The sequence below is a fragment of the Phyllobates terribilis genome, unplaced genomic scaffold, assembly GCF_046119375.1.
Source record: "Phyllobates terribilis strain yellow unplaced genomic scaffold, ASM4611937v1 Scaffold_1__5_contigs__length_1240528914, whole genome shotgun sequence".
Lineage (NCBI taxonomy): Eukaryota > Metazoa > Chordata > Amphibia > Anura > Dendrobatidae > Phyllobates > Phyllobates terribilis.
The window spans coordinates 333,666,079-333,810,257 of record NW_027362761.1 but is presented as its reverse complement, the minus strand read 5'-3'; the positions used below and the strand labels follow the sequence as shown (position 1 = coordinate 333,810,257).

Sequence of the window (144,179 nt, the reverse complement as noted above, 5' to 3'; positions counted from 1 at the left end):
AGAACAAAAATTATTATTAATTTGAAAGCTGGTGGAGCTTAGTATAGATGGCCTAATAGAATGAGTACCACACACTGCTACTATGCCCAAAATTATTTTACAGGCAAGATGCAGCTAAAAATTATTAGTAATTTGAAAGCTGATTGAGCTTAGTATAGATGGCCTAATAGAATGAGTACCACACACTGCTAATATGCCCAAAAGGTTTTACTTGGCTAGGTGCAGTAAAAAATGTGTATTACATACACAGGTGGTGTAGCTTGTCACACAGATAGGCTACTCCACTGACTAACACACACTGCGAGAGGCCCAAAAGGATTTGCTTAGCTAGATTTAGCCAAATGCTGTGAAAAACACTTGCACAGCGCTAAAACAGACCTGCCTGGCAAAAAGTGATAGGAACTGATGTAACCTAGCCCTCAAAAGGGCTGGAATTACAACTAGTCACTACTCTCAACCTATCTGTCTATTTAAGAGCACAGACCTGCCTGATAAAAAGTGCTAGGAACTGCTGTAACCTAGCCCTCAAAAGGGCTGCAATTACAAACTAGTCCCTACTCCCTAAACCTTTCTGTCTATTTAAGAGAAAATTCGCTTGCAATTCACAGTTACACAATATAGCGCTAACAGCAGCAGCAGTGCCGTCTAACACTCAGCTGCAGCAGTGAGAAAATGGTGGCGACGGGGAAAATGGCTGGGTCTTATAGGGCAAGGACATGTGACATACACTGCCAATGACACATGCCCTTGCTTGTGTGAAAAAAAGCACTTCGCTCCGTGTGTGCACTGTTGATAGGCTGACAGACCGCACCTCCCCACTGTAAATGCGGGAAAGAGAAAAAAAATGGAGATCTTCATTATTTATGCAGAGATCCATCCCCTGCCCCTCCCCCTGCCCACTCTACACTGAAACTATCTATTAACATTGATTATCAGCATTACTGTGAAAAAATCCAGTTACGATTTGGGTGCACGAACAGTAATCGAACATAACCTCGAACAGCCGGATTTTTTTCAAATCGTTCGGGTTCGTCGAACGGCTCGAACACCGCCCAAAACAGCTCGAATTTGAAATTGGCGAACAGTTCGATTCGAACACCGCTCATCTCTATTTCAGAATACCTCCTTCAGCAAAACAGAACAATGAAAAATTAATGTAGCAAGAAGGAATTACATTTTAAAATTGGCAGATGCAATTTAGAAATCATTTTAGCTTAATATTTAAGTAGGTTGTCCATTACCCTAGCTCAGTAATTGTTTTTGCCATCAGTGGTTACGGATAATACTCTAAAGATCCCCATATACCCTTTCTGCTAATTTAATTATGTTTTATCCCTTTCTGCTCTGCTTCCAATGCCCTGGCATCAGTTATGCTATCACATTTATCAATTCCTCTTCAGAATCCACTGCTCTGACTACATTTCCCATCATTCCTTTTGCTGTGCTACAGCCCAATGGTGAACACACCCCACTGTAACTTAACTTAAGCCCAACTCACTCCTCCTCCAATATCACATACATTCTCAGCATGATATCCTGTATGGGAAGTTGTTACAGTGAATATAAGTAATGCTGACTGACTAATGGATGCATGGGTGGATGGGGAGGGAGATATAAATGTACACAAAATATAAAGTGAATACAGCATGGTGTTTAGGTTTATTGTAGACAGGATAGAAAGCAGGGTGTGAACATATATATGCACACTGCTGTATACATGTAGATACAAACAAATTAGAGCTGTGTTTGCAGGGAGAGCTGTGTGTGCAATGGCATGCACAGGAGCCGTTTGCAAATGGAGCCTCACCCACCTACATAGTAAGCCATGCCGACCTGTCAGTTTCTATAGTCCTGATCTAAGGGAGGCTATAAGGTGACATTACAGAATGTCAGGGGATTCTCAACCAGGTATCATGTGACCAGGAGAGCAACTCAGGTTATAGAAGGATTTGAGTAATCAAGATATTTGATAGAGTTTATGGTATTTAGTTCCCGTGAAAGGGACTTGTAAAGTAGTGACCAACTCCTTTAAGTTAAATTTCCATTTGAATAGCCTATTTCTTATAAATATTCAATATCACAAATACTACTAGATGTGATAATAATGCTCATTTATTTTACAAAGCTTAGCTTTGTAGATGAGCAAATCAGTCTGTGATTAAGCAGATTTGTTCCAAAAATCAACCAGCTGCCATTCTTTTTTTGAAGGCCTGGAAAGGATTAATATACCCAAATATCCCTTATCGCCATGACTCCCTATTTATCCTCATTGGTCTTTGTTTTTTTGTGCACTCATTTCTAGTGCTGAGGCAAATTATTGGCCTCAAGCTGTGACATGGGGGCAATGCATGTCATTGACGTCAGTGATGCGTCTACCCCCACGTGACCATATGAAGCCAATCAATGGCCTCAGTACCAAAAAGGAGTACCAGAAGAACCAAAGACATGTGAGAAGGACCAGGTAACTGTAGCAGATGGTGTAAGAACAAGTGAAAACCTAGGACAGGTGGGAGTAATGTATTTTAGCATTTTTTAACTTCCCTTTTATGTAATCATACTCTGGGCTCTGGAGAGACATCAATGCATAAAATACGTATTTTCACAGCAACCAGGGCACTTTAATTCTGGGTCAATTTTATTGAGACCAGATCTAATCTGCAAACTGAGCATATCTGGCTGAAGTGAATTTTGGGAGATTTGCTCATTTCTACATTGGTATATCAAGTTAGGTATAAAGCTTTGAAATCTGAGTTTATTTTTTTAGTTAATGCCGTTAAGGTTCAATAATTCCATAATGCAGAGCCGAACAAATACCCAATTCAAGTAAATATTCCAATTTATAGCACATTGGGATTCAATGATGCATACTTGAAGAATATGCTCTGACACAAGCCAAACTTATTTTATTATTTTTGGCTACTTAGCCTTGATGCTAATTCAGCTAAATAAAAATTAACTGCAATTTTTTTTATCTACAAAACAAAAAGAGACAACTAAAACAATGGTTGATGTGATCTTTACTAAACCCTTAAGATCAGTATAACCATTATGACAACAGCACATTTATGTCATACCAGGCTATAACTCATACCAGGCTATAAGTTCTTAATCAAAGGAATACGAATAGTAAATGGGAAACCTTCAAAAGAATTCTGAATACTCAGTGCGAGAGGTATATACCGTATGGGAATAAAAGGGCCAGAAATAAGAGGAAACCAATATGGTTGAACAAGAACGTAAAAGGGGCGTTAAATAGCAAAAAAGAGGCATTCAAGAGATTAAAACAGGAAAACAGTAAGGAGGCACTAATGTGTTACAAGGAAAAAATGAGAACCTGCAAAAAACAAATAAAAATAGCGAAGGAGGAAACAGAGAGACGTATTGCTAGGGAAAGTAGATCAAATCCCAAACTGTTCTTTACGTATATAAATAGTAAAAGGATTAAATCGGATAATATTGGACCGATAAAAAGTGAGGAAGGCAAAATCATAGAGAAAGATGAGGATAAAGCTAATCTATTAAATAATTTTTTTTCGACAACTTTCACAAAGGAAATCGAACTAACAGGAGAAATGAGAAGTGACAAGCTTAATCCTCCACTAAGTATGACTAATCTAACCCAAGCTGGGGTACAGAAACGCCTCAGTAACTTTAAAATAAACAAATCACCAGGACCTGATGGCATACACCCACGGGTACTAAGGGAACTAAGTAATGTGATAGACAGACCGTTATATCTTATATTTAAGGACTCTGTTGAGACTGGGTCTTATTATCTTAAGAAACAAGAATCTGTCAATCAGTGTATGGGAAAAAAACAATCAAGTAAAGGACAGTGGAAGAGATGTATGTCATAGGAATAAACAATTATTTCCAGCAGATGATACCTAGCACCTTTTCCTATACTAAACACAGCTAACAGCGGGATTAATAGGGAATAGAATAGACATTACCTTGATATTTTTTTTTACATTGCAGCAGCAAGGACTATGAGGCAATAATCCCTGACCCTGATGCCTGTAATACGCTATCCCTTCTTGCCGCAGCTCACCGCACACGAATTGCAGATAAGAGTGGTAATATTGTAGAATATAGAATGGATTTGAATCGGTCCAGAAAAGAGTTTTTTGGTATGTGGCAGCACCAAACTGTAGAAAGAACACAAGCAACCCTGCCTGCTTTGATGAATTTGAGTACCTATCATTGTAGAAAACAAGAATCTGTCAATGAATGTATGGAAAAATACAATCAAGTAAAGGACAGTGGAAGAAATGTATGTCACTATAATGAACACTCATTTCCAGCAGATGATCCCTATAGTAAATGCAGCTAACAGCGGTAGCAAGGACTATAAGGTAGTAATCCCTAACCAGATGCCTGTACTACGCAATTCCTGGTGCGAAAACTTGCGGTACACAAATTGCAGATGCGAGCGGTAATATTGTAGAATATAGAATGGATTAGAATTGACCCTGAAAAGATTTTTTTTTTGTATGTGGCAGCACCGAACTGTAGAAAGAAAGCAAGCAACCCTGCCTGCTTTGATGAATTTCTGAGTGCAGATCCCCGAAAAAATCACGAATCTGTCAATGAGTGTATGGAAAAATGTAATCAACTTATGAACAGTGGAAGAGATGTATGTCACCAGAATGAACACTCATTTCCAGCAGATGATACCTAGCACCTATCCCTATACTAGACGCATCTAACAGCGGTATTAATAGGAAATAGAATAGATGTTACGTTGCAAACAACTTTATTAAATAATGGAAAGCAACCGAACCCGGGGTCCGCGATGCAGCCTGGTGGACTGCGGCCGAACACCTTCCGGGTGAGAAGGTAAAACAACCAACTTAAATAACAATCCCCTCCGTGTAACAGCACACCGGAGCGGGAATAGGGATTCTCACTATCTCCGTTAACTGCACGAGAGATGTGCGATAAATAATGTATCTGTAGTCCTGTTGCAGCACAGGGACTACACAGTGGGCGCTAGAATGCGTGTGTGACTCACGCCGACGAATACGTGGTCCCAGCCGGCATGCTACCGGACTGAGGAGAATCTCTCCACGTGGCTTACAGGTGGTACCAGGAATAGGGTGTCTGCAGACTGCTCGGAGTGTAAGGCGACCCCTTTGTCGGAGCCAGACTGTCAGATGAAGCTACCTGCCTATTTCATCTGAGCCTGCCTATTTCCACTAAACCTGCCTGCCAGAAACTAAAGCACACGTGGAGCCCAAGAGACCAAGCGTCCACACAACACCATCACAGCTCAATGATCAGAGCGCGCCGCCATGTTTGTGGGCGACCAATCAGGCGGTGCCAGGTCACCGGATCAGCTGACTCCCAAACCACCAATCATGGTCCGCCATGTCACGGGCATGCTCAATACAGAGTATCCTGGACTTAGGCTTTAACAGCCCTGTCTCCCTCCGCAACCTATCCTTCATGTTGCTAGGAACAAAGACCCGAGAGACAACCTGTACGTCCCATGGACCAGCTAGGCGTTGGGACTAATTACGTTTCTGAGCAGCATCAGCCCCAGCTGGACCGGAATGGGAGACCACAGAAGGTTCTGGACCCATTTCGAATTTAGCAAACGCCCGACGCCTAACACATACAGTGCTGAAAAGACATGGGAATAGCATGGGGAAGACCCCTGGAAGTATCTCTGACACCCAGGTCACTGCCTAAAAGTGTGCCCATCAGAAGTGATCCTTGCCGCACCAGAAGATGCAGACTTGCAACTATCCCCGTGCAAGTCCTTGTCCCAGGGCAGTGTTCAATTGTACCTCCCCCATTCCTTGCAATGCAAGCGCAAGTATGCAGCCTGCCACCCACCCACCCACAGGCTGCAATACCATACTGCTAGCTTGCTTGCACTTGAAATGGGGCCATTTAGTTTGGAGGAGCCGAAGCTGGACACTACCTCATGGCTGCTTCGGCAGCGAGGTATCCAAACTCAGTCCCCAGACGCCCGGCGGCCGGGTGTCCACGCTCGGTCCCCAGCCGCCAGGGGCAGCCGGTTATCCACACACGGTCCCCAGCCGCCAGGGGGCAGCCGGGTGTCCACGATCGGTTCCCAGCCGCCAGGGGGCAGCCGGGTGTCCATAAACGGTCCCCAGCCGCCCCTATTTCTCCTTCAAACTTCCCCCACACTTTTCTTAGCCTGGCCTGCTTTAGGGCAGCATTGGACAAGCCCACCAGAGAACCAGACTCCTCCGGTGGGCCCTGGATTCTCCATCAGGGGAGTTGAGAGTGCCAAGATGAGGAGCAAGATGATGATGATAGAAGTTAGCATCTGCTTTGTTTTCTTGGAATGCAAATGTAAGTGTGCAACCTGCCACCCACCCCCAGGCTGCAATACCATACTGCTAGCTTGCACTTGAAATGGGGCCTTTTAGTTTGGAGGAGGCTGAAGCTGGCCACTACCTCATGGCTGCTTCGGCAGCGAGGTATCCACACTCAGTCCCCAGACACCCGGCGGCCGGGTGTCCACGCTCGGTCCCCACCCGCCAGGGGGCAGCCAGTTGTCCACACACGGTCCCCAGCCGCCTGGAGACGGCCGGGTGTCCACGATCGGTCCCCAGCCGCCAGGGGGCGGCCGGGTGTCCATACTCGGTCCCCAGTCTCCCTGCGGCCGGGTGTCCACACACGGTCCCCAGCCGCCTGGGGACGGCCGGGTGTCCACGATCGGTCCCCAGCCGCCAGGGGGCGGCCGGGTGTCCATACTCGGTCCCCAGTCTCCCTGCGGCCGGGTGTCCACACCCGGTCCCCAGCCGCCTGGAGGCGGCTGGGTGTCCTTAAACGATCCCCAGCCGCCCCTATTTCTCCTTGGAAGTTCCCCCACACTTTTCTTAGCCTGGCCTGCTTTAGGGCAGCATTGGACGAGCCCACCAGAGAACCAGACTCCTCCGGTGGGCCCTGGCTTCTCCATCAGGGGAGTTGAGAGGGTCAAGGTGAGGAGCATGATGATGATGATAGAAGTTAGCGTCTGCTTTGTTTTCTTGGAATGCAAGTGCATGTATGTAGTAGCGGCTAGGCCTGAGGTGGTCAGCATTTTGGCGCATATCCTACCTCCTCCGAGGATTGCTGGATGTTTTCCTGCTACTATCCCAGTTCTATGATTCCCGTTAAAACAAAGCTTCAGGTGATGAATGATGGATGAGGTGGTGGCAAAGGAGAAAGAGCAGGAGGAACAGGGACCATTCATATCAATATCAGGCAAGTCAACCACACATGTCTTGTAGGATATGTTTCTGTACCAAAAGGAGCCATTCGGCTACACAGTTATAGGGCATGCAGTGAGTGCAATGCCTAACTAAAATTTCAAGGCACTCCAATGCCCCTTGGAAGTGACATGGAGGTCAGAGGGCCTTAACTGAACCGTTTTTTCCATTTATAGCAACTGGGTCTCCTCTGCACTGTTGACCTAAGCAGTAAATGGAAGGCTTTCCAAAAATTATGAGGAACTGCAGTGCCCCTTGAAACAGACGTGGATTACAGCATACTTAAAACCTTCTACCCATTATTGGGGAGTGGGTCTCCCTTAGTGTTCGCCTATGCATTGAAAAGCAAAAGCTGACTAAAATTAGAAGGAAATGCAATGCCCGTTGGAAGAATGGTGGAGGTCACAGTGGAATAAAAAGACAATATCAAAGCCCCTTGGAAAAGTCGTGGAGGTCGCAGTAGCTTAACAAGACAGTTTTAATGCCCCTTGGAAGAATGGTGGAGGTCGCAGTAGCTTAACAAGACGGTTTTAATGCACCTGGGGAAAGTGGCGGAGGTCGCAGTAGCTTAACAAGACGGTTATAATGCCCCTTGGAAGAGACGTGGAGGTTGCATTAGCTTAACAAGATGGTTTTAATGCCCCTTGGAAGAGACGTGGAGGTTGCAGTAGCTTAACAAGACGGTTTTAATGCCCCTTGGAAAAGTGGTGGAGGTCGCAGTAGCTTAACAATACGGTTTTAATGCCCCTTGGAAGAGACGTAGAGGTTGCAGTAGCTTAACAAGACAGTTTTAATGCCCCTTGGAAGAGATGTGGAGGTCGCAGTGGAATAAAAAGACAATATCAATGCTCCTTGGAAAAGTGGTGGAGATCGCAGTAGCTTAACAAGATGGTTTTAATGCCCCTTGGAAGAATGGTGGAGGTCGCAGTAGCTTAACAAGATGGTTTTAATGCCCCTTGGTAGAGACGTGGAGGTTGCAGTAGCTTAACAAGACAGTTTTAATGCCCCTTGGAAGAGACGTGGAGGTCGCAGTAGCTTAACAAGACGGTTTTAATGTCCCATGGAAAAGACGTGGAGGTTGCAGTAGCTTAACAAGATGGTTTTAATGCCCATTGGAAAAGTGGTGGAGATCGCAGTAGCATAACAAGACAGTTTTAATGCCCCTTGGAAGAGCCATGCAGTACAGCATCTTAAAAACATTATTCCCATTATTAGGGAGTCAGTCTCCCATAGTCTTTGCCTATGCCTTCCAAGCAAAAGCTGCCAAAAATTAGGACGGAGCAGCTTGCAATGCTGGCAACACGGACCAAGGTCACCCTGGTGGTATAGTGGTGGTGGAGGCTGTGGATAAGGAGAAGAGCAAAATACAGCCGAAATGAGGAAGCGTATACCCATGTGTGGGTGTGAAGCGGTGCATGGGAATACACCTCCCGAAATAAAACAGTGGATTTGACTTTATGTTACTCTGCTGTCATTTGGTGGTGATGAGAAGTCTGGCCCAATCCAGCCCTTGTTCGTTTGATAAGGGTCAGCTTGTCAGCATTGTCAGTTGGCAGGCGAGTGCGCTTATCTGTTATAATTCCCCCAGTGGCACTAAAAACACGCTCCGATAACACGCTAGCGGCAGGGCAGACGAGGACCTCCAAGGCGTACAGAGCGAGTTCATTCCAAGTGTCCAGCTTGGATACCCAAAAATTAAAAGGCACAGAGGAATCACGGAAGAGACTGGTACGGTCGGCAAGGTACTCCCTCACCATCTTTTGAAAGTTTCCACTCCTTGTGAGAGTACCCCGCGCCTCAGGGCCTGTAAGCTGGACGGATCTCAGAAAACTGTCCCAGAACATTGACAGTGTTCCCCTGCCTCTGCTGGATTGCAGTTCCGTCTCTCTCGACTGTACGCCTTGGTTGGGCAATGAACTGTGACCTCTGCCGCTAGCGTGTTCAGATGGAAATTTTTTTAACAGTTCTGGAGCAAGGGCCTTCTGGTACTGCCCCATTTTTGTAGACCTCTCAACTTCAGGAATAAGAGAGTGAAAGTTCTCCTTGTAGCTGGGGTCTAAGAGTGTCACCAACCAGTAATGACTGTCACCCAACATTTTGACATCGCGAGGGTCACGGTTAAGGCAGCATAACATAAAGTCAGCCATGCGTGCAAGACTGGTAATGGGCAAGACTTCCGTGTCCTCACGAAGATGATGACTGACCATGCTCTCCTCCTCCTCCTCCTCCTCCCCCCTGTCCTCAGGCCACCCACGGTGAACCGACAGTATGACAGTTGTACAAGTACTACCGTCTACAGCGCATGATACCTGCTCCTGTTCTTCCTCCTCCTCCTCCTCCTCTCCCTCATTGTCCCCCAATGCATGTTGGGATGAGATGAGGCTGGGCTGTGTGTAATCGCCCGCTACGGCTTCTTGATCCATCTCATCATACTCTGGCTGCAATGCCTCCTCTTTAATTCTCTGCAGAGCGCATTGCAAAAGACAGACAAGTGGGATCTTGGTGGACTCCTCAAAGTTTGTCAGGATGGTACATATGTCAGACATCCAGGTCCACTCCTGAGGCCTTATGTGTGGAGTCTGACCTGAATATCGACGGCCTTGTTGCAGCTGGTACTCCACAACTGCTCTCTTCTGCTCACAAATCCTTTGCAACATGTGGAGGGTAGAGTTCCAACGTGTGGGGACATCACACACCAGTCGGTGTGCCGGAAGCTGCAAACGCTGCTGCAAACGCTGCTGCAACACAGCAAGGGCGGTGGAAGCTGTAGCCGACTTGCAAAAATGAGCTGACAGGCGGCGTACTTTCACGAGCAGATCTGGCAACTCTGGGTACGATTTAAGAAACCGCTGAACCACAAGGTTAAGCACATGAGCCAGGCATGGTACGTGTGTGATCTCGCCTCGCCTCAGAGCCGCCACCAGGTAACGGCCATTGTCACACACGACCATGCCTGGATGTAGGTTCAGCGGTCTCAGCCACAGATCTGCCTGCTCTTTCACAGCTGTCCACAACTCACAAGCAGTGTGAGGTTTATCACCTAAGCTAATGAGTTACAGCTTCTTGTCTCTTGGCTGAGGCAGTACTGCAGTGCTTCCAGCTTGTAACTGATGTGGTGATATCTGAAATGGAGGCTGAACATGAGGAGGAGGAGGATGATGCGTAGGAGCTGTACACTGTGGGGGCAACTCTGACTGACATAGGGCCCGCAATCTTCAGTGTGGGGAGCATGTTCCGTCCCAAGGTCCGACTGGGTCCCGGCTTTCACTATGTTTACCTAGTGTGCCTTCAGGGAGATGTACCATCCCTGGCCACAAGCACTTGTCCACGTGTCCATTGTCAGTTGGACTCTCCCAGTAACTGCATTGTTGAGGGCACGGCAGATGTTTTGGGACACGTGCTTGTGTAGTGCGGGGATGGCACACCGGGCAAAATAGTGTCAGCTGGGGACCAAGTACCGAGTGATGGCCACCGCCATAAGATTGCGGAAGGATTCCGTCTCCACCAGCCTAAAAGGCAGCATTTCCAACGAAAGCAATCATGAAATGTGTGAATTTAGGACTGTGGTGCGTTGGCTGCGAATTTGCGCTTTGGTTCAAAGGTCTGGGATATGGACAATTGAATGCTGCGGTGGGACGTGGATGTGGAAGTTGATGCTGTTTCTTGAGAAACTGCCATAACAAGTGAAGACTGAGAGGAGGGGGCATCTTTGCATGCAGTATGGACAGGGGATTGCCTCGCACGCACAACAGGGGGTTCTATCACATGCACAACAGCGGAAGAAGCAGTGGTGACACCCACTGACACTGATCGTGAACCCTGGGGTTCGCCCCACAAAGTCGGGTGTTTTGCTGCCATGTGCCTGATCATGCTGGTGGTGGTCAGGCTGGTAGTTTTGTCACCCCTGCTGATGCTGGCATGGCAGGTGGTACAAATGGCCTTTAAAAAAATCCAGACTCTCGAAGACCTACCGGTTGTACTGGCAACGTTTCTCATGTTGGTGTTACGGGGAACGGTTGCCCACCTTCTGTGTGCGGCCACCACACTGCTTCTTCCTGCCTGTTGGGGTACTATGCCTCCCTCCCTGTGTGCTGCTGGCCTCGCTCTGCGTGTCCTCCTGCCACGTTGGGTGAGTTAGTAGATCATCCACCACCTCCTCCTCTTCCACTTGCGCACCACGATCCTCCTCCTCACTTCGTGGCAATTGTGTCTCGTCATCGTCCACCTCTTGTGACAAATTGCCAGCGTCAACTTCCTCTGGCCGTGGCTGTTCAAATATTTGGCAACGCTACATGGGATCTCCTCTTCCACCACTTTAAGCGGAGCAGGCGAGGGGCTCAAATATGGAAAGGGACCAGTGAACAGCTCTTCAGAGTGTCCAAGTGTGGGATCAGTTGCTGTCTGACGACACTCGGCATGGTGGGAGGAAGGAGCATCAGGGTGAGGAGGAGTATGCGGTCAAAACTCACGGCTACAAAGAGTTGACCGTGTGGAAGACAGACCGGAGGTGGTGGTACCCAGGTAACTGGAAGTATTATCTGGTATCCAATTAATAACCTGTTCACACTGATCAATTTGCAATACTGGTGTTGTAGTGTGCTTCCCTAGTAATTCGGTCAAGAAGTGGGAGCGAGAAGATGTGGCTGTTGGTTGTGGCACATTTTCACCTTGGCCACGGCCCCGTCCTCTACACGCACCATCACCAGAACGTCCAGTTCCACGTCCCTTGCCACGCGCCTTGCCCATTGTAAATGAAGTAAAATAGCTTACACTCGCACTATCAATGGAAAAAGGGTAATAAAAAGGAGATTAGAACCGTGGAAGAGGAAAACCACAGTTCTATTTGTCTGGCCTACACCAGAATCTTTTAAACAGATATATTTGTGACTGAATAGACAGGGAGACACTATTACTGTTTTTTTTTACGTAAAACAGGCCAAAAGCTGGATAATACAGAGATTTTAACCGTAGAACTGCAAAACCACAGTTCTAATTTACTGGCTTATACCAGACTTTTTAAAATAGATATATTTGGGGCTGAACAGTCAGCGACACACTCAAACTGTTTTTTTTATGTAAAAAAGACCCAAAAGTGGATAATACAGGGATTTGACCCGTGGAACTGCAAAACCACAGTTATAGTTATGTGGCGTACACCAGACTCTTTTAAACAGATATATTTGTGTCTGAACAGTCAGGGAGACACTATTACAGTTTTTTTTATGGCAAAAAATGCCAAAAGCAGGATAATACAGAGATTTGACCCGTGGAACTGCCAAACCACAGTTATAGTTATGAGGCGTACACCAGACTCTTTTAAATAGATATATTGGTGTCTGAACTGTCAGGGAGACACTATTACAGTTTTTTTTTACGGCAAAAAATGCCAAAAACAGGATAATACAGAGATTTGACCCGTGGAACTGCAAAACCACAGTTATAGTTGTGTGGCGTACACCAGAATCTTTTAAACAGATATATTGGTGCCTGACCAGTCAGGGAGACACTATTACAGTTTTTTTTTACTGCAAAAAATGCCAAAAACAGGATAATACAGAGATTTGACACATGGAACTGCAAAACCACAGTTATAGTTATGTGGCATACACCAGACTCTTTAAACAGATATATGGGTGTCTGACCAGTCAGGCAGAGACTATTACAGTTTTTTTTACGGCAAAAAATGCCAAAAGCAGGATAATGCAGAGATTTGACCCGTGGAACTGCAAAACCACAGTTCTATTTTTCTGGCCTACACCAGACTCTTTTCAACAGATATATTGGTGTCTGAACAGTCACAGACACATTCAATTTTTTTTTGTGGGTGGGGGGAAATACCAAAAGGTTAATAAGACGCGTATTTGGACAGTCTGACTGAGGAAAAAAAAAAAATTTTTCCTTGCCCCTGAGACCGGGGTGATAAGTCTAGCAATTTGACCAACAGGAGCATACAGGACTGTAATGAAGCGTTTGTTTGAAGGACTGTTTGTTTGATTTGGCAGCCTTTAGAGACCCTACACTACCTATTTCGCACTATATATCTCTCCCTAACTCAGCAGCACTGACCCTACACTGGCTGATCCGGAGCGACTGTGTCCAAGATGGCGGCGCCCGGTTTTAAATATTCGAGGTGACTCTGTGCGGCTAGCCAATCACTGTAATGCCCACAAATAACATAGCTGCGGCATTACAGTGACTGGCTGGCAATCCCTGCATGTTCATTGGCTCTGTAAAGAGCGCCAAACGTGCAGGGCGGAGACCCGAGCTCCTGCCCGAGTAACCCAGAAATGATCGGTGCTCGCCGAACATCCCGAGTTGCTTGATGCTCGGGCAAGTAACGAGCAGTGTCGAGCATGCTCGTTCAACGCTAATCGCAGCCAATGAGTGCTACCACGCGGGATTCAAATCTCCCTCCAAGGCGCACGGCACCGCTCATTGGCTGAGTGGTGGCGCTCGACTTTGGCGGGGGATTTGAATCCCGCACCGCTCATTGGCTCAGCCGCCGGCCGCACAGCCAATGAGCGGTGCCGCGCGGCTTTGGCGGGAAATTTCAATTCTGCGCGGCACCACTGATTGGCTGAGCAAACTGACTGGAAGCATTATCTGCTATCCAACCAACAAACTTTTCACACTGGTCTGGCTTCAAGAGCGGTGTTCCGCACCCCGCTTAAAAATTGGAACAGGAAGCTAGGTCGACATGATATATGTGTTTTGTGCTCTTGCAGCAGGCAGTTTTACCTTGCGCACGGCCTCGGCCTCTGCGCTTACCATCAGTATCACTTCCACTTCCCCATTCCTTACCATGCACCCATCTTAATTACATATGATTAGTGTTGAGCCACCCCCGTAGTGTTCGAGTTCGGTTCGGTTCGTCGAACACCCGTGTGTTCGCCGAACTGTTCGTCGAACTGTTCGTCGAACACCTTCGAACACCGTTAAAACCAATGGCAGGCAAAAAAAAACACATAGAAACACATAGAAAACACCTTCAAAGGTGTCCAAAAGCTGACAAACTGCTCAGAAGACATAACTAACACATGGAAAAGTGACAAGTACATATAGTCATGCGAAAATAAAAGAGGTGGAGGAGTAAAAGGAGGGGGAGACACAGATATAGGCATGTCATGCCCTTCTAAAATCCAAAAAGTGAGAAGCCGACACGGCCAGTCCGCTCCTGCCCGTGCCACCTCCGTGTCGCCGGGTTTGTGCCAGAGCCGCGGTGAACCCTGATGGCCAGCCCCCCTCTCCCAATACTGGTGCCTGTCCGCTGGTGGGTCGAGCAAGCCCCCCTGTGGTGGAGGCAGCTCTAAGCTTTTTAATTTAAATTGTCTCTCTAATTTGAATGAATACACTTTAAATCCATTTACAAGGATCTATTGGAGGGCAAGTCTCATGCCAGCAGCCGCGGTAATTCCAGCTCCAGTAGCGTCCACTAAAGCTGCTGCAGTTAAAAAGCTTTTATAAGGATCGAGCTCGGCTGTCCACCGCAAGGCATCCTACTGCCAGTCCCAGCCCCTATGCCTTGGGGTGCCTCCTGATGCTCTTCACTAAGTATCCCATGGTCCCGAAGCATTTCCTTTGAAAAAATTAAGTGTCCAAACTACAGGTGGTGCAGCTTGCTTAACAGCCGGGATAATCCGCTCACTAGCAGACACTGCTACTAGGCACAAAGTATTTCCTGGGCTAGATGCAGTTAAAAATTTGTAATTAGATACTCTCGTTGGATGCTGAGAAAGCATTCCATAGAGTCTCCTGGCACGCCATATATGATTCTCTTAAAAAGCTTGGGGTAGGGGTCTAGGGGACCCTTTTATAGCCAAAATCACGGCCCTGTATCGCAATACGTCACCTAGGCTGAAGATAAATGGAACTGTAGCACCCTGAGGGCTCGGTTGCTACAGACGCATTGCACCTCACCCAGAGGTGTGATATCTCACTCTCAGGTAAGGATGGAGTGTGGATCAGGACCCGACACCTGCATGCATTACACCACATTGCCGTGGGGCAGGGCGACCAATATGCCCCTGAGATGGGCACGACAGTCCCTGTCCCTGGCTGGAGTGGGGGGAGGGAACACTGAGGAAGGGGAACCCTGTAGTGCAGGAGCAGGGAGGAAGCAGTTCCTGGGTGCATTGAGAAGGGAGTATAAAAGGTGGGCACCATCTTAGTTCAGTGCAGAGAAGTCTGAGCAGAAGTGGCAGGGAGCAGGGGCTCTGCATGAGCTCTGCTCCGGAGGCGGGCCTAGTAACAGAGGCCCAGGCCTGGAAGAGGGAGAAGGAAGGAAGAGGAGCGGAGAAGGCTCCAGGAACGAGGAATGAAGGGATCCCAGGGGTGCGGATGGGCGAGTCGCCACCGCACGCCCGAATCCACCTGCGTGGAGGGGTCAGGCCAAAGGGGGAGACCGGTCCCCGAACTAGTGGAGGCAGGAAACGACCCTCAGCTAGAAACCGGAGGCTCTGACATTTTATGTGGCGCAGCCCCTCGCTACACCCGCTAGGAAGGCACCACATAGGGTCAGGGAAACTGGCGCCAAGTTTACCAAGAGGAGGCCCGAGGCAGCCGGACAGAAGTGTTGGTAAGAAAGGCCAGACAAAGGACACACAAAGGGGGTCCTGTGAAGTGCTCCAAAGTTATCTGGGAGTTGTCTGAGCCCCTCACCTGGTGAGCACAGTACGACGTGGGCAGCCGTTACCTGCAGACGTGGTCTGGATAATAAGAACTGTGAGTAAAGGCCCTGAACTGCATCACTGACTCCGTGTCGTTACTGCTGCTGCCCTGCACCATCACCCCCATCCTCCGCATACACTGCCCTAAGGCTATACTCCTCCTGCACCCACAACACCAGCCTCAGTGGTCTGCCCTGTAGCGGCGGTTCACTCTGACCGCAATCCACGGGTGGCGTAGTCGGACATTTAAACATGAAAACCACATAAATAGTTCCGCCACTGGTTTGACCGCCCTGAGCCACGGAACTGGGTCGCCCCCACGAAGACTACAACCACCAGCATCCACCAAAAAGGGTCCGGCTCCGGGTGTCCCAAGGCCCAGGGGGTGCGTCAGAACATTTTCATCACCTTTCACAATCACCAATGGGACAAGGCAGTGATGTCCTCTGTCCCCTCTCTTATACATCCTAGTGACGGAGCACCTGCTCTCATCAATTCGCCATAACCCCAATATTAGGTGGATTGAGGTGGGAGGCACCGAGTACAAGTGCTCTCTATTTGCTGATGATGTCCTAGTATATATCACTCAATCACATATATCCATCCATGCTGTTATGGCTGAAATAGATCACTTTTGTTACATGGTAAAATTTTAAAATCAATGCAGCGAAGTCTGAGGCCCTCGATGTCTCCCTCCCCAAATCCATATAGAATTCCATCCAGTCCAACTTTCCCTTTGCCTGGCCCTCACAGGGTATCAAATACTTAGGAATTCCTATTCATAGAGACGTCTCCCATCTATGTTATCTTAATTTTGGGCCCTTTATTGAACAACTCCATACAGACCACGGTTGGCAAGTTAGAACTGTAAGATTCACTACGTGAACCACTGGTGTTTTGTGGAAAAGCACATGTACACTGCGTTCCAAATTATTATACAAAAAGTGTTTAGGAGTGATAAGGGAAGAATTTGTTTGTTTGTCAGTTAAACTCATTGATGGTGATGTGTGTCAGGGCTCTTTATATCACTGTAAGCAATTGCAGACACCTGTGTTAATTAGTTTGGCAGTTGTGTCCAATGAAAGGCAAGACTACTTAAGAAGGCTCTCTCACATTATTAAGCAGCCTACATTTTCTGCCAAAATGGGAAAGAAAAAGGATGTGTCGGCTGCTGAGAAGCAACAAATTGTGGAGTGTTTAGGTCAAGGCATGACTACAATCAACATTGTGCGATGATCAGAATGAAGTGTCTTGGCAATCAAGAAGTATGTAGCTGATTCACAGTACACACGTGTGCGTGCTGATAAGGGCAAATTGAGGACTCTTTCCTACAGGCAATTACGTCAGGTTGAAAGAGCAGCGGCAAAAAAGCCTTGTCATAGCAGCAGACAAGTTTTTGAAGCTGCTTGTGCCTCCAACGTCCCCCGAACAACAAGATGCAGGGTCCTTCAGAGGTTTGCAGCTGTGCATGCGCCATCCTGTCGACCTCCTCTATCCACTTCACACAAGCAGAAACGGCTCCAGTGGGCCAAACATTACATGAAGACTGATTTCAAAACTGTTTTGTTCACGGATGTTTGCCGTGCAGCGCTCGATGGTCCAGATGGATGGAGTGGAGGATGGCTGGTTGATGGACACCCCACGCAAACACGGCTACAGCGCCAACAAGGAGGAGGTGGAGTAATGTTTTGGGCTGGAATCATGGGGAGAGAGATTGTCGGCCCCTTTAGGATCCCTGAAGGCGCTAAAGATGAACTCCATAATGTATGTGGATTTTCTCAAACAGCACTTCCTGCCATGGTTCAAGAAGAAGAACCGTGTATTTCACAGCAAGATCATTTTTCTGCATGATAATGCACCATCTCATGCTGCACATAAAACATCTGCATCTCTGGCTGATATGGGCATAAAAGGGGACAAACTTATGGTGTGACCCCCATGCTCCCCTGACCTCTACCCCATTCAGAACCTTTGGAGCATCATTAAAAGGAGTGTCTATGATGGCGGGAGGCAGTTCACATCTAAGCAACAGCTCTGGGAGGGTATTCTGTCCTCATGCAAAACAATTGAAGCAGAAACCATCCAAAACATGACAAATTCAATGGACGAGAGAGTTCAGAAGCTCCTTTCGAACAAGGGGTCCTATGTGAAAATGTAACATCACCTAGAATAAAGTTTTGAGTTGAAAACTGTTTGATTTCAGTTTCTAACAACCTGCTAATGCTTATAATTTCAAAAATGACCATTTTTTTGGTCTTTATTAAAATGAAAAGGTTGATCGAAAAGTTTGGGGGATCTAAGAGTGTGGCAACCCAGTAGTCATGATTACTTCGAATTCTGACAATATGAGGGTCATGCTGCAGGTAGTGCAGCAAGAAGGCACTTATGTGCCTTGCGCATCTCGGAGCCCCAAAATTATTTTCCGGGCTAGATGCAGCTAAAAATTATTTTTAATTTAAAATCTGGTGAAGCTTTAGTATAGATGGCCTAATAGGATCAGTGCTGCACACTGCTACAAAGCCCAAATTATTTTCCAGTCAAGATACAGATAAACATGATTAGTAATTTGAAAGCTTAAAACGGTTGGTAGGGTGATTTTAACCAATCATCAAGCTTTTACTCTCCCCAGGATGACACAGGGGTAGAAAAGTCGTTTCGGATCCATGATTTGTTCATCTTTATGAACGTGAGTCTGTCTACATTATCAGTGGAGAGCCGCGTGCGCTTATCTGTCAGCACACCACCAGCAGCGCTGAACACACGTTCAGACAGAACGCTGGCTGCGGGGCATGACAAGATCTCCAAGGCGTAAGTGGCTAGCTCCGGCCATTTATCCAGATTGGAAGCCCAAAAAGAGCAAGGGTCCAGTGACACAGTCGTGGCTTCAATGTTTACTTGGAGATACTCCTGTACCATCGTCTCTAGGCGTTGACTATGTGTCAGACTTCTTGTCTCCTGTGGCCTTGCAAAGGATGGGCTAAAAAAGTGGTGAAATGATTCCGCAAAATTGATGTTACCAGCAGATACTGTGGTTCTGTTACGGTTTGAGTGCTGAACACTTGACGGTCCCACGGTTGGCAAGTTGGAACTGTGAGATTCACTACGTGCACCACTGGTATTTTGTGGAAAAGCACATGTAAGATTCTGCAACAGTCTCTGCTGATACTCCTGCATGCGTGCATCCCTTTCTATGGCAGGAATAATTTCTGCAAATTTACTTTTGTACCGGGGATCTAACAGTGTGGCAACCCAGTAGTCAGGATTATTTCTAATTCTCACAATTCGAGGGTCATGTTGCAGGTAGTGCAGCAAGAAGGCACTCATGTGTGTTGCGCATCCAGGAGCACCAAGTCCCTGTTGTGTTGGTGGCGAGGTAACAATCATGCTTCCTTCCTCTGTCCTCTCCCCCCAACCTCGCACAACAGAAATGTGATCAAGGTCTCCCTCATCTGATGAGTCTTCCATCAGTTCGTCCTCCACTTCTTCCTGGGCTCCTGCACCTTCCTCACTAGTTTGGCTGCTACCATGCGCCCTGGTAAAACCATCTCCCTCACCCTCACATGCCTGCCGCCTTGGTGCTGCCGACCGTCTGGACCTTGCAGATGTTAGCCCTTCCGCATACAACTCCTCCTCCTCTACTTCCTCCACCTCCTCTTGTGCCACCACCTGACTCCGAATTCTGTTTAACATGTGCTCCAGCATGTAAATCACCGGAATAGTCATGCTGATAATGGCATCGTCAGCACTAAACATCTTCGTCGCCATTTCAAAACTGTGCAGAAGGGTGCATAGGTCCCTGATCTGAGACCACTCCTCCAGCGTGATTTGCCCCACCTCTGAATCTCGTTGGCCCAGGCTATACGTCAGAACGTATTGCACCAGGGCTTGTCGGTGCTGCCACAGTCGCTGCAACATGTGCAGAGTTGAATTCCACCGGGTAGGCACATCGCATTTTAGCCGGTGAAGTGGCAGGCCCAACGACTTCTGTAGAGATGTAAGTCGCTGAGCTGCGGGATGCGAACGGCGGAAGTGAGCACACAGCGACCGTGCCCTCTGCAGAAGGCCATCTAGTCTGGGATAGTGGGCTAAAAATTGCTGGACAACCAGGTTCAACACGTGAGCCATACAAGGCACGTGTGTGACATTGCCCCGGTGAAGGGCCGCACCCAGGTTTGCAGCATTGTCGCACACGGCCTTCCCTGGTTTCAGGTCCAGTGGAGACAACCATTCATGAAATTGGTTCTCCAGAGCTGACCACAACTCCTCAGCTGTGTGACTCACATTTCCCAGACATTTCAATGTAAAAACCGCCTGATGACGTTGAGCCCTACTGCCAGCATAGTAAGGAGGTGTGCAGGATCCCTTCTGCGCAGTTAGAAAGCTTGTGGCATGACCAGACAGGCTTTGGGTGCAGGTGGAAGACCGAGAGGAGGTTGAGGAGGCAGAAGCAGTGGAGGAACTTTGACATAAAGAGGATTGACGCACAACTCGTGGGGACGGCAAGACTTGGACAGCAGCCCCTTGTTCTGCTGTCACCATAGTTACCCAGTGCCCAGTCAGCGACATGTAACGCCCCTGTCCATGCCTACTCGTCCAAGTGTCTGTGGTGAAATGCACCCTGTCACACACAGAGTTTCTCAAAGAAGCGGTGATGTTGTGTGCGACATGCTGGTGGAGCGCAGGCACACCTTTCTTTGAGAAGTAGTGCCGACTGGGCATCTGGTACTGGGGCACTGCGACGGACATAAGGTCTCGAAAATCCTCTGTGTCCACCAGGCGGAAAGGCAGCATTTCTGTAGCCAAGAGCTTGCAGATGGTGAAATTCAACCTCTTAGCTTTCTCATGGCTAGGAGGAAATGGTCTTTTACTTGTCCACATCTGAGGGACCGAGGGCTGGCTATTGTGCTTAGACGGGGTTGATAAGGGTGTCCCCGGCAAACTGCCGGTCTGTGAGGAAGATGCAGGTGGACATGTTAGGTTGCCTTGATCCAAAGGTGGTGCTATCGATGTCGGACAGCGCTCAACACGAGCTGGTGTTACCACCTCCAAAGAAAATGATGACCTGCCAATCACGCTGGCTGTTGCGGGTAAAGAGGTGGCAGGTCTGCGCCCCAAAACAGGTGTGACTGCTGTCCCCCCAGTCACAGAGGATGAAGAGGCCGCGTATGCACAAGATATGGCAGACGGTGATTGGCCCGGCCGGCTAGGCCGCATTGTAGCACACTGAGCTTCCCACTGCAACTTATGCTTCATGTCCATGTGCCGGTTCATGCATGAAGTACTCAAACTATGTATTTTTTGGCCTCTACTTAGCTTTTGCTGACAAATGTTACAGATAACACGAGTTGGGTCATCTTTATCGATCTGAAAAAATGCCCAGGCTATGCAAGGCTTAGCACCCATGCGACCTGAAGAGCCACCACGACTTGTGGTGAGAGGCAGAGTTGTGTTTGAGGATGCAGTTGTTGACGTGCTTCCAGTACTACGTCTCTGTCCAGGAAGGCGCAACCTGACCTCGTCGTCACTAGCATCTTCCTCCACCTCCTCTGCTGACCTCATCTCTTGGCTGACTGTGGGTTGACAGTAAGTGGGATCTCCGACCTCATCATCATCACCCTGTGCGTTATCACACCCGTCGTCCTCAGAGCCAACCTGTTCCTGCCCTGACAAAAAACTAAAGTTGTCGCTCCAATCAGGTATTTGAGTCTTATCATCGTCTTCCTCATTGTCTCCACCAACAGGAGTTACAGTTTGGGAATGAGGGTCTACATTATGGTCAGAACCTTCTGCGTCTGGTCCTGGATCCGACTCATAAAGATTCTGGGCATCAGTGCAGATCATTTCCTCGTCTGGATTCACAGAAGCGCTTGAGTCGACCTCTGATTCCCAGGCTATAGTATGAGTAAACAGCTCTGCAGACTCAACCATCTGTTCTACCTCATACTCAGACGGGCAGCTGGAGATTTGGGAGCTGTGAGGAAGCAAGTGCGATTTGGGTGACACCTTTGAGGACTGGAGTATTTGTGATGTTGAAGTTGATGTGGAGGAGAGCCCACTTAAAGGAGCACTTGATATCCGTTGAAGCACCTGCTGTTTTTGTGCCTCATCTGGAATTTGTAGCGATTGGCGTGGCCGTAAGAAAGGGATCTTATCACATTGTCCGCTAAAAGAAGTAGACATTTTAGTTTGGCTGTAAGATGGTCTTTCTTCTGCAGATTTTACTGTTGCTTTAACACCTACCCCACGGACACAACCTTTTTTCCCCTTCCCAACACGCCTATTCCCCTTTCCACCAGCAGCAGGCCTTTTTCCACTCATTTTGGTGGTTAACTAATTCACAACTCTGGAGTTGTTTGCACAAAAAAACAATGGATGGTAACCGAGCAGAGCTGAGTGGCCAAACTGTGGTATTAGGCCAAAACTATTGGCTGGGTTAGATGCAGAAAAAAATTATTTTGAATTTGCAACCTGATGGAGGTCAGTATAGATGGACTAATACAAATAGTCCCACACACTGCTAGAAGCCCAAATATTTTTTCAGAGGTACTGTAGATGCAGATAAAAATTATTTTTAATTTGCAACCTGATGGAGGTCAGTATAGATGGACTAATAGACCAAGTCCCACACACTGCTAGAAGCCCAAATATTTTTTCAGAGCTAGATGCAGAAAAAAATTATTTTTAATTTGCAACCTGATGGAGGTCAGTATAGATGGACTAATAGACCAAGTCCCACACACCGCTAGAAGCCCAAATATTTTTTCAGAGCTAGATGCAGAAAAAAATTATTTTTAATTTGCAACCTGATGGAGGTCAGTATAGATGGACTAATAGACCAAGTCCCACACACTGCTAGAAGCCCAAATATTTTTTCAGAGCTAGATGCAGAAAAAAATTATTTTTAATTTGCAACCTGATGGAGGTCAGTATAGATGGACTAATAGACCAAGTCCCACACACCGCTAGAAGCCCAACTATTTTTTCAGAGCTAGATGCAGAAAAAAATTATATTCAATTTGCAACCTGCTGGAGGTCAGTATAGAAGGACTAATAGAACAAGTCCCACACACTGCTAGAAGCCCAAATATTTTTTCAGAGCTAAATGAAGAAAAAAATTATTTTTAATTTGCAACCTGATGGAGGTCAGTATAGATGGACTAATAGACCAAGTCCCACACACTGCTAGAAGCCCAAATATTTTTTCAGAGCTAGATGCAGAAAAAAATTATTTTTAATTTGCAACCTGATGGAGGTCAGTATAGATGGACTAATAGACCAAGTCCCACACACTGCTAGAAGCCCAAATATTTTTTCAGAGCTAGATGCAGAAAAAAATTATTTTTAATTTGCAACCTGATGGAGGTCAGTATAGATGGACTAATAGACCAAGTCCCACACACCGCTAGAAGCCCAACTATTTTTTCAGAGCTAGATGCAGAAAAAAATTATATTCAATTTGCAACCTGCTGGAGGTCAGTATAGAAGGACTAATAGAACAAGTCCCACACACTGCTAGAAGCCCAAATATTTTTTCAGAGCTAAATGAAGAAAAAAATTATTTTTAATTTGCAACCTGATGGAGGTCAGTATAGATGGACTAATAGACCAAGTCCCACACACTGCTAGAAGCCCAAATATTTTTTCAGAGCTAGATGCAGAAAAAAATTATATTCAGTTTGCAACCTGATGGAGGTCAGTATAGATGGACTAATAGAATGATGCTATGCCCAAAAGATTTTACTTCACTAGGTGCAGTAAAAAAATTGGTATTCTATACACAGGTGTTGTATCTTGCAACACAGATAGGCTACTCCACTGACTAACACACTCTGCAATAGGCCAAAAAGGATTAGCTTTGCTAGATTCAGCCAAATGCTGTGAAAAAAACTTGCACAGCACTGGCACAGACCTGCCTGGCAAAAACTGATAGGAACTCATGTAACCTAGTCCTGAAAAGGACTCCAATTACAATTAGTCTTTACTCCCACAACCTATCTATTTAAGAGCACAGACCTCCCTGATAAAAGTCGTAGGAAATGCTGTAACCTAGTCCTTAAAAGGAATGCAATCACAACTATTCCCTACTCCCAAGCTATCTGTATATTTGTGCGAAAATTGGCTTGAAATTAACAAGGTATAGCGCACACAGCAACAGCGGTGCCGTCTAACACGCAGCTGCAGCAGTGAGAAAATGGTGGCGACGGGGAAAATGGCTTGGTCTTATAGGGCAAGGACATGTGACATACACTGCCAATGACACATGCCCTTGCTTGTGTGAAAAAAAGCACTTCGCTCCGTGTGTGCGCTGCTGATAGGCTGACAGATTGCACCTCCCCACTGCAAATGCGGGAAAGAGAAAAAAAAATGGAGATCTTCATTGTTCCTGCAGAGATCCATCCCCTGCCCCTCCCCCCACCCCGCTGTACACTCAAACTGCGTATTAACATTAATTTTCATCATTACTGAGAAAAAATCCAGTTATGATTTTGGTGCACGAACAGTTATCGAACATAACCTCGAACAGCCGAATTTTTCTCAAATTGTTCGTGTTCGCCGAACGGCTCGAACACCGCCCAAAACAGCTCGAATTTGAGATTGGCGAACAGTTCGAGTAGAACAACGCTCATCTCTACATATGATATTTCCCTGGTGAAAAAACTTTGAAAGACTATTTTCTCAGGAAAATTTGCCCACCTCAGAACTTGTTACATAGCGATATTATTGCTAACCAACTTTGTCTGGCTGTATGTTTTTAACACACAACTGGTGCAGTTTAAAAAGTTTATAACATTTTGATGCTTCAAACACTTTGCAAGACTATTATCACAGGAAAATGTCCTCACCTCAGATGGACTTGTTACACTGCAGTAGCAATATAGCAATGCTATTGCTAACGAACTTTGTCTGTCTGTATGTTTTTATCACAAAACTAGCGCAGTTTAAATGGCGTATAATATTTTGATGCTTCAAAAACTTTGCAGGAATATTATCGCTACACTGCAGTAGCAATATAGCGATGCCATTGCGAACCAACCAATTCTGGCTGTATGTTTTTAACACACAACTGGTGCAGTTGAAATGGCGTATAATCTTTCGATGCTTAAAAAACTTTGCAGGATTAGTATCGCTGAAAAATTTCCCCACCTCAGCTGGACTTGTTACACTGCAGTAGCAATATAGCGATGCTATTACTAACCAACCAAGTCTGGCTGTATGGTTTTAACGCACAATTGGAGCTGTATAAATGGCGTATAGTATTTTGATGCTGAGAAAACTCTGCAATATTTATATCGCAGCCAATGAGCGGTGCCGCGTGGGATTCAAATCCCCCACCAATGCGCGCGGCTCCACTCATTGTCTGAGCGGTGCCGCGCTCCTTTGGCGGGGGATTTGAATCCCGCGACCCTCATTGGCTCAGCCGCTGGCAGCTCAACCAATGAGCGGTGCCGCGGGGCTTTGGCGGAGGATTTCTATCCCGCGCGGTACCGCTCATTGGCTGCGATATAAATATGGCAGAGTTTTCTCAGCATCAAAATATTATACGCCATTTATACAGCTCCAGTTGTGCGTTAAAACCATACAGCCAGACTTGGTTGGTTAGCAATAGCATCGCTAATGAGCCAATGAGCTTGCCGTGCGGGATTTGAATCTCCCGCCAAGGCTGGTGACCAATCAGCTGCTAGCGGTATTCAAATCTGGCGCCAATACCGCTAGCAGCTGTATACTCTCTGCATATCAGTGCTCCTGGACTTCCGCACCACTGCCAACATGGCTGCTCCAAAATATACAAAAATGAACTTGAAAAAAAATAAGGCTCGGATTCTACGTCAACAACAATGCCGTGCTAATAAGACTCCTGAACAAAAACGCCATCGTCTGAACAAAAACAATGCATGTAAACGTAGACGTCTGGCTCAGGAGTCACCTCGCTCTAAAGCTATCAGATTGGCAATTTCCAAACAAAAACTCTGCCACAATACACATTCTGTCCCAACATTTCTACCACAATCACAAGGTGACGCATCACAATCTGAACACCACACCACAGATTGTACTACTTCAAAGTGTATGACCTCTCAGCAACTATCTCCACTAGCCACATCAATGCCAGTGTTACACAATCCTGAACCATACTCTGTGCAGCTAGAAGATGAAACACAAACCCTCACACTACTCCAACTACCAAACATGGCTTCTCTTAAAAAATACAAAAATCAAGATGAAATAAAAAAGGCCCAGGCACTACGTCAACAACAACACCGTGCTAATGAGAGTCCTGAACAAAAACGTCATTGTATGGACAGAGACAATGCATATCAACGTAGACGTCTCGCTCAGGAGTCGCCTCACTCTAAAGCTAATTGATTGGCTATTTGCCAAAAAAAATGCTGTAAAAATACACATTTTGTCTCTACATTTCTACCACTATCACAAGATGATGCATCACAATCTGAACACCACACCACAGATTCTACCACTGTAAGGTCTATGACCTCTCGGCAACTATCTCCACTAGACATATCAATGTCAGTGTTACACAATACAGCACCATACTCTGTGCAGCCACAAGCTGAAACACAAACGCTTACAGTACTGCAACTACAAAACAAACGGCTAATCAACATTTGGCAACAAACAAAATTCATTCAATCTTTAAGTACTCCACTACTACTACAACAACGTTTTACTCAGGATGAAAATAGTATTAAAGAACACAGCTGCAGTGACATGACCCATGTATGTGAAAATTGCCAAGCTTTGCATTTTGCAAATGAGATGCCTCTGGATAAAAAGTTTACCCAGTGCTGTCAGAAAGGTAAAGTACATTTACCCGTAATACAGTATCCCCATGTGTTGACAATGTTGATGACAGGAGAACATGAATACAGCAAAAATTTTATGGACTATATTCGCTCTATCAACAGTTCTTTTGCTTTTGTGTCCATGGGAGCAAGTGTTTCACCACCTCCTGGATATGGCCCATACTGTTTTCAAATTCATGGACAGATCTATCATCGAACAGGCACACTGCATCCACATGACGAAAAACCACCTAAATTTCCACAAATTTACATACTAGATACCACCCACGCTAATGAACAACGACTGCAATGTAAAGAAAATGAAAAATGTCATCTTACTTTAATGACTATTATTGCTGAGCTAATGCAAACACAAAATCCTTTCACTGCTGCCTATAGAATGCTACATGATGTGGAAGAACAAGAGACGACCAAAGCTCTACAAAAGGGAACTGTTATGCCAAACATCACAATGGCTATTAAACAAGATCGGACTCAAGATCCCAGACGATACAATAAACCAACTGTGAGTGAAGTGGCACTCATCTTTCAGAATGATGATGGTGAGCCTCCCATCCATAGAGACATCTTAATTCATCTTTTTCTCTTATAGAGAACAAGGCTGGCATGACGCTCTAAAACACCAAGGAGATAGTAAACGAAGGATTACCCAACTACAGTTTTACAGCTATGTTTTATCAGTAAGAAAGGATTTTAATCCACTACTAAATAGAGGTAAACTAACACAACAAAATTTGGTTGATGCATATGTCAAAATCGAAGCTAATAGACTACATTACATTCAAATGCATCAAAAAGATCTAAAAGTAGAAGATTATTGCTTGCTACAAGAACAAATCTATTGAAAAGGGCATCCCCATTGGAAAAACTGTCATTTTACCATCATCCTTCGAAGGCAGTGCACGAAATATGCAGCAGTGGTATCAGGATTAGTGTTGAGCCACCCCCGTAGTGTTCGAGTTCGGTTCAGTTCGTCGAACACCCGTGTGTTCGCCGAACTGTTCGTCGAACTGTTCGTCGAACACCTTCGAACACCGTTAAAATCAATGGCAGACAAACAAAAACACATAGAAACACATAGAAAACACCTTCAAAGGTGTCCAAAAGCTGACAAACTGCTCAGAAGACATAACTAACACATGGAAAAGTGACAAGTATATATAGTCATGCGAAAAGAAAAGAGGTGGAGGAGTAAAAGGAGGGGGAGACACAGATATAGGCATGTCATGCCCTTCTAAAAACCAAAAACTGAGAAGCCGACAGGGCCAGTCCGTTCCTGCCCCTGCCAACTCCGTGACGCCGGGTTTGTGCCAGAGCCGCGGTGGACCCTGACGGCCAGCCCCCCTCTCCCAATACTGGTGCCTGTCCGCTGGTGGGTCCAGCGAGCCCCTCTGTGGTGGAGGCAGCTCTAAGCTTTTTCATTTAAATTGTCTCTCTAATTTGAATGAATACACTTTAAATCCTTTTACAAGAATCTATTGGAGGGCAAGTCTCATGCCAGCAGCCGCGTAATTCCAGCTTCAGTAGCGTCCACTAAAGCTGCTGCAGTTAAAAAGCTTTTATAAGGATCGAGCTCGGCTGTCCACTGCAAGGCATCCTACCGCCAGTCCCAGCCCCTATGCCTTGGGGTGCCTCCTGATGCTCTTCACTGAGTATCCCATGGTCCCAAAGCATTTCCTTTGAAAAAATTAAGTGTCCAAACTACAGGTGGTGTAGCTTGCTTAACAGCCGGGATAATCCGCTGACTAGCAGACACTGCTGCTAGGCACAAAGTATTTCCTGGGCTAGATGCAGTTAAAAATTTGTAATTAGATACTCTCGTTGGATGCTGAGAAAGCATTCCATAGAGTCTCCTAGCACGCCATATATTATTCTCTTAAAAAGCTTGGGGTAGGGGTCTAGGTGACCCTTGTATAGCCAAAATCACGGCCCTGTATTGCAATACGTCACCTAGGCTGAAGATAAATGGAACTGAAGCACCCTGAGGGCTCGGTTGCTACAGAGGTACTGCACCTCACCCAGAGGTGTGATATCTCACTCTCAGGTAAGGATGGAGTGTGGATCAGGACCCGACACCTGCATGCATTACACCACATTGCCGTGGGGCAGGGCGACCAATATGCCCCTGAGATGGGCACAACAGTCCCTGTCCCTTGCTGGAATGGGGGGAGGGAACACTGAGGAAGGGGAACCCTGTAGTGCAGGAGCAGGGAAGAAGCAGTTCCTGGGTGCATTGAGAAGGGAGTATAAAAGGTGGGCACCATCTTAGTTCAGTGCAGAGAAGTCTGAGCAGAAGTGACAGGGAGCAGGGGCTCTGCATGAGCTCTGCTCCGGAGGCGGGCCTAGTAACAGAGGCCCAGGCCTAGAAGAGGGAGAAGGAAGGAAGAGGACCGGAGAAGGCTCCAGGAACGAGGAACGAAGGGATCCCAGGGGTGCGGATGGGCGAGTCGCCACCGCATGCCCGAATCCACCTGCGTGGAGGGGTCAGGCCAAAGGAGGAGACCGGTCCCCGAAACTAGTGGAGGCGGGAAAAGACCCTCAGCTAGAAACCGGAGCCTGTGACATTTTATGTGGTGCAGCCCCTCGCTACACCCGCTAGGAAGGCACCACATAGGGTCAGGGAAACTGGCGCCAAGTTTACCAAGAGGAGGCCCGAGGCAGCCGGACAGAAGGGTTGGTAAGAAAGGCCAGACAAAGGACACACAAAGGGGGTCCTGTGAAGCGCTCGAAAGTTAACTGGGAGTTTTCTGAGCCCCTCACCTGGTGAGCACAGTACGACGTGGGCAGCCGTTACCTGCAGAAGTGGTCTGGATAATAAGAACTGTGAGTAAAGGCCCTGGACTGCATCACTGACTCCGTGTCGTTACTGCTGCTGCCCTGCACCATCACCCCCATCCTCCGCATACACTACCCTGAGGCTATACTCCTCCCGTGGGGAGTTATGCTACGCTCTGCTGCACCCACAACACCAGCCTCAGCGGTCTGGCCTGCAGCGGCGGTTCACTGTGACCGCAATCCACTGGTGGCGTAGTCGGACGTTTAAACATCAATACCACATAAATAGTTCCGCCACTGGTTTGACCGCCCTGAGCCACGGAACCGGGTCGCCGCCACGGAGATTACAACCACCAGCATCCACCAAAAAGGGTCCGGCTCCGGGTGTCCCAAGGCCCAGGGGGCACGTCAGAACATTTTCATCACCTTTCATAATCACCATTGGGACAAGGCAGGGATGTCCTCTGTCCCCTCTCTTATACATCCTAGTGACGGAGCACCTGCTCTCATCAATTCGCCATAACCCCAATATTAGGTGGATTGAGGTGGGAGGCACCGAGTACAAGTGCTCTCTATTTGCTGATGATGTCCTAGTATATATCACTCAATCACATATATCCATACCTGCTGTTATGGCTGAAATAGATCACTTTGTTACATGGTCAAATTTTAAAATCAATGCAGCGAAGTCTGAGGCCCTCGATGTCTCCCTCCCCAAATCCATATAGGATTCCATCCAGTCGAACTTTCCCTTTGCCTGGCCCTCACAGGGTATCAAATAATTAGGAATTCCTATTCATAGAGACCTCTCCCGTCTTTGTTATCTTAATTTTGGGCCCTTTATTGAACAACTCCATACAGACCACGGTTGGCAAGTTAGAACTGTAAGATTCACTACGTGAACCACTGGTGTTTTGTGGAAAAGCACATGTGCACTGTGTTCCAAATTATTATGCAAAAAGTGTTTAAGAGTGATAAGGGAAGAATTTGTTTGTTTGTCAGTTAAACTCTTTGATGGTGATGTGTGTCAGGGCTCTTTATATCACTGTAAGCAATTGCAGACACCTGTGCTAATTAGTTTGGGAGGTGTGTCCAATGAAAGGCAAGACTACTTAAGAAGGCTGTCCCACATTATTAAGCAGCCTACATTTTCTGCCAAAATGGGAAAGAAAAAGGATGTGTCGGCTGCTGAGAAGCAACAAATTGTGGAGTGTTTAGGTCAAGGCATGACTACAATCAACATTGTGCGATGATCAGGATGAAGTGTCTTGGCAATCAAGAAGTATGTAGCTGATTCACAGTACACACGTGTGCGTGCTGATAAGGGCAAATTGAGGACTCTTTCCTATACTCAATTACGTCAGGTTAAAAGAGCAGCGGAGAAAAAGCCTTGTCCTAGCAGCAGACAAGTTTTTGAAGCTGCTGGTGCCTCCAACGTCCCTCGAACAACAAGATGCAGGGTCCTTCAGAGGTTTGCAGCTGTGCGTACGCCATCCTGTCGACCTCCTCTATCCACTGCACACAAGCAGAAACGGCTCCAGTGGGCCAAACAATACATGAAGACTGATTTCAAAACTGTTTTGTTCACGGATAAGTGCCGTGCAACGCTCAATGGTCTAGATGGATGGAGTGGAGGATGGCTGGTTGATGGACACCCCACGCAAACACGGCTACAGCGCCAACAAGGAGGAGGTGGAGTAATGTTTTGGGATGGAATCATGGGGAAAGAGATTGTTGGCCCCTTTAGGATCCCTGAAAGGGTAAAGATGAACTCCATAATGTATGTGGAGTTTCTCAAACAGCACTTCCTGCCATGGTTCAAGAAGAAAAACCGTGTATTCCACAGCAAGATCATTTTCATGCATGAAAATGCACCGTCTCATGCTGCACATAACACATCTGCATCTCTGGCTGATATGGGCATAAAAGGGGACAAACTTATGGTGTGACCCCCATGGTCCCCTGACCTCTACCCCATTCAGAACCTCTGGAGCATCATCAAAAGGAGTGTCTATGATGGCTGGAGGCAGTTCACATCTAAGAACAGCTCTGGGAGGGTATTCTGTCCTCATGCAAAACAATTGAAGCAGAAACCATCCAAAACCTGACAAATTCAATGGACGAGAGAGTTCAGAAGCTCCTTTTGAACAAGGGGTCCTATGTGCAAATGTAACATCACCTAGAATAAAGTTTTGAGCTGAAAACTGTTTGATTTCAGTTTCTAATAACCTGCTAATGCTTATATTTTCAAAAATTACCATTTTTTTTGGTCTTTATTAAAATGAAAAGGTTGATTGAAGAGTGTGGGGGATCTAAGAGTGTGGCAACCCAGTAGTCAGGATTACTTCGAATTCTGACAATCTGAGGGTCATGTTGCAGGTAGTGCAGCAAGAAGGCACTAATGTGTCTTGCGCATCTCGGAGCCCCAAAATTATTTTCCGGGCTAGATGCAGCTAAAAATTATTATTAATTTTAAATGTGGTGGAGCTTAGTATAGATGGCCTAATAGAATCAGTACTGCACACGGCTACAAAGCCCAAATTATTTTCCAGCCAAGATACAGATAAACATGATTAGTAATTTAAAATCTGGTGGAGCTTAGTATAGATGGTCTAATAGAATCAGTGCTGCACACTGCTACAAAGCCCAAATTATTTTCCAGCCAAGATACATATAAACGTGATTAGTAATTTTAAATCTGGTGGAGCTTAGTATAGATGGCCTAATAGAATCAGTACTGCACACTGCTACAAAGCCCAAATTATTTTCCAGCCAAGATACAGATAAACATGATTAGTAATTTTAAATCTGGTGGAGCTTAGTATAGATGGCCTAATAGAATCAGTACTGCACACTGCTACAAAGCCCAAATTATTTTCCAGCCAAGATACAGATAAACATGATTAGTAATTTGAAAGCTTAAAACGGTTGGTGAGGTGATTGTAACCAATCATCAAGCTTTTACTCTCCCCAGGATGACACAGGGGTAGAAAAGTTGGTTCGGATCCATGATTTGTTCATCTTTATGAACGTGAGTCTGTCTACATTATCAGTGGAGAGCCGCGTGCGCTTATCTGTCAGCACACCACCAGCAGCGCTGAACACACGTTCAGACAGAACGCTGGCTGCGGGCATTACTAGATCTCCAAGGCGTAAGTGGCTAGCTCCGGCCATTTATCCAGATTGGAAGCCCAAAAATAGCAAGGGTCCAGTGACACAGTCATGGCTTCAATGTTTACTTGGAGATACTCCTGTACCATCGTCTCTAGGCGTTGACTATGTGTCAGACTTCTTGTCTCCTGTGGCCTTGCAAAGGATGGGCTAAAAAAGTGGTGAAATGATTCCACAAAATTGATGTTACCAGCAGATACTGTGTTTCTGTTACGGTTTGAGTGCTGAACACTCGACGGTCCCACTGTTGGCAAGTTGGAACTGTGAGATTCACTACGTGCACCACTGGTGTTTTGTGGAAAAGCACATGTAAGATTCTGCAACAGTCTCTGCTGATACTCCTGCATGCGTGCATCCCTTTCTATGGCAGGAATAATTTCTGCAAATTTACTTTTGTACCGGGGATCTAACAGTGTGGCAACCCAGTAGTCAGGATTATTTCTAATTCTCCCAATTCGAGGGTCATGTTGCAGGTAGTGCAGCAAGAAGGCACTCATGTGTCTTGCACATCCAGGAGCACCAAGTCCCTGTTGTGTTGGTGGCGAGGTAACAATCATGCTTCCTTCCTCTGTACTCTCCCCCCAACCTTGCACAACAGAAATGTGATCAATGTCTCCCTCATCTGATGAGTCTTCCATCAGTTCGTCCTCCACTTCTTCCTGGGCTCCTGCACCTTCCTCACTAGTTTTGCTGCTACCATGCACCCTGGCAAAACCATCTCCCCCACCCTCACATGCCTGCTGCCTTGGTGCTGCTGACCGTCTGGACCTAGCAGATGTTAGCCCTTCCGCATACAACTCCTCCTCCTCTACTTCCTCCACCTCTTCTTGTGCCACCACCTGACTCCGAATTCTGTTTAACATGTGCTCCAGCATGTAGATCACCGGAATAGTCATGCTGATAATGGCATCGTCAGCACTAAACATCTTCGTCGCCATTTCAAAACTGTGCAGAAGGGTGCATAGGTCCCTGATCTGAAACCACTCCTCCAGCGTGATTTGCCCCACCTCTGGATCTCGTTGGCCCAGGCTATACGTCAGAACGTATTGCACCAGGGCTTGTCGGTGCTGCCACAGTCGCTGCAACATGTTCAGAGTTGAATTCCACCGGGTAGGCATATCGCATTTTAGCCGGTGAAGTGGCAGGCCCAACAACTTCTGTAGAGATGTAAATCGCTGAGCTGCGGGATGCGAATGGCGGAAGTGAGCACACAGCGACCGTGCCGTCTGCAGAAGGCCATCTAGTCCGGGATAGTGGGCTAAAAATTGCTGGACAACCAGGTTCAAACCGTGAGCCATACAAGGCACGTGTGTGACATTGCCCCGGCGAAGGGCCGCACCCAGGTTTGCAGCATTGTCGCACACAGCCTTCCCTGGTTTCAGGTCCAGTGGAGACAACCATTCATGAAATGGGTTCTCCAGAGCTGACCACAACTCCTCAGCTGTGTGACTCACATTTCCAAGACATTTCAAAGTAAAAACCGCCTGATGACGTTGAGCCCTACTGCCAGCATAGTAAGGAGGTGTGCAGGATCCCTTCTGCGCAGTTAGAAAGCTTGTGGCATGACTAGACAGGCTTTGGGTGCAGGTGGAGGACCGAGAGGAGGTTGAGGAGGCAGAAGCAGTGGAGGAACTTTGAGATAAAGAGGATTGACGCACAACTCGTGGGGACGGCAAGACTTGGACAGCAGCCCCTTGTCCTGCTGTCACCATATTTACCCAGTGCCCAGTCAGCGACATGTAACGCCCCTGTCCATGCCTACTCGTCCAAGTGTCTGTGGTGAAATGCAACCTGTCACACACAGAGTTTCTCAAAGAAGCGGTGATGTTGTGTGTGACATGCTGGTGGAGCGCAGGCACACCTTTCTTTGAGAAGTAGTGCCGACTGGGCATCTGGTACTGGGGCACTGCGACGGACATAAGGTCTCGAAAATCCTCTGTGTCCACCAGGCGGAAAGGCAGCATTTCTGTAGCCAAGAGCTTGCAGATGGTGAAATTCAACCTCTTAGCTTTCTCATGGCTAAGAGGAAATCGTCTTTTACTTGTCCACATCTGAGGGACCGAGGGCTGGCTGTTGTGCTTAGACGGGGTTGATAAGGGTGTCCCCGACAAACTGCCGGTCTGTGAGGAAGATGCAGGCGGACATGTTAGGTTGCCTTCATCCAAAGGTGGTGCTATCGATGTCGGACAGCGCTCAACACCAGCTGGTGTTACCACCTCCAAAGAAAATGATGACCTGCCAATCACGCTGGCTGTTGCGGGTAAAGAGGTGGCAGGTCTGCATCCCAAAACAGGTGTGACTGCTGTCCCCCCAGTCACAGAGGATGAAGAGGCCGCGGATGCACAAGATGTGGCAAACGGTGGTTGACCCGGCCGGCTAGGCCGCATTGTAGCACAGTGATCTTCCCACTGCAATTTATGCTTCATGTCCATGTGCCAGTTCATGCATGAAGTACTCAAACTATGAATTTTTGGCCTCTACTTAGCTTTTGCTGACAAATGTTACAGATAACACAAGTTGGGTCATCTTTATCGCTCTGAAAAAATGCCCAGGCTATGCAAGGCTTAGCACCCATGCGACCTGAAGAGCCACCACGACTTCTGGTCAGAGGCAGAGTTGTGTTTGAGGATGCAGTTGTTGAAGTGCTTCCAGTACTTCGTCTCTGTACAGGAAGGCACAACCTGACCTCGTCATCACTAACATCCTCCTCCACCTCCTCTGCTGACCTCATCTCTTGGCTGACTGTGGGTTGACAATAAGTGGGATCTCCAACCTCATCATCATCACCCTGTGTGTTATCACACCCGTCGTCCTCAGAGCCAACCTGTTCCTGCCCTGACAAAAAACTAAAGTTGTCGCTCCAATCAGGTATTTGAGTCTCATCATCGTCTTCCTCATTGTCTCCACCAACAGGAGTTACAGTTTGGGAATGAGGGTCTACATTATGGTCAGAACCTTCTGCGTCTGGTCCTAGATCCGACTCATAAAGATTCTGGGCATCAGTGCAGATCATTTCCTCGTCTGGATTCACAGAAGCGCTGGAGCCGACCTCTGATTCCCAGGCTATAGTATGAGTAAACAGCTATGCAGACTCAACCATCTGTTCTACCTCATACTCAGACGGGCAGCTGGAGATTAGGGAGCTGTGAGGAAGCAAATGCGATTGGGGTGACACCTCTGAGGACTGGAGTATTTGTGATGTTGAAGTTGATGTGGAGGAGAGCCCACTTAAAGGAGCACTTGATATCCGTTGAAGCACCTGCTGTTTTTGTGCCTCATCTGGAATTTGTAGTGATTGGCGTGGACGTAAGAAAGGGATCTTATCACATTGTCCGCTAAAAGAAGTAGACATTTTAGTTTGGCTCTAAGATGGTCTTTCTTCTGCAGATGTTACTGTTGCTTTAACACCTACCCCACGGACACAACCTTTTTTCCCCTTCCCAACACGCCTATTCCCCTTTCCACCAGCAGCAGGCCTTTTTCCACTCATTTTGGTGGTTAACTAATTCACAACTCTGGAGTTGTTTGCACAAAAAAACAATGGATGGGAACCGAGCAGAGCTGAGTGGCCAAACTGTGGTATTAGGCCAAAACTATTGGCTGGGTTAGATGCAGAAAAAAATTATATTGAATTTGCAACCTGATGGAGGTCAGTATAGATGGATTAATAGACCAAGTCCCACACACTGCTAGAAGCCCAAATATTTTTTCAGAGCTAGATGCAGATAAAAATTATTTTTAATTTGCAACCTGATGCAGGTCAGTATAGATGGACTAATAGACCAAGTCCCACACACTGCTAGAAGCCCAAATATTTTTTCAGAGCTAGATGCAGATAAAGATTATATTCAATTTGCAACCTGGTGGAGGTCAGTATAGATGGACTAATAGAATGATGCTATGCCCAAAAGGTTTTACTTCTCTAGGTGCAGTAAAAAAATTGGTATTCTATACACAGGTGGTGTAGCTTGCAACACAGATAGGCTGCTCCACTGACTAACACACTATGCAATAGGCCAAAAAGGATTAGCTTTGCTTGATTTAGCCAAATGCTGTGAAAAAAACTTGCACAGCACTGGCACAGACCTGCCTGGCAAAAACTGATAGGAACTGATGTAACTTAGTCCTGAAAGGGACTGCAATTACAATAAGTCTTTACTCCCAACCTATCTATTTAAGAGCACAGACATGCCTGATAAAAGTCGTAGGAAATGCTGTAACCTAGTCCTTAAAAGGACTGCAATCACAACTATTTCCTACTCCCAAGCTATCTGTAGATTTGTGCGAAAATTGGCTTGAAATGAACAAGGTATAGCGCACACAGCAACAGCGGTGCCGTCTAACACGCAGCTGCAGCAGTGAGAAAATGGTGGCGACAGGGAAAATGGCTGGGTCTTATAGGGCAAGGACATGTGACATACACTGCCAATGACACATGCCCTTGCTTGTGTGAAAAAAAGCACTTCGCTCCGTGTGTGCGAAGTGCACATTATCATTATTCCTTCAGAGATCCATCCCCTGACCCTCCCCCCGCCCCGCTGTGCACTCAAACTGCTTATTAATATTAATTTTCATCATTACTGAGAAAAAATCAAGTTATGATTTTGGTGCACGAACAGTTATCGAACATAACCTCGAACAGCCGAATTTTTTTTTTAAATCGTTCGTGTTCGCCGAACGGCTCGAACACCGCCCAAAACAGCTCGAATTTGTGATTGGCAAACAGTTCGAGTCGAGCAACGCTCATCTCTAATCAGGATGCCATGGCTATCGTACCAAATATGGTTGCTCTGATCTCTTTGTCACCATGACGTGTAATCCAAAGTAGAGGGAAATTACTGAAAATTTACAACAGTGGCAACGTGCTGAACATCGCCCAGACTTAGTTACACGGCTCTTTAAAATTAAACTTGAATCCCTTTTATCTGACATCAACAATGGATTATTTGGACACGTCTGTGCTATTGTGCATGTTATTGAGTTTCAAAAGCGTGGCCTGCCACATAAACATATTTTAATCATCCTTGACAAAAATTTGAAAATCAGAACTGAAGAAACTGAAGAAGACATAGACAATATTGTGTGGGCTGAAATTCCTGACAAGACAACATACCCTCAGCTCCACAACATTGTTCTGACAAACATGATTCTCGGTCCCTGTGGTGAAGCTAATCCTAACTGTCCATGTATGGATCATGGACACTGCACCAAAGGATTTCCAAAAAAATTTCAACAAAATACCTCTAAAGAAATGGATGGCTATCCAATTTACTGCAGAAACATTGGCACTATGTTACGAGTCCAGATGGTGGATCCTCTGTGCTTCAGTGCAAGGATGGACCAGAGGGGCATGACTACGTGCCTACAAGGCCCGACCAAGGTCACACGGCGGCTTAGTCGACTCCGTGAACTAGGGAGGAACCGGGCAGGTGGACCAGGTGCCACTCTGGGACCGACCTTGCGTGAGAGCAGGTGACTCCCACGGGTCAGATGGCAGGAACTGACTGGTACAGCGGGTGAGCATGGCACGAAGGCTGATGGGTGGACCGGGTAGATAAGCAGGCTGATTCGGCAGATAGCCAGACAGGTGCTCGGGTAGGCGAGCAGGCGGGCACAGCAGGTAACAGGCAGGTGCTCCAGGTAGGCAGACTGGCAGGCACGGCAGGTTACAGACAGGTGCTCCAGGTAAGCAGGCTGGCGGGCACAGCAGGTTACAGACAGGTGCTTCAGGTAAGTAGGCAGGCGGGCACAACTGTAGACAGACTGGAGAACAGAACTGTTAGACAGGCTGGCGGGCTGGACTGACAGAAGACTGGCAGGCAGGACTGACAGGCAGTGGGACCTGAGGGCTGTAGCAAGTGTTTAGCAACAACCTTGCACAGGCACCTCCATATTGGAGGAGGTGCCTAATACAGGGGAAGTCCTCCAGCCATTGGCCAGGGACTCTATAGGACTGCGCGTGCGGCCCCTTTAAGAGGGAGGGAGCATGCACGCCCTAAGCACAGAGCCCAGGAAGCTGCGCGCAGAGCACGCCACAGCAGCAGGGGAGCGGGAGGATGCCGGACCTGGACCGAGGCGGTAAGGGGAACGGCGTCTCTGCCCGGCTGGAGGCAGAGACGCCAATGCTACACACTACATATCAACATAATTCTAAAACAATTGACAATTCGTGGGTTGTCCCATATAACTCATATTTGCTAAAATAATACAACTGCCATTTTAATGTGGAAATTTGTGCTAGCATCCAAAGTGTCAAGTATTTGTTTAAATATGTATATAAAGGACATGACAAGGCTAATATTGAAATAGCTCAAACAAAACTCCAACATGATGAAACAAATCAATTTGTTGATTCATGATACGTCAGTGCACCCGAAGCTGCATGGAGAATCTTTGCTTTTCTTATGCATAGACAATCTCATCCAATTATGCACCTTGCAGTACATCTACCTAACTCTCAGGCACTATATTTTCATCAAGATGAGCCCATTGACAACATACAACAAAAACTACTTCAAAATTCAACACTCATGGCGTACTTTAACCTTAATAAGATCTACCCTAATGCACATCAATATTATTACAGAGACATTCCAGAACACTACATTTGGAAACATGGCATATGGGAGCACAGAAAGAACAGAGGCCACACTGTAATAGGAAGAATGTATATAGTTAGTGTGAAAGACCAAGAACGCTATTATTTACGTTTGTTGTTATTACATGTAAAAGGAGCAACAAGTTTTCAGGACCTTAAATCTGTCAATGGTATTAAACATGAAACCTTTCGAAATGCTGCCTTAGCACTTGGATTATTAATACAGTGGTGGCCAAAAGTATTGGCACCCCTGCAATTCTGTCAGATAATACTCAGTTTCTTCCTGAAAATGATTGCAATCACAAATTCTTTGGTATTATTATCATCATTTAATTTGTCTTCAATGAAAAAACACAAAAATAATTTTCCTAAAGCCAAATTGGATATAATTCCACACCAAACCTAAAAAAGGGGATGGACAAAAGTATTGGCACTGTTTGAAAAATCATGTGATGCTTCTCTAATTCGTGTAATTAACAGCACCTGTAACTTACCAGTGGCACCTAAGAGGTGTTGGCAATAACTAAATCACACTTGCAGCCAGTTAACATGGATTTAAGTTGACTCAACCTCTGTCCTGTGTCCTTGTGTGTACCACATTGAGCATGGAGAAAAGAAAGAAGACCAAAGAACTGTCTGAGGACTTGAGAAACCAAATTGTTAGGAAGCATGAGCAATCTCAAGGCTACATGTCCATCTCCAAAGACCTGAATGTTCCTGTGTCTTCCGTGCGCAGTGTCATCAAGAAGTTTAAAGCCCATGGCACTGTGGCTAACCTCCCTAGATGTGGACGGAAAAGAAAAATTGACGAGAAATTTCAACGCAAGATTGTGCAGATGGTGGATAAAGAACCTCGACTAACTATCCATCGGCGTCTGAATGAAAAGGGACTGTATGGTAGGATACCCAGGAAGACCCCATTTCTTACCCCGAAATATAAAAAAGCCAGGCTGGAGTTTGCCAAAACTTACCTGAGAAAGCCTAAAACGTTTTGGAAGAATGTTGTCTGGTCAGATGAGACAAAAGTAGAGCTTTTTGGGAAAAAGCATCAACATAGAGTGTACAGGAAAAAAAAGAGGCATTCAAAGAAAAGAACACGGTCCCTACAGTCAAACATGGCGGAGGTTCCCTGATGTTTTGGGGTTGCTTTGCTGCCTCTGGCACTGGACTGCTTGACCGTGTGCATGGCATTATGAAGTCTGAAGACTACCAGCAAATTTTGCAGCATAATGTAGGGCCCAGTGTGAGAAAGCTGGGTCTCCTCTGAGGTCATGGGTCTTCCAGCAGGACAATGACCCAAAACACACTTCCAAAAGCAATATAAAATGGTTTGAGAGAAAGCACTGGAGACTTCTAAGGTGGCCAGCAATGAGTCCAGACCTGAATCCCATAGAACACCTGTGGAGAGATCTCAAAATGGCAGTATGGAGAAGGCACCCTTCAAATATCAGGGACCTGGAGCAGTTTGCCAAAGAAGAATGGTCTACAATTCCAGCAGAGCATTGTAAGAAACTCATTGATGGTTACCGGAAGTGGTTGTTCGCAGTTATTTTGGCTAAAGGTTGTGCAACCAAGTATTAGGCTGAGGGTGCCAATACTTTTGTCTGGCCCATTTTTGGAGTTTTGTGTGAAATGATCAATGATTTGATTTTTGCTTCATTCTCTTTCGTGTTTTTTCCTTGCAAGCAAATTAAATGAAGATAATAAGACCAAAGAATTTGTGATTGCAATCATTTTCAGGAAGAAACTGAGTATTATCTGACAGAATTGCAGGGGTGCCAATACTTTTGGCCACCACTGTAGATGATAGTGTCTGGAGAAATACTATACTTGATGCACCTGTTCTGAACATGCCTGCACAACTTTGGGAGATGTTCGCTTACATCTGTATTTTTGGAACACCTACAAATCCAATAGAATTGTGGAAGGAATTTAAGCAACATTTCATACAAGACTACTGTTACCGATACCACAAGAACAGTGAACTGTGTATCAATTGTGAAAGCTATGCTATGAAAGATGTTCAAGATGTGCTAATAATACATGTCAAGTCTTATTTGGATTTTAATTTACCACGCCATGCAACAAACATAGGCCAGCCTCAAGAAGACTATGATAAAGACTATGAATTAGCTACAGCTACTGAGATGAAAAAAACTCTTAATCCTGAGCAACTGTTGGCTTTCAATGACATTGTGGATGCTCTACAAGACAACACGTTGACACCTAAGTGTTTCTTTATTGATGGTCCAGGTGGCAATGGAAAAACCTACTTATACCATCTACTTATACATTATGTCAGAGGACAAGGACATGTGGTCTCACCTGCAGCCACTACAGGAATAGCTGCAAACTTGCTACCTGGAGGACGAACTATGCACTCACTCTCTGTATGGCATTCCGATTCCAATTAATGAAACATCAGTTTCCAGGATTAAAACTGACACTAACGCTGCCAACAAGTTAAAAAATACTACACTTTTTGTACTTGATGAGTGTACAATGGCACAAAACCATTCTTTGAATGTCATTGATAGACTTCTACGTGATGTCATGACAATACATGTTGATGACAAAAATTATGTTCCCTTTGGTGGTTAAGTTTTCATACTTGGAGGAGATTTCCGCCAATGCCTTCCTGTACTTACACATGCCACCAGAACTGAAATTGTGGATTGTTGTCTTAAATATTGTTAACTCTGGAAACACTTCACAAGACTCCCACTATTCAACAACATGAGATCCAGGGATCCAGAATACAGCACTTGGTTAGTTAAAATAGGCAATGGTCAGCTCTCAAACGAATACAATCTTGGAGAGGACGTTATTGAAATTCCTCCAGACATGTTGTCCTCTGCCTGTTGATTCACAGACATATTTGGCACAAATATTCATATTAATGTTAATGACACTGAAAGTGTTTTGTATGCTGCATCACATGCAATATTGTGTCCAAAAAATGAAGATGTTGAATTTCTCAATTCTCAAATTATGGACCGATTAAATGGCCAATATGTCTTATATACAAGTGATGATTCTGTGGATGTGGATGATGCTTATGAAACTGAACACTACCCAGTCGAATTTTTACATTCTCTGACACCATCTAGAATGCCACCACATCACCTACAACTAAAAATAGGAACAATTGTCATGCTACTGCGAAACCTGAATACAAAAATAGGATTATGTAACGGAACTCGACTCCTTGTAACATCCTCAAATCCTCATATCATACAGGCAAAAGTCATCACAGGGTCAGCTAAAGGAGACTTTGTTTTTATTCCACGCATTGATTTGTGTCCATCTGAAACTGGGTTACCATTCAAACTACGAAGATGACAGTTTCCTGTTAAGCCAGCTTTCGCAATGACAATTAACAAGGCACAAGGACAGACCCTAAATTGAGTGGGTATTTATCTACCTCAACCAACCTTTAGCCATGGGCAGCTATATGTTGCTTTCTCCAGAGTCAAGCAACGCTCCCATGTCAAGGTTTTAGATACACCACTACAAGGACAGTTGTTACATGGTAGTGATAAAGTGTTCACTAAAAATGTAGTTTATAAAAATGTTTTAAATTAATTTAGGTCTTTAGCAATCTCAATAACATGTACATAGTATTATATCACATCAATAGTGATTTACTTTTTGAACACATATTAATATGCCTTAGATACATACATATCTATAGATACATATTAGATACATTTCTATGTATGTACAGTACAGACCAAAAGTTTGGACACACCTTCTCATTTAAAGGTTTTTCTGTATTTTCATGACTTTGAAAATTGTACATTCACACTGAAGGCATCAAAACTATGAATTAACACATGTGGAATTATATATTTAACAATAAAGTGTGAAACAACTGAAAATATGTCTTATATTCTAGGTTCTTCAAAGTAGCCACCTTTTGCTTTGATGACTGCTTTGCACACTCTTGGCATTCTCTTGATGAGCTTCAAGAGGTAGTCACTGGAAATGGTCTTCCAACAATCTTGAAGGAGTTCCCAGAGATGCTTAGCACTTGTTGGCCCTTTTGCCTTCACTCTGCGGTCCAGCTCACCCAAACCATCTCGATTAGTTCAGGTCTGGTGACTGTGGAGACCAGGTCATCTGCCGTAGCACCCCATCACTCTCCTTCTTGGTCAAATAGCATTTACACAGCCTGGAGGTGTGTTTGCGGTCATTGTCCTGTTGAAAAATAAATGATGGTCCAACTAAACGCAAACCGGATGGAATAGCATGCCGCTGCAAGATGCTGTGGTAGCCATGCTGGTTCAGTATCTCTTCAATTTTGAATAAATCCCCAACAGTGTCACCAGCAAAGCACCCTCACACCATCACACCTCCTCCTCTATGCTTCACGGTGGGAACCAGGCATGTAGTGTCCATCCGTTCACCTATTCTGCGTCCCACAAAGACACGGTGGTTGGAACCAAAGATCTCAAATTTGGACTCATCAGACCAAAGCACAGATTTCCACTGGTCTAATGTCCATTCCTTGTGTTCATTAGCCCAAACAAGTCTCTTCTGCATGCTGCCTGTCCTTAGCAGTGGTTTCCTAGCAGCTATTTTACCATGAAGGCCTGCTGCACAAAGTCTCCTCTTAACTAGAGATGAGCGTTGTTCTACTCGAACTGTTGGCCAATCTCAAATTCGAGCTGTTTTGGGCGGTGTTCGAGCCGTTCGGCGAACACGAACAATTTGAGAAAAATTCGGCTGTTCGAGGTTATGTTCGATAACTGTTCGTGCACCAAAATCATAACTGGATTTTTTCTCAGTAATGATGAAAATTAATGTTAATACGCAGTTTGAGTGTACAGCGGGGTGGGGGGAGGGGCAGGGGATGGATCTCTGCAGGAACAATGAAGATCTCCATTTTTTTTTCTCTTTCCCGCATTTGCAGTGGGGAGGTGCAATCTGTCAGCCTATCAGCAGCGCACACACGGAGCGAAGTGCTTTTTTTCACACAAGCAAGGGCATGTGTCATTGGCAGTGTATGTCACATGTCCTTGCCCTATAAGACCAAGCCATTTTCCCCGTCGCCACCATTTTCTCACTGCTGCAGCTGCGTGTTAGACGGCACCGCTGTTGCTGTGTGCGCTATACCTTGTTAATTTCAAGCCAATTTTCGCACAAATATACAGATAGCTTGGGAGTAGGGAATAGTTGTGATTGCAGTCCTTTTAAGGACTAGGTTACAGCATTTCCTACGACTTTTATCAGGGAGGTCTGTGCTCTTAAATAGATAGGTTGTGGGAGTAAAGACTAATTGTAATTGGAGTCCTTTTCAGGACTAGGTTACATGAGTTCCTATCAGTTTTTGCCAGGCAGGTCTGTGCCAGTGCTGTGCAAGTTTTTTTCACAGCATTTGGCTGAATCTAGCAAAGCTAATCCTTTTTGGCCTATTGCAGAGTGTGTTAGTCAGTGGAGTAGCCTATCTGTGTTGCAAGATATACCACCTGTGTATAGAATACCAATTTTTTTACTGCACCTAGTGAAGTAAAATCTTTTGGGCATAGCATCATTCTATTAGTCCATCTATACTGACCTCCATCAGGTTGCAAACTGAATATAATTTTTTTCAGCATCTAGCTCTGAAAAAATATTTGGGCTTCTAGCAGTGTGTGGGACTTGGTCTATTAGTCCATCTATACTGACCTCCATCAGGTTGCAAATTAAAAATAATTTTTTTCTTCATTTAGCTCTGAAAAAATATTTGGGCTTCTAGCAGTGTGTGGGACTTGTTCTATTAGTCCTTCTATACTGACCTCCAGCAGGTTGCAAATTGAATATAATTTTTTTCTGCATCTAGCTCTGAAAAAATAGTTGGGCTTCTAGCGGTGTGTGGGACTTGGTCTATTAGTCCATCTATACTGACCTCCATCAGGTTGCAAATTAAAAATAATTTTTTCTGCATCTAGCTCTGAAAAAATATTTGGGCTTCTAGCAGTGTGTGGGACTTGGTCTATTAGTCCATCTATACTGACCTCCATCAGGTTGCAAATTAAAAATAATTTTTTTCTGCATCTAGCTCTGAAAAAATATTTGGGCTTCTAGCAGTGTGTGGGACTTGGTCTATTAGTCCATCTATACTGACCTCCATCAGGTTGCAAATTAAAAATAATTTTTTTCTTCATTTAGCTCTGAAAAAATATTTGGGCTTCTAGCAGTGTGTGGGACTTGTTCTATTAGTCCTTCTATACTGACCTCCAGCAGGTTGCAAATTGAATATAATTTTTTTCTGCATCTAGCTCTGAAAAAATAGTTGGGCTTCTAGCGGTGTGTGGGACTTGGTCTATTAGTCCATCTATACTGACCTCCATCAGGTTGCAAATTAAAAATAATTTTTTTCTGCATCTAGCTCTGAAAAAATATTTGGGCTTCTAGCAGTGTGTGGGACTTGGTCTATTAGTCCATCTATACTGACCTCCATCAGGTTGCAAATTAAAAATAATTTTTTTCTGCATCTAGCTCTGAAAAAATAGTTGGGCTTCTAGCGGTGTGTGGGACTTGGTCTATTAGTCCATCTATATTGACCTCCATCAGGTTGCAAATTAAAAATAATTTTTTTCTGCATCTAGCTCTGAAAAAATATTTGGGCTTCTAGCAGTGTGTGGGACTGGGTCTATTAGTCCATCTATACTGACCTCCATCAGGTTGCAAATTAAAAATATTTTTTTTCTGCATCTAGCTCTGAAAAAATATTTGGGCTTCTAGCGGTGTGTGGGACTTGGTCTATTAGTCCATCTATACTGACCTCCATCAGGTTGCAAATTAAAAATAATTTTTTTCTGCATCTAGCTCTGAAAAAATATTTGGGCTTCTAGCAGTGTGTGGGACTTGTTCTATTAGTCCATCTATACTGACCTCCATCAGGTTGCAAATTAAAAATAATTTTTTTCTTCATTTAGCTCTGAAAAAATATTTGGGCTTCTAGCAGTGTGTGGGACTTGTTCTATTAGTCCTTCTATACTGACCTCCAGCAGGTTGCAAATTGAATATAATTTTTTTCTGCATCTAGCTCTGAAAAAATAGTTGGGCTTCTAGCGGTGTGTGGGACTTGGTCTATTAGTCCATCTATACTGACCTCCATCAGGTTGCAAATTAAAAATAATTTTTTTCTGCATCTAGCTCTGAAAAAATATTTGGGCTTCTAGCAGTGTGTGGGACTTGGTCTATTAGTCCATCTATACTGACCTCCATCAGGTTGCAAATTAAAAATAATTTTTTTCTGCATCTAGCTCTGAAAAAATAGTTGGGCTTCTAGCGGTGTGTGGGACTTGGTCTATTAGTCCATCTATATTGACCTCCATCAGGTTGCAAATTAAAAATAATTTTTTTCTGCATCTAGCTCTGAAAAAATATTTGGGCTTCTAGCAGTGTGTGGGACTGGGTCTATTAGTCCATCTATACTGACCTCCATCAGGTTGCAAATTAAAAATATTTTTTTTCTGCATCTAGCTCTGAAAAAATATTTGGGCTTCTAGCGGTGTGTGGGACTTGGTCTATTAGTCCATCTATACTGACCTCCATCAGGTTGCAAATTAAAAATAATTTTTTTCTGCATCTAGCTCTGAAAAAATATTTGGGCTTCTAGCAGTGTGTGGGACTTGTTCTATTAGTCCATCTATACTGACCTCCATCAGGTTGCAAATTAAAAATAATTTTTTTCTTCATTTAGCTCTGAAAAAATATTTGGGCTTCTAGCAGTGTGTGGGACTTGTTCTATTAGTCCTTCTATACTGACCTCCAGCAGGTTGCAAATTGAATATAATTTTTTTCTGCATCTAGCTCTGAAAAAATAGTTGGGCTTCTAGCGGTGTGTGGGACTTGGTCTATTAGTCCATCTATACTGACCTCCATCAGGTTGCAAATTAAAAATATTTTTTTTCTGCATCTAGCTCTGAAAAAATATTTGGGCTTCTAGCAGTGTGTGGGACTTGGTCTATTAGTCCATCTATACTGACCTCCATCAGGTTGCAAATTAAAAATAATTTTTATCTGCATCTACAGTACCTCTGAAAAAATATTTGGGCTTCTAGCAGTGTGTGGGACTATTTGTATTAGTCCATCTATACTGACCTCCATCAGGTTGCAAATTCAAAATAATTTTTTTCTGCATCTAACCCAGCCAATAGTTTTGGCCTAATACCACAGTTTGGCCACTCAGCTCTGCTCGGTTACCATCCATTGTTTTTTTGTGCAAACAACTCCAGAGTTGTGAATTAGTTAACCACCAAAATGAGTGGAAAAAGGCCTGCTGCTGGTGGAAAGGGGAATAGGCGTGTTGGGAAGGGGAAAAAAGGTTGTGTCCGTTGGGTAGGTGTTAAAGCAACAGTAACATCTGCAGAAGAAAGACCATCTTCCAGCCAAACTAAAATGTCTACTTCTTTTAGCGGACAATGTGATAAGATCCCTTTCTTACGGCCACGCCAATCGCTACAAATTCCAGATGAGGCACAAAAACAGCAGGTGCTTCAACGGATATCAAGTGCTCCTATAAGTGGGCTCTCCTCCACATCAACTTCAACATCACAAATACTCCAGTCCTCAAAGGTGTCACCCAAATCGCACTTGCTTCCTCACAGCTCCCAAATCTCCAGCTGCCCGTCTGAGTATGAGGTAGAACAGATGGTTGAGTCTGCAGAGCTGTTTACTCATACTATAGCCTGGGAATCAGAGGTCGACTCCAGCGCTTCTGTGAATCCAGACGAGGAAATGATCTGCACTGATGCCCAGAATCTTTATGAGTCGGATCCAGGACCAGACGCAGAAGGTTCTGACCATAATGTAGACCCTCATTCCCAAACTGTAACTCCTGTTGGTGGAGACAATGAGGAAGACGATGATAAGACTCAAATACCTGATTGGAGCGACAACTTTAGTTTTTTGTCAGGGCAGGAACAGGTTGGCTCTGAGGACGACGGGTGTGATAACGCACAGGGTGATGATGATGAGGTCGGAGATCCCACTTACTGTCAACCCACAGTCAGCCAAGAGATGAGGTCAGCAGAGGAGGTGGAGGAAGATGCTAGTGACGACGAGGTCAGGTTGCGCCTTCCTGGACAGAGACGTAGTACTGGAAGCACGTCAACAACTGCATCCTCAAACACAACTCTGCCTCTCACCACAAGTCGTGGTGGCTCTTCAGGTCGCATGGGTGCTAAGCCTTGCATAGCCTGGGCATTTTTTCAGATCGATAAAGATGACCCAACTCGTGTTATCTGTAACATTTGTCAGCAAAAGCTAAGTAGAGGCCAAAAAATACATAGTTTGAGTACTTCATGCATGAACCGGCACATGGACATGAAGCATAAGTTGCAGTGGGAAGCTCAGTGTGCTACAATGCGGCCTAGCCGGCCGGGCCAATCACCGTCTGCCATATCTTGTGCATCCGCGGCCTCTTCATCCTTTGTGACTGGGGGGACAGCTGTCACACCTGTTTTGGGGCGCAGACCTGCCACCTCTTTACCCGCAACAGCCAGCGTGATTGGCAGGTCATCATTTTCTTTGGAGGTGGTAACACCAGCTGGTGTTGAGCGCTGTCCGACATCGATAGCACCACCTTTGGATCAAGGCAACCTAACATGTCCGCCTGCATCTTCCTCACAGACCGGCAGTTTGCCGGGGACACCCTTATCAACCCCGTCTAAGCACAATAGCCAGCCCTCGGTCCCTCAGATGTGGACAAGTAAAAGACCATTTCCTCCTAGCCATGAGAAAGCTAAGAGGTTGAATTTCACCATCTGCAAGCTCTTGGCTACAGAAATGCTGCCTTTCCGCCTGGTGGACACAGAGGATTTTCGAGACCTTATGTCCGTCGCAGTGCCCCAGTACCAGATGCCCAGTCGGCACTACTTCTCAAAGAAAGGTGTGCCTGCGCTCCACCAGCATGTCGCACACAACATCACCGCTTCTTTGAGAAACTCTGTGTGTGACAGGGTGCATTTCACCACAGACACTTGGACGAGTAGGCATGGACAGGGGCGTTACATGTCGCTGACTGGGCACTGGGTAACTATGGTGACAGCAGGACAAGGGGCTGCTGTCCAAGTCTTGCCGTCCCCACGAGTTGTGCGTCAATCCTCTTTATGTCAAAGTTCCTCCACTGCTTCTGCCTCCTCAACCTCCTCTCGGTCTTCCACCTGCACCCAAAGCCTGTCTGGTCATGCCACAAGCTTTCTAACTGCGCAGAAGGGATCCTGCACACCTCCTTACTATGCTGGCAGTAGGGCTCAACGTCATCAGGCGGTTTTTACATTGAAATGTCTGGGAAATGTGAGTCACACAGCTGAGGAGTTGTGGTCAGCTCTGGAGAACCAATTTCATGAATGGTTGTCTCCACTGGACCTGAAACCAGGGAAGGCCGTGTGCGACAATGCTGCAAACCTGGGTGCGGCCCTTCGCCGGGGCAATGTCACACACGTGCCTTGTATGGCTCACGTGTTGAACCTGGTTGTCCAGCAATTTTTAGCCCACTATCCCAGACTAGATGGCCTTCTGCAGAGGGCACGGTCGCTGTGTGCTCACTTCCGCCGTTCGCATTCCGCAGATCAGCGACTTACATCTCTACAGAAGTCGTTGGGCCTGCCACTTCACCGGCTAAAATGCGATGTGCCTACCCGGTGGAATTCAACTCTGCACATGTTGCAGCGACTGTGGCAGCACCGACAAGCCCTGGTGCAATACGTTCTGACGTATAGCCTGGGCCAACGAGATTCAGAGGTGGGGCAAATCACGCTGGAGGAGTGGTCTCAGATCAGGGACCTATGCACCCTTCTGCACAGTTTTGAAATGGCGACGAAGATGTTTAGTGCTGACGATGCCATTATCAGCATGACTATTCCGGTGATTTACATGCTGGAGCACATGTTAAACAGAATTCGGAGTCAGGTGGTGGCACAAGAGGAGGTGGAGGAAGTAGAGGAGGAGGAGTTGTATGCGGAAGGGCTAACATCTGCAAGGTCCAGACGGTCGGCAGCACCAAGGCGGCAGGCATGTGAGGGTGGGGGAGATGGTTTTACCAGGGCGCATGGTAGCAGCCAAACTAGTGAGGAAGGTGCAGGAGCCCAGGAAGAAGTGGAGGACGAACTGATGGAAGACTCATCAGATGAGGGAGACCTTGATCACATTTCTGTTGTGCGAGGTTGGGGGGAGAGGACAGAGGAAGGAAGCATGATTGTTACCTCGCCACCAACACAACAGGGACTTGGTGCTCCTGGATGCGCAACACACATGAGTGCCTTCTTGCTGCACTACCTGCAACATGACCCTCGAATTGTGAGAATTAGAAATAATCCTGACTACTGGGTTGCCACACTGTTAGATCCCCGGTACAAAAGTAAATTTGCAGAAATTATTCCTGCCATAGAAAGGGATGCACGCATGCAGGAGTATCAGCAGAGACTGTTGCAGAATCTTACATGTGCTTTTCCACAAAATACCAGTGGTGCACGTAGTGAATCTCACAGTTCCAACTTGCCAACCGTGGGACCGTCAAGTGTTCAGCACTCAAACCGTAACAGAACCACAGTATCTGCTGGTAACATCAATTTTGCGGAATCATTTCACCACTTTTTTAGCCCATCCTTTGCAAGGCCACAGGAGACAAGAAGTCTGACACATAGTCAACGCCTAGAGACGATGGTACAGGAGTATCTCCAAGTAAACATTGAAGCCACGACTGTGTCACTGGACCCTTGCTCTTTTTGGGCTTCCAATCTGGATAAATGGCCGGAGCTAGCCACTTACGCCTTGGAGATCTTGTCATGCCCCGCAGCCAGCGTTCTGTCTGAACGTGTGTTCAGCGCTGCTGGTGGTGTGCTGACAGATAAGCGCACGCGGCTCTCCACTGATAATGTAGACAGACTCACGTTCATAAAGATGAACAAATCATGGATCCGAAACGACTTTTCTACCCCTGTGTCATCCTGGGGAGAGTAAAAGCTTGATGATTGGTTAAAATCACCCTACCAACCGTTTTAAGCTTTCAAATTACTAATCATGTTTATCTGTATCTTGACTGGAAAATAATTTGGGCTTTGTAGCAGTCTGCAGCACTGATCCTATTAGGCCATCTATACTAAAGCTTCACCAGATTTAAAATTAAAAATAATTTTTAGCTGCATCTAGCCCGGAAAATAATTTTGGGGCTCCGAGATGCGCAAGGCACATAAGTGCCTTCTTGCTGCACTACCTGCAGCATGACCCTCATATTGTCAGAATTCGAAGTAATCATGACTACTGGGTTGCCACACTCTTAGATCCCCCAAACTTTTCGATCAACCTTTTCATTTTAATAAAGACCAAAAAAATGGTCATTTTTGAAATTATAAGCATTAGCAGGTTGTTAGAAACTGAAATCAAACAGTTTTCAACTCAAAACTTTATTCTAGGTGATGTTACATTTTCACATAGGACCCCTTTTTCGAAAGGAGCTTCTGAACTCTCTCGTCCATTGAATTTGTCAGGTTTTGGATGGTTTCTGCTTCAATTGTTTTGCATGAGGACAGAATACCCTCCCAGAGCTGTTGCTTAGATGTGAACTGCCTCCCGCCATCATAGACACTCCTTTTAATGATGCTCCAAAGGTTCTGAATGGGGTAGAGGTCAGGGGAGCATGGGGGTCACACCATAAGTTTGTCCCCTTTTATGCCCATATCAGCCAGAGATGCAGATGTTTTATGTGCAGCATGAGATGGTGCATTATCATGCAGAAAAATGATCTTGCTGTGAAATACACGGTTCTTCTTCTTGAACCATGGCAGGAAGTGCTGTTTGAGAAAATCCACATACATTATGGAGTTCATCTTTAGCGCCTTCAGGGATCCTAAAGGGGCCGACAATCTCTCTCCCCATGATTCCAGCCCAAAACATTACTCCACCTCCTCCTTGTTGGCGCTGTAGCCGTGTTTGCGTGGGGTGTCCATCAACCAGCCATCCTCCACTCCATCCATCTGGACCATCGAGCGCTGCACGGCACTCATCCGTGAACAAAACAGTTTTGAAATCAGTCTTCATGTAATGTTTGGCCCACTGGAGCCGTTTCTGCTTGTGTGAAGTGGATAGAGGAGGTCGACAGGATGGCGCATGCACAGCTGCAAACCTCTGAAGGACCCTGCATCTTGTTGTTCGGGGGACGTTGGAGGCACAAGCAGCTTCAAAAACTTGTCTGCTGCTATGACAAGGCTTTTTTGCCGCTGCTCTTTCAACCTGACGTAATTGCCTGTAGGAAAGAGTCCTCAATTTGCCCTTATCAGCACGCACACGTGTGTACTGTGAATCAGCTACATACTTCTTGATTGCCAAGACACTTCATCCTGATCATCGCACAATGTTGATTGTAGTCATGCCTTGACCTAAACACTCCACAATTTGTTGCTTCTCAGCAGCCGACACATCCTTTTTCTTTCCCATTTTGGCAGAAAATGTAGGCTGCTTAATAATGTGAGAGAGCCTTCTTAAGTAGTCTTGCCTTTCATTGGACACACCTGCCAAACTAATTAGCACAGGTGTCTGCAATTGCTTACAGTGATATAAAGAGCCCTGACACACATCACCATCAATGAGTTTAACTGACAAACAAACAAATTCTTCCCTTATCACTCCTAAACACTTTTTGTATAATAATTTGGAATGCAGTGTACATGTGCTTTTCCACAAAACACCAGTGGTTCACGTAGTGAATCTTACAGTTCTAACTTGCCAACCGTGGTCTGTATGGAGTTGTTCAATAAAGGGCCCAAAATTAAGATAACATAGATGGGAGAGGTCTCTATGAATAGGAATTCCTAAGTATTTGATACCCTGTGAGGGCCAGGCAAAGGGAAAGTTGGACTGGATGGAATCCTATATGGATTTGGGGAGGGAGACATCGAGGGCCTCAGACTTCGCTGCATTGATTTTAAAATTTGACCATGTAACAAAGTGATCTATTTCAGCCATAACAGCATGGATGGATATATGTGATTGAGTGATATATACTAGGACATCATCAGCAAATAGAGAGCACTTGTACTCGGTGCCTCCCACCTCAATCCACCTAATATTGGGGTTATGGCGAATTGATGAGAGCAGGTGCTCCGTCACTAGGATGTATAAGAGAGGGGACAGAGGACATCACTGCCTTGTCCCATTGGTGATTGTGAAAGGTGATGAAAATGTTCTGACGCACCCCCTGGGCCTTGGGACACCCGGAGCCGGACCCTTTTTGGTGGATGCTGGTGGTTGTAGTCTTCGTGGCGGCGACCCAGTTCCGTGGCTCAGGGCGGTCAAACCAGTGGCGGAACTATTTATGTGGTTTTCATGTTTAAATGTCCGACTACGCCACCCGTGGATTGCGGTCAGAGTGAACCGCCGCTACAGGGCAGACCACTGAGGCTGGTGTTGTGGGTGCAGCAGAGCGTAGCATAACTCCCCACGGGAGGAGTATAGCCTCAGGGCAGTGTATGCGGAGGATGGGGGTGATGGTGCAGGGCAGCAGCAGTAACGACACGGAGTCAGTGATGCAGTTCAGGGCCTTTACTCACAGTTCTTATTATCCAGACCACGTCTGCAGGTAACGGCTGCCCACGTCATACTGTGCTCACCAGGTGAGGGGCTCAGACAACTCCCAGATAACTTTGGAGCACTTCACAGGACCCCCTTTGTGTGTCCTTTGTCTGGCCTTTCTTACCAACACTTCTGTCCGGCTGCCTCGGGCCTCCTCTTGGTAAACTTGGCGCCAGTTTCCCTGACCCTATGTGGTGCCTTCCTAGCGGGTGTAGCGAGGGGCTGCGCCACATAAAATGTCAGAGCCTCCGGTTTCTAGCTGAGGGTCGTTTCCTGCCTCCACTAGTTCGGGGACCGGTCTCCCCCTTTGGCCTGACCCCTCCACGCAGGTGGATTCGGGCGTGCGGTGGCGACTCGCCCGTCCACACCCCTGGGATCCCTTCATTCCTCGTTCCTGGAGCCTTCTCCGCTCCTCTTCCTTCCTTCTCCCTCTTCCAGGCCTGGGCCTCTGTTACTAGGCCCGCCTCCGGAGCAGAGCTCATGCAGAGCCCCTGCTCCCTGCCACTTCTGCTCAGACTTCTCTGCACTGAACTAAGATGGTTCCCACCTTTTATACTCCCTTCTCAATGCACCCAGGAACTGCTTCCTCCCTGCTCCTGCACTACAGGGTTCCCCTTCCTCAGTGTTCCCTCCCCCCACTCCAGCCAGGGACAGGGACTGTCGTGCCCATCTCAGGGGCATATTGGTCGCCCTGCCCCACGGCAATGTGGTGTAATGCATGCAGGTGTCGGGTCCTGATCCACACTCCATCCTTACCTGAGAGTGAGATATCACACCTCTGGGTGAGGTGCAATACGTCTGTAGCAACCGAGCCCTCAGGGTGCTACAGTTCCATTTATCTTCAGCCTAGGTGACGTATTGCGATACAGGGCCGTGATTTTGGCTATAAAAGGGTCCCCTAGACCCCTACCCCAAGCTTTTTAAGAGAATCATATATGGCGTGCCAGGAGACTCTATGGAATGCTTTCTCAGCATCCAACGAGAGTATCTAATTACAAATTTTTAACTGCATCTAGCCCAGGAAATACTTTGTGCCTAGTAGCAGTGTCTGCTAGTGAGCGGATTATCCCGGCTGTTAAGCAAGCTGCACCACCTGTAGTTTAGACACTTAATTTTTTCAAAGGAAATGCTTCGGGACCATGGGATACTTAGTGAAGAGCATCAGGAGGCACCCCAAGGCATAGGGGCTGGGACTGGCAGTAGGATGCCTTGCGGTGGACAGCCGAGCTCGATCCTTATAAAAGCTTTTTAACTGCAGCAGCTTTAGTGGACGCTACTGGAGCTGGAATTACCGCGGCTGCTGGCATGAGACTTGCCCTCCAATAGATCCTTGTAAATGGATTTAAAGTGTATTCATTCAAATTAGAGAGACAATTTAAATTAAAAAGCTTAGAGCTGCCTCCACCACAGGGGGGCTCGCTCGACCCACCAGCGGACAGGCACCAGTATTGGGAGAGGGGGGCTGGCCGTCAGGGTTCACCGCGGCTCTGGCACAAACCCGGTGACACGGAGGTGGCACGGGCAGGAGCGGACTGGCCGTGTCGGCTTCTCACTTTTTGGATTTTAGAAGGGCATGACATGCCTATATCTGTGTCTCCCCCTCCTTTTACTCCTCCACCTCTTTTATTTTCGCATGACTATATGTACTTGTCACTTTTCCATGTGTTAGTTATGTCTTCTGAGCAGTTTGTCAGCTTTTGGACACCTTTGAAGGTGTTTTCTATGTGTTTCTATGTGTTTTTGTTTGCCTGCCATTGGTTTTAACGGTGTTCGAAGGTGTTCGACGAACAGTTCGACGAACAGTTCGGCGAACACACGGGTGTTCGACGAACCGAACCGAACTCGAACACTACGGGGGTGGCTCAACACTACTCTTAACAGTTGTTGTAGAGATGTGTCTGCTGCTAGAACTCTGTGTGGCATTGACCTGGTCTCTAATCTGAGCTGCTGTTAACCTGCGATTTCTGAGGCTGGTGACTGGGATAAACTTATCCTCAGAAGCAGAGTTGACTCTTGGTCTTCCTTTCCTGGGGTGGTCCTCATGTGAGCCAGTTTCTTTGTAGCACTTGATGGTTTTTGCAACTGAACTTGGGGACACTTTCAAAGTTTGCCCAATTTTTCGGACTGACTGACCTTCATTTCTTAAGATAATGATGGCCACTCGTTTTTCTTTACTTCGCTGCTTTTTTCTTACCATAATACAAATTCTAACAGTCTATTCAGTAGGACTATCAGCTGTCTATCCACCAGACTTCTTAACAACACAACTGATGGTCCTAACCCCATTTATAAGGCAAGAAATCCCACTTATTAAACCTGACAGGGCACACCTATGAAGTGAAAACCATTTCCGGTGACTACCTCTTGAAGCTGATCAAGAGAATGCTAAGAGTGTGCAAAGCTGTCATCAAAGCAAAAGGAGGCTACTTTGAAGAACCTAGATTATAAGACATATTTTCAGTTGTTTCACACTTTTTTGTTAAGTATAAAATTCCACATGTGTTAATTCATAGTTTTGATGCCTTCAGTGTGAATGTACAATTTTCAAAGTCATGAAAATACAGAAAAATCTTTAAATGAGAATGTGTGTCCAAACTTTTGGTCTGTCCTGTATATACATCATAGCTAAACACATACATATATTAGTTTGTTAATATTATAAACATAGATGATATATATATATATATATATATATATATATATATATATATATATATGTATATATATGTATATAGACACATATAGATTGAGGATACATTATAGATACATACTGACATAGTTTAACCATATATACTAAATAATATATTTATATAATATAATAATGTATATAATAATATTTATGCATTTATGTAGCACTATTAATTCCACAGTGCTTTACATACATTCGCAACACTGTCCCCATTGGGGCTCACAATCTAAACATCCTATCAGTATGTCTTTCAAGTTTCATAGTTACTAGTGTTGAGCGAGCATGCTCGACACTGCTCGTTACTCGCCCGAGCATCTCACTACTCGGGATGTTCGGCGAGCACCCAGCATTTCCGGGTTACTCGGGTGGGAGCTCGGGTCTCCGCCCTGCACGTTTGGCGCTCTTTACAGAGCCAATGAACATGCAGGGATTGCCAGCCAGTCACTGTATTGCCGCAGCCATGTTGTTTGTGGGCATTACAGTGATTGGCTGGCCACACAGCGTTACCTCGAGTATTTAAAACCAGGCGCCGCCATCTTGGACACAGTATCTCCTGATCAGCCAGTGTAGGGTCAGTGCTGCTGAGCTAGGGAGAGATTTATACTCCGAAATAGTTAGTGTAGGGTCTCTGAAGGCTGCCAAATCAAACAAACAGTCCTACTCAGGACTAATATCCATCCCAGATATCAGGCAGGCAGGCAGGCTGTATAGGAGACGCAGTGGTTATACCAGCAAACGCTGCATTACAGTCCTGTGTGCTCCTGTTGGTCAAATTGCTAGACTTATCCTTCGGTCACTGAGGCCAGGAAAAATCCTTTTTTTTTTTTTTTATCTAAATCCTTTTTTTTTTTTTTTTCCTCAGTCAGACTGTACAAATACGCATCTTATTAACCTTTTGGTATCCCCCCCCCAAAAGAAAACATTGAGTGTGTCTGTGGCTGTTCAGACACCAATATATCTGTTTAAAAGAGTCTGGTGTAGGCCAGAAAAATAGAACTGTGGTTTTGCAGTTCCACGGGTCAAATCTCTGTATTATCCTGCTTTTGGCATTTTTGCCGTGAAAAAAAACTGTAATAGTGTCTCCCTGACTGGTCAGACACCAATATATCTGTTTAAAAGAGTCTGGTGTAGGCCAGAGAAATAGAACTGTGGTTTTGCAGTTCCACTGGTCAAATCTCTGTATTATCCTGCTTTTGGCCTGTTTTACATACAAAAACAGTAATAGTGTCTCCCTGTCTGTTCAGTCACAAATATATCTGTTTAAAAGATTCTGGTGTAGGCCAGACAAATAGAACTGTGGTTTTCCTCTTCCACTGTTCTAATCTCCTTTTTATTACCCTTTTTCCATTGATAGTGTGAGTGTAAGCTATTTTACTTCATTTACAATGAGCAAGGCGCGTGGCAAGGGACGTGAAACTGGACGTTCTGGTGATGGTGCGTGTAGAGGATGGGGCCGTGGCCAAGGTGAAAATGTGCCATAACCAACAGCCACATCTTTTCGCTCCCTCTTCTTGACCGAATTACTAGGGAAGCACACTACAACACCAGTATTGCGAACTGATCAGTGTGAACAGGTTATTATTTGGATAGCAGATAATACTTCCAGTTACCTGGGCACCACCACCTCCGGTCTGTCTTCCACACGGTCAAGTTTTAGTAGCCGTGAGTCTCGACCGCATCCTCCTCCTCACCCTGATGCTCCTTCCTCCCACCATGCCGAGTGTCGTCAGACAGCAACTGATCCCATACTTGGACACTCTGAAGAGCTGTTCACTGGTCCATTTCCATATTTGGGCCCCTCGCCTGCTCCACTAGAAGTGGTGGAAGAGGAGATCCCATGTAGCGATGCCAAAATATTTGAACAGCTACGGCCAGAGGAAGTCGACGCTGGCAATTTGTCACAAGAGGTGGACGATGACGAGACACAATTGCCTTGAAGTGAGGAGGAGGATCGTGGTGCACAAGTGGAAGAGGAGGAGGTGGTGGATGATCTAGTAACTAACCCAACATGGCAGGAGGACATGCCGAGCGAGGCCAGCAGCACTCAGGGGGAGAGAGGCAGAGCACCCCAACAGGCAGGAAGAAGCAGTGTGGTGGCCGCACAAAGAAGGAGGACAAAAGTTCCCCGTAACACCAACACGAGGGACGTTGCCAGTACAACCGGTAGGTCTTCCAGAGTCTGTAATTTTTTTAAAGACTCTGCTGATAACCCCAAAAAGGCCATTTGTACCAGCAGCCATGCCAGCATCAGCAGGGGTGACAAAACTACCAGCCTGACCAACACCAGCATGATCAGGCACATGACAGCAAAGCACCCGACTTTGTGGGGCGAACCCCAGGGTACACGACCAGTGTCAGCGGGTGTCACCACTGCTTCTTCCGCTGTTGTGCGTGAAATAGAACCCCCTGTTGTGCGTGCAAGGCAATCCCCTGTCCATACTGCATGCAAAGATGCCCCCTCCTCTCAGTCTTCACTTGTTATGGCAGTTTCTCAAGAAACAGCATCAACGTCCACGTCCCACTGCAGCGTTCAATTTTACATATCCCAGACCTTTGAACGAAAGCGCAAGTTCGCAGCCAACGCCCCACAGGCCACAGTCCTAAATTCACACATTTCACGACTGCTTGCAATGAAAATGCTGCCTTTTAGGCTGGTGGAGACGGAATCCTTCCGCAACCTTATTGCGGTGGCCGTCCCTCGGTGCTCGGTCCCCAGCCGACACTATTTTGCTCGGTGTGCCATCCGCGCACTACACAACCACGTATACCAAAACATCAGCCATGCCCTCAACAACGCAGTTTCTGGGAGAGTCCACCTGACAACGGACACGTGGACAAGTGCTTGTGGCCAGGGATGGTACATCTCCCTGACGGCACACTGGGTAAACATAGTGGAAGCCAGGACCCAGTCGGACCTTGGGACGGAACACATCCTCCCCACACCGAGGATTGCGGGCCCTATGTCAATCAGAGTTGCCCCCACAGTGTACAGCTCCTGCGCATCATCCTCCTCCTCCTCCTCATGTTCAGCCTCTATCTCAGATATCACCACATCAGTTACAAGCTGGAAGCACTGCAGCACTGCCTCAGCCAAGCGGCAACAGGCTGTGCTGAAACTCATAAGCTTAGGTGATAAACCTCACACTGCTTGTGAGTTGGGGACAGCTGTGAAAGAGCAGGCAAATCTGTGGCTGAGACCGCTGAACCTACATCCAGGCATGGTCGTGTGTGACAATGGCCGTAACCTGGTGGCGGCTCTGAGGCGAGGCGAGATCACATACGTTCCATGCCTGGCTCATGTGCTTAACCTCGTGGTTCAGTGGATTCTTAAATCGTACCCCGAGTTGCCAGATCTGTTCGTCAAAGTACGCCGCCTGTCAGCTCATTTTCGCAAGTCGGCTACAGCTTCCGCCGCCCTTGCTGTGCTGCACCAGCGTTTGCAGCTTCCGGCACACCGGCTGGTGTGTGATGTCCCCACACATTGGAACTCTACCCTCCACATGTTGCAAAGGATTTGTGAGCAGAAGAGAGCAGTTGTGGAGTACCAGCTGCAACAAGGCCGTCGATATTCAGGTCAGACTCCACACATAAGACCTCATGAGTGGACCTGGATGTCTGACTTATGTACCATCCTGACAAACTCTGAGGAGTCCACCAAGATGGTGAGTGGCGATGACGCCATCATTAACGTCAGCATCCCACTTGTCTGTCTTTTGCAACGCTCTCTGCAGAATTAAAGAGGAGGCATTGCAGCCAGAGTATGATGAGATGGATCAAGAACCCGTAATGGGCGATTACACACAGCCCAGCCTCATCTCATCCCAATGTGCATTGGGGGACAATGAGGGAGAGGAGGAGGAGGAGGTGTAGGAGGAGGAAGAACAGGAGCTGGTATCATGCGCTGTAGACAGTAGTACCTGTACAACTGTCATGCAGTCGGTTCAGCGTGGGTGGCCTGAGGACAGGGGGAGGAGGAGGAGGAGGAGAGCATGGTCAGTCGTCATCTTGGTGAGGACACGGAAGTCTTGCCCATTACCAGTCTGACATGCATGGCTGACTTTATGTTATGCTGCCTTAACCGTGACCCTTGAGTGGTCAAAATGTTGTGTGACAGTCATTACTGGTTGATGACACTTTTAGACCCCCGCTACAAGGAGAACTTTCACTCTCTTATTCCTGAGGTGGAGGGGTCTACAAAAATGGGGCAGTACCAGAAGGCCCTTGCTGCAGAACTGTTAAAAAAATTCACATCTGAACACGCTAGCGGCAGAAGTCACAGTTCGCTGACCAACCAAGGCGTACAGGCGAGAGAGACGCAACTCCAATCCAGCAGAGGCAGGGGAACACTGTCAACATTCTGGGTACTCTCACAAGGAGTGGAAAGTTTCAAAAGATGGTGGGGGAGTACCTTGCTGACCATACCAGCGTCCTCCGTTATTCCTCTGTGCCTTTTAATTATTGGGTATCCAAACTGGACACTTGGAATGAACTCGCTCTGTACGCCTTGGAGGTCCTGGCCTGCCCTGCCGCTAGCGTGTTATCGGAGCGTGTTTTTAGTGCCGCTGGGGGAATTATAAAAGATAAGCGCACTCACCTGTCAACTGACAATGCTGACAAGCTGACCCTTATCAAAATGAACAAGGGGTGGATTGGGCCAGACTTCTCATCACCACCAAATGACAGTAGAGTAACATAAAGTCAAATCCACTGTGTTATTTCAGGAGGTGTATTCCCAAGAACACCCACACATGGGTATACGCTTCCTCATTTCGGCTGTATTTTGCTATTTTCCTTATCCTCAGCCTCCACCACCACTATACCACCAGCGTGACCATGGTCCGTGTTGCCAGCATTGCAAGTTCCTCCGTCCTAATTTTTGGCAGCTTTTGCTTGGAAGGCATAGGCAAAGACTATGGGAGACCCACTCCCCAATAATGGGAATAATGTTTTTAATATGCTGTACTGCATGGCTCTTGTAAGGGGCATGAAAAACGTTTTGTTAAGCTACTGCAACCTCTACCACTTTTCCCAGGGGCATTGATATTGTCTTTTTATTCCACTGCGACCTCCACGTCTCTTCCAAGGGGCAATAAAACAGTCTTGTTAAGCTACTGCGACCTCCACCACTTTTCCCAGGGGCATTGATATTGTCTTTTTATTCCACTGCGACCTCCACCACTTTTCCCAGTGGCATTAAAACCGTCTTGTTAAGCTGCTGCGACCTCCACCACTTTTCCAAGGGGCATTAAAACCATCTTTTTAAGCTACTGCGACCTCCACCACTTTTTCAAGGGGCATTGATATTGTCTTTTTATTACACTGCTACCTCCACCATTCTTCCAAGGGGCATTAAAACCGTCTTGTTAAGCTACTGCGACCTCCACCACTTTTTCAAGGTGCATTGATATTGTCTTTTTATTCCACTGCGACCTCCACCATTCTTCCAACGGGCATTGCATTTCCTCCTAATTTTAGTCAGCTTTTGCTTTTCAATGCATTGGCGAACAATAATGGGTAGAAGGTTTTTAGTATGCTGTAATCCTCGTCTGTTTCAAGGGGCATTGCAGTGCCTCATAATTTTTGGAAAGCCTTCCATTCACTGCTTAGGCCAACAGTGCACAGGAGACCCAGTTGCTGTAAATGGAAAAAACGGTTTAGTTAAGGCCCTCTGACCTCCATGTCACTTCCAAGGGGCATTGGAGTGTCTCGAAATTTTTGGTAGGCATTACCCTCACTGTATGCCTTATAACTGTGTAGCCTAACCGCTCCTTTTGGTACAGAAACATATCCTACAAGACATGTGTGGTTGACTGGCCTGATATTGATGTGAATGGTCCCTGTTCCTCCTGCTCTTTCTCCTTTGCCACCACCTCATCCATCATTCATCACTTGAAGCTTTGTTTTAACGAGAGTCATTGAACTGGGATAGTAGCAGGAAAACATCTAGCAATCCTCGGAGGAGGTAGGATATGTGCCAAAACGCTGACCACCTCAGGCCTAGCCGCTACTACATACATGAGCTTGCATTCCAAGAAATCAAAGCAGATGCTAACTTCTATCATCATCATCATGCTCCTCACCTTGGCACTCTCAACTCCCCTGATGGAGAAGCCAGGGCCCACCGGAGGAGTCTGGTTCTCTGGTGGGCTCGTCCAATGCTGCCCTAAAGCAGGCCAGGCTAAGAAAAGTGTGGGGGAACTTTCAAGGAGAAATAGGGGCGGCTGGGGACTGTTTATGGACACCCGGCTGCCCCCAGGCGGCTTGGGACCGAGCGTGGACACCCTGCCGCCGGGCGGCTGGGGACTGAGTATGGATACCTCGCTGCTAAAGCAGCCATGAGGTAGTGGCCAGCTTCGGCCTCCTCCAAACTAAAAGGCCCCATTTCAAGTGCAAGCTAGCAGTATGGTATTGCAGCCTGGGGGTGGGTGGGTGGCAAGTTGCACACTTACTTTTGCATTCCAAGAAAATAAAGCAGATGCTAACTTCTATCATCATCATCATGCTCCTCACCTTGGCACTCTCAACTCCCCTGATGGAGAAGCCAGGGCCCACCGGAGGAGTCTGGTTCTCTGGTGGGCTCGTTCAATGCTGCCCTAAAGCAGGCCGGGCTAAGAAAAGTGTGGGGGAACTTCAAAAAAGAGAAATAGGGGTGGCTGGGGACCATTTATTGACACCCGGCCGCCCCCAGGCGGCTGGGGACCGTGTGTGGACACCCGGCTGCGGGGTGGCTGGGGACTGAGTATGGACACCCGGCCGCCCCCTGGCGGCTGGGGACCAAGCGTGGACACCCGGCCGCTGGGCGGCTGGCGACTGAGTTTGGATACCTCGCTGCCAAAGCAGCCATGAGGTAGTGGCCAGCTTCAGCCTCCTCCAAACTAAAAGGCCCCATTTCAAGTGCAAGCTAGCAGTATGGTATTGCAGCCTGGGGGTGGGTGGTTGGCAGGCTGCATATTTGCGCTTGCATTGCAAGGAATGGGAGCGGTACAATTGAACACTGCCCTGGGACAAGGACTTGCACAGGGATAGTTGCAAGTCTGCATCTTCTGATGCGGCAAGGATCACTTCTGATGGGCACACTTTTAGGCAGTGGCCTGGGTGTCAGAGATGCTTCCAGGGGTCTTCCCCATGTCTTTTCAGCACTGTATGCATGTGTCACACATCACATGGCCAGATAAGATTGTAAAATGTTAAAATGACATTTCCCAGTGAATGCATTTGTCACGGTTGAAAGCAATACAAAATTGCAAAAACGCATAAAAAATGCTACTTGTGAACATAGCCCAAGGTGTGGAGGAGTATTTTTGTTCTTGGTTATTTATTTTACCTTATACACAAGTCTTTACCCTGGAAAGGAAGTTCCTTAACATATTTCACAGGAAAACCGTTTCAGTTTCGTTTTTGAACATTTTATTGTGAGCCCGTTAAAGTGGCTTAATACTTCTCACCACGTTGTTGACAGCAGTGACCTGGGGGTCAGAAATGCTTCCTGTGGCGATCCCCATGCTGTTCCCATGTCTTTTGAGCACTTTCACTATCGTTTTGGGCACTTTTTAGGCTTTCTACAGACTGCCGAGGGTGCCGCCGCAAAAATGCTCGATTCTCCCATAGACTAACATTGGGCTCGTTGCTCGGGTCGAGCACCCGAGTATCACGGTGAGCTCGGCCCGAGCTTCGAGCACCCGAGCATTTTACTGCTCGCTCAACACTAATAGTTACATCTAACTATCTAATAGATAAAAATAGAATATAATAACATTTCTATGGATTGTCTTTCTGTTACTATTATGTAAAAGTATGAAGCTTTGCCATTTTTTTTGACATGTCAATAAATTGTATCCTTTCACTTCCTTTCTGTTTTTTTGCTCCACCTTGGAAACGGACAATCACACACACATCAAACTACACAAAACAATGTACCACATCCAATTATAGTCACAACAGCTTCCAAGAGACCATATAGTGTAAACACACACACTGCAACACCAGATACCAAAATACAGCACACAACAAGGAAGAGACAGTGCACAGGTGTGAAAGAAGTCAAATGATGCAACAAATACAATACACAAATGCGGAAGGATGACATAGAACATGTATGTTGGAAAACGCAAATGGTGTGACACATGTCCACTGCTCCTGTTAGCACCGCTAAGGATACACAGATGTTCATTTCACCGCACTCCCGATGCAATAGCATCTGGCCTATTTCTAGTTTATTATAATTATCAACTCATTCACAAGGCGGCCTATTTCCGTTTTTGCATTTTCATTTTTTACTCCCTTATTTCCCAGAGCCATAACTTTTTTTTTATTTTTCTATTCACATTGACATATGAGGGCATGTTTTTTGCAGGACATTTTCTACTTTTGAATAACACCATTCATTTTACCATATAGTGTACTGGAAAATGAGAAAAAAATTGGGGAGAAATTGTAAAATAATGCAATTATAACATTGTTTTTTGGGTATTGTTTTTATGTTGTACATTTTGTGGTAAATGACCTAGCAATATGATTTAGTTCATCAGTACGATTACGGTGATACTAAACATTTCAATTTTTTTTATTATTTTAATGGTAAAAAAATTCCGAAGTTTGCAAAAAAAAATGGAGGGTTGTGTCACCATTTTCTGAGACACAAAACTTTATTTTCCATAGTGGAAAAAGGATTAATTTGAACTTTTATGCTTTTTTTTTACTTTTTCATATTTTTTGGAACATTTTGTTTTTACTTTATCTACATCATGTACTGTCTATTATGATAAAGTAATTTTGATGCATTTAACTAAATGGGGCTGAAATGCAATTTTAGATACAGCAGGGATGAACCAGATGCTGTGTCTTGGACAAGGGTAGCGGAGGTGGCATTCCAACAACTGCAGTGGTTTATTTATACTCATAAAGATATTCTGATCATAAATAATTGCATATAGGCATACCAAGATAAATAGGTTTAGATGAGTTATCAAAAAGGTACTCTTTGGTCTTCTTAAAAAAAAAGCATGTAGACTAGCAGCATGATAAAGGGCAAAAAGCTATGTAAGCAAACTGCGTTGCATAGTACATTCTACACTGAGGGAATCTTCTGTATTGGTTCATAACAGTATACAGTGCTGACTTTCTCAGTTTAATTCCCACGTATATAATTCCTTTACCCAGTTGGCTTGTAGAACTGGAAGTGATTCAGGCCTTGACACTTATTAACATTTGAATAATGTGCCCTCTTTTTCATTGTTATACTAAACCTGATCAGCTATCTTTACCAGTAATCTAAAATCTTAAGTGCAATTTTAAATATTTCCAAAAATAGTCTGAAATTGAAGAAGACTGGATCATTTACTATTTAAAAACATGTTCCTTATATCATCTGTTAAGTACTCCCTCTGTGCCAAACCATCTGGGTAAAAGAATAATAAAGCATGTCAATGGTGGAAAAAATGATCAGCTAATGCAAATTACTTTTGGCTGCCAACTATAACAATTCTTTGCAATAAAGGCGCACTAAAGTTGCCAACATATGAATATTTTAAAATGCACAGGTTGCAGTTTTTCTTTTTAAGCTTCAAAATAAAGAACATGTATTTATTGTATTTTATATTGTAGCAATATATTCATCAGATTAATGGGAGAATTATCAATTGAAAATAATCAAGAAAAATGATATGATCAGTTAAAATATATATTTTTTATTTGATGTTATTGAAAGGAATGAGGTATCTTTGATACTTTAGCTCAGTTATGTTTACTTCAGTGAATATAAACGACAATAAAAGAAACAGCACATAGATGAAAGTGATGGTTAGAGGGTCACCTGGTGAAGTAGATTTCTGAGCCATAGTTCAGGATGAGCAGCATGGACTAGAGGCAATGATGCAACAGACCGGGGCTTGTCGCACAGTATATGGATTCGCGAAAACCTGGACTGCAGGGTATGCATGACAGTATATGGGCAAGTGGAGCTTGAATAAGTAGATTCAGCTGGAAGGCAGTTACATACAGGAATAGCAGACAAGTATATAGTATCCAATTAGGTATCTTGAAGCAGGTATATAGAGGTGCTTATCACTAAATTAGAATATCATCAAAAAGTTAATTTATTTCAGTTCTTCAATACAAAAAGTGAAACTCATATATTATATAGAGTCATTGCAAACAGAGTGATAAATTTCAAGTGTTTATTTCTGTTAATGTTGATGATTATGGCTTACTGCCAATGAAACCACAAAATTCATTATCTCAGTAAATTAGAATAATTAACAAAAAAACACCTGGAAAGGCTTCTTACGTGTTTAAAAAAGGTCCCTTAGTCTGTTTCAGTAGGCTCCACAATCATGGGGAAGACTGCTGACATGATAAATGTCTAGAAGGCAGTCATTGACACACTCCACAAGGAGAGTAAACCACAAAAGGTCAATGCTAAAGAAGCTGTCTGTTGTGGTAGAAAAAAGTGCACAAGCAACTTGGATAACTGCAGCCTTGAAAGGATTGTTAAGAAAAGGCCATTCAAAAATTTGGGGGAGATTCACAAGGAGTGGACTGCTGGTGGAGTCATTGCTTCAAGAGCCACCACACACAGACGTACCCAGGGCAAAGGCTACAAGTGTCTCATTACTTGTGTCAAGCCACTCATGACCAATAGACAACGCCAGAAGCGCCTTACCTAGGCCAAGGAGAAAAAGACCTGGACTGTTGCTCAGTGGACCAAGGTGTTGTTTTGAGATGAAAGTAAATTTTGCATTTCATTTGGAAATCAAAGTCTCAAAATCTGGAGGAAGAGTGGAGAGGCACACAATCCAAGCTGCTTGAAGTTTTCCACAATCAGTGATGGTTTGGGGAGCCATGTCATCTGCTGGTGTAGGTCCACTGTGTTTTATCAAGACCAAAGTCAGCGCAGCCGTCTACCAGGAAATTTTAGAGCGCTTCATGCTTCCCTCTGCCGACAAGCTTTTTGGAGATGGAAATTTCATTCTCCAGCAGGACTTGGCACCTGTCCAACCTGCCAAAAGTACCAATAGCTAGTTTAAAAACAACAGTATCACTGTGCTTGATTGGCCAGCAAACTCACCTGACCTTAACCCCATAGAGAATCTATGGGGTATTGTCAAGAGGAAGATGAGAGACACCAGACCCAACAATGCAGACAAGATGAAGGCTGCTATCAAAGCAACTCAGGCTTCCATAACACCTCAGCAGTGCCACAGGGTGATCGCCTCCATGCCAAGCCGCATTGATGCAGTAATTGATGCAAAAGGAGCCCCGACCAAGTATTGAGCGCATTTACTGAACATACATTTCAGTAGGCCAACATTTTGGATTTTAAAATCATATTTCAAGCTGTTGTTATAAAGTATTCTAATTTACTGAGATAATGACTTTTGTGTTTTTATTGGCTGTAAGCAGGGTCCTTCAGAAAGCCGGCAGAAGTGGAGGAATGCTGCGGACCCTGGATGTGAGAAGCTGGTGCTCCAGCAGCCGGGAGTTGTGGTGGTGGAGCAGGATTGCAGGGCCCTCAGTTCCCTCCCTCCGGAACCTGGCGGCTGCAGCAGAAGAGGTGAGATGATGTGGGGCTGGGGCATGTTGCAGGGCCTGTGGTCTGGCAAGGGGATGGGCCTGTGCTGGGGCCTGGGGACTGTGGTGGGGCCTGGGGTTGGGCCTGGGGCCTGTAGTCTGGCTGGGGCCTGTCTTAGGGCCCAGGTCTGTGGTGGGGCCTGGGCCTGTGGTCTGGGCCTGTGGTGGGGCCTGGACCTGTGGTAGGGCCTGGGCCTGTGGTGGTTCCTGAGCCTGTGGTGAGGCTGGAGCCTGGCTGGGGTCTGTGGTGGGGCTGGAGCCTGGCTGGGGCCTGTGGTCTGGATGGGGCTGGGGCCTGGGCCTGTAGTCTGGCTGGGGCCTGTGGTGGGGCCTGGGCCTGTGGTCTGGCTGGGGCCTGTGGTGAGGCCTGGGCCTGTGGTCTGGCTGGGGCCTGTTGTAGGGCCTGGGCCTGTGGTGGGTCCTGGGCCTGTGGTGGGCCTGGAGCCTGGCTGGGGCCTGTGGTCTGGATGGGGCCAGGGCCTGGGCCTGTAGTCTAGGTGGGGCCTGTGTTGGGGCCTGGGCCTGTGGTCTGGCTGGGGCCTGTAGTGGGGCCTATGATGGGTCCTGGGCCTCTGGTGGGGCTGGGGCCTGTGGTGGGGCTGGGGCCTGGCTGGGGCCTGTGGTCTGGATGGGGCCTTGGTCTGGGCCTGTGGTCTGGCTGGGGTCCGAGACTGTGGTCTGAGAGCGGCGTGCGCTGCTCTTCCGTGGCCACGGCTGTGCGGAGCAGCTTTCCGGTGGCCACGGCCATCTTCAGGCAGCTATTTTCCTGTAAATCACAGCTTCATGAAAGCTGCACCGCTGCACCCACCACCACTCTGCCTCGCCGCCGCACCCACCGCTACTCTGCCTCACAGCTGCACCGCCGCTCTGCTGCATTGGCCCTGCGATCCCACTACACCACCACCGCAAGAATCCGGTAAGGTTCGGACGATAAGATGCACCCCCCATTTTCCTCCCAAATTTGGGGGGGGGGAAAGTGCGTCTTATGGTCCGAAAAATACAGTAACTTTTTGATGATTTTATAACTTTGTGAGATGCACCTGCAGTTGCATTCTCTTTGGCCTCTTCACTCTAGATCATGGCTTCTGGCCCGACTCAGATATCACTGCATGACATGCCATCAAGGTGCATGTTGTGACATCATGATGTTATGGTGAGCATATCCCCATTGACAGCATGGTGTACAGTGATGTGCAAGGCCTAGTCGAGCTGTAAGCCACAGCCTGGAGAGAAGTGATGGAAGAGAATATGTGCAACAGGAGAGACTTAAAGGACCAGATAGTAGGCTGCAGAGATAGGTGAGCTGAGCAGTGAAGTGAGTATTATTTATTTTTTTCTTACCTCACTCGTTTTTTATACTTTGGGGTCTGAAGAGAATAGCAGGATCATTTACTTCACAGAGAATAACTTTGCTGAAAATTTAATTTCCCCATAAGAATTTGGCACATTTAATAATCTCCAGTAAGGATGAGAAAACGTGTGGATGTTCGGTTTCTTCAGGTTCAGCTGAACTATAGTTCAAAGTTCGGTTCGGCATCCGAACTTGAACACAAACCCAATAAAAGTCAATGGAGACCAAAACTTTGGTGCTTTAAAATGGCTGTAAAATGGTCATGGTAGGGGCTAGGAGGCTGCAAAAGGAAGCAAAATGGGGTAGAGCAAGGCAATTGCTCTGCAAATAAATGTGGATAGGAAAATTACTTAAAATAACATTGAATAAAAAAAAATAAAAATAATAATCTTGGACCAGGAGGCAGAGTTCCAAGTGGAGGAGTAGGTGGAGGTGGAAGAGGCAGAGGAGGAGGTATTTATCACTTTTGTGCTTGTTTTTTTTCAGGGAACTGACTTAAAGAGCATAAAATTAAAAAATATATAAAAATAACTAATAATAATCTAGAACCAGGAGGTGGAAGTCCAAGTGGAGTTGGAGGTGGAGTAGGTGGTGGTGGACGTGGCAGTGAAGGTGAAAGATGCAGGGCATGGAGTATCCAACACTGTTTTTGTGTATTTTTTTTTGTTTTTTGTTGTTTTAGGGAATTGACTTAAAAGAACATAGCATTAAAAAAATAAATAAATAACAAGGAGGCAGAGGTCCAAGTGGAGGAGGCGATGGAGTAGGAGGAGAAGGTGGAAGTGGACGTGGTGGTGTTGGTGGAAGAGGCAGGGGAAAAGGTATCTAACACTTTTTTCATGTTTTTTGTGTGTTTTTTTAGGAAACTGACTAAAAGGAACATAGAATTAAAAAAAATAAAATATAGCAATCTACAACAAAGAGGCGGAGGAGAAAGTGCAGAGGTGGAGGTGGAAGGGGAGGAGGTAGCCAACACTGTTTTGTGTTTTCTTGTTATTATTTTTTGGTTTTGGTTTTCTTTTGTTTTTGTTGTTGCTTTTTTTATTTGGGGAGCCCCCAAAATGAAACGAATGGCAAATAGAGTTTAACATTGGCTGGGTGCAGCTGGTATAGTTGTCTAGTCAGCCAAAGGTATGGACAAGTCCATTGGGATCCACATCTGGTTCATTTTAATGAATGTTAGCTTACCGACGTTAGCTTTGGACAGCTTAGCAAATGCGCCTGTCTGTGATCACGCCCCCTGCCATGCTAAACACATGTTCCCACGATACACTTGCCGCAGGGCAGGCCAGCTCCTCCAAAGCATAAAGGGCAAGCTCAGGCCATGTGTCCAATTTAATAAATGAGGCAGACGCATAAGTTAGTACATGGAGATGTGTGGACATGTACTCTTGTACTATGTTGTTGTAACGCTGCCTCTTGCTAATACGGACCATGTCAGATTGTGGTCCCAAATATTGTGGCATGCTCAGAAAGTTTTGCCACATTTCAGCCATGTTAACCCTGCCTTCCAAGGTGGAGTTGGTGCCCCAGCTGCATAGGCGTCTTCTTCCTTCTCTGCATTGTTCTTCCATGAGCCTCCTCTGTCAGGTGGGAACGCTTTCAGTAGTGCCTCTACCAGTGTGTGCTTCTATTCACGTATTTTGCGATCCCACTCCAGTGATGGAAGTAATGATGGAACGTTTTCTTTGTAGCAGGGATCCATCAGGGTGGCACCCAGTAATCAGCTGTAATAACAATCAGGGCAACTTTGCAGTCCTTGTGTGGGCATAGCAGCATGTGGTTCATACATGCCAGACTGCACAGAGGAAATGACAAGCTGTCCTCGGTGGGATGTGTATGGTCTGGGTCCTCTGTATAACCCCAGCCACACTCCAGAGATGCCCATGAGCTGATGATTTGAGTGCCACCCTGCTGTGAACACGGTTCCTCCTCGTCATCCTCCAAAACTGTTCCCTCGCTAGACAGTTATGAACCTGTCTGCTGTTGGTATAGAAACCCACCCTCTGAGCCATATGTGGATGATAGGCCTGATAATGGTGTGAATGGTCCCTGTTCCTCCTGCCCCTCTTCCTCATGTGTAGAGATGAGCGATGTTCGACTTGAACTGTTCGCCAATCTCAAATTCGAGCTGTTTTGGGCGGTGTTCGAGCCGTTCGGCGAACACGAACGATTAGAAAAAAATTCGGCTGTTCGAGGTTATGTTCGATAACTGTTCGTGCACCAAAATCATAACTGGATTTTTTCTCAGTAATGATGAAAATTAATGTTAATACACAGTTTGAGTGTACAGCGGGGCGGGGGGAGGGGCAGGGGATGGATCTCTGCAGGAATAATGAAGATCTCCATTTTTTTTTCTCTTTCCCGCATTTACAGTGGGGAGGTGCAATCTGTCAGCCTATCAGCAGCGCACACACGGAGCGAAGTGCTTTTTTTCACACAAGCAAGGGCATGTGTCATTGGCAGTGTATGTCACATGTCCTTGCCCTATAAGACCCAGCCATTTTCCCCGTCGCCACAATTTTCTCACTGCTGCAGCTGCGTGTTAGACGGAACCGCTGTTGCTGTGTGCGCTATACCTTGTTAATTTCAAGCCAATTTTCGCACAAATCTACAGATAGCTTGGGAGTAGGGAATAGTTGTGATTGCAGTCCTTTTAAGGACTAGGTTACAGCATTTCCTACGACTTTTATCAGGCAGGTCTGTGCTCTTAAATAGATAGGTTGGGAGTAAAGACTAATTGTAATTGCAGTCCTTTTCAGGACTAAGTTAGATCAGTTCCTATCAGTTTTTGCCAGGCAGGTCTGTGTCAGTGCTGTGCAAGTTTTTTTCACAGCATTTGGCTAAATCTAGCAAAGCTAATCCTTTTTGGCCTATTGCAGAGTGTGTTAGTCAGTGGAGTAGCCTATCTGTGTTGCAAGCTACACCACCTGTGTATAGAATACCAATTTTTTTACTGCACCTAGTGAAGTAAAACCTTTTGGGCATAGCATCATTCTATTAGTCCATCTATACTGACCTCCATAAGGTTGCAAATTGAATATAATTTTTTCTGCATCTACCTCTGAAAAAATATTTCGGCTTCCAGCTGTGTGTGGGACTTGTTCTATTAGTCCATCTATACTGACCTCCATCAGGTTGCAAATTGAATATAATTTTTTTCTGCATCTAGCTCTGAAAAAATATTTGGCCTTCTAGCAGTGTGTGGGACTTGTTCTATTAGTCCATCTGTACTGACCTCCATCAGGTTGCCAATTGAATATAATATTTTTCTGCATCTAGCTCTGAAAAAATATTTGGCCTTCTAGCAGTGTGTGGGACTTGTTCTATTAGTCCATCTATACTGACCTCCATCAGGTTGCAAATTGAATATAATATTTTTCTGCATCTAGCTCTGAAAAAATATTTGGCCTTCTAGCAGTGTGTGGGACTTGTTCTATTAGTCCATCTATACTGACCTCCATCAGGTTGCAAATTGAATATAATTTTTTTCTGCATCTACCTTTGAAAAAATATTTGGGCTTCTAGCTGTGTGTGGGACTTGTTCTATTAGTCCATCTATACTGACCTCCATCAGGTTGCAAATTGAATATAATATTTTTCTGCATCTAGCTCTGAAAAAATATTTGGCCTTCTAGCAGTGTGTGGGACTTGTTCTATTAGTCCAACTATACTGACCTCCATCAGGTTGCAAATTGAATATAATATTTTTCTGCATCTAGCTCTGAAAAAATATTTGGGCTTCTAGAAGTGTGTGGGACTTGTTCTATTAGTCCATCTATACTGACCTCCATCAGGTTGCAAATTGAATATAATTTTTTTCTGCATCTAGCTCTGAAAAAATATTTGGCTTTCTAGCAGTGTGTGGGACTTGTTCTATTAGTCCATCTATACTGACCTCCATCAGGATGCAAATTGAATATAATTTTTTTCTGCATCTAGCTCTGAAAAAATATTTTGCCTTCTAGCAGTGTGTGGGACTTGTTCTATTAGTCCATCTATACTGACCTCCATCAGGTTGCAAATTGAATATAATTTTTTTCTGCATCTAGCTCTGAAAAAATATTTGGGCTTCTAGCAGTGTGTGGGACTTGTTCTATTAGTCCATCTATACTGACCTCCATCACGTTGCAAATTGAATATCAATTTTTTCTGCATCTAGCTCTGAAAAAATATTTGGGCTTCTAGCTGTGTGTGGGACTTGTTCTATTAGTCCATCTATACTGACCTCCATCAGGTTGCAAACTGAATATAATTTTTTTCTGCATCTACCTCTGAAAAAATATTTGGGCTTCTTGCTGTGTGTGGGACTTGTTCTATTAGTCCATCTATACTGACCTCCATCAGGTTGCAAATTGAATATAATATTTTTCTGCATCTAGCTCTGAAAAAATATTTGGGCTTCTATCTTTGTGTTGGACTTGTTCTATTAGTCCATCTATACTGACCTCCATCAGGTTGCAAATTGAATATCATTTTTTTCTGCATCTAGCTCTGAAAAAAATATTTGGCCTTCTAGCAGTGTGTGGGAATTGTTCTATTAGTCCATCTATACTGACCTCCATCAGGTTGCAAATTGAATATAATTTTTTTCTGCATCTACCTCTGAAAATATATTTGGGCTTCTAGCTGTGTGTGGGACTTGTTCTATTAGTCCATCTATACTGACCTCCATCAGGTTGCAAACTGAATATAATTTTTTTCTGCATCTAACCGAGACAATAGTTTTGGCCTAATACCACAGTTTGGCCACTCAGCTCTGCTCGATTCCCATCCATTGTTTTTTTGTGCAAACAACTCCAGAGTTGTGAATTAGTTAACCACCAAAATGAGTGGAAAAAGGCCTGCTGCTGGTGGAAAGGGGAATAGGCGTGTTGGGAACGGGAAAAAAGGTTGTGTCCGTGGAGTATGTGTTAAAGCAACAGTAACATCTGCAGAAGAAAGACCATCTTCCAGCAATCCTAAAATGTCTACTTCTTTTAGCGGACAATGTGATAAGATATCTTTCTTACGGCCACGCCAATCGCTACAAATTCCAGATGAGGCACAAAAACAGCAGGTGCTTCAACGGATATCAAGTGCTCCTTTAAGTGGGCTCTCCTCCACATCAACTTCAACATCACAAATACTCCAGTCCTCAGAGGAGTCACCCCAATCGCACTTGCTTCCTCACAGCTCCCAAATCTCCAGCTGCCCGTCTGAGTATGAGGTAGAACAGATGGTTGAGTCTGCAGAGCTGTTTACTCATACTATAGCCTGGGAATCAGAGGTCGGCTCCAGTGCTTCTGTGAATCCAGACGAGGAAACGATCTGCACTGATGCCCAGAATCTTTATGATTCGGATCCAGGACCAGACGCAGAAGGTTCTGACCATAATGTAGACCCTCATTCCCAAACTGTAACTCCTGTTGGTGGAGACAATGAGGAAGACGATGATGAGATTCAAATACCTGATTGGAGCGACAACTTTAGTTTTTTGTCAGGGCAGGAACAGGTTGGCTCTGAGGACGACGGGTGTGATAACACACAGGGTGATGATGATGAGGTTGGAGATCCCACTTACTGTCAACCCACAGTCAGCCAGTCGATGAGGTCAGCAGAGGAGGTGGAGGAGGATGCTAGTGACGACAAGGTCAGGTTGCGCCTTCCTGGACAGAGACGTAGTACTGGAAGCACGTCAACAACTGCATCCTCAAACACAACTCTGCCTCTGACCACAAGTCGTGGTGGCTCTTCAGCTCGCATGGGTGCTAAGCCTTGCATAGCCTGGGCATTTTTTCAGATCGATAAAGATGACCCAACTCGTGTTATCTGTAACATTTGTCAACAAAAGCTAAGTAGAGGCCAAAAAATACATAGCTTGAGTACTTCATGCATGAACCGGCACATGGACATGAAGCATAAGTTGCAGTGGGAAGCTCACTGTGCTACAATGCGGCCTAGCCGGCCGGGCCAACCACCGTCTGCCCCATCTTGTGCATCTGCGGCCTCTTCATCCTCTGTGACTGGGGGGACAGCAGTCACACCTGTTTTGGGACGCAGACCTGCCACCTCTTTACCCGCAACAGCCAGCGTGATTGGCAGGTCATCATTTTCTTTGGAGGTGGTAACACCAGCTGGTGTTGAGCGCTGTCCGACATCGATAGCACCACCTTTGGATCAAGGCAACCTAACATGTCCACCTGAATCTTCCTCACAGACCGGCAGTTTGCCGGGGACACCCTTATCAACCCCGTCTAAGCACAACAGCCAGCCCTCAGTACCTCAGATGTGGACAAGTAAAAGACCATTTCCTCCTAGCCATGAGAAAGCTAAGAGGTTGAATTTCACCATCTGCAAGCTCTTGGCTACAGAAATGCTGCCTTTCCGCCTAGTGGACACAGAGGATTTTCGAGACCTTATGTCCGTCGCAGTGCCCCAGTACCAGATGCCCAGTCGGCACTACTTCTCAAAGAAAGGTGTGCCTGCGCTCCACCAGCATGTCGCACACAACATCACCGCTTCTTTGAGAAACTCTGTGTGTGACAGGGTGCATTTCACCACAGACACTTGGACGAGTAGGCATGGACAGGGGCGTTACATGTCGCTGACTGGGCACTGGGTAACTATGGTGACAGCAGGACAAGGGGCTGCTGTCCAAGTCTTGCCGTCCCCACGAGTTGTGTGTCAATCCTCTTTATGTCAAAGTTCCTCCACTGCTTCTGCCCCCTCAACCTCCTCTCGGTCCTCCACTTGCACCCAAAGCCTGTCTGGTCATGCCACAAGCTTTCTAACTGCGCAGAAGGGATCCTGCACACCTCCTTACTATGCTGGCAGTAGGGCTCAACGTCTTCAGGCGGTTTTTACTTTGAAATGTCTGGGAAATGTGAGTCACACAGGTGAGGAGTTGTGGTCTGCTCTGGAGAACCAATTTCATGAATGGTTGTCTCCACTGGACCTGAAACCAGGGAAGGCCGTGTGCGACAATGCTGCAAACCTGGGTGCGGCCCTTCGCCGGGGCAATGTCACACACGTGCCTTGTATGGCTCACGTGTTGAACCTGGTTGTCCAACAATTTTTAGCCCACTATCCCAGCTACTAGATGGCCTTCTGCAGAGGGCACGGTCGCTGTGTGCTCACTTCCGCCGTTCGCATCCCGCAGCTCAGCGACTTACATCTCTACAGAAGTCGTTGGGCCTGCCACTTCACCGGCTAAAATGCGATGTGCCTACCCGGTGGAATTCAACTCAGCACATGATGCAGCGACTGTGGCAGCACCGACAAGCCATGGTGCAGTACGTTCTGACGTATAGCCTGGGCCAACGGGATCCAGAGGTGGGGCAAATCACGCTGGAGGAGTGGTCTCAGATCAGGGACCTATGCACCCTTCTGCACAGTTTTGAAATGGCGACGAAGATGTTTAGTTGTGACGATGCCATTATCAGCATGACTATTCCGGTGATTTACATGCTGGAGCACATGTTAAACAGAATTCGGAGTCAGATGGTGGCACAAGAGGAGGTGGAGGAAGTAGAGGAGGAGGAGTTGTATGCGGAAGGGTTAACATCTGCAAGGTCCAGACAGTCGGCAGCACCAAGGCGGCAGGCATGTGAGGGTGGGGGAGATGGTTTTACCAGGGCGCATGGTAGCAGCCAAACTAGTGAGGAAGGTGCAGGAGCCCAGGAAGAAGTGGAGGACGAACCGATGGAAGACTCATCAGATGAGGGAGACCTTGATCACATTTCTGTTGTGCGAGGTTGGGGGGAGAGGACAGAGGAAGGAAGCATGATTGTTACCTCGCCACCAACACAACAGGGACTTGGTGCTCCTGGATGCGCAAGACACATGAGTGCCTTCTTGCTGCACTACCTGCAACATGACCCTCAAATTGGGAGAATTAGAAATAATCCTGACTACTGGGTTGCCACACTGTTAGATCCCCGGTACAAAAGTAAATTTGCAGAAATAATTCCTGCCATAGAAAGGGATGCACGCATGCAGGAGTATCAGCAGAGACTGTTGCAGAATCTTACATTTGCTTTTCCACAAAACACCAGTGGTGCACGTAGTGAATCTCACAGTTCTAACTTGCCAACCGTGGGACTGTCGAGTGTTCAGCACTCAAACCGTAACAGAAACACAGTATCTGCTGGTAACATCAATTTTGCGGAATCATTTCACCACTTTTTTAGCTCATCCTTTGCAAGGCCACAGGAGACAAGAAGTCTGACACATAGTAAACGCCTAGAGACGATGGTACAGGAGTATCTCCAAGGAAACATTGAAGCCATGACTGTGTCACTGGACCCTTGCTCTTTTTGGGCTTCCAATCTGGATAAATGGCCGGAGCTCGCCTCTTACTCCTAGAAGATCTTGTCATGCCCCGCAGCCAGCGTTCTGTCTGAACGTGTGTTCAGCGCTGCTGGTGGTGTACTGACAGATAAGCGCACGCGGCTCTCCACTGATAATGTAGACAGACTCACGTTCATAAAGATGAACAAATCATGGATCCGAAACGACTTTTCTACCCCTGTGTCATCCTGGGGAGAGTAAAAGCTTGATGATTGGTTAAAATCACTTCACCAACCATTTTAAGCTTTCAAATTACTAATCATGTTTATCTGTATCTTGGCTGGAAAATAATTTGGGCTTTGTAGCAGTGTGCAGTACTGATTCTATTAGGCCATCTACACTAAGCTCCACCAGATTTAAAATTAATAATAATTTTTAGCTGCATCTAGCCCGGAAAATAATTTTGGGGCTCCGAGATGCGCAAGACACATAAGTGCCTTCTTGCTGCACAACCTGCAACATGACCCTCAGATTGTCAGAATTCGAAGTAATCCTAACTACTGGGTTGCCACACTCTTAGATCCCCCACACTCTTCGATCAACCTTTTCATTTTAATAAGGACCAAAAAAATGGTAATTTTTTAAATTATAAGCATTAGCAGGTTATTAGAAACTGAAATCAAACAGTTTTCAACTCAAAACTTTATTCTAGGTGATGTTACATTTGCACATAGGACCCCTTGTTCGAAAGGAGCTTCTGAACTCTCTTGTCCATTGAATTTGTCAGGTTTTGGATGGTTTCTGCTTCAATTGTTTTGCATGAGGACAGAATACCCTCCCAGAGCTGTTGCTTAGATGTGAACTGCCTCCCGCCATCATAGTCACTCCTTTTGATGATGCTCCAGAGGTTCTGAATGGGGTAGAGGTCAGGGGAGCATGGGGGTCACACCATAAGTTTGTCCCCTTTTATGCCCATATCAGCCAGAGATGCAGATGTGTTATGTGCAGCATGAGACGGTGCATTATCATGCATGAAAATTATCTTGCTGCGGAATACACGGTTCTTCTTCTTGAACCATGGCAGGAAGTGCTGTTTGAGAAACTCCACATACATTATGGAGTTCATCTTTACCCCTTCAGGGATCCTAAAGGGGCTGACAATCTCTCTCCCCATGATTCCAGCCCAAAACATTACTCCACTTCCTCCTTGTTGGCGCTGTAGCCGTGTTTGCGAGGGGTGTCCATCAACCAGCCATCCTCCACTCCATCCATCTGGACCATCGAGCGTTGCACGGCACTCATCAGTGAACAAAACAGTTTTGAAATCAGTCTTCATGTAATGTTTGGCCCACTGGAGCCATTTCTGCTTGTGTGCAGTGGATAGAGGAGGTCGACAGGATGGCGTACGCACAGCTGCAAACCTCTGAAGGACCTGCATCTTGTTGTTCGGGGGACGTTGGAGGCACCAGCAGCTTCAAAAACTTGTCTGCTGCTATGACAAGGATTTTTTGCCGCTGCTCTTTTAACCTGACGTAATTGCCTGTAGGAAAGAGTCCTCAATTTGCCCTTATCAGCACGCACACGTGTGTACTGTGAATCAGCTACATACTTCTTGATTGCCAAGACACTTCATCCTGATCATCGCACAATGTTGATTGTAGTCATGCCTTGACCTAAACACTCCACAATTTGTTGCTTCTCAGCAGCCGACACATCCTTTTTCTTTCCAATTTTTGCAGAAAATGTAGGCTGCTTAATAATGTGGGACAGCCTTCTTAAGTAGTCTTGCCTTTCATTGGACACACCTGCCAAACTAATTAGCACAGGTGTCTGCAATTGCTTACAGTGATATAAAGAGCTCTGACACACATCACCATCAATGAGTTTAACTGACAAACAAATTCTTACCTTATCACTCCTAAACACTTTTTGCATAATAATTAGGAACACAGTGTACATGTGCTTTTCCACAAAACACCAGTGGTTCACGTAGTGAATCTTACAGTTCTAACTTGCCAACCGTGGTCTCTATGGAGTTGTTCAATAAAGGGCCCAAAATTAAGATAACATAGACGGGAGAGGTCTCTATGAATAGGAAATCCTAAGTATTTGATACCCTGTGAGGGCCAGGCAAAGGGAAAGTTGGACTGGATGGAATCCTGTATGGATTTGGGGAGGGAGACATCGAGGGCCTCAGACTTCGCTGCATTGATTTTAAAATTTGACCATGTAACAAAGTGATCTATTTCAGCCATAACAACAGGGATGGATATATGTGATTGAGTGATATATACTAGGACATCATCAGCAAATAGAGAGCACTTGTACTCGGTGCCTCCCACCTCAATCCACCTAATATTGGGGTTATGGCGAATTGATGAGAGCAGGTGCTCCGTCACTAGGATGTATAAGAGAGGGGACAGAGGACATCCCTGCCTTGTCCCATTGGTGATTATGAAAGGTAATGAAAATGTTCTAACGCGCCCCCTGGGCCTTGGGACACCCGGAGCCGGACCCTTTTTGGTGGATGCTGGTGGTTGTAGTCTCCGTGGCGGCAACCTGGTTCCGTGGCTCAGGGTGGTCAAACCAGTGGCGGAACTATTTATGTGGTTTTGATGTTTAAATGTCCGACTACGCCACACATGGATTGCGGTCAGAGTGAACCACCGCTGCAGGGCAGACCGCTGAGGCTGGTGTTGTGGGTTCAGCAGAGCGTAGTATAACTCCCCACGGGAGGAGTATAGCCTCAGGGCAGTGTATGCGGAGGATGGGGGTGATGGTGCAGGGCAGCAGCAGTAACGACACGGAGTCAGTGATGCAGTCCAGGGCCTTTACTCACAGTTCTTATTATCCAGACCACTTCTGCAGGTAACGGCTGCCCACGTCGTACTGTGCTCACCAGGTGAGGGGCTCAGACAACTCTGAGATAACTTTGGAGCGCTTCACAGGACCCCCTTTGTGTGTCCTTTGTCTGGCCTTTCTTACCAACCCTTCTGTCCGGCTGCCTCAGGCCTCTTCTTGGTAAACTTGGCGCCAGTTTCCCTGACCCTATGTGCTGCCCTCCTAGAGGGTGTAGCGAGGGGCTGCGCCACATAAAATGTCACAGCCTCCGGTTTCTAGCTGAGGGTCGTTTCCCGCCTCCACTAGTTTCGGGGACCGGTCTCCCCCTTTGGCCTGACCCCTCCACGCAGGTGGATTCGGGCGTGTTGTGGCGACTCGCCCGTCCACACCCCTGGGATCCCTTCGTTCCTCGTTCCTGGAGCCTTCTCCGCTCCTCTTCCTTCCTTCTCCCTCTTCCATGCCTAGGCCTCTGTTGCTAGGCCCGCCTCTGGAACAGAGCTCATGCAGAGCCCCTGCTCCCTGTCACTTCTGCTCAGACTTCTCTGCACTGAACTAAGATGGTGCCCACCTTTTATACTCCCTTCTCAATGCACCCAGGAACTGCTTCCTCCCTGCTCCTGCACTACAGGGTTCCCCTTCCTCAGTGTTCCCTCCCCCAACTCCAGCCAGGGACAGGGACTGTCGTGCCCATCTCAGGGTGCATATTGGTCGCCCTGCCCCACGGCAATGTGGTGTAATGCATGCAGGTGTCGGGATCCTGATCCACACTCCATCCTTACCTGAGAGTAAGATATCACACCTCTGGGTGAGGTGCAATACCTCTGTAGCCACCGAGCCCTCCGGGTGCTACAGTTCCATTTATCTTCAGCCTAGGTGACGCATTGTGATACAGGGCCATAATTTTGGCTATGAAAGGGTCCCCTAGACCCCTACCCCAAGCTTTTTAAGAGAATAATATATGGCGTGCCAGGAGACTCTATGGAATGCTTTCTCAGCATCCAACGAGAGTATCTAATTACAAATTTTTAACTGCATCTAGCCCAGTGTCTGCTAGTCAGCAGATTATCCCGGCTGTTAAGCAAGCTACACCACCTGTAGTTTGGACACTTAATTTTTTCAAAGGAAATGCTTCGGGACCACGGGATACTCAGTGAAGAGCATCAGGAGGCACCCCAAGGCATAGGGGCTGGGACTGGCGGTAGGACGCCTTGCGGTGGACAGCCAAGCTCGATCCTTATAAAAGCTTTTTAACTGCAGCAGCTTTAGTGGACGCTACTGGAGCTGAAATTACGCGGCTGCTGGCATGAGACTTGCCCTTCAATAGATCCTTGTAAAAGGATTTAAAGTGTATTCATTCAAATTAGAGAGACAATTTAAATTAAAAAGCTTAGAGCTGCCTCCACCACAGGGGGGCTCGCTCGACCCACCAGCAGACATTCACCAGTATTTTGAGAGGGGGGCTGGCCGTCAGGGTCCACCACGGCTCTGGCACAAACGGAGGTGGCACGGGCAGGAACGGACTGGCCGTGTCGGCTTCTCACTTTTTGTATTTTAGAAGGGCATGACATGCCTATATCTGTGTCTCCCCCTCCTTTTACTCCTCCACCTCTTTTCTTTTCGCATGACTATATGTACTTGTCACTTTTCCATGTGTTAGTTATGTCTTCTGAGCAGTTTGTCAGCTTTTGGACACCTTTGAAGGTGTTTTCTATGTGTTTCTATGTGTTTTTGTTTGCCTGCCATTGGTTTTAACGGTGTTCGAAGGTGTTCGACGAACAGTTCGACGAACAGTTCGGCGAACACAAGGGTGTTCGACGAACCGAACCGAACTCGAACACTACGAGAGTGGCTCAACACTACGCATGTGCCACCACCTCATCCATCATCACCTGAAGTGTTTTATTCAGCGGGATAAAAAATAGTATAGTAAAGCTCATAATGACATCATCAGGGGTGGCCATGTTGGCTGTTGGTGGAGAACGCTTCGCATGGAGGCCCACTCAACTCTGCATGTTGCGGCTGAAACTCCACTGCTGCTGCTCATACAGTCTCTCCAGCATATGCAAGGTGGAGTTCCATCTTGTTGGCACGTTGCATAGGAAGCAGTGAGCGGGAAGACAGAAGTGATGCTGCAATGCAGACCGGTGAGCAGCAGGAGGGTGAGAACGCTGAAAGTGCACACACACTGTCCACACTATCAGCAGCAGCTCTGACATATGTGAGTATTTTTAAGGAAGCTTTGCACCACCAAATTCAGCACATGCGAAAAGCAAGGGATGTGCATTAAAATGGCTAGTCCCAGAGCTGCTATGAGATTTTGCCCGTTATCCCACACCACCAGTCTGGGCTTGAGGTTCTCCAGCACCAACCACTCATCAGTCTGCTGTTTGATTCTAGTCCACAGCTCCTGCGCGGTGTGGAATTTGTCCCCAAAACATATGAGTTTCAGAATAGCCTGCTGTTGTTTCCCCCTGGCTCTGCTGAAGATGGTGGTTCAGGTTTTACTGTGACCAGATGTGGAGGTGGTGGAGGAAGCGGAGTAGGAGGAGGAGGCAACCTGGACAGAGAAACATCCAGCAATCCTCGGTGGTGTTAGGATATGCACTAAAACCCCTTCCGCCTCTGTCCCAGCTGCCACTACATTTACTCAGTGGGCAGTTAGGGAGATGTAATGTCACTGGCCATGCTTACTGGTCCATGTATCTGTGGTTATGTGAACTTTGCCACTGATGGCGTTGTGCAGTGCACACCTCATTTGGTCCACAAGATTTGTGTGCAGGGCAGAGATGGCCACCTGGAAAAGTAGTGGCGGCCAGGAACAACGTAGTGTGGGACAGCCACCGCCATCAGTTTTTTTAAAACTGTCCATCTCCACTTATCGGAATAGCAGCATTTCAAAAGCTAATAATTTGGAAATGCTGTCATTCAGTACCATGGCTAGTGGGTGGTTAGAGGGTATTTCCTCTTTCTCTTGAGAGTTTGGGGAATGGAAAGCTGAACACTTTTCGGCGACACTGCTGGTGGTGGTGGTGGTGCTGTCACATCCTCTCTTTGTGGGGAGGCAGGTGGCCTTGTCAATCGTGAGCTGGAGGAAGAGGCTGAGATCACAGAAGAAGATGGAGCAGGAGGAGGCTGAGATCTGTCATGCTTTTTAACCCTAGAATGAGTATACCGGGCCTGCTATTTTTTGCAAAATTACTTTAGGTAGAATTTTGAAACTCTAGGTATTCCTCAAGTATGCTGTTGTTGGTAATATCCAGTTGTTCATATAATTTTATGTGATAGGCATTTTGGTATAACAATGCTTTTTTGGGGAAACCCCATATTTACAGAACCCCGGCCTTTTAGACCCGTACTTTGTTTATCAAGTCAGGGTTGCTGGGGAGGGGGGTCCCCAATACTTGTCCCCTAAAGATGCTTTCTGTACTTCTTTTCTGAGGATATTGCAGATGAGGTGCTTTTATGTACAAACCTAGAAGGAAAATGTATTGCTTCTGGTAAAAAAAAAAAATGGCAAAATATCTCAAAAGAGGAATTGTATGCTTATATTGAACTAACACTTCTGTCAGGGTGTAAAAAATCTTATGATGTTCTTATTAGAGAATTATTTCTTGACCCACTTTCTGATCCACACTACAAAGCAACAATGTCAGTGGATAGATATGAGGAAATTCGGAGAAGCCTTCAATTTGATGATAAGTGAACTTGTCCTGCGAGTTTGGAAATGGATCAATTATCACCTATCAGTTACATCTGGAATATTTTTATCAAGAATTGTACCAAGCTCTACAATCCTAGCGCTAATCTAACAGTGGATGAGCAACTTGTAGCCTACAGAGGACGTTGCACGTTCATTCAATATATGTCTAGTAAACCAGCCAAGTATGGAAAAAAATATTCTGGATGTGAGATTCTGCAAATTATTATGGGATCAATGGGCTTATCTACTGTGGCAAAGAAGTTGGCGATCCAGTGCAGAAAGACCTAGGTTCTGACGTTGTAAAAAAACTTGCTGTACCAATTTACAATTCGGGTAGAAACATTACAATGGACAATTACTTTACTAATGTTAAACTTCGCAATTTTTTGCTTGAAAAAAATCTTACAGTTGTTGGTACTATGAAGCCAAATCGATGAGATATTCCTCCATTGATGAAGCACATTCCACAGCGAGCACTTTTTGATAATGTCTTTGGTTTCAGCAACAATGGTGTCTTACAAAGTGAAGAAGGAAAAATCTGTTATATTACTCAGTACCATGCATCTTGATTCTAGTATTGACAGCAATGACATGAAACAGAAACCAGAAATCATCCTGCACTATAGTAAAACTAAAGGAGGTGTGGACAAAATGGATGTAATGGTTGGTGAATATTCATGCAAGAGGCAAACAATACGTTGGCCTGTAGTCATTTTTTCAAATATGCTTGATGTATCAGTCCTTAATTCCTACATTATTTATACTGAAATTCATCCCGATTTCCATGCCAGCAGGAAGGACAGGAGATGCCTTTTCTTGAAGGACCTTTGCCATGAACTTGTAATGCCTCACATGATGCAGTGAACCAACATAAAATGCTTGCCAAAGCAAACTAGAGAAGATATGAAAAGGTGTGGCGTATTCCAATTTTCAGGCAATTCCAGAGCCAGAAGAAAGAAAATGAAAGCGTTGTTTTATTTGTCCAACAAAGACAGGAAAACTGAGTGTTACTGTACCATTTATGGAGAAAAATCTGCAAAGAACATTCTTTAGAACAGATAACATGTGTAAATTGTGCGTAAGATCAATAAAATTGAAAAGGAAAAGTTGGAAAAGAAATGTAGCTGTAGCTAGTTTACCTTATATACCCTTGTTTGTGTGTTTTTCATATCTTTGTTTGAAATTTGAAAAAAAAAATTGTTAAATGATAATTGTTAAATGTTAAGTTGTTAAAAGGATTCATCACATAGAATGCATAATGTGGGCCTTTTAGTTTTTTGCTGTTTTCTGCAAACAATTATAATTACAATGTTGCGCATTTTTCATATCTTACTTTGTAATTTTGAAATAAACTTGAAAAAGTTATTTATTTTAGTTCCTCCATATAATTTGCACAAGGGCCTAAAAGGCTCGGGAAATGAGAAAGTGTATATTTCAGACATCACACATTCTAGGATTAAGGTGTGTACTACACTGCAACTCGTGCTTTGAATTCAGATGCCTCATCATGCAGGTGGTGCTCAGGTTCAGAACATTTATGCCTCGCTGCAGGTTCTGATGGCACAGAGTGCAAACCACCCGTATCTTGTCATCAGCACACTGACTGAAGAATGCTGTGATCCGGAATTTATACAGGCCGGGTCACTTGGTGCGCTGGCCAATCACAGCCATGCCAATACTTGATATGGCTGTGATGGCTTCGGAAGTGCCCACACCCTAAAAGCTGCAGCCTTTCGACAAGCTTTATTTAGCATCCTAACCCAAACAGTACACCGAACTTCCGGTAAAAAGTCTGTGTTTGGGTTCTGGTACCCAACACTAGGGGTCCGCTATGAACTCCGAACTTTACAGTTCGGGTTCACTCATCTCTAACCTAGTTAGTTACAGTATGTTAAAATATTTTTTAATAACTAATAAAAATTTTACTATTCCTGCTGAAATTGCATTGACTGCTATTGATTTTGTAAGCCGTCACTACTGCTGAAATTACACATTTTGTTACTTTTTCTAAAAATATACTAGTTGTCACTTTTCTGGTACCTTTGACTGTGGAATTTAAAGGACAAGTTTCTACTATAATATTGACTGACATACAATCTGCAATGAGGCAATAAACTACTCATATGTCATAACACAACTGGATTTATTCGATTTCCCAGCCCTGACTTTTATCCTGTACAGTGAAGAGTTATGGAGATTATATAGATGTTTCATTTGGTCATGGAAAGGGTAGTGTCGATATTGCTACAAATAAACAAAATAATAATTCCAATTTAACATTTAATAAAACGAAGGCTCTAAAAAAATTACAAAAACATCATCATATTATAATTCGCCCTTAGAACAAAGGAGGATCACTGATAATTTTAGACATCTTACTATATAAATGTGTAGTGATGAAAATACTACAAGATTCTATCATTTATCATCTGCTTCCCTATGACCCTTTTCCTGCCATCAGGTCAATCTACAGTAGCGAACATATCTGAGTATTTTTGCTAAAAATTGGCAGGAGGAGACAGTTAACCGCTGCCTGTGTAAAGTGACACGTGACAGTAGCAGTGGGTGAGTTACTCGTCTCCTGCACCCCTGCACGTTACATGAAAGTAAGGGTCCTGACTGGGTGTGTGGACTTGTGTCGTAGGGGTGGTACGCCCGTACACTCTACATGTAACCGATGATGGTGGTTTGCCAGGACCAGATATAAACCAAAGAACACTCTATCTTTTTTGCTTACTTTCTCTACTCTTTGCACAGCCCAGTACACTATCTTGGCAGCTTCTTTTTTCCTCTTGGGGACCGCACAGGTAAAGGTGTAATGCTAAGGCCACTTTTCCTGTATGAGAACCGCACAGTGTTACACTCGACCCCTCACAGCAGCTCTCAGTTTCCAGTCCACAAGAGTCACAGACTTCATCCTGTAGCAATGCGTCCTGTGATTTCTCCGCAGGAGAGGATGCATCCCAATATGGTGACACTTTCTTTACTGTAGACACTTAGTAGCTACAATGATATACGTATTTTCTTCCTTTTGCTTCCCTTTACTTTTACCTTCCGTTACCTCTCTGACGAGGACACTGTACCATCCTGATAGGCTTCCTGGCCGAGTTCCCGATATTATTTCTCTCACTCTCTCTGTCCAAATTCCAGACAACTACTTACTTCTCTTCTCTGCTATCTCTTCTCTTACAGGCTCTTACTATCTGCTCCAGTAGTTCTTCTCTTGTCACAAATTCACCCTCTGCATGCAGCACTGCTCACACTAGACCTGAGGTCTTTACTCTGCACACTCTGGACTCTTTCTGACTTAATACCAGGACGTCTTTCCTGATCCTGCTGCATAGCCGCTATGTGCTATGCTGGGCTAAACTCTGGACTTAACTATTTTACCCTACTCATTGTCTGGTGCTGGGCAGACTATAACAACGTTATTGCCTTCTTGTGGCCATTATACTTAATATTACATAACATTACGTATCATACAATACACACTACACATTACACTGTACAACATTACATGAAGGCTTCTCAAGGGTTGTGGGCAACGCCCCCATCCCCCTACATCTATCGGTGAGAAAAGGTATAGATTGCAGTCACGGAGGCTTCATCACCTATCTCAGATGCAGTAGTCCATCCCTACAACTGAAAACATTTACCTAGTGACCTGTTAAAATCATGTTTTGTTCCTGGCCCTAGTTGCTGCTCCAAGTATCTATAGTGCTGTTCATTTTGGAGCTCAAACACAAGTCTAGAGAGAAACTTACATTCTCCTGCATGAGAAAACAGACAGCGGGCATCCCTTTGTGCAAGAAATAATGGCAGCTTTATGTCTCCCAGTGAGGCTGAGCACACATCATCATTTATCAAAAGGCAGCAGAATTCACATGATGGCAAGGCAACAATCTGACAAGATGATAGTTTAGTTGAGAAACCAGTGATGACTGAGAGCATATGGCTGTTTCCTTGCCACATAATAAGCAATGGATATTTGCCATTTCTACAGAAAAGGAGGATGAGTAGTATAACATGCAGTAGAGGAGGATGATAATGATGATGGTGGTGATAATGACACCAAACAGGTGTTACCTAGGGTTGCAGTTTGGCAGACAGAAAGACGAATGTTGCGAGAAAAGAGAAGAGGATAACTTGTGCCCTGATGTGATTGCAGGCCGGTTTGCTTTGCCAAATTAGCTGATAATGTTGCTATATGTGCTGATGGAGACTCGTGGTTAGATATTCAATCTTTAAAATGTCTGCTGGTGGAGGAGTATGTGATCAGACCTGTCCTTCAGTCTCCTCCAATAGAAAAGCAGTTTTCCCATGTGATGTTTTCAATTGGACAAGGCTTATGCACAGGATGGTCACATGCTCCTACACCAGCGACCATTTTATGGACTGGAGATGTGTGCAGTTCGTGAGGAAAGCTGCACTAAAAAGAATAGGAGGAGTACATGTTATACCAATATAATGGTAATTGCCACAAAATCATATCCCCATTAGATTTGGTAAAATAAAGACTATGTAGCCAACCCCATTAACTCATTCTGCAGCCAGCAATAGACAGTGTAATACAGTGGCTATAGAAGGCAAATGGTGCAAATTTGTAATGAAACCCAATTGCAAAAATTATTGTTAGCCGCAATTACATGCATTTAAGTAAGAACAAAATATATATATAAAGGTGGACAACCCCTTTAAGGAGAAACCTATGCTGCTTGGCATGATGCCCATCTCAAGTTTTTATAATGTATTTTTAAGAATATTCTGACAATTTTTGCATTGTTTTTTTTTTTTCAATCAATGATATTTTTGTATTATTTATTCAATTTGTACAGTTAATTAATTGAATATTATGATGCTACTGAGTGTTGTATATGAAAAAATTAAATACCAGCAACCATTACTAAGGACATATTTGTCTGAAACTCATAGACCAGCGATACAGTCTTTGCTATTTTAATGTTCATAAAATAAACTGAGTGTTTTATAAGAATTTGGCCTTACTTCCGGAATTTAATTTTTCATATATAAGTTTGGTCCATCTGAGTCTCTCATGACTGTGCTTATTAGAAATGAGGGAATATTTCAATATTCGGTTAGGATTGCGATCGCCGATTTTGCAATATTCGCGGATTTATTAGTCAAATATTCGCCAAACATATCCGAATGCCATTGAATTCAAAGGGAAGCAAAACCAAACGCATACACAACACCTTCAAATGGGCCCAAAAGCTGCCAAAACACATCAAATTAGGGGCAGACACAGGGAAAGTGGCATCAATTGACCCAGAGTACAAGTAGTATAATTATTATTTATTATTATAGTGCCATTTACTCCATAGCACTTTACATGTGAAAAGAGGTCATCGAATGATACAAGAGGAGAGAGGACCCTGCCCATCAAGAGTTGTGGACAGCTATTCCTGCCGAGTTTGAACAATGGCTGTCTCCACTGAACCTGTAGCAAGGGAAGACCGTGTGCAATAACGGTGCAAACCTGGTGGCAGCTCTACACCGGGGCAACCTCACACACGTGCCATGCATGGCTCGCATCCTCAACCTGATAGATCCTCAACCTGCTTTTTTTACTCTGCACACAGCTGGATTTCAGCGCCACAAAATGACAAGGTGAGATATGGCATGTTGTATCACGTTAGGAACAGAAAAAAATAGTTTTTTCTTACACTGCACCAGCAATGCACACAGCTAAATTTCAGCTCCACACAATGACAAGGTGAGATATGGCGTGCTTTATCACGTTAGGAACAGAAAAAAAATGATTTTTAAAGGTGTTCTCGTGCATGGAGTACAATAGAAGCAGTGCACAACAGAGTTCTAAGAAATGTGCCCTGCTGTCTTTGTCTGGACCTCACTAATGTCACCAAAAAAAAAATTCTGGAAGGTCGATTTTACATCTACATAGGACACTAGCTATGTAAACTATCTGACTTAGCAGCAACCGCCTAGCTAACTAGATAAAATCTCTCAGTATCCTGGAGCAGACCAGGAGCATCCTAATCTGTTATAGTCTCAAAATGGTGCTTAAAAACATGTCTGCTCTTTATATGGAGTGGGACTTGTGATTTCAGCAGCCAATGGCACAAGCCCTTGTGTCTGGACATTGTGGATGGTTTCTGCGCCCTGATTGGCTAGCCGCAATTTGCACACATAAAGTTAGGAAAAAAAAAGATTTCAAGCACATCTCTCTTCTGTGCTCTCCCCACCCCTCCCCTCATCAAACATGCCCCCCAGTTCATCATACACAACCACTATCCTAGGCAAAATGATAAAAATACTTTATTGGCAACGCAATCATTTCTCCCACTTTTACCGACTTTTACAGATTTTAAGAAAAAATGCTCATGTGTCCGATCACAAATCCGAATGTGAGATATTCGTGCCGAATTTGAAATTGGCGATCGTTTTTCAAACATATTCGCTCATCTGTATTCATGGCATATCAGAGTTTATCTCATATAGATTTGTCTCTTTGAGCTGCTGAGTTGGAGAGCTTGGTACAGAAAGTAGAATATCTCCCAACAACTCTTCCTGATCAATTTCCAGTTATACTGTAGACCAATATTACTGAGACCAATTGCTGAGGAAAAAATATGTAGAAATGTAATGCATTTTGTCTGACAGTCACAGATACCTCAGTCATTCTCCAGACCATTACAGAATTCTTTACTATTAATGATGGGACAGCCCAATCCAGGCTAGTATGGAACGCCATGTAGGATTTTTCAAGGGGATGCATCATTAAACTTATTAGTTCCTCTAAACTCAAGACTAGAAAGTTGGGTGAGGTGTTGGAGAAGAGAGTATGGGCAGCACGGTGGCTCAGTGATTAGCACTGCGGCTTTGCAGCACTGGGGTCCTGGGTTTAAATCCCACCAAGGACATCATCTGCAACATTTGTAAAGTTTTTCATGCTTTCTGTGATCTTGGCTTCTCTGAAGGTCTCATTGAGTGCATAGAGAACACACGCTAATTTATAAATAATTATTGTGGTTCATTTTATATATAATTATGGATTGATGCATGCTCATTAGAGTTGAGCGAGCACTAAAATGCTCGGGTGCTCGAAGCTCGGGCCAAGCTCGCCGTGATACTCGGGTGCTCGACCCGAACAACGAGCCCAAAGTTAGTCTATGGGAGACCTGAGCATTTTTGCGGCGGCACCCCCGACAGTCTATAGAAAGCCTAAAAAGTGGCCAAAACGATAGTGACAGTGCTCAAATGACATGGGGACAGAATGGGGATCGCCCCAGGAAGCATTTCTGACCCCCAGGTCACTGTTGTCAACAACGTGGTCAGAGGTATTAAGCCACTTTTACAGGCTCATAATAAAACATTCAAAAACGAAAGTGAAACTTTTTTCCTGTGAAAAATGTTAAGGAATTTCTTTTCCAGGGTAAAGACTTGTGTATAAGGTAAAATAAATAACCAAATCAAAAATACTCCTCCACACCTTGGGCTATGTTCACAAGTCGCATTTTTTATGCCTTTTTGCACTTTTGTATTACTTTCAACTGTGACAAATGCATTCACCGGGAAATGTCATTTTAACATTTTACAACCTTATCTGGCCATGTGCTGTGTGACACATGCATACAGTGCTGAAAAGACATTGGGACAGCATGGGGAAGACCCCTGGAAGCATCTCTGACTCCCAGGTCACTGCCTAAAAGTGTGCCCATTAGAAGTGATCTTTGCCGCATCAGAAGATGCAGACTTGCAGCTATCCCTGTGCAAGTTCTTGTCCCAGGGCAGTGTTCAATTGTACCTCCCCAATTCCTTGCAATGCAAGCGCAAATATGCAGCCAACCTCCCACCCACCCGCAGGCTGAAATACCATACTGCTAGCTTGCACTTGAAATGGGGCCTTTTAGTTTTGAGGAGGCCGAAGCTGGCCACTACCTCATGGCTGCTTCAGCAGCGAGGTATCCATACTCAGTCCCCAGCCACCCGGCGGCCGGGTGTCCACGCTCAGTCCCCAGCTGCCAGGGGGCGGCCGGGTGTCCACACTCGGTCCCCAGCCACCCCACGGCCGGATGTCCACACACGGTCCCCAGCCGCCTGGGGGTGGCCGGGTGTCCATAAACGGTCCCCAGCCGCCCCAATTTCTCCACGGAACATCCCCACAGACTTTTCTTAGCCCGGCCTACTTTAGGGCAGCATTGGACGAGCCCACCAGAGAACCAGACTCCTCCGGTGTGCCCTGGCTTCTCTATCTGGGCAGTTGAGAGCGTCAAGGTGAGGAGCATGATGATGATGATAGAAGTTAGCATCTGCTTTGTTTTGTTGGAATGCAAGCGTAAGTGTGCAACCTGCCACCCACCCACCTCCAGGCTGCAATACCATACTGCTAGCTTGCTTGCACTTGAAATTGGGCCTTTTAGGCATGTGGAGGCAGACACCGGCCACCATGTCATGGCTGCGTTGGCGGCCCTTTTATCCATACTCAGTCCCCAGCCGCCCGGCGGCCGGGTGTCCACGCTCGGTCCCCGGCCGCCCCACGGCCGTGTGTCCACACACGGTCCCCAGCCGCCTGGGGGCGGCCCGGTGTCCATAAACGGTCCCCAGCCGCCCCGATTTCTCCTGTTACCGACCCACAAACTTTTCTTTGACTGTCCTGCTTTAGGGCAGCATTGGACGAGCCCACCAGAGAACCAGACTCCTCCGGTGGGCCCTGGCTTCTCCATCAGGGGAGTTGAGAGTGCCAAGGTGAGGCACATGATGATGATAGAAGTTAGCATCTGCTTTGTTTTCTTGGAATGCAAGCACGTGTATGTAGTAGCGGCTAGGCCTTAGGTGGTCAGCGTTTTGGCGCATATCCTACCACCTACGAGGATTGCTGGATGTTTTCCTGCTACTATCCCAGTTCTTTGACTCCTGTTAAAACAAAGCTTCAGGTGATAAATGATGGATGAGAGGTGGTGGCAAAGGAGAAAGAGCAGGAGGAACAGGGACCATTCACATCAATATCAGGCCAGTCAACCACACATGTCTTGTAGGATATGTTTCTGTAACAAAAGGAGCGGTTCTGCTACACAGTTATAGGATAATATACACAATTCATGGAAGAAAGGTAGTGTGTACACCCTAAACGGGTGTACATTTTAAATTAATATCCTATTTATTACCATATTAAACACTACCAATAATGGACTAAATAAACCCCATCGTTAAATAGGTGCGAAAAACACATAGAAAACAAAAAACGATAGAAGGGGCCACTGGATTTGAGAATTTATATCAAGTTTTATTGACAATAATTAGTCACATAATAGGGGTAAGTGCAAGTACAATAGGATAGACTAAAAAAGCCATAAAAACAGCCCACTCCACATGGCAGTCATCATAGTAAGCCCCATATTATATATACTTCCGTCATAAATTTAAGACATAGAAAAAAGAGAGGATGCCACTATGGGGAACAAAACATGTGACAACTCTATACCAGATACACAAAGTAATCTGTCTTACTGCCCTTATAGCATATAGAGGGTGAAAGAAATGCTCATAAACATTTACATATACATTATCCCCAGAGCATTCACCATATACATATACATACCAGGGTAAATCGGCCCGGGTCACGGAATAATCCGGGGGCAACCAGGAAATAAGGATCCTAATAGGAGAGCGCACACGTGGAGCGGGATGCCCCGATGCACGTTTCAAACTCCCTTCGTCAGGGGGCATGAGGATAAGGTGAATAGGTATGGTTATATAGGGGCCGAAAAACATCGTAACCCGGAAATAGCGTTGGTGTCCCCATGGCAAACAAGGGCGCCAGCCGGCGTCCACGTGAACCGGATATGACGCATGCGTCACCATGGAGATCAAGCCGCCGGCCGGCCTCCGCATCACGTGACATCCGGCAGCACGGAATGCAATGCCGGATGTCAGTAAAGATACAGAGAGCAGACAGGCGCCGAGAAATCCACAGTACGCATGCGTGCCCAGTCACAGCGTTCCCTTACATGCAGGTACCCAATACATTGTGCGATATTGGATTCATACCAGGAAAGGAAGCCTGCAGGAGAAAAGGGGAGCCGGACCACCAATTGGTAGCAAAACAGTATATCCATAAGATCACAGACAATATAGTATAATACAAAGGTTACAGAATTAAATATGCTATTTATAACCGATAAGTAGTTAAAAACCCACATATTTATACATACATCACCTAGATGAATCAAAAACAACCTGTCAATAAAAGGAAAGGCACAGGATAGTAATCAGAGAAGCATATCCTAAGAGGCACATAGAGTAACCTAATTCAAACGAAATATACTTATCTCCAAATTACTGTAAATTACAACAGCGTACACAATCCTGGTCCACAGCCATCCATTAGAAGAAAAAATACCATATAGATTGAATATAACAAAGAGAGATAGTATATACCATTCATTTCTGTCTTCGATTATCATATATTTTGTTTTATTATATCAATATATATACATTCTGTATATCATTACCACATATATATATAAGCAAATAACACATAACAGAGAAGGCCACAGATACACCCTGTTCCTTTCCATGATTTCCTTCAATTAATGGTCTTTTGTGATCTTATGGCAGATGAGGAATATATTCATATAGCCAGTAGAAAGGTCCACGTAGAAAAATAAGTAGGGGACAACCAAAAGGAAAAAAAGTTCACCTGAATAATACAGAATGATAAAGACACTAGGATAAGTGAACTGATAAAAACAACGGTAAAAAACAAGCCTATTAAACAAATATGATGTAATAAAATACATGTATGTATATTTATAGATAGCTATAGTGGCGGGTTAGAGAAAGGGAGAGTAACTTATACCTTCATTTACGCCATGAGGGTGCAGGGTGTTAAGGGTCCAGATCCAACGGGACTCCAACTGTGCAAGTTTAAGCCCCACCCTGCCACCCCGTATATTGGGTATGATGCAATCAATGCCCCTTATTTTAAACAATGAAGCATCACAGTTATAGTGGGTCTTAAAATGCCGTGGAATGGTTTTTAAAGTGGATGTGTCCGTGTGGTCAGCTGCAGCAAGGATGCCCAACACATGCTCACGGATGCGTACTTTAAATTGATGGGTAGTCATGCCTACGTATATAAGTCCACAAGGACACGTGGCGAAATAGATCACATATTTTGTAGTACAGGTAATTAATCTAGTGATTTTATAGGTCCTAGATCCGTCAGTTATAGGGCATACAGTGAGTGCAGTGCCTACCAAACATTTTGAGGCACTCCAATGCCCCTTGGAAGTGACATGGAGGTCAGAGGACCTTAACTAAACCGTTTTTTCCATTTATAGCAACTGGGTCTCCTGTACACTGTTGGCCTAAGCAGTGAATGGAAGACTTTCCAAAAATTATGAGGAACTGCAATGCCCCTTGAAACAGAGGTGGATTACAGCGTATTAAAAACCTTCTACCCATTATTGGGGAGTGGGTCTCCATCAGTTTTCGCCTTTGCATTGTAAAGCAAAAGCTGACTAAAATTAGGAGGAAATGCAATGCCCGTTGGAAGAGTCATGGAGGTTAGAGGGAATTAAAAACAACATTTCAATGCCCCTCGGAAGAAACGTGGAGGTCACAGTAGCTTAACAAGACGGTTTTAATGCCCCTTGAAAAAGTGGTGGAGGTCACAGCAGCTTAACAAGACACTTTTTATGCCCCTTGGAAGAGACATGGAGGTTGCAGTAGCTTAACAAGACAGTTTTAATGCCCCTCAGAAGAGACGTGGAGGTCAGAGTGGTATAACAACATGCTTTTAATGCCCCTCAGAAGAGATGTGGAGGTCAGAGTGGTATAAAAACACACTTTTAATGCCCCTTGGAAGAGACGTGGAGGTCAGAGTGGTATATCAACATGCTTTTAATGCCCCTCAGACGAGACGTGGAGGTCAGAGTGATATAACAACACCCTTTCAATGCCCATTGGAAGAGACTTGGAGGTCAGAGTTGTATAACAACATGCTTTTAAAGCCCCTCAGAAAAGACGTGGAGGTCAGAGTGGTATAACAACATGCTTTTGATGCCCCTCAGAAGAGACGTGGAGGTCAGAGTGGTATAACAAGACGGTTTTAATGCCCCTCAGAAGAGACGTGGAGGACAGAGTGGTATAACAACACGCTTTTGATGCCCCTCAGAAGAGACGTGGAGGTCAGAGTGGTATAACAAGACGGTTTTAATGCCCCTCAGAAGAGACGTGGAGGTCAGAGTGGTATAACAAGACGGTTTTAATGCCCCTCAGAAGAGACGTGGAGGTCAGAGTGGTATAACAACACTCTTTTAATGCCCCTCAGAAGAGACGTGGAGGTCAGAGTGGTATAACAACACGGTTTTAATGCCCCTCGGAAGAGACGTGGAGGTCAGAGTGGTATAACAAGACGCTTTTAATGCCCCTCAGAAGAGACGTGGAGGTCAGAGTGGTATAACAACACGCTTTGGATGCCCCTCAGAAGAGACATGGAGGTCAGAGAGGTATAACAAGATGGTTTTATTGCCCCTCAGAACAGACGTGGAGGTCACAGTAGCTTAACAAGACGCTTTTAATGCCCACCAGAAGAGACGTGGAGATCAGAGTGGTATAACAACACGCTTTTAATGCGCCTCAGAAGAGACGTGGAGGTCAGAGTGGTATAACAACACGCTTTTAATGTCCCTCAGAAGAGACGTGGAGGTCAGAGTGGTATAACAACACTCTTTTAATGCCCCTCAGAAGAGATGTGGAGATCAGAGTGGTATAACAACACGCTTTTAATGCCGCTCAGAAGAGGCGTGGAGGTCAGAGTGGTATAACAACACGCTTTTAATGCCCCTTGGAAGAGACGTAGAGGTCAGAGTGGTATAGCAACATGCTTTTAATGCCCCTCAGAAGAGACGTGGAGGTCAGAGTGGTATAACAACATGCTTTTAATGCCCCTTGGAAGAGACGTGGAGGTCAGAGTGGTATAACAACACGCTTTTAATGCCCCTCAGAAGGGACGAGGAGGTCAGAGTGGTATAACAACACACTTTTGATGCCCCTCAGAGGAGACATGGAGGTCAGAGTGGTATAACAAGACGGTTTTAATGCCCCTCAGAAGAGACGTGGAGGTCAGAGTACCTTAAAAAAGACGCTTTTAATGCCCCTCAGAAGAGTCGTGGAGGTCCCAGCAGCTTAACAAGACGCTTTTAATGCCCCTCGGAAAAGTGGTGGAGGTCCCAGTAGCTTAACAAGACACTTTTAATGCCCCTCAGAAGAGACGTGGTGGTCCCAGTAACTTAACAAGACGCTTTTAATGCCCCTCAGAAAAGTGGTGGAGGTCAAAGTAGCTTAACAAGATGCTTTTAATGCCCATCAGAAGAGACGTGGAGGTCCCAGTAGCTTAACAAGATGCTTTTAATGCCCCTCGGAAAAGTGGTGGAGGTTGCAGTACCTTAACAAGATGCTTTTAATGCCCCTTACAGGAGTCATACAGTGCAGCATCTTAAAAACATTATTCCCATTATTGGGGAGTGTGTCTCCCATAGTCTTTGCTTATGCCTTCCAAACAAAACCTGCCAAAAATTAGGATGGATGAACTTGCAATGCCCCTTACAAGAGCCATACAATGCAGCATCTTAAAAATATTATTCCCATTATTGGGGAGTGGGTCTCCCACAGTCTTTGCTTATCCCTTCCAAGCAAAAGCTGACAAAAATAAGGACGGAGGAACTTTCAATAATGGCAACACGGACCACAGTCACCCTGGTGATATAGTGGTGGTGGAGGCTGAGGATAAGGAGAAGAACATAAAACAGCCAAAATGAGGAAGCGTATACCCATGTGTGGGTGTGAAGCTGCGCATGTGAATACACCTCCCGAAAAAACACAGTGGATTTGACTTTGTTTCTTTGCTGTCAATTTGGTGGTGATGAGAAGTCTGGCCCAATCCAGCCCTTGTTCATTTTGATAAGGGTCAGCTTGTCAGCATTGTCAGTTGACAGGCGAGTGCGCTTATCAGTTATAATTCCCCCAGCGGCACTAAAAACACGCTCCGATAACACGCTAGCGGCAGGGCAGGCCAGGACCTTCAAGGCATACAGAGCGAGTTCATTCCAAGTGTCTAGCTTGGATACCCAATAATTAAAAGGCACAGAGGATTCACGGAGGACGCTGGTAGGGTCGGCAAGGTACTCCCTCACCATCTTTTGAAACTTTCCACTCCTTGTGAGAGTACCCCACGCCACAGGGCCTGTAAGCTGGGCGGGTCTCAGAAAACTGTCCCAGATCGTTGACAGTGTTCCCTTGCCTCTGCTGGATTGGAGTTGCGTCTCTTTCGCTTGTACGCCTTGGTTGGTCAACGAACTGTGACGTCTGCCCCTAGCGTGTTCAGATGGGAACTTTTTTAACAGTTCTGCAGCAAGGGCCTTCTGGTACTGCCCCATTTTTGTAGACCTTTCCACCTCAGGAATAAGAGAGTGAAAGTTCTCCTTGTAGCGGGGGTCTAAAAGTGTCACCAACCAGTAATGACTGTCACCCAACATTTTGACAACGCGAGGGTCACGGTTAAGGCAGCGTAGCATGCTCTCCTCCTCCTCCTCCCCTTCTCCTCAGGCCACACACGCTGAATCAACGGTATGACAGTTGTACAGGTACTACCGTCTACAGCGCATGACACAAGCTCCTGTTCTTCTTCCTCCTCCTCCTCTCCCTCATTGTCCCCCAATGCACGTTGGGATGAGAAGAGGCTGGGCTGTGTGTAATCGACCGCTACGGCTTCTTGTTCCATCTCATCATACTCTGGCTGCAATGCTCTCTGCAGAGAGCATTGCAAAATACAGACAAGTGGAATACTGACGCTAATGATGGCATCATCGCCACTCACCATCTGGGTGGACTCCTCAAAGTTTGTCAAGATGGTACAGATATCAGACATACAGGTCCACTCCTGAGATCTTATGCGTGGAGTCTGACCTGAATATCGACGGCCTTATTGCAGCTTGTACTCCACAACTGCTCTCTTCTGCTCACAAATCCTTTGCAACATGTGGAGGGTAGAGTTCCAACGTGTGGGGACTTCACACACCAGTCGGTGTGACAGAAGCTGCAAACGCTGCTGCAACACAGCAAGGGCAGCGGAAGCTGTAGCCGACTTGAGAAAATAAGCTGACAGGCGCATACTTTGACGAGCAGATCTGGCAACTCGGGGTACGATTTAAGAAACCGCTGAACCACGAGGTTAAGCACATGAGCCAGGCATGGTACGCGTGTGATCTCGCCTCGCCTCAGAGCCGTCACCAGGTTACGGCTATTGTCACACACGACCATGCCTGGATGTAGGTTCAGCGGTCTCAGCCACAGATCTGCCTGCTCTTTCACAGCTGTCCACAACTCACAAGCAGTGTGAGGTTTCTCACCTAAGCTTATGAGCTTCAGCACAGCCTGTTGTCGTTTGGCGGAGGCAGTACTGCAGTGCTTCCTGCTTGGAACTGATGTGGTGATATCTGAGATGGAGGCTGAACATGAGGAGTAGGAGGATGATGCGCAGGAGCTGTACACTGTGGGGGCAACTCTGACTGACATAGGGCCCGCAATCCTCGGTGTGGGGAGGATGTGTTCCGTCCCAAGGTCCGACTGGGTCCCGGCTTCCACTATGTTTACCCAGTGTGCCGTCAGGGAGATGTACCGTCCCTGGCCATAAGCACTTGTCCACGTGTCCGTTGTCAGGTGGACTCTCCCAGTAACTGCGTTGTTGAGGGCACGGCAGACGTTTTGGGACACGTGTTTGTGTAGTGCGGGGATGGCACACAGGGCAAAATAGTGTCGGCTGGGGACCGAGTACCGAGGTACGGCCACCGCCATAAGGTTGCGGAAGGATTCTGTCTCCACCAGCCTATAAGGCAGCATTTCCAACGCAAGCAGTTGTGAAATGTGCGAATTTAGTACTGTGGTCTGTGGGGCTTTAGCTGTGAATTTCCGCTTTCGTTCAAAGGTCTGGGATATGGACAATTGAATGCTGCGGTGGGACGTGGATGTGGAAGTTGATGCTGTTCCTTGAGAAACATCCATAACAAGTGAAGACTGAGAGGAGGGAGCATCTTTACATGCAGTATGGACAGGGGATTGCCTTGCACACACAACAGGGGGTTCTATTGTACGCACAACAGCGGAAGAAGCAGTGGTGACACCCGCTGTCACTGGTCGTGGACCCTGGGGTTCGCCCCACAAAGTCGGGTGCTTTGCTGCCATGTGCCTGATCATGCTGGTGGTGGTCAGGCTGGTAGTTTTGTCACCCCTGCTGATGCTGGCATGGCAGGTGGTACAAATGGCCTTTTTTAGGGTTATCAGCAGAGTCTTTAAAAAAATTCCAGACTCTGGAAGACCTACCGCTTGTACTGGCAACGTCATTCGTGTTGGTGTTACGGGGAACGGTTGCCTTCTCTCTGCGGCCACCACACTGCTTCTTCCTGCCTGTTGGGGTACTCTGCCTCCCTCACACTGTGTGCTGCTGGCCTCACTCTGCATGTCCTCCTTCCACGTTGGGTCAGTTACTAGATCATCCACCACCTCCTCCTCTTCCACTTGCGCACCACGATCCTTCTCCTCTCTTCCTGGCAATTGTGTCTCGTCATCGTCCACCTCTTGTGGCAAATTGCCAGCATCGACTTCCTGTGGCCGTGGCTGTTCAAAAATTTGGGCATCGCTACATGGGATCTCCTCTTCCACCACTTCAAGCGGAGCAGGCGAGGGGCACAAATATGGAAATGGACCAGTGAACAGCTCTTCAGAGTGTCCAAGTGTGGGATCAGTTGCTGTATGACGACACTCGGCATGGTGGGAGGAAGGAGCATCAGGGTGAGGAGGAGTATGCGGTCGAGACTCACGGCTACAAAGAGTTGACCGTGTGGAAGACAGACCGGAGGTTGTGGTGCTCAGGTAACTGGAAGTATTATCTGCTATCCAATTAATAACCTGGTCACACTGATAAGTTCGCAATACTGGTGTTGTTCTGTGCTTCCCTAGTAATTCGGTCAAGAAGTGTGAGCGAGACGATGTGGCTGTTGGTTGTGTCACATTTTCACCTTGGCCACGGCCCTGTCCTCTGCACGCACCATCACCAGAACGTCCACTTCCACGTCCCTAGCCATGCGCCTTGCCCATTGTAAAGGAAGTAAAATAGCTTAAACTCGCACTATCAATAGAAAAAGGGTAATAAAAAGTAGATTAGAACCATGGAAGAGGAAAACCACAGTTCTATTTCTCTGGCCTACACCCGACTCTTTTAAACAATCAGAACAATCAGGGAGAAACTATTACTGTTTTTCTTTACGGAAAAAATACCAAAGCCTGAATAATAGAGATTTTTTACCATGGAATGGAAAAACCACAGTTATTGTTTACTGGGGTATACCATAAAATTTTAAATATATATATTTGCGGCTGAACAGTGAGCGACACACTCAAACTGTTTTTTTTCAGATACAGAAGGCCCAAAACTGGATACTACAGAGATTTGACCCGTGGAACTGCAAAATCACACTGGGATTGGTCGGGCCTACAACAGACTATTTTCAACAGATATATTTTTGAGTCTGGACAATAAGGGAGCCCCGATTCAATTTTTTTTTTTACTGCAAAAAATGCGAAAAGCAGGATAATAGAGATTTTTTACCGTGGATCAGCAAACCCACAGTTATAATTTACTGGTGTATACCAGACTTTTTAAAATATATATATTTGTGGCTGAACAGTGAGCGACACACTCAAACAGTTTTTTTTAAGATACAGAAGGCCCAAAACTGGATACTACAGAGATTTGACCCGTGGAACTGCAAAACCACACTGGGATTTGTCAAGCCTACAACAGACTATTTTCAACAGATATATTTTTGTGTCTGGACAATAAGGGAGACACGATTAAATTTTTTTTTTACTGCAAAAAATGCGAAAAGCAGGATAATAGAGATTTTTTACTGTGGATCAGCAAACCCACAGTTATAATTTACTGGTGTATACCAGACTTATTTAAATATATATATTTGCAGCTGAACAGTGAGCGACACACTCAACTGTTTTTTTTTAGATACAAAAGGCCCAAAACTGGATACTACAGAGATTTGACCCGTGGAACTGCAAAACCACACTGGGATTTGTCGGGCCTACAACAGACTATTTTCAACAGATATATTTTGGTGTCAGAACAGTCAGGAGACACTACTGTTTTTTTTAAGGCAAAAAATGTGCAAAAACAGGATTATAGAGATTTTTTACCGTGGAACAGCAAAAGCACAGTTTTAATTTACTGGTGTATACCAGACTTTTTAAAATATATAGATTTGCGGCTGAACGGTGAGCAACACACTCAAACTGTTTTTTTTTAGATACAAAAGGCCTCAAAACTGGGTACTACAGAGATTTGACCCGTGGAACTGCAAAACCACACTGGGATTTGTCGGGCCTACAACAGACTATTTTCAACAGACATATTTTTGTGTCTGGACAATCAGGAACACACGATAACATTTTTTTTTTACTGCAAAAAATTGCAAAAAGCAGGGCAATAGAGATTTTTTACCGTGGAACAGCAAACCCACAGTTATAATTTACTGGTGTGTACCAGACTTTTTTAAATATATATACTTGCGGCTGAACAGTGAGCGACACACTCAAACTGTTTTTTTTTAGATACAAAAGGCCCAAAACTGGATAATACAGAGATTTTACCCGTGGAACTGCAAAACCATACTTCTGTGTCTGTGGCCTCTACCAGACTCTTTTCAACAGATATATTTGTGTCTGAAAAATCAGAGACACACTTTTTTTTTTTTGGAGGGGGAGGGGACTCCAATGGGTTAATAAGACTGGTATTTGTGCAGTGTGAAGGAGGAAAAAAAAAAGAGGATTTAGATGAAAAAAAAGGATTTTTACTGGCCCCCGAGACCTGGAGTTAAGTCCAGCAATTTCAGAAACAAGAGCACACATGACTGTAATGCAGCATTTGCTGGTATAACCACTGCATCTCCTATACAGCCTGCCTGCCTGCCTGATAGCTGGGATGGATATTAGTCATGAGAAGGACTGTTTGTTTGTTCTGGCAGCCTTTACAGACCCTACACTAACTATTTCGCAGGATAAATCTCTCCCTAGCTCAGCAGCGCTGTCCCTACACTGTCTAATCCGGAGCGACTGTGTCCAAGATGGCGGCGCCCGGTTTTAAATACTCGAGGTGACGCTGTGCGGCCAGCCAATCACTGTAATGCCCACAAACAACATGGCTGCGGCATTACAGTGACTTGCTGGCAATCCCTGCATGTTCATTGGCTCTGTAAAGAGTGCCAAACGTGCAGGGCGGAGACCCGAGCTCCCGCCCGAGTAACCCGGAAATGCTCGGTGCTCGCTGAACATCCCGAGTAGCGTGATGCTCGGGCGAGTACCGAGCAGTGTCGAGCATGCTCGCTCAACACTAATGCTCATATCTTGGACAAATTTTATATGTGTTATTTTTATTTAGCAGTAGAATTAGTATCCTTCTTATCTATGTATCTATATAATATTGTTATTTTTTATCTATATGTATTCATCCTATTTTGGCATTATTACAACTGTTTTAAAATTTTATATAAATAAACACCTGGAGATCACTGTAGGGAAGAGATCATGAGGGTGTTAAATGTGATTGTTTACACCTGTCATGTCCCTCCCTGCTGGTACAAATGCCTGATGAAGGGGGCGGACCATCCATTATACTCGACGTTTTAATAAATTAATCCTTTCCTTACTAAAATGGCTTCATCTACCTTGTTGGTAGCGCTAGGAGACAAAGTCCCCATTTTTTACTGTTACCTCTTCACTTCAACCACCTCCTGTCTGCACACCTGGAGCGGGCGGAGGATGCAGTAGCCTTAGGCCACGGCCCCACTATCAGTATTTGGTCAGTATTCGGCTAGTATTTTTTCACAGGGGTGGGAGCCAAAATCAGGAGAGGAACAATCAGAGAAAAGTTATTTATAGAAACAAGTCACCAATTCTGCATTTTTCACCCACTCCTGGTTTTGGCTCCCACTCCTGAGAAAAAATATTGACTGAATACGGACTAAATACTGATAGTGGGCCGGTTGCCTAAGGTGGATTCTGGCCTTTTCAGTCAGTGTTGTACCTGCTCGAGCACAACCATCACAGGTGAGCACACTAGCTCACTAAGTTTAGAGGTACTAATAAGTTCAATGAGGCATCCCCTTGAAAAACCCTTCATGGCATTCCACACCCCAGATACCTGCACATAGGAATCACCACCGCCACAGATTTCAAGTATTATTGGGCCTCCAACATTAACAACAGTCTCAACATTACCAGCTCTCAAGCTTAACACAAAACAAGCAGATTTTCCCGCAGGAGACCTTTTGGCTGGACATTAGCTTTGCTCTTTTATGCTGACTGCACCATGCTCTTCTTCTAATGACATCACTTTCTTGGCAGTTTGATTTAGTTCCCAATCTTCAGTAGCATGAGTTAGCTCACTGTTGCCTCTGTGGGGAAAATGTCCATAACTCTTTCCTTACTCACCTGATTCCCACCTAGAGCTTTGCCCAGACTCAGAGTGCTACTACCACCTCAGCTTGCAGAGCCAGTAATACAGATTGCATTAGATTCATGTCCTACATCTCTTCCCACTACATGTTATTAGAGTACAAAGTCTGACTGTTCATCACTTAATAAATCAATAAATCAACTGGAAGAAATTGTTAATGTGTAGCATTTTCCTTAGACCCATGGGTGCTGTTGGTTTGGGACTAATAGACAGAATAGAAACAAGTGTCATTGACAGAATGTAAATTCCACTATGTACAGTATTAAATGCTGTGGCGACAGAGGAGATGTCTGTTATGGCAGGCAGAACAGTGACGGAAACCGATGGTGTCTTCGTCAGAGGTTTCATCATCCTGCTTTGAATGAGGCAAGTGATGTGACATATATTCTATTATGTCCTCCTCTTCCTTCCCCCTGGAAAGCTCCTAGAAACATGGAAGGCTAAGTGTCGCCTACATTTGGAATTATTAGTGCTGCAATGGTTGCTGCCAGCAGTGCTGGTGTTGAGGCAGCTAGCTGCTCCCACATTTTTGGGGTTTTTATTTTTCTCATGCTTCCACATCCATTGCCAGCGCAACATTTTGGTTTAACATACATTTTTACTCAAATACAAAGTTTTAGTTAATTATAAAAATTTGTTAACATGCTTAGCCAACTCTGGAAAAATTTGGAATTAATCAGAAATGCTTAACATGTTTCACATGATGGCAAAAGCCTAATGCCACACCAGTACACTTGCAATATTGGTGTTACTAGTATGTGTGTTCAATTTGACAATTTAAATACAATTTAAATGTGTCAAAACAGAGCTAAAAAAATTATGTCTCAATTTTCTGTTATAATTTGTTTGAAGATTTAAAGATTTTTGGTTAAAGCAGACTAATTTGCCCTTGCCTAAATAAGGAACAGGTAACATGTATAAAAGCTACTGTATATTTACTCTCTTTCTCTCTCTCAGTATACACACATGGAAATAAACATGTGGCAATGACAGCATTATTTTTGTGGTGCATAAATCTTAACCTGCACGACTGCAGCCAGGTATATTTTCCTTTTATACTCTCCGATGTTTCAGAGAAGATATAGATAGAAGGCCTGGCCCAGGACCATTGCCAAAAACGAGGTCAGTCTGAAGTTGTCACAGGCTGGCTTCTCCCAGCGCTGCTCTACTTAATTGACAGTTCTCTCACTACGGGAGAGGCTGGTCAATCACTGCTAACAGGGCTGGGAAAAGCCGATGAGGGGTGGCACCAGATAAGTCTTGTCTATGGCTGTGTTTTGTTATATTTTCTTTGAAATTACAGTGCGTTTCAAAGAAAAATCAACTCAGCTGAAATCATTCTGCCAAGCTCTGATTCATGTTGCCCATGGTTTGGCTATGTGCCCACGATGCAGAAATGCTCAGGATTTTTTCCTGAGCGTTTCAGCATCTCCCTGGCAGAAAAAAACGCATGCGGATTGTACATGTGTTTTTCCTGCCAGGGACATGCGGATGTGAAGCGTTCTTCACATGCATTTCCGCATGCGGGTTGACAAGCGCTTTCCAAGAGATTTTACCATCACTTGGAAAGTGCTTGTCAACTTGGTCACACTATATAAATGTAAACGGCATGGATTTATATAGTGTGACCTTAAAGAATGTTAAAAAATAAAAAAATAAATCTATACTTACCTTCTGATGGCCCCCGCAGTCTTGCTTCTCTCCATCCTGGCTTGCCGGCAGTTCGCGGTACACTGAAGGACCTGCCGTCACATGACTATGATGTCAGCGCAGGTCCTTCAGTCCTCCATTCTACAAATGACCTAAGACTAACATCCCCCATAATCTGAACCTCGCACCTCGGTCTCCAAGACTTCTCTCGTGCTGCGCCAGTTCTCTGGAATGCACTACCCCAGGTGATCCGACTGATGCCTAGCCCCCATATCTTCAAGAGCGCTTTAAAAACCCATCCTTTAAACAAGCCTACCACCTTAACTACTCAGTAAATTAACATTCCCCTGTTCCTTCCTTCTAAATATCATTCAGAATCTGTTCCCTACTCTTCATCTGTCTCCACACCCTCCATGCACAAGATAACTGCACTCGGTACTCGAGTATTGCACTTAAACATACAGGCTGATGAACGGAGCTTTATATGAAAATCCCTATTTATTACAATTGCCAGACCTGAAATAAAAAGCACTTCTCTCCTATTGTGTCCCCCCATTTCCTTGTAGAATGTAAGCTTGCGAGCAGGGACCTCACTCCTAATGTAACTGTTTAAACTGTCCTTAAATTGTATTGAATTTATTGTCTGTACATGTCCCCGCTTAATTGTAAAGTGCTGCGGAATTTGTTGGCGCTATATAAATAAAAAATTATTATTATTATTATTCAGTCCACCGCGATCTGCCGGCAAGTGAAGATGAGCGCATCGCGGGCCATCAGAAGGTAAATATAATATTTCTTTTTTATTTTATTCTTTTTTTTACAGGTTCAATGGTACCTGGTTCCGGAGGAGAGTCTCCTGTCCTCCAGACTGGGGTACCATCCTCACATTGAAAAGCATGGATTCCGCATCTACAGATGCAGTGATGCGGAATCCAAGCAATTCAATGCAAGTCAATGGCGGCGAAAACGCAGAGCTTCCGCAAAATAATTGGTAGTGCTGCTTTTTTTTCCGCAATGATAACCCGCAGTGGAAATTTCCGCAGCATGTGCACAGCACATGCGGATTATCATTGGGGAACATGGCAGGCCTTCTACCATGCATTTTTTAAGTGTTTCTGCAGCGTTTTTGCCGCTGCGGAAACGCTTAAAAAACTCATCGTGGGCACACAGCCTTTGGGCAGCACGATTCAGCTGTCAGGCTCCCTTTAAATTGTACTAGTAGATCAGTTAAGCAGATAATTTCACTTTATTTTTAATTGATAAGAAAATTTTTCTTTTAAATTTGTCACCCCAACAAAAATTCCATAACCCTAAAACACTATATCGCCATATAGGAGATCACACTGAAAGCAATTTGGAGAAACAGACAGCAGAATTGTTGTGGCACATACACTTAAATTGGACTTGTAAAACATTTATGCTAAAACATAACCTTTTTTTGTATTTTCTTTTTAAATTAGTTTTCATTTGAAAATGCAGAGTAACCCTTAAATACAAAACATTTGGGTAGTTTCTCTCACAGAAATGATCTTGTGGCAATAGTATTCAATATGGTCATGGAGTGTACAGTTACTAAACTGGACTATGTGGCCTTTTTTAATAAGAATCCTGTGACACACAAGCCTTGGTTTCAGATTTTTTCTTTAGTAGCAAAATTAGGACATAGGGGTATTAGACTTTCTCCCTTGTTTGTAGTATGTGAGGAATTGCAAAAACGTTATTAAGGTACTTTTACTGCATTATATCACAGATTAATTAATTCACAGTCACACTGACTATGCAGGTATAGCGCTTCCCTGTGTATCTCTTGAATCTTGGGATTATTAATTGCAGACTAAGACAACCCTCCCATTTTCAAGATGCTTCAGCACTGCAGTAGTAAACCACAATCAGATTAAGCCCTTGTGGGTGATCTTTTTGCTCTGACCTCTTATCTCTAAACTGCAAAATAGTGATAGTTACTCCTAATTGGCTGCACTAAGCCATGTGATGTCACTGCTGCAAGTCATTATGGGAAAGCAAGCATGGCTATGATGTTAGTATCCCACTTTCTGTATCTTCAGCAGTGTATCAAATGGCGCTGGGTCATTTTTTTTTACCCTTGCAAATTGAATCGCAAACTTTCCACATTTACAGGGAACTGAAAATTTGAGTAAATTTGATTTGAAGTCAATCCTCCAGGGATCAGCTAATCTCTAGTTTGAAATACTCACTACTGTACAAAAAAAATAACTTCAATTTTACAATACATTAATATGGTTTGCTATTATTGCACTAAAGTGCTGACACGGAGAACATTTTATTTTTCATTTACTTTTCATTTATATACACAATCTTACAAATATAAGAAATGAATGCTATTACCTAACATTCAATTCATGGTTTCTATTTGTACATTGCTAGCATTTGAAGCATATTTATTATTCATGCACAATGAGCCCCGCTAGTGCAGTATCATGTATTAAATCAATAGGAATATATAAGAAAAACATCTCCCAATATAACTACTGTTGATGAAACCCTAGAAAATACATGAAAGATCGCATCAATGCTAATATCCTGCAGCTACTGTCAACAGGACATATTCAGTACAACCGATAATTATGCAGAAAGCATCAGCATGTTATTAGATGATTAGAGTCATTAACAATTCAGCTTTTTGTAATAGGCACTGGAATATTAATGATGAACCATGTGTGAGAAAGGGGACTGAGCAAAACACTGCTATCATTTTTCCTTTAATAACCATCCAATGTCACATCTAATGCAAAGATAATCAACAAGGAGAAGGTTGAGGCGTGATAGCTTTAAAATGGACATACTGCTTTCCAGATGCATTTTAAAGAACACTATATAACTGGAGTCTTAAATGTGAAACTTTTTACAATAGAGAGTCAAAGAATGACTGATTCTCTGTGCAACATAAGAGGTCTCCTACTACAGTATATAAGACATCAGTTTAGTGGTTTGAATGTAAATAATAATTTCCTCTTTGGTAATATTTTCTGCATAATGATTAATTCATTAGTAGTAGCATTGAATATCTTGTGGTTTAAAAGGAAACTTTTGGCATGTTCTACTCACTAAATCCACTAAAATCAGCACATAGTTGATTAGGAAGCAAGTGCAAACATTAAAATGTTGAGGTCATACTGCAAACATAACAGCAAGTATCACGTATTAACACCTCAAATGCCATATTTTAACATTATCCAGAGAAGTATTCAGGGCATTTGGTTGTAAACTATCGTTGCTCCATGCTTCTTATTGATGTGTTAAGGAGTTTCTGGTGACCTATCACCTCCTATCCACCCCCCATTCCATGGTGCTTGTGCTGAATTTAGATAGGGCCTAAAGAACAGGTAGAATTCTTGTACTTTGTACCCCAGTGCAGAATTTCAGCATAAAAGAGCCACATTCCCAGTTAGAGATGCAACATAAATAAAATGTGACTACTTAAATTAATTTCTAATATTTAAATGTTTTGCGTTCTAACACCTTTTCTGGTCAATTAATTGTTCCATTTGTAATATTTCTTACTTCCAATGAATTTACTGTCAATTTTAAAGTGAATAAAACAAATTAAAAAACTGTTCTATAAGTATTGTTTCCCCAAACTGTTAACTGGTACTGTAATTGAATATATAAATTAAAAAAGTCTAAGCATTATTCTAAAGGTCAATTTGTAAAATCTTCTAATAAGTGCAAGAAAGGCTATGGCCCAAATTCATCAAGCACGTTTTGCCAGAATTCTGGCATAAAGCGGTATGACTTTTTTGGCCTCCTTACTCTTCCTCAGGCAAGCTTCACCAATTTTTGAGAAATAGGGCTTAGAAGGGAGATTGCATATCCAAACGTAGCCTGTAAATTCATGGTAAGTGGCATTATTTATCATAGAAATGTAGTACAGTCACTAAATGGAGTACATATCTAATATACCAAATGAAAGGTAGGAGGCGCTGGTAGGCTGGTCACTGGTTAGCAGCGAATAAAGGGACACAAACCACAATGTGTCAGTGGGGTAGTACCAATACAATAGGGATATAATTCGCGCTTAGGTAGTGGGAAAAGGGAGAAATGGAGAGATACCGACGTGGAGGTGGAACTAAGGACTAGTCGCAGCTTGGATAAAAATTAAATAGGCTTTATTTGAACTAAATAGATAAAAAGTATTTAAAACCAGTTAAAAGATGATGAAGTCTCCAAACCTGAGGCCAGTATATCTAGAGAGTAGGAGTAACGTATTGAATTTTGATAGAAGATGGTCCTTATTGTGGTCCAGAGGTGTAAAACCTGTGGAAAAGGGTAAGGGGGGTTAGCTTGGTGGGATTATTTAATAAGGTCTAGATGAGATAGATGGTGACCGATGTACCTGTTATAGAGTCCTTTTTTATTGGTGAATAAGTACCAGGGGTATGGTCTGTTAGGTAGGTACTCTTATTCCATGGTGGGAGAATCTACGGGGCTAAATGATAGGTATAAAGGATTAATTAGAATAGAGAGGTGCTGCAAAGTAGATAAAAAGACTGTACCTACTGTAATCCGGGCGGATATTGGTTTCGGGTAAGAAGAGGTCCAGGGGTTCAGGCTTCCTGTAAAAACTGGTGTCCTTGGTAGTCACTTTAGTCTACCTACGGTGTGAAGGTAGAGGGTAGGTGGAAAACGATCGTTGCCCTGGTGGGGACTATAAATTAGTAGTGGATATTACCTGATGATGCAGGTGTGCTCCAATAGGTGACCTGTGGCGGTCAGGGGAGGTTTGGTGGGTCTTATGTAGTGGTGACTCTGTACGTCCTGGTGGTGTGGTAATTATACCTGTAGTGAGGTAAGTCACATGGGTCAGGTGAGGTAGGATGTCAGCCAAATCAAGGTATGAGAATCCTTACTAGGTGTACCTTGCAAGGGGAGTTTGTAGCACAGTGGTTCCCCTAGGTCCTAGAGCCGGTCAGTGCCTGATAGGAGAAGTATTGGTAGGGGTAGCCCTTGTGTATATGGGTAGGCCTGGTTCTAGGAGAGAAGCGGCCGGTTAGTCAGATAGAGGGTAAAACTGTGCGGAGTTCACGGAACAGCGCAGCGTCCAGTTACTCACAGTTGGGGAGGTCTACGTGGATTTGATTCAGATAGTCGTCCCAGGGTCAGTGGCGTCCTGTCGGCAGGTATCGTGACTGTTATCAGGAGCGAGAGCGGAGTCCCGCCTGGAGACTTCCGCCCCTCGCGTGATCTCGGATAGGAGAAAAAATGGCACTGACGACATACGCCGGCTCAGTGACAAGAAGTGCTCAAAATTCAGTACCAATCTCACTAAATCAGAAATAACTGCCATAAAGAATCTCCAAAAAAATAAAGATATAGTCATCCGCCCGGCCGACAAGGGAGGCGGCATAGTTATTCTAGACCATGACTACTATCACAAAGAGTCACTTAGACTCCTGAGTGACGCACGCACATATTGAATTATCCCTTCAAATCCAACTATCACTTATCTACAGGAACTCAAATCATTAACCAAAAAGGAATTAGAGGCAGGTTTTCACACTAAAAATGAATACGACTATGTGAATATTCCATTCCCTAGACTAGACGTATTTTACCATTTACCCAAAATACATAAAGATCAAAAAGAACCCCCAGGGAGACCAATTATTTCAGGGATACAATGTCTTACAGCCAACCTTTCTAGATTAGTAGACCATCACCTTCAAGACCTAATACCAGTATTACCATCTCACCTGAAGGAAAGCAAGCATGCAATACAAATATTAAATAATATCACCTGGCAAAGTAACTATATCCTGGGGACCTTAGATATCACCTCTTTGTATACCAATATCCAACACCAAAAGGGATGTGAAGCCTCCCGCCACTTTTTACAACAAAAAATGTCCACAGAACAGAGTCAATTCATCACAGAATGTATGACATTCATACTCACTCATAATTACTTTGCATATGAGGGGAACTACTCCTCCCAGCAATGGGGCATTGCCATGGGAACCAGGTTCGCCCCCAGCTACGCTAATTTGTATGTGGGAGAGTGGGGATCTCTAACCATCCACCCAGGGGGAACCCTACATCCGAACCTGGTCCTATGGCGGAGATTTATTGACGACATATTATTCATATGGTCAGGCGATCATTCTTCCCTTGAGAAGTTCCTAAAGGATATAAATAACAATAACTACTTTCTACAGTTTACATCTTCCACCAGCACCAAAACAATTAACTTCTTGGACTTAAATATTTATATTGAAGACAACCATATCCGGACACGTACCTACTACAAACCCACAGACGCAAACGGATATATACCACTGGACAGTTGTCACCTACCAAACTGGCTACTCAATGTACTTTGGAGCCAGTACATACGAATACACAGAAATTGCTCAACAAATCCCGACTTCAGAAAAGAGGCTGATCAACTGACAAGAAAGTTCCTTGAGAAAGGATATAATGCTAAATTTCTCAATGAAATAGTAGATTCCATAGCCCTAATACCACGGGAAACCCTTTTGAACCCATCCAGAAATACCAATAAAAAATCACAGTATGATAGAGAATAGCTTAACATTCCAATCATCACACCATATTGTTCCAATATCCATCTATTCAGAAAAATTGTAGGGAAACATTGGCACATACTCAGGGATGACAAAATAATTGGAGATCAGATACCTGACAAACCCCAATATATATATAAAAAGGCACGGAATCTAAAAAACATATTAGCACCAACAATAAATAATTTTTCATTAAAAAATCAAATATACACCCCTTTTAAACAAAGAATTAAAGTTTTTTTTCCATGTAAAAAATGTAAAATGTGCAGAATGGTTAAAACCTGCAAACAAAGTACTGTCAGCCATGGAGCTGAAACATACCCCATTAAGGACTTTATCACCTGCACGAGTACAGGAGTAAAATATGGTTTGACATGCCTTTGCCAAAAGATGTATGTAGGGCGAACTAAAAGACCTATGAATGTCAGAATAAACGAACATCTAAGGAACATAAAAAACAAATACAAGGAACACCCGCTCTCCAAGCATTACATGGAAAAACATAATGGATGCGTAAATGGGACCCAAATCACAGGTATCCAGATTGTACCAACACACTGGAGAGCTGGTAATTTTTTTAAAACTATGTCCAGAACAGAAAGTAAGTGGATATTCCAACTGAACACCCTTAAACCCAAAGGGTTAAACAGTGACATCGAGCTATTTGCATTTAATGACTGACAGACCTGTGTGTGTTCTGCAAACATACACATGACTGACAGGCAGTCATCAAGACCACTCCTGACTAGAGTATATAAGGGCACTGATGCTGGGTAGGACTATCCCTGAGGAAGAAAGACGAATCTTTCGAAACGCGTAGGACCTGCCCTATCCCAGCTCACTAACGCTAAGAGACCGCTACATTCTGTGTGTCACGTGGCAGCGCGTCACACAGGTCTCGCGCGCTTTCGGCAGGAAGCGCGCGCTCCTCCTATCCGAGATCACGCGAGGGGCAGAAGTCTCCGGCCGGGACTCCGCTCTCGCTCCGGATAACAGTCACGATACCTGCCGACAGGACGCCACCGACCCTGGGACGACTATCTGAATCAAATTCAAGTAGACCTCCCCAACTGTGAGTAACTGGATTCTGCGCTGTTCCGTGAACTCAGCACAGCTTTACCCTCTATCTGACTAACCGGCCTCTTCTCTCCTAGAACCAGGCCTACCCATATACACAAGGGCTACCCCTACCAATACTTCTCCTATCTGGCACTGACCGGCTCTAGGACCTAGGGGAACCACTGTGCTACAAACTCCCCTTGCAAGGTACACCTAGTAAGGATTCTCATACCTTAATTTGGCTGACATCCCACCTCACCTGACCCATGTGACTTACCTCACTACAGGTATAATTACCACACCACCAGGACGTACAGAGTCACCACTACATAAGACCCACCAAACCTCCCCTGACCACCACAGGTCACCTATTGGAGCACACCTGCATCATCAGGTAATATCCACTACTTGTTTATAGTCCCCACCAGGGCAACGATCGTTTTCCACCTACCCTCTACCTTCACACCGTAGGTAGACTAAAGTGACTACCAAGGACACCAGTTTTTACAGGAAGCCTGAACCCCTGGACCTCTTCTTACCCGAAACCAATATCCGCCCGGATTACAGTAGGTACAGTCTTTTTATCTACTTTGCAGCACCTCTCTATTCTAATTAATCCTTTATACCTATCATTTAGCCCCGTAGATTCTCCCACCATGGAATAAGAGTACCTACCTAACAGACCATACCCCTGGTACTTATTCACCAATAAAAAAGGACTCTATAACAGGTACATCGGTCACCATCTATCTCATCTAGACCTTATTAAATAATCCCACCAAGCTAACCCCCCTTACCCTTTTCCACAGGTTTTACACCTCTGGACCACAATAAGGACCATCTTCTATCAAAATTTAATACGTTACTCCTACTCTCTAGATATACTGGCCTCTGGTTTGGAGACTTCATCAACTTTTAACTGGTTTTAAAAACTTTTTATCTATTTAGTTCAAATAAAGCCTATTTAATTTTTATCCAAGCTGCGACTAGTCCTTAGTTCCACCTCCACGTTGGTATCTCTCCATTTCTCCCTTTTCCCACTACCTAAGCGCGAATTATATCCCTACTTGTATTGGTACATATCTAATGTAGTGTAAAGCAGCTAAAAGATGCCCAAAATTCACTGAGAAATGCGTGCCTTTTAATGACTTTGATGCATCCTACTTCAACAGACCCTTTATTAAGTCTGTCATTCAAAACAACAGTCTTGATGAATAGGGGCCTAAGAATGTTCTTTACAACGTTAATTCAGTTGAGGAATGCATTAATGTTTGCTATAAAAGAAGGAATGAATATGTTATCTTTGTTTACTTATTAATAAATTCTTACCCTATAGAATGGATTATGTACATGATAGTTAATCAAATGTTTAATTTAATTGCAATTATACAGTATTTAACCGTTTCCGTGTATAGTGAGAGGTGATTGTAACTGCTCCTTGATTTAGGTGAAAACCTCAATTTAAATGATCAGTCTAGACTAGTGTTGAGCCACCCCCGTAGTGTTCGAGTTCGGTTCGGTTCGTCGAACACCCGTATGTTCGCCGAACTGTTCGTCGAACTGTTTGTCGAACACCGTTAATACCAATGGCAGGCAATCAAAAACACATAGAAACAGATAGAAAACACTTCAAAGGTGTCCAAAAGCTGACAAACTGCTCAGAAGACACAACTAACACATGGAAAAGTGACAAGTAGATATAGTCATGCGAAAAGAAAAGAGGTGGAGGAGTTAAAGGAGGGGGAGACACAGATATAGGCATGTCATGACCTTCTAAAATCAAGAAAGGCTGGAGTAAAATTCTAAAATCAGCCTACCAACACCCAGACGTCATGACAAGAAAATTAAAAAAAGAAATATCTTTAGGTAGAATGGCGGTTCTATTCAGAACACTTTCCTTACAAGACATAGTGGTATCCCCAATACATTCGGACTAATCCACCATTTGTCATATCCAAGGGGCAGGTCCGTAAACGACAACATCGACGCGGAACCAAGTACAGTAGTATATACTGTACATCCTTTGACAAGGCAATCAGGCGGATCAAGAAGTTGGGAAGGGTCACCCTAATGGCCAAAACAGACATTGATGCGGCGTTCCGGTTACTTACTACCTGTGCCTCCGAATAGTGTCCACCTATTGGGCTGCTTCTGGGAAGGAGCATACTATATAGATCGCTGTTTGCCCATGGGGTGGTCCAGATGCTGCTCACTATTTGATGCGTTTAGTTGCTTCCTCGAATGGGTTCTAATGGACGTTTCTAAGGGGGCACATATTATCCATTACCTCGACAACTTCTTATGCCTGGGCCCAAAAGATTCGCCACAGTGTGAATACACGCGGTAGTCCACCTGTGAGAAGGAGAGAGCTGGAGGGAGAGCGGACACCACAGAGCCGAGGGGTTAGATGGAGAACGGAAGAAGGAAATAGGGCGAGGGAGGTAAGGGAGTACAGTGGAAGACCGACCTGAGCTCCCCCAAGTCCCAGCTGGGCGGGGAACAGTCATGGGATGAAAAGCCGCTTGCGCATCCCTTTGAGGTTACGGGCGCGAGCGGGCAGAGGGACTGCGCTGGAGTGCGAAGCCGACATGGCCAGTCCGTTCCTGCCCGTGTGACCTCCGTGTCGCCGGGTTTGTGCCAGAGCCGCGGTGGACCCTGACGACCAGCCCCCCTCTCCCAATACTGCTGCCTGTCCGCTGGTGGGTCGAGCCCCCCGCAGTGGGGGGGGGGGGAGTAACATCTGCAGAAGAAAGACCATCTTCCAGCCAAACTAAGATGTCTACTTCTTTTCGTGGACAATATGATACGATCCCTTTCTTATGGACACGCCCATCGCTGCAAATTCCAGATGAGGCACAAAAACAGCAGGTGCTTCAACGGATATCAAGTGCTCCTTCCTGTGGGCTCTCCTCCACCTCAACTTCACAAATACTCCAGTCCTCAGAGGTGTCACCCCAATCGCACTTGCTTCCTCACAGCTCCCAAGTCTCCAGCTGCCCATCTGAGTATGGTGTAACACAGATGGTTGAGTCTGCACAGCTGTTTACTCATACTATAGCCTGGGAAAAGGAGTTCTGCTCCAGAGCTTCTGTTAATCCAGACGAGGAAATGGTCTGCACTAATGCCCAGAATCTTTATGAGTCGGATCCAGGACCAGATGAAGAAGGTTCTGAGCATAATGTAGACCCTCGTTCCCAAACTGTAACTCCTGTTGGTGGAGACAATGATGAAGACGATGATGAGACTTAAATACCTGATTGGAGCGACAACTTGACTTTTCGGTCAGGGCAGGAAGAGGTTGGCTCTGAGGACGACGGGTGTGAGAACACACAGGGTGATGATGACGAGGTTGGAGATCCACTTACAGTCCACCCACAGTCAGCCAGTTGATGAGGTCAGCAGAGGAGGTGGAGGAGAATGTGACTAGCCCAGGGGATGGAGATGACTCGGTACCCGGGCCTTTGCCTGGCCTTGGGGATGTCGCGGTGGTCGGCTCCCGGGCCCGTACCCTGGGGTCACTCTTTAAAAGGGTGGATAATTGTTAATTTTATAAAAGTTCGTGACGCCACCTGTGGTATCTGGTGAGAAGCACCAGCGCTGCAGCAGTCCACTGAGGCCGGTGATAAGGCAGCTCGATGGTATAGCTCCCCACAGGTGGAGCTACGCCTCAGAAAAGCGTATGCAGGGGAAATGCAGGACAGGCGAGACCCAGCTGGGTCAGAGCAAGAACGGGAACAGACACGGTAGTCACTTCAGTACCTTTTACTGGTGGAAATTCAGGCACATCCCCGAGCACTGTAGGGTGAAGGGTGCATATCAGGATCCTCCCCAATGAGTGGGTGTAGGGCCTCCTGTTTCTTGCCTCTGCATAGTAAGTTTCTGACCTGCCTGGAGCTAGGCCTAACTTTGTCTCTGTCCTGCGCTGGCTGACCTTGTGGTAGTGCCTTGTCTTGGAGTTCACGCTCCCAGTATGCGGGGCCTAAGCATCTACTGGCTCTGTTAAGTATCAGCACCTTAGCGATCCTGGGACTTGTAGTTCTCCAGGGATTCCGGTTATGCCTTACTGGGTCATAGAGATCCCGGTAAGCTCGGATCCGGTGTCCGGTAAATGCTTTGGGGTGAGCTGGTTAAGCTCCTCTGCCCCCTATGTACTAACTCTCCACTCGCCTTCGGCCTACCCAGGCCCTCACTAGGCTATACACACTAACGGCAGCTTGCCGCGCTTAACCAATCTTATGGCGCCGGCACACCTTAAGCTCTAACTGGGCTCCCTGAATCTAGCTAGCAGGAGCCTCGTGCTCCACTGCTGAACTATTAACTGAGTTCTCTAGACTAGACTGAGATCCACGGCAGACTGACCTCTCTTAGGCTTCTCTACTGCAGGAACTCTACAGAGGAACGGAATTGCCTAGCTCCACCTTCCCTATTTATATCCTTAACGGGCTCCCTCTGCTGGTCTGAGGTGGAAGGTGGAGATGTGTGAATGTTTATGGGGGCCTCTTGTGAAGGATTCCATCAATGCACTCTTCTAGGATCTGTGATACCAAGCGCAGCTGGGCGTCACAGATGCTATTGACGACGAGGTTAGGTTGTGCCTTCCTGGACAGAGTACTGGAAGCACGTCAACAACTGCATCCTCAACTACAACTCTGCCTCTGACCACAAGTCGTAGTGGCTCTTCAGGTCGCATGGGCTCTAAGCCTTGCATAGCCTGGGCATTTTTTCAGATCGATAAGGATGACCCAACTCGTGTTATCTGTAATATTTGTCACCCAAAGCTAAGTAGAGGCCAAAAATTCCATAGTTTGAGTACTTCAAGCATGAACCGTCTCATGGATATGAAGCATAAGTTGCAGTGGGAAGCTCACTGTGCTACAATGCGATCTAGCGGGCGGGCCAACCACCGTCTGCCCCATCTTGTGAATCCGCGGCCTCTTCATCCTCTGTGACTGGGGGGACAGCAGTCACACATGTTTTAGGACGCAGACCTGCCATCTCTTTACCCGCAACAGCCAGTGTGATTGGCAGGTCATCATTTCATTTGGAAGTGGAAACACCAGCTGGTGCTGAGCGCTCTCCGACATCGAGAGCACCACCTTTGGATCAAGGCAACCTAACTTTTCCGCCTGCATCTTCCTCACAGACCGGCAGTTTGCCGGGGACACCCTACTCAACCCCGTCTAAGCACAACAGCCAGCCCTCGGTCCCTCAGATGTGGACAAGTAAAAGACCATTTCCTCCTAGCCATGACAAAGCTAAGAGGTTGAATTTCACCATCTGCAAGCTGTTGGCTACAGAAATGCTGCCTTTCCGCCTGGTGGACACAGAGGATTTTCGAGACCTTATGTCCGTCGCAGTGCCCCAGTACCAGATGCCCAGTCAGCACTACTTCTCAAAGAAAAGTGTGCCTGCGCTACATCAGCATGTCGCACACAACATCACCGCTTCTTTGAGAAACTCTGTGTGTGACAGGGTGCATTTCACCACAGACACTTGGATGAGTAGGCATGGATAGGGGCGTTACTTGTCTCTGACTGGGCACTGGGTAACTATGGTGACAGCAGGACAAGGGGCTGCTGTCCAAGTCTTGCTGTCCCCACGAGTTGTACGTCAATCCTCTTTATCTAGAAGTTCCTCCACTGCTTCTGCCTCCTCAACCTCGTCTCGGTCCTCCACCTGCACCCAAAGCCTGTCTGATCATGCCACCCGCTTTCTAACTGCGCAGAAGGAATCCTGCACACCTCCCTACTATGCTGGCAGCAGGGCTCAACGGCATCAGGCGGTGTTTACTTTGAAATGTCTGGGAAATGAGAGTCACACAGCTGAGGTGTTGTGGTCAGCTCTGGAGACCCACTTTCATGAATGGTTTTCTCCACTGGACCTGCAACTAGGGAAGGCCGTATGCGACAATGCTGCAAACCTGGGTGCGGCCCTTCGCCGGGGCAATGTCACACACGTGCCTTGTATGGCTCACGTGTTGAACCTAGTTGTCCAGCAATTTTTAGCCCACTATCCCGGACTAGATGGCCTTCTGCAGAGGTCACGGTCGCTGTGTGCTCACATCCTCCTTTCGCATCCCGCAGCTCAACGACTTACATCTCTACAGAAGTCGTTGGGCCTGCCAGTTCACCGGCTGAAATGCGATGTGCCAACACGGTGGAATTCAACTCTGCACATGTTGCAGCGACTGTGGCTGCACCGACAAGCCCTGGTGCAATACGTTCTGACGTATAGCCTGGGCCAACGAGATCCAGAGGTGGGGCAAATCACGCTGCAGGAGTGGTCTCAGTTCAGGGACCTATGAAGTTGATGCGCCCCCTGGGCCGTGGGGTACCCGGAGCCGGGCCTCTAAACGCTGGGGGTTGTAGTCACTGTGGTGGTGACCCGGTCCGTGACCCAGGGCAGTCAATCCAAGGCTAATTTGTATATATGGGTTTTAAAATGTCCGACTACGCCACCTGTGGAGTGCGGCCAAAGGAGCCACCGCTGCGGAACAGTCCTCTGAAGCTAGTGGTTTTGCAGCAATGGTATTATTACTCCCCAAAGGAGGAGTGTAGCTTCAGGGCAGTGTGGGTGGATGATGGTGGTTGTAGTGCAGTGAGTCAGTAATGAACACAGAGTCCGTGTGATGCAGTCCCAAGATCTTTACTCACAGTTGTTGCAGTCCAGATTACAGTTACCAGAGCAATCTCGCTGTGCTTACTCAGTGAGGTGCTCAGTACACCCCAGATAGCTCCGGAGTACTTAGCAGGACCCCCTTCTGTGTGTCCTTTCTCTGGCCTTCTCCCTGCACTTCACACCCAGTGACACTTCTATCCGGTATCCTTGGGCCTTGGCGGGCGACGTGTGTTCCGTCCCCTGGGTCCTATGTGGCTATCTTCTTAGTGAGACTGGTGTGGACTTTGGCCTGCAGTACATGAAATGCTGCAGCCTCCGGTTTCTAGTTGAGCCTTGCTGTTTCTCTGCTAGTTGAGGGACCGGTTCCCCTTATCTTGCCTGACCCCTCTACCTCCTGGTAGCAACGGGCGTACGGGTGGCCTTCTGCACGGCCTGTACCCCTAGGGTCCCTTCGGTTCCTGGAGCCTACCTGCTCCCACTCCTCTCTTCTTTCCTTCAGTCCTGGGCCTCCCAGGCTAGGCCCGCCTCCGGAGCAGAGCTCATGCAGAGCCTCTGCTCCTGTCACTTCTCCTCCTCTGACTGGCTTTCTCTTTCTAAGATGGCTTCCTATTTATACTCTCCCTGTCATGTGCTCCCCTAAGCTGCTTTCTCCACCCACACCCACTACATAGGACCCTCCCGCCAGCTAGGGACCTGGGACTGTGCTCTCCCTTAGGAGCAATCTTGCCCTACCCTCACTGCGGGTATGTGTTGGATGGAGGTGTTAGAGTCCTGAGCCATACTCCTTCCTTACCTGAGGGTGAGATAAAACACCTCTGGGTGAGATGCAGTACCTCTGTGGCGACTGAACCCTCAGGAGCGCCACACACCCTTCTGCACAGTTTTGAAATGGCGACGAAGATATTTAGTGCTGACAATGCCATTATCAGCTTGACTATTCCGGTGATTTACATGCTGGAGCACACATTAAACAGAATTCAGAGTCAGGTGGTGGGACAAGAGGAGGTGGAGGAAGTAGAGGATGAGTCGTATGCGGAAGGGACAACATCTCCAAGGTCCAGACGGTCGGCAGCACCAAGGCGGCAGGCATGGGAGGGTGGGGGAGAGGGATTAACCAGGGTGCATGGTAGCAGCCAAACTGTTGAGGAAGGTGCAGGAGCCGAGGAAGAAGTGGAGGACGAACTGACGATGGGCATGTAAGACTCATCAGATGAGGGAGACCTTGATCACATTTCTGTTGTGTGAGGTTGGGGGGAGAGGGCAGAGGAAGGAAGCATGATTCTTACCTCGCTACCAACACAACAAGGACTTGGTCTTCCTGGATGCGCAAGACACATGAGTGCCTTCTTGCTGCACTACCTGCAACATGACCCTTGGATTGTCAGAATTCGAAGTAATCCCGACTACTCGGTTGCCACACTCTTAGATTCCTGGTACAAAAGTAAATTTGCCAAAATAATTCTTGCCATAGAAAGGGATTCACGTATGCAGGAGTATCAGCAGAGGCTGTTGCAGAATCTTACATGTGCTTTTCCACAAAACACCAGTGGTGCACGTAGTGAATTTCACCGTTCTAACGTGCAAACCGTGGGACTGTCGAGTCTTCATCACTCAAACCGTAACAGTAACACAGTATCTGCTGGTAACAGCAATTTTGTGGAATTGTTTCACCACTTTTTTAGACCATCCTTTGCAAGGCCACAGGAGACAAGAAGTCTGACACATAGTCAACGCCTAGAGAGGATGGTACAGGAGTATCTCCAAGTGAACATCGAAGCCATGACTGTGTCACTGGACCCTTGCTTATTTTGGGATTCCAATCTGGAAAAATGTCCAGAGCTCGCCACTCACGCCTTGGAGATCTTGTCATGCCCTGCAGCCAGCGTTCTCTCTGAATGTGTGTTCAGCGCTGCTGGTGGTGTGCTGACAGATAAGCGCACGCGGCTGTCCACTGAGAATGTAGACAGACTCACGTTCATAAAGATGAACAAATCATGGATCCGCAAGGACTTTTCTACCCCTGTGTCATCCTGGGGAGACTAAAAGCTTGAGGATTTGGTAAAATCACCTCACCAACCGTTTTAAGCAACTCTGGGGCAATTGATGCCACTTAAGTGGTGTCTGTGCCACAATTTTTGGAAAAAATGGAGACTCTTTTTGGAGTCCCCTTGCTGTGTTTTACGTGACTTTGGCATCGTCAATTCCAGGTCGGTTGGGTCGCCCCCCCTTTTAACTGTAAGAAACTACATACACTATGGCTTGGGGTAACACAGATGGTTGAGTCTGAAGAGTTGTTTACTCAGAGGTCTGCTCCAAATCTTCAGTGTCTGCTAGTCAGCGTCGAATTTTTAACTGCATCTAGCCTAGGCAATACTTTGGGCGTAGTAGCCCAGCTGCGAAGCAAGCTGCACCGCCTGTGTATCTAATAAGAATTTTTAAATGCATCTAGCCTAGGCAGACTGTGGGGACCCCCAACCAAACCCAGATGCTCAGCCCCCCTACCGCCCCCCTTTCCTTGACAATACAATAATGTAACTCTTACAACTGGATGGGTGAGGATCGGTCACAGCTTTATTAACTCTTTATTCTCATTCCATTAGAAAGGCATTTTATTTCTAAAATAATTCAGCTTGTTGCAGCATGCCCTGGGTCTCCACACTGGCAAGTTGGCCAACAAGTGTAACTCTACAACATGTCCTTTCTATTTCCAGGCCACGGAGGATCCTGCGTACTCGTATGCAGAACTCTGACACCCATCCATCACTCTTAATGCTTGTTCCACTCTGTCCTGGAGTCCTGACAGGAATATGTCCAGTCCGATATCCTTTAATTGAACACAGTCGGGCCGTATGAGGCCTGCTTTATCTCCTTCCAGTTGTCGGTGTTGTATCACTACACCGCCTCTGTCTCTTCTAAATTTTGCCATCTGAATATTTATTACCCGCCTTGTCCGTTCGATGGCTGTGATGTCTCACGCACCTTGCCATACCGCTATCGGCACAATCTCTGACCATACTATAGTTAGTTTTGTGAAAAATTCTCTGAAGCGCTCAGTGTCTAGTTTCATTATTGCCATTAGTTATGGGCTCTTGTGATGACCTAGGTCGTTTCCCCCGACCTGAATAACTAAGATGACCGGACCTCTTGCCTCTCTCCCTACCTTGATTACCTCCATTAGTACCTGTGGCCATAGCAGGCCTCTAATACCTCTCCAGTTGAAATATGTGTTATGAAACTTTTTTCTGCCCAATATATATACGAGTGGCCTATCACCCACACTGTTGGCTTAGCGTCACCTGTAAAAGAAACAAACCACGTTAGGATAACAAGTCCGTTCTTATGTATCTCGTCAAACACGTGGAGCGCCATCTCCCTATCCTCTGAACTTCCGTTTCTGACAGTCCTGCTCTTGCTGCTTCCGTGGCCGCGCCTATGTGGAATGAGTGTGTCCCTTAATCTTTGGGGTGGTTCCCTGCTGATGTTATGCATTTATTAAATATAGCTTGGAACTTGTATCTTGATAATTGCATTCCATCAATGTGTGATAGGAAGAAATTACTTTGTGATCTGATGGTTATATATGTTTTTACTATTGTTACCCTACTCAGTGTACCGTTTGTGGGTTGTAGAAGTACCCAAGTGCCCCTGCCCGCTGGAACCATTTTCGTTTGGCGTATGCGTAGACGTATTGCATTATTGACTATGACTACGTCCTGGTGTAATAAGCCTCCACTGGTGGTAATTTTGGATTGAGGGACTAATTCGCTTATGCATAGCGCCCCGAAGAAGGCGATCGCAGATGCAGTAGACAGTAGTGTTGCTTCAAATTGTGAGTGTCATGTTAATGGTGTTAGGGATATGATGTGAGAAATCAGTTTTAGTGACACGGGACGGGACGTCTACACTCCTGACTTGGCTGACCCCTTTTCCACCCTTTTATGGATTGTCTGATGATGAATCTCTTTGTCACATCTCCCCAATTCAGTAGTTGGAAGTGAAATGCTACTCCGGTCAGACACCGCAGCGCTGACGCCCCTGATATGCCCCTCATCATTAGGTGGTGGAGAAATTCTATGGTGACTTGTAATCTGGCTTGTTCACATTGGTCACCCCGTCTGCCTGCCACTAGTCCTGTCCACTCTTCCCATGCATTACCGTATGCTTGCCACGTCGACGGGGCAACTGACGCTCTGATTAATGGCATCAACTATTCACCACTAGATCCCATAGGGAGGGTGGGCAACTGTTGCCCAATGGGTGGGCGTTGGGGAGGAGCTCTGTGAAAATCTGGCAATTGAATTGTGATAAAGTGTTAGCAGCAGCTTTAGACCCATCAGCATCGTGGCTAGCGCGGACCCATACATTGTGTTTTAGGCACAGGAATGCTAGCCGGAGTAGTAGGCCTAGCGCTGGGAGAGAAGATGATGCCATCTTATTAATGCAGTGTGCTAGGCTGGTGTTTTTTGTTATGAAGCGTATATTTTTGTTAGCCAGGCGCGCGCCCCATATTTCTATTGCTACCACTATTGGGAAGAAAAATTATTTTCCAGGCTAGATGCAGCTAAAAATTATTATTAATTTCAAAGCTGGTGGAGCTTGGTATAGGTGGCCTAATACAATATAGTATAGATGGACTAAGAATAAGTCCCACACACTGCTACAAGCCCAAAATGATTTTCGAGCTAGATGCAGATAAAAATTATTTGTAATTTGAAAGCTGGTGGAGCTTAGTATAGATGGACTAAGAATAAGTCCCACACACTGCTACTATGCCCAAAATTATTTTCCAGGCAAGATGCAGCTAAAAATTATTAGTAATTTGAAAGCTGGTGGAGCTTAGTATAGATGAACTAAGAATAAGTCCCATACACTGCTACTAGCCCAAAATGATTTTCCGAGCTAGATGCAGATAAAAATTATTTGTAATTTGCAAGCTGGTGGAGCTTAGTATAGATGGACTAAGAATAAGTCCCACACACTGCTACAAGCCCAAAATGATTTTCCGAGCTAGATGTAGATAAAAATTATTTGTAATTTCCAAGCTGGTGGAGCTTAGTATAAATGGACTAAGAATAAGTCCTACACACTGCTACAAGCCCAAAATGATTTTCCGAGCTAGATGCAGATAAAAATTATTTGTAATTTGCAAGCTGGTGGAGCTTAGCATAGATGGACTAAGAATAAGTCCCACACACTGCTACAAGCCCAAAATGATTTTCCGAGCTAGATGCAGATAAAAATGATTTGTAATTTGCAAGCTGGTGGAGCTTAGTATAGATGGACTAAGAATAAGTCCCACACACTGCTACAAGACCAAAATTATTTTCTGAGCTAGATGCAGATAAAAAATATTTGTAATTTGCAAGCTGGTGGAGCTTAGTATACATGGACTAAGAATAAGTTCCACACACTGCTTCAAGCCCAAAATTATTTTCCGAGATAGATGCAGATAAAAATTATTTGTAATTTGCAAGCTGGTGGAGCTTAGTATAGATGGACTAAGAATAAGTCCCACACACTGCTACAAGCCCAAAATTATTTTCCGAGCTAGATGCAGATAAAAATTATTACTAATTTACAATCTGGTGAGCTTAGTATAGATGGCCTAATAGAATGATGCTATGCCCAAAAGGTTTTACTTGGCTAGGTGCAGTAAAAAAAATTGTATTCTATACACAGGTGGTGTAGCTTGCAACACAGATAGGCTACTCCACTGACTAACACACGCTGCAAGAGGCCAAAAAGGATTTGCTTAGCTAGATTTAGCCAAATGCAGTGAAAAACACTTGCACAGCACTGACACAGACCTGCCTGGCAAAAAGTCCTAGGAAATTATGTAACCTAGTCCTCAAAAGGACTGCAATTACAATTAATCCCTACTCCCAACCTATCTATTTAAGAGCACAGACCTGCCTGCTAAAAGTCGTAGGAAATGCTGTAACCTAGTCCTCAAAAGGACTGCAATCACAACTATTCCCTACTCCCAAGCTATCTGTTTATTTCTGAGAAAATTGGCTTGAAATTAACACTGAAAGTATAGCGCACACAGCAACAGCGATGCCGTCTAACATGCAGCTGCAGCAGTGAGAAAATGGTGGCGACAGGGAAAATGGCTGGGTCTTATAGGGCAAGGACATGTGACATACACAGCCAATGACACATGCCCTTGCTTGTGTGAAAAAAAGCAGTTCGCTCTATGTGTGCACTGCTGATAGGCTGACAGATTGCACCTCCCCACTGTAAAAGCGGGAAAGAGAAAAAAAAATGGAGATCTTCATTATTTATGCAGAGATCCATCCCCTGCCCCTCCCCCCGCCCCACTGTACACTCAAACTGCATTTTAACATTGATTATCAGCATTGCTGTGAAAAAATCCAGTTATGATTTTGGTGCACGAACAGTTATCGAACATAACCAAGAACAGCCGGATTTTTTTCAAATCGTTCGTGTTCGCCGAACGGCTCGAACACCGCTCAAAACAGCTCGAATTTGAGATTGGCGAACAGTTCGAGTTGAACACCGCTCATCTCCAGTCTAGAGCACAGGATAAATGTGAAATGAGTCTTAAAAGTCATCCAAAAATCCATGAATAAGGAAAGTTCTAAGTCCGAAATGTGTCGGATTTTCACTTGATGCAATATTTTAATATACCTGGAATTTTTTAAGCAGTGCTAATAAATTGGTGTTGTTTTAAATCCAAATGGATTTACTGCTGGATACCTTAATTTGCTTTGTCGGCATGTTAAGACAATCTATGGGAGCTGGTGAACTTTGTACTTTGTGCTTAAATGTTAACTGAGCCTTAAAAGTCATCCAAAAATGTTAGATTCTCCAAAAGCTTCTAATGAAAGCTTCATCTCAACCAGCAAAAAGCAATTAAATGCCACTGTCAGAATTTAAGTGGTTAAATTACAGCGATCAGAGCAAGAAAGCTGTCATCTGCCTTGTATGGTGCAGGCTCAGCTCCTGAGCCCTCTCTATATACAAGGACCTAAAATAGGACCTAATATTAATATTATGTCAACAACACAAATGTACAGAGCAATAAGAGAATTACTGCTCATATAAAATACGTTATAAGAAGTTATTAGTTTAAAAATGCCTTCTGGTTAAAAAAATAGAGAGTACTCAATGATATCAACCTCAAGAATGTTATCCTCTAGTCTAGGTATTCTTACTTTAAGGTTTTCCGTATTTTGAATCCTGTTTTACTTTCTACACAAAAAGTCCACAGTTTCAAAAAACATATTTAATAGATGCAGCAAGTGGTTATGACAATAATGTAGTCATAACTACAGCAAAGTGACTTACAAAAATTAAAATAAAAAAAAATAAAAAAAGGTAAAAAATGAGGAGGCTGGTTTAATTGCTCGCAAAAACTATTCTCCTAATGTTATTGCTTTTTTATATGTATTTTATTGATTAGTCTATAAAGTGTTTTAAACTTCAAACTATACTAAACTTGCAATTTTAATAGGACCATAAAGAGAGAATATTTCTTGGAAGCTTTCCATGTCTTGTATATATGATTCGAGGATCTGTTTATAGAAAAAATGCATTAAATGCTTCAGGGCTTAATTACAAGTGGGAGGCTTTCACAAGATTTAAAGAGAAGACATTTAAACACAAGGTTTACATTTACTACCTTTTGTCAATTCAGTCCACTTATTTTGAACCTCATTCTGTAGTCTCACAATTGTATTTATTGTAATATTGAAGGCAAACTGGGGTTTTACAATATTGACCTTTAGATTGTCTGCTGTGTAATCAGAATTTTCTTTGCTATGAAGTAATACTATATCATACAAGCAACGTCTGCTGTTGCTATGGGACATTTAGAGAGAAGGGTCCAAGCTCTAGTGGGTCTATTACCAGGTAAAAAAATAAATACAAATTGTGTAACCTTCTATCTTCTTCTTCCATGACCAGTATTAGTTATGCTATTTCCTGACAATTCAAAAAATATCTCTCCCTGGGTATCAGTAATTGCCTAAATTTAATTTTCTTCTGATATCTTTCCCTCTTTTTCAAAAATGCTTTAAATCCCATTACTTTCTTAACCCATTCTGTAGAGCTAACTGACCTGACTCTTATCTCAGCCTTAACTCTATGCTTCTGGAACACTTTGGATCTGTGCATACTTTGCAGTTTTGTCCCTTTTTTCTTTTCTGATTTGTAACAAAATCTGGAGGGATTCCTAAAAACAGCACGTTGAGGTGGGCGTATATCGTTGTAGCTACAGAACTTATCTATTCAGGTAATATTTTAATTCCCATTTGTTTGTATGTAGACATGCCACATTATTTTCCATCCTCAGACATCAGCTGTACCGTTTTATGTACAAATCACACAAGGCAGGGGATTCATTTTGTAATTGCACTTTATTTGACTGTAGGCACATACCATATGCCCTAAACCACATAAGTCAAACTCTGGCACGTGGGCCAAATCTGGCCTGCAGGGTGAGTATGTTTGGCCAGCGATTCCCGACGGATCCCTCGCCCGGCATCACACTTTCAACTATATCGGCATCCTGGATGCCGATACAGTTGAAAGCAATGGTGGAGGAGGGAGCTTCACGTGATGCTCCCTCTCACATTATTCCCCCTTGCGTCTGACATGTCAGCGCAGCAGGTGTGATGATGTCATTACAATGCACCCACTGTTCTGAGATGTGCAGAGGATCGGAAGACACCATGAAGGAAATGGGCAGATGTGAGTAGTTATTTATTTATTTAAATGTGGGGCCCATTATACTGTTTGGAGTACTATGTGGGCCCATTATTCTGTATGGAACGCTATGTGGCACCCATTATTCTGTCTGAAGCACTATGTGGGGCCCTTTAAACCATATGGTGCACTGTATGGGGTCCATTATATTTCATGAAGCACTTTTGTGGCCATTTTACTGCATGGAGCATTGTGTGGGGATTACATTTGGAGAATCATACTGTGAAGGAAGGATTGAGGGATGGGAGGTCCAGTAGGATCATCATGTACGGGCCTGTGGAGGGTACTGTGGAGGAATTCACTGTGGGGGTATCATACTGTATTTGGGGGGCACTTTTTGTTGGCATCATACTTTATTATCTGCATTATTCAAGGATTTTTATCCTTTGCTATTACATATTCAAATTAGGCCATTGGGACTTATGCTTTTTACTGCTATTACATAATATATATATAAATATATATTATTCCAATGTTTTATTTTAAGATTTATTCATTAAAATGTTCTTTGTTCGTGGGACAACTCCTTTAAGTTTGTTTCCATATGAAAAAGTTCATTATATTTGATAAGGAAAAACTTCCTCAATTGTAGACATTTTTTTAATAAATATCAAGGTTGGCCCCTGACTCTGTCCAAGCTTTTAATTCTGGCTGGGATGTTTTTCAGCAGCAGTAACAGGGAAAATGGTCCCAGTCGAGGGCAAGCTGGATGGAGTGAAATACAGGGATATTCTTGAGCAACATGCTATTCCTGAAAACCAGTTTCAGTCTGTCAGTGATTTGAGGCTGGGGTGGAGGTGCACCTTTGCCACAAAAGAAGGCTCTACAGAGTACTGACCTTGCTGGGGTGAATAATTATTCACACTGAAGTTTTCAGTTGTTTTGTCCTAATTGTTTAATTCACAATAAAAAGAAAACCAAATGTTCACAATTGTAGATATATTCTTTACATGAACTGATCTGATACACATCCTCAAAAAATCTGTGAAATTCCAGGTTGTAAGGTATCAAAACATGAAAAATGCCTAAGGGGTGAACACTTTTGCAAGCCATTGTGCCTTCTGTCCAGTCATTTTAATGTATCCACAGCTATTAAGGACCTCCATCTCTTTGCGAGGTCCTTAACTTAACTTAAATAGCACAGATTGCTCAGCCCAGGTATACTATCATAGGCCTTCATATATCTACTCACGTGTACCTCCACTCAGTCTTAACTATGGCCTCCTGATGAACCTCAAATGGTGAAATGCATCGAGGCAGAGGCAGAGGTTTTGAAAATGTATCTTCAGAACTTGGACATCTAATGGTAAGTGACACATTTTATTTTTTGGCGTCTCTCCCATCCTCCTGGACAGTTTGTCTATGTCTAGTATAGGTCCCCATAGCAGTATCAGGGACACTGAGGGAGAGTGAGGGACAGTCGCGATGGAGCGAGGTGCCAAAACCTCATCATTTAGGGTGACAAACCCCACTGCCAGGCAGGGCAGCTAGACACTTATCCTAGGGACATTTAGGTCTAGTCTTGCTCCTGGGTTTGTTTTTTGTCCCACAATCAATGCAGAGTCCTGTGTATATCTATGCTGGGCATCATTCTTTATATCTGTAATAGTATGTTTTATTATTGATCTGGGTGCTCAGCTTTATATCCATATTGCTTTGTGCTGAAAGAGTATCTACCAGCATTGGTTGTGTAACAGACTAGAAAATTACTGCAGCTGGTCATACAGCTCTAGTTCCGTGGTTGCCCATGCAAATTTCAGTTGTGCGCTTTTGAGTTCTTTTTAGTGTTTTAATTTATTAAATTAAAATTTGTACATTTTAAGGGTTGTATGTACACACTGACTTTTTCCCCTGTTTATTATATTTTCTCTTTCATGAAGCTTTTGCCTGTATGAGCATGGCCAGTTTTCTGACAGGACCTATAAACACGGATCTCTGGGCAGAAGGGGCGAATGAGGTGTTTTCTACCAGTGGAACTCCTTTAAGGGGTTGCAACACCAGCTCCCTTAAAGCCCTGTTGAAAGAAACACACACATGCTATAAACATAACATCAAAGCATGGTGGTAAATTAAGGGACTTGAGAACTATATTAAAAATGGGATTGTTCCTAAAGGACTAAGTATTAATATCTGCCCATCCCCCGGACCACCAATCTGCAGTTACTGACAGCCTGGTATAAGGAGTCAGTGGAATCCTCGGTTAGATTTATGAATCTCCTTTTAGCTGAAGAGAAACGCTCATTTGAAGAGTCAACAAAAAAACCAAACGAGCAAATTGAGAAACTGTTTAAACATAAATCAGACCCGGACTTTAATAGACGGAAAAACATACTTCAGACAGCAGTAGAAATGTTTCAAACTGTGATCAAGGAGAGGAAACACTCTCAATTCACAAGGGGCTTAGCAGAATTTAAAGAAAAGCTGTCATACAATTTCCTAATCCCACTGACCACTAAGATGTTGTCATTTGATGCTGATACATTAAATACAGAGATAGAGAGGGGGCAAGTCCAGTACAGGGCTAATCTTCGAGCTAGGGATAGGAATGTGAGATCTGGCTGGAGACAGGGAAGGAGACCCCACAGACGGGGGGAGCATAGAAGGATACTGTCACAGGTGTGTCAGATGTAACAGAAAGTCGATCTGCATGTGGCTGCAGAAGGTCCCTGCGTTTAGCATTGCAAATGCCCTCTTAATCCTTCTGACTTTTGGACCCAGCAGAAACCTCCCTCCTGCTCTGATTGACACACCCTGGTCAAGGTGTTTATAAACTTTCAGTCTGCTTCAGGGAGTCGCCAGTGATATTCTGACTTTCCCTTGTGAAGGCTTGGAGTTATAGCAGTCAGCTAGCTTCCTCTCTGATGCCCTTGGAGGACATTTGGTGTTATCCCTCTGGTGTCTGCTCAAGCTAAGTTTCCCCCGTTTGTTTGTCACCCTTGTTGTCTTTAGTTTATAGTGGGGACTGACCAGTGCTCTCCACCCCCCTCCTTATCTAGGGCCTAGCTCTAGAGATATTCAGGGCTTAGATTTCCTCCTCAGTAATTGGTGTGGAACCAATATAGGGATGGTAGGGTAGGCAGGGTGTTATTAAATCTGCCTTAGGGGTCTCCACTCCCCCTTTCCCTAGTGTTTGGGCTTCCTTCCCCTCATCCCTTTGTGTTGCACTTAGTCTTTCCCTCATTGTGCGTGACATTATCACAGGCCGTGCACATCTAGGCAAAAAAAAAACTGACACGTGGTTTTATTTGTGGGTTTTTTTCGGGTTTGGTCTTTTCTTTTCCTTTCTCCCTGGGTTCATGGATCCTGTTGCACAGCTGGCAGGCTGTCTCTGGAGGTGACTGAGGATCAGCAGCAGCAACAGTGGCTGCAGGTCCCTAATGTTGGGGTCTCTGCAGTTAGGCCGGTCCAGCTTGAACCCAAGGTTGCCCTCTCGGACAGGTTTTCAGGAGGTATTTTTTTGTGTTCAAGAAAGCTTGCAAACTGTGTTTTAAACTTTGTCCTTACTCCTCCGGAGTTGAGGAGCAACGAGTGGGAATCGTGATCTCACTGCTGCAAGGATATCCTCAATCATTGGCTTTCTCTTTGCCGCAGGGTTTGGTTTGTCTCCAGTCTGTGGAGGGTTTTTTCGGGGCTCTAGCCCTTATTTATGATGGCCCTGATCAAATCTCCTTAGCAGAGTCCAGGTTGCGCCACCTTCCTCAGTGGAATTAGTCAGTGGAGACATAGAGTGCCGAATTCCACACATGGGCAACTGATACAAAATGGAATGACCCAGCTCTAAGAAGCCAATTTTATCAGGATTTGCCTCCTCATCGTGCATATGACTGTCCAATTAACCTGACCCCTGGAGCTAAACTACCAAAGTCAAGACTGTATCATCTTTCTGGCCCTAAGAAACAAGCCATGAAGGATTTCATTGTGGAAAGTCTAGAAAAGGGACATTTCAGACCCTCATCTGCACCCGTGGTGACAGGGTTCTTCTTCATTAAAAAATTATGGCGGTTTACGTCCCTGTTTAGATTTCTGGGAATTAAATCAAATTATCATCTGGGATCCATACCCTCTTCCTCTGATTCCTGATTTGTTCAGTCAGATTGTGGGAGCTAAGGTGTTCTCCAAGTTGGATTTAAGGGGTGCCTACAATCTGGTTAGAATCAGAGAGGGAGATGAATGGAAAACCGCATTCAATACACCTGAAGGGCATTTCAGTCTGGTTATGCCTTTCGGTCTAACCAATGCACCTGCGGTGTTCCAGCATTTCACTAATGATATTTTCCATTATTTGGTGAGCAGGTTTGTGGTGGTCTATCTGGATGATATTTTGGTTTACTCACTTGATTTTGAGACACATCGGGGGCATGTTAAACAGGTGCTTCAGATATTAAGGGATAACAAACAATATGCAAACTAGAAAAGTGTGTTTTTGCCGTCAAGGAAGTGCAATTTTTGGAGTACCTGTTGTCATCTTCGGGTTTTCAGATGGATCTGGAGAAGATCTGTGCTGTCCTTGATTGGGACCTTCCCAAGAACCTGAAGGCTCTACAACGTTTTCTGAGCTTTACTAATTTTTTACTGGAAATTCATCCAAAATGATTTAATAATTGTGAAACCCCTCACTAACATGACAAGGAAGGGGTATGATTTTTCCAAATTGTCGGATGCCGCCCTGAAGGCTTTTTCGTCCCTAAAGAGCTGTTTTGCTATGGCACCTATACTTAGTGAACCCCATGTTTCCGAATCCTTTAATCCTTTATTGTGGAAGTTGATGCGTTGGAGGTGGGGGTTGGGGCTGTGTTTAGTAATGAGCGAGCAGTAAAATGCTCGGGTACTCGTTGTTCGAGTCGAGCAAATTGGAATGCTCGATTGCTCAGTCCACGCAACGAGCTCAATGTAAGTCTATAGGAAGCTCGAGCATTTTTCTGGCGGCTTCCCCCGGCAGTCTGCAGAGGGCCTAAAAATTGCCCAAATCGATGGGAACAGTGCTCAAATGACATGGGATCAGCATGGGGAAGACCCCTGGAAGAATTTCTGACTCCCAGGTCACCGCTGTCAACAATGTTGGCAGAGGTATTACGCCAGTTTTACAGACTCACAATAAAACATACAAAAACTAAACCAAAATGGATTTTCCTGGGAAAAATGTTAAGGAACATTCTTTCCAGGGTAATGACTAGTGTTGAGCCACCCCCGTAGTGTTCGAGTTCGGTTCGGTTCGTCGAACACCCGTGTGTTCGCCGAACTGTTCGTCGAACACCCGTGTGTTCGCCGAACTGTTCGTCGAACACCCGTGTGTTCGCCGAACTGTTCGTCGAACTGTTCGTCGAACACCTTCGAACACCGTTAAAACCAATGGCAGGCAAACAAAAACACATAGAAACACATAGAAAACACCTTCAAAGGTGTCCAAAAGCTGACAAACTGCTCAGAAGACACAACTAACACATGGAAAAGTGACAAGTACATATAGTCATGCGAAAAGAAAAGAGGTGGAGGAGTAAAAGGAGGGGGAGACACAGATATAGGCATGTCATGCCCTTCTAAAATCCAAAAAGTGAGAAGCCGAGACGGCCAGTCCGCTCCTGCCCGTGCCACCTCCGTGTCGCCGGGTTTGTGCCAGAGCCGCGGTGAACCCTGACGGCCAGCCCCCCTCTCCCAATACTGGTGCCTGTCCGCTGGTGGGTCGAGAGAGCCCCCCTGTGGTGGAGGCAGCTCTAAGCTTTTTAATTTAAATTGTCCCTCTAATTTGAATGAATACACTTTAAATCCATTTACAAGGATCTATTGGAGGGCAAGTCTCATGCCAGCAGCCGCGTAATTCCAGCTCCAGTAGCGTCCACTAAAGCTGCTGCAGTTAAAAAGCTTTTATAAGGATCGAGCTCGGCTGTCCACCGCAAGGCATCCTAGTGCCAGTCCCAGCCCCTATGCCTTGGGGTGCCTCCTGATGCTCTTCACTAAGTATCCCGTGGTCCCGAAGCATTTCCTTTGAAAAAATTAAGTGTCCAAACTACAGGTGGTGTAGCTTGCTTAACAGCCGGGATAATCCGCTGACTAGCAGACACTGCTACTAGGCACAAAGTATTTCCTGGGCTAGATGCAGTTAAAAATTTGTAAGTAGATACTCTCGTTGGATGCTGAGAAAGCATTCCATAGAGTCTCCTGGCACGCCATATATGATTCTCTTAAAAAGCTTGGGGTAGGGGTCTAGGGGACCCTTTTATAGCCAAAATCACGGCCCTGTATCACAATACGTCACCTAGGCTGAAGATAAATGGAACTGTAGCACCGAGGGCTCGGTTGCTACAGACGTATTGCACCTCACCCAGAGGTGTGATATCTCACTCTCAGATAAGGATGGAGTGTGGATCAGGACCCGACACCTGCATGCATTACACCACATTGCCGTGGGGCAGGGCGACCAATATGCCCCTGAGATGGGCACGACAGTCCCTGTCCCTGGCTGGAGTGGGGGGAGGGAACACTGAGGAAGGGGAACCCTGCAGTGCAGGAGCAGGGAGGAAGCAGTTCCTGGGTGCATTGAGAAGGGAGTATAAAAGGTGGGCACCATCTTAGTTCAGTGCAGAGAAGTCTGAGCAGAAGTGGCAGGGAGCAGGGACTCTGCATGAGCTCTGCTCCGGAGGCAGGCCTAGTAACAGAGGCCCAGGCCTGCAAGAGGGAGAAGGAAGGAAGAGGAGCGGAGAAGGCTCCAGGAACGAGGAATGAAGGGATCCCAGGGGTGCGGACGGGCGAGTCGCCACCGCACGCCCGAATCCACCTGCGTGGAGGGGTCAGGCCAAAGGGGGAGACCGGTCCCCGAACTAGTGGAGGCAGGAAACGACCCTCAGCTAGAAACCGGAGGCTCTGACATTTTATGTGGCGCAGCCCCTTGCTCCACCCGCTAGGAAGGCACCACATAGGGTCAGGGAAACTGGCGCCAAGTTTACCAAGAGGAGGCCCGAGGCAGCCGGACAGAAGTGTTGGTAAGAAAGGCCAGACAAAGGACACACAAAGGGGGTCCTGTGAAGCGCTCCAAAGCTATCTGGGAGTTGTCTGAGCCCCTCACCTGGTGAGCACAGTACGACGTGGGCAGCCGTTACCTGCAGACGTGGTCTGGATAATAAGAACTGTGAGTAAAGGCCCTGAACTGCATCACTGACTCCGTGTCGTTACTGCTGCTGCCCTGCACCATCACCCCCATCCTCCGCATACACTGCCCTGAGGCTATACTCCTCCCGTGGGGAGTTATGCTACGCTCTGCTGCACCCACAACACCAGCCTTAGCGGTCTGCCCTGTAGCGGCGGTTCACTCTGACCGCAATCCACGGGTGGCGTAGTCGGACATTTAAACATCAAAACCACATAAATAGTTCCGCCACTGGTTTGACCGCCCTGAGCCACGGAACCGGATCGCCGCCACGAAGACTACAACCACCAGCATCCACCTAAAAGGGTCCGGCTCCGGGTGTCCCAAGGCCCAGGGGGTGCGTCAGAACATTTTCATCACCTTTCACAATCACCAATGGGACAAGGCAGGGATGTCCTCTGTCCCCTCTCTTATACATCCTAGTGACGGAGCACCTGCTCTCATCAATTCGCCATAACCCCAATATTAGGTGGATTGAGGTGGGAGGCACCGAGTACAAGTGCTCTCTATTTGCTGATGATGTCCTAGTATATATCACTCAATCACATATATCCATCCCTGCTGTTATGGCTGAAATAGATCACTTTGTTACATGGTAAAATTTTAAAATCAATGCAGCGAAGTCTGAGGCCCTCGATGTCTCCCTCCCTAAATCCATATAGGATTCCATCCAGTCCAACTTTCCCTTTGCCTGGCCCTCACAGGGTATCAAATACTTAGGAATTCCTATTCATAGAGACCTCTCCCATCTATGTTATCTTAATTTTGGGCCCTTTATTGAACAATTCCATACAGACCACGGTTGGCAAGTTGGAACTGTGAGATTCACTACGTGCACCACTGGTATTTTGTGGAAAAGCACATGTAAGATTCTGCAACAGTCTCTGCTGATACTCCTGCATGCGTGCATCCCTTTCTATGGCAGGAATAATTTCTGCAAATTTACTTTTGTACCGGGGATCTAACAGTGTGGCAACCCAGTAGTCAGGATTATTTCTAATTCTCACAATTCGAGGGTCATGTTGCAGGTAGTGCAGCAAGAAGGCACTCATGTGTGTTGCGCATCCAGGAGCACCAAGTCCCTGTTGTGTTGGTGGCGAGGTAACAATCATGCTTCCTTCCTCTGTCCTCTCCCCCCAACCTCGCACAACAGAAATGTGATCAAGGTCTCCCTCATCTGATGAGTCTTCCATCAGTTCGTCCTCCACTTCTTCCTGGGCTCCTGCACCTTCCTCACTAGTTTGGCTGCTACCATGCGCCCTGGTAAAATCATCTCCCCCACCCTCACATGCCTGCCGCCCTGGTGCTGCCGACCGTCTGGACCTTGCAGATGTTAGCCCTTCCGCATACAACTCCTCCTCCTCTACTTCCTCCACCTCCTCTTGTGCCACCACCTGACTCCGAATTCTGTTTAACATGTGCTCCAGCATGTAAATCACCGGAATAGTCATGCTGATAATGGCATCGTCAGCACTAAACATCTTCGTCGCCATTTCAAAACTGTGCAGAAGGGTGCATAGGTCCCTGATCTGAGACCACTCCTCCAGCGTGATTTGCCCCACCTCTGAATCTCGTTGGCCCAGGCTATACGTCAGAACGTATTGCACCAGGGCTTGTCGGTGCTGCCACAGTCGCTGCAACATGTGCAGAGTTGAATTCCACCGGGTAGGCACATCGCATTTTAGCCGGTGAAGTGGTAGGCCCAATGACTTCTGTAGAGATGTAAGTCGCTGAGCTGCGGGATGCGAACGGCGGAAGTGAGCACACAGCGACCGTGCCCTCTGCAGAAGGCCATCTAGTCTGGGATAGTGGGCTAAAAATTGCTGGACAACCAGGTTCAACACGTGAGCCATACAAGGCACGTGTGTGACATTGCCCCGGCGAAGGGCCGCACCCAGGTTTGCAGCATTGTCGCACACGGCCTTCCCTGGTTTCAGGTCCAGTGGAGACAACCATTCATGAAATTGGTTCTCCAGAGCTGACCACAACTCCTCAGCTGTGTGACTCACATTTCCCAGACATTTCAATGTAAAAACCGCCTGATGACGTTGAGCCCTACTGCCAGCATAGTAAGGAGGTGTGCAGGATCCCTTCTGCGCAGTTAGAAAGCTTGTGGCATGACCAGACAGGCTTTGGGTGCAGGTGGAAGACCGAGAGGAGGTTGAGGAGGCAGAAGCAGTGGAGGAAAAATGACATAAAGAGGATTGACGCACAACTCGTGGGGACGGCAAGACTTGGACAGCAGCCCCTTGTCCTGCTGTCACCATAGTTACCCAGTGCCCAGTCAGCGACATGTAACGCCCCTGTCCATGCCTACTCGTCCAAGTGTCTGTGGTGAAATGCACCCTGTCACACACAGAGTTTCTCAAAGAAGCGGTGATGTTGTGTGCGACATGCTGTTGGAGCGCAGGCACACCTTTCTTTGAGAAGTAGTGCCGACTGGGCATCTGGTACTGGGGCACTGCGACGGACATAAGGTCTCGAAAATCCTCTGTGTCCACCAGGCGGAAAGGCAGCATTTCTGTAGCCAAGAGCTTGCAGATGGTGAAATTCAACCTCTTAGCTTTCTCATGGCTAGGAGGAAATGGTCTTTTACTTGTCCACATCTGAGGGACCGAGGGCTGGCTATTGTGCTTAGACGGGGTTGATAAGGGTGTCCCCGGCAAACTGCCGGTCTGTGAGGAAGATGCAGGCGGACATGTTAGGTTGCCTTGATCCAAAGGTGGTGCTATCGATGTCGGACAGCGCTCAAGACCAGCTGGTGTTACCACCTCCAAAGAAAATGATGACCTGCCAATCACGCTGGCTGTTGCGGGTAAAGAGGTGGCAGGTCTGCGCCCCAAAACAGGTGTGACTGCTGTCCCCCCAGTCACAGAGGATGAAGAGGCCGCGGATGCACAAGATATGGCAGACGGTGGTTGGCCCGGCCGGCTAGACCGCATTGTAGCACACTGAGCTTCCCACTGCAACTTATGCTTCATGTCCATGTGCCGGTTCATGCATGAAGTACTCAAACTATGTATTTTTTGGCCTCTACTTAGCTTTTGCTGACAAATGTTACAGATAACACGAGTTGGGTCATCTTTATCGATCTGAAAAAATGCCCAGGCTATGCAAGGCTTAGCACCCATGCGACCTGAAGAGCCACCACGACTTGTGGTGAGAGGCAGAGTTGTGTTTGAGGATGCAGTTGTTGACGTGCTTCCAGTACTACGTCTCTGTCCAGGAAGGCGCAACCTGACCTCGTCGTCACTAGCATCTTCCTCCACCTCCTCTGCTGACCTCATCTCTTGGCTGACTGTGGGTTGACAGTAAGTGGGATCTCCGACCTCATCATCATCACCCTGTGCGTTATCACACCCGTCGTCCTCAGAGCCAACCTGTTCCTGCCCTGACAAAAAACTAAAGTTGTCGCTCCAATCAGGTATTTGAGTCTTATCATCGTCTTCCTCATTGTCTCCACCAACAGGAGTTACAGTTTGGGAATGAGGGTCTACATTATGGTCAGAACCTTCTGCGTCTGGTCCTGGATCCGACTCATAAAGATTCTGGGCATCAGTGCAGATCATTTCCTCGTCTGGATTCACAGAAGCGCTGGAGTCGACCTCTGATTCCCAGGCTATAGTATGAGTAAACAGCTCTGCAGACTCAACCATCTGTTCTACCTCATACTCAGACGGGCAGCTGGAGATTTGGGAGCTGTGAGGAAGCAAGTGCGATTTGGGTGACACCTTTGAGGACTGGAGTATTTGTGATGTTGAAGTTGATGTGGAGGAGAGCCCACTTAAAGGAGCACTTGATATCCGTTGAAGCACCTGCTGTTTTTGTGCCTCATCTGGAATTTGTAGCGATTGGCGTGGCCGTAAGAAAGGGATCTTATCACATTGTCCGCTAAAAGAAGTAGACATTTTAGTTTGGCTGGAAGATGGTCTTTCTTCTGCACCTACCCCACGGACACAACCTTTTTTCCCCTTCCCAACATGCCTATTCCCCTTTCCACCAGCAGCAGGCCTTTTTCCACTCATTTTGGTGGTTAACTAATTCACAACTCTGGAGTTGTTTGCACAAAAAAACAATGGATGGTAACCGAGCAGAGCTGAGTGGCCAAACTGTGGTATTAGGCCAAAACTATTGGCTGGGTTAGATGCAGAAAAAAATTATATTCAATTTGCAACCTGCTGGAGGTCAGTATAGAAGGACTAATAGAACAAGTCCCACACACTGCTAGAAGCCCAAATATTTTTTCAGAGCTAAATGAAGAAAAAAATTATTTTTAATTTGCAACCTGATGGAGGTCAGTATAGATGGACTAATAGACCAAGTCCCACACACTGCTAGAAGCCCAAATATTTTTTCAGAGCTAGATGCAGAAAAAAATTATTTTTAATTTGCAACCTGATGGAGGTCAGTATAGATGGACTAATAGACCAAGTCCCACACACTGCTAGAAGCCCAAATATTTTTTCAGAGCTAGATGCAGAAAAAAATTATTTTTAATTTGCAACCTGATGGAGGTCAGTATAGATGGACTAATAGACCAAGTCCCACACACCGCTAGAAGCCCAAATATTTTTTCAGAGCTAGATGCAGAAAAAAATTATTTTCAATTTGCAACCTGCTGGACGTCAGTATAGATGGACTAATAGAACAAGTCCCACACACTGCTAGAAGCCCAAATATTTTTTCAGAGCTAAATGAAGAAAAAAATTATTTTTAATTTGCAACCTGATGGAGGTCAGTATAGATGGACTAATAGACCAAGTCCCACACACTGCTAGAAGCCCAAATATTTTTTCAGAGCTAGATGCAGAAAAAAAATATTTTTAATTTGCAACCTGATGGAGGTCAGTATAGATGGACTAATAGACCAAGTCCCACACACCGCTAGAAGCCCAAATATTTTTTCAGAGCTAGATGCAGAAATTTTTTTTATTCAATTTGCAACCTGATGGAGGTCAGTATAGATGGACTAATAGACCAAGTCCCACACACTGCTAGAAGCCCAAATATTTTTTCAGAGCTAGATGCAGAAAAAAATTATTTTTAATTTGCAACCTGATGGAGGTCAGTATAGATGGACTAATAGACCAAGTCTCACACACTGCTAGAAGCCCAAATATTTTTTCAGAGCTAGATGCAGAAAAAAATTATTTTTAATTTGCAACCTGATGGAGGTCAGTATAGATGGACTAATAGAAGTCCCACACGCTGCTAGAAGCCCAAATATTTTTTCAGAGCTAAATGAAGAAAAAAATTATTTTTAATTTGCAACCTGATGGAGGTCAGTATAGATGGACTAATAGACCAAGTCCCACACACTGCTAGAAGCCCAAATATTTTTTCAGAGCTAGATGCAGAAAAAAATTATATTCAGTTTGCAACCTGATGGAGGTCAGTATAGATGGACTAATAGAATGATGCTATGCCCAAAAGATTTTACTTCACTAGGTGCAGTAAAAAAATTGGTATTCTATACACAGGTGGTATATCTTGCAACACAGATAGGCTACTCCACTGACTAACACACTCTGCAATAGGCCAAAAAGGATTAGCTTTGCTAGATTCAGCCAAATGCTGTGAAAAAAACTTGCACAGCACTGGCACAGACCTGCCTGGCAAAAACTGATAGGAACTGATGTAACCTAGTCCTGAAAAGGACTCCAATTACAATTAGTCTTTACTCCCACAATCTATCTATTTAAGAGCACAGACCTGCCTGATAAAAGTCGTAGGAAATGCTGTAACCTAGTCCTTAAAAGGACTGCAATCACAACTATTCCCTACTCCCAAGCTATCTGTATATTTGTGCGAAAATTGGCTTGAAATTAACAAGGTATAGCGCACACAGCAACAGCGGTGCCGTCTAACACGCAGCTGCAGTAGTGAGAAAATGGTGGCGACGGGGAAAATGGCTTGGTCTTATAGGGCAAGGACATGTGACATACACTGCCAATCACACATGCCCTTGCTTGTGTGAAAAAAAGCACTTCGCTCCGTGTGTGCGCTGCTGATAGGCTGACAGATTGCACCTCCCCACTGCAAATGCGGGAAAGAGAAAAAAAAATGGAGATCTTCATTGTTCCTGCAGAGATCCATCCCCTGCCCCTCCCCCCGCCCCGCTGTACACTCAAACTGCGTATTAACATTAATTTTCATCATTACTGAGAAAAAATCCAGTTATGATTTTGGTGCACGAACAGTTATCGAACATAACCTCGAACAGCCGAATTTTTCTCAAATTGTTCGTGTTCGCCGACCGACTCGAACACCGCCCAAAACAGCTCGAATTTGAGATTGGCGAACAGTTCGAGTAGAACAACGCTCATCTCTAGTAATGACTTGTATATAAAGCAAAATAAATAACCAAAAACAAAAATGCTCCTCCACACCCTGGGCTATGTTCACACGTAGCGTTTTTGATAAGTTTTTGCACTTTTGCATTGCTTTTAACCAAGACAAATGCATTCACTGGGAAATGTAATTTTAACATTTTGCAACCTTACCTGGCGATGTGGTGTGTGACTCACCATCAGACATATGCATACAGTGCTGAAAAGATATGGGAACAGCATGGGGAAGTCCCCTGGAAGCATCTCTGACTCCCAGGTCACTGCCTAAAGTGTGCCCATCATAAGTAATCCTTGGCGCATGTGAATATGCCTCCCACCATGCACCTGTCATTGCAGACTTGCAACAATCACCGTCCATGTCCTTGTCCCAATGCAGTGTTCAGTTGTCTCTATCCCATTCCTTGGAATGCAAGCGTAAGTATTCAGCTAGCCACCCACCCACAGGCTGTAATACTATACTGCCAAATTTTTGACAGCTGCTTGCACTTGAAATGTGGCCTTTTTGGCTCGTGGAGGCGGAAGCTGTCCACAACCTAATGGTAGCAGCCGAGCGTCCATACTCGGTCCCCAGCCGCCACTATTTCTCCCGGTGTCGTCTCAGCCTTCCACAAGCATGGGTCCTACAACATTACCTGTGCCCTCCCCAGTGCACTTAGGTGGGAAGCACCGCCTAACTACAAACACGTGGACAGGTGAAAATTGCCAGAGATGGTACGGAGCCAGTCCACAATAAAAATGCAGCCATAGAGTTTTCGGGAACCTTCTCAAACACATTTCTTAGCCAGGGCTGCTTCTCGGCAGGGTTGGACAGGCTCACCAGAGAATCCCCGGGTGGGCCCTAGCTTCTCCATCAGGAGAGTTCACGATAGGCACAAACTTTGCAGCTACTATGGGGTTCTTGAGCGGGGGAGAAAGGTGGGCCCTCAGACTCAAATCCTCTGGTGAGCCCAATGTTTTTCAGTCTGACACTGCTTCTCAGTGACAGTTGTATTTCATCACAGCCAAAGTCTTTATCTCGGTGAAAGGACTGGCATAGTGGAAAACCGTATCTATTCTGGGTGTCATTTCTCCCAGGAAGTCCTCTAATGCAGCTTGTCACATAAGCAATGGCAGCCCGTCCAACATCAGCTCGCACTTGTCAGTGGTGCTTCGACACACAGATATCTTTCTTTGCACCTTTAATTTCATGACTACAGAGTTGGGCAATGGCCTGATCTGCAATGTGGTTTGAGAAATAACATGCATAAGCACGTCCAATCCA

General features: G+C 45.5%; 2 pseudogenes; both read left to right on the top strand.

Annotated features, from left to right (window-relative positions):
- Positions 1 to 26,755: 26,755 nt before the first annotated feature.
- On the top strand, positions 26,756 to 41,959 carry LOC141264197 (uncharacterized; annotated as a pseudogene).
- A 39-nt stretch (positions 41,960 to 41,998) lies between these two features.
- LOC141264118 (ATP-dependent DNA helicase PIF1-like) lies at positions 41,999 to 85,927 on the top strand (annotated as a pseudogene).
- Positions 85,928 to 144,179: the final 58,252 nt, after the last annotated feature.